This window comes from Chenopodium album, chromosome 8, assembly GCF_948465745.1.
Source record: "Chenopodium album chromosome 8, dcCheAlbu1.1, whole genome shotgun sequence".
Classification (NCBI taxonomy): domain Eukaryota; kingdom Viridiplantae; phylum Streptophyta; class Magnoliopsida; order Caryophyllales; family Amaranthaceae; genus Chenopodium; species Chenopodium album.
The window spans coordinates 70,707,313-70,816,853 of NC_137841.1; the positions used below are offsets into that span (position 1 = coordinate 70,707,313).

General features: G+C 34.6%; 14 protein-coding genes and 2 non-coding genes across 18 annotated transcripts; 7 read left to right on the forward strand and 9 right to left on the reverse strand.

Annotated features, from left to right (window-relative positions):
* Nucleotides 1–467: 467 nt before the first annotated feature.
* On the reverse strand, nucleotides 468–2,253 carry LOC145556482 (uncharacterized). The gene is made up of 3 exons (XM_081618141.1): nucleotides 1,092–2,253; nucleotides 891–1,005; nucleotides 468–565 (listed from the first exon to the last, which is right to left on the reverse strand). Exons 1-2 carry the CDS (start codon nucleotides 2,226–2,228, stop codon nucleotides 907–909), a joined length of 1,236 nt encoding a protein of 411 aa, XP_081474267.1. The 5' UTR covers nucleotides 2,229–2,253; the 3' UTR covers nucleotides 468–565; nucleotides 891–906.
* A 21-nt stretch (nucleotides 2,254–2,274) lies between these two features.
* Nucleotides 2,275–4,431, reverse strand: LOC145555451 (putative disease resistance protein RGA1). The gene is made up of 3 exons (XM_081617191.1): nucleotides 3,197–4,431; nucleotides 2,379–3,144; nucleotides 2,275–2,346 (listed from the first exon to the last, which is right to left on the reverse strand). The coding sequence occupies exons 1-3, from the start codon at nucleotides 4,429–4,431 to the stop codon at nucleotides 2,275–2,277; spliced, it is 2,073 nt and encodes a 690-aa protein (XP_081473317.1).
* Nucleotides 4,432–8,468: 4,037 nt separating this feature from the next.
* LOC145642194 (putative disease resistance protein RGA1) lies at nucleotides 8,469–19,482 on the reverse strand. Its single transcript, XM_081693292.1, has 6 exons — nucleotides 15,941–19,482; nucleotides 14,961–15,038; nucleotides 14,344–14,859; nucleotides 10,482–10,631; nucleotides 9,430–9,863; nucleotides 8,469–9,311 (listed from the first exon to the last, which is right to left on the reverse strand). Exons 1-6 carry the CDS (start codon nucleotides 19,314–19,316, stop codon nucleotides 8,682–8,684), a joined length of 5,184 nt encoding a protein of 1,727 aa, XP_081549418.1. The 5' UTR covers nucleotides 19,317–19,482; the 3' UTR covers nucleotides 8,469–8,681.
* A 3,622-nt stretch (nucleotides 19,483–23,104) lies between these two features.
* LOC145642195 (uncharacterized) lies at nucleotides 23,105–25,659 on the forward strand. The gene is made up of 5 exons (XM_081693293.1): nucleotides 23,105–23,475; nucleotides 23,920–23,997; nucleotides 24,113–24,212; nucleotides 24,371–24,513; nucleotides 25,092–25,659. The coding sequence occupies exons 1-5, from the start codon at nucleotides 23,182–23,184 to the stop codon at nucleotides 25,323–25,325; spliced, it is 849 nt and encodes a 282-aa protein (XP_081549419.1). The 5' UTR covers nucleotides 23,105–23,181; the 3' UTR covers nucleotides 25,326–25,659.
* TRNAG-UCC (transfer RNA glycine (anticodon UCC)) lies at nucleotides 25,396–25,467 on the reverse strand. Its single transcript has one exon. It is a non-coding gene; the product is annotated as a tRNA-Gly (tRNA).
* Nucleotides 25,660–25,909: 250 nt separating the features above from the next.
* On the reverse strand, nucleotides 25,910–25,981 carry TRNAG-UCC (transfer RNA glycine (anticodon UCC)). Its single transcript has one exon. It is a non-coding gene; the product is annotated as a tRNA-Gly (tRNA).
* Nucleotides 25,982–26,654: 673 nt separating this feature from the next.
* LOC145556483 (AAA-ATPase At3g50940-like) lies at nucleotides 26,655–30,166 on the reverse strand. Its single transcript, XM_081618142.1, has 3 exons — nucleotides 29,719–30,166; nucleotides 27,684–28,427; nucleotides 26,655–27,420 (listed from the first exon to the last, which is right to left on the reverse strand). The coding sequence occupies exons 1-3, from the start codon at nucleotides 30,028–30,030 to the stop codon at nucleotides 26,974–26,976; spliced, it is 1,503 nt and encodes a 500-aa protein (XP_081474268.1). The 5' UTR covers nucleotides 30,031–30,166; the 3' UTR covers nucleotides 26,655–26,973.
* Nucleotides 30,167–36,893: 6,727 nt separating this feature from the next.
* LOC145642196 (structural maintenance of chromosomes protein 5-like) lies at nucleotides 36,894–60,388 on the forward strand. Of its 2 annotated transcripts, XM_081693294.1 has the most exons (30): nucleotides 36,894–37,127; nucleotides 37,331–37,508; nucleotides 37,656–37,809; nucleotides 39,325–39,398; nucleotides 40,569–40,718; nucleotides 40,801–40,905; nucleotides 41,000–41,145; nucleotides 44,562–44,673; nucleotides 44,758–44,913; nucleotides 45,210–45,331; nucleotides 45,406–45,550; nucleotides 46,358–46,423; nucleotides 49,809–49,937; nucleotides 50,024–50,122; nucleotides 50,274–50,439; nucleotides 50,517–50,662; nucleotides 50,753–50,816; nucleotides 50,907–51,031; nucleotides 51,131–51,208; nucleotides 52,322–52,394; nucleotides 53,651–53,754; nucleotides 56,670–56,786; nucleotides 56,871–56,948; nucleotides 57,070–57,169; nucleotides 57,268–57,322; nucleotides 58,320–58,368; nucleotides 58,452–58,539; nucleotides 58,698–58,770; nucleotides 59,856–59,959; nucleotides 60,047–60,388. In XM_081693294.1, exons 1-30 carry the CDS (start codon nucleotides 37,090–37,092, stop codon nucleotides 60,106–60,108), a joined length of 3,156 nt encoding a protein of 1,051 aa, XP_081549420.1. In that variant the 5' UTR covers nucleotides 36,894–37,089; the 3' UTR covers nucleotides 60,109–60,388. The 2 variants fall into 2 exon arrangements, with proteins under 2 accessions (XP_081549420.1, XP_081549422.1); XM_081693296.1 differs by lacking the exons at nucleotides 58,320–58,368; nucleotides 58,452–58,539; nucleotides 58,698–58,770; nucleotides 59,856–59,959; nucleotides 60,047–60,388 and adding an exon at nucleotides 57,445–57,587.
* Nucleotides 60,389–60,515: 127 nt separating this feature from the next.
* Nucleotides 60,516–64,122, reverse strand: LOC145642198 (large ribosomal subunit protein uL1c). Its single transcript, XM_081693297.1, has 7 exons — nucleotides 63,583–64,122; nucleotides 62,630–62,809; nucleotides 62,467–62,521; nucleotides 61,699–61,826; nucleotides 61,387–61,470; nucleotides 61,015–61,140; nucleotides 60,516–60,930 (listed from the first exon to the last, which is right to left on the reverse strand). The coding sequence occupies exons 1-7, from the start codon at nucleotides 63,946–63,948 to the stop codon at nucleotides 60,793–60,795; spliced, it is 1,077 nt and encodes a 358-aa protein (XP_081549423.1). The 5' UTR covers nucleotides 63,949–64,122; the 3' UTR covers nucleotides 60,516–60,792.
* Nucleotides 64,123–65,714: 1,592 nt separating this feature from the next.
* Nucleotides 65,715–68,294, forward strand: LOC145556484 (protein RETICULATA-RELATED 4, chloroplastic-like). Its single transcript, XM_081618143.1, has 8 exons — nucleotides 65,715–66,367; nucleotides 66,740–66,808; nucleotides 66,905–67,036; nucleotides 67,131–67,184; nucleotides 67,303–67,347; nucleotides 67,483–67,622; nucleotides 67,715–67,840; nucleotides 67,954–68,294. The coding sequence occupies exons 1-8, from the start codon at nucleotides 65,840–65,842 to the stop codon at nucleotides 68,000–68,002; spliced, it is 1,143 nt and encodes a 380-aa protein (XP_081474269.1). The 5' UTR covers nucleotides 65,715–65,839; the 3' UTR covers nucleotides 68,003–68,294.
* Nucleotides 68,295–69,273: 979 nt separating this feature from the next.
* Nucleotides 69,274–75,112, forward strand: LOC145642199 (F-box/WD-40 repeat-containing protein At3g52030-like). The gene is made up of 9 exons (XM_081693298.1): nucleotides 69,274–69,674; nucleotides 70,616–70,810; nucleotides 71,069–71,123; nucleotides 71,329–71,427; nucleotides 71,676–71,779; nucleotides 73,079–73,168; nucleotides 73,577–73,719; nucleotides 74,365–74,449; nucleotides 74,536–75,112. The coding sequence occupies exons 1-9, from the start codon at nucleotides 69,544–69,546 to the stop codon at nucleotides 74,900–74,902; spliced, it is 1,269 nt and encodes a 422-aa protein (XP_081549424.1). The 5' UTR covers nucleotides 69,274–69,543; the 3' UTR covers nucleotides 74,903–75,112.
* Nucleotides 75,113–75,871: 759 nt separating this feature from the next.
* On the forward strand, nucleotides 75,872–76,759 carry LOC145556485 (N-terminal acetyltransferase A complex catalytic subunit NAA10-like). Its single transcript, XM_081618144.1, has one exon. The coding sequence runs from the start codon at nucleotides 75,975–75,977 to the stop codon at nucleotides 76,572–76,574; it is 600 nt and encodes a 199-aa protein (XP_081474270.1). The 5' UTR covers nucleotides 75,872–75,974; the 3' UTR covers nucleotides 76,575–76,759.
* A 4,354-nt stretch (nucleotides 76,760–81,113) lies between these two features.
* On the reverse strand, nucleotides 81,114–84,708 carry LOC145642200 (protein PNS1-like). Its single transcript, XM_081693299.1, has 5 exons — nucleotides 84,552–84,708; nucleotides 84,060–84,407; nucleotides 82,877–83,785; nucleotides 82,182–82,415; nucleotides 81,114–81,664 (listed from the first exon to the last, which is right to left on the reverse strand). Exons 1-5 carry the CDS (start codon nucleotides 84,564–84,566, stop codon nucleotides 81,479–81,481), a joined length of 1,692 nt encoding a protein of 563 aa, XP_081549425.1. The 5' UTR covers nucleotides 84,567–84,708; the 3' UTR covers nucleotides 81,114–81,478.
* Nucleotides 84,709–86,358: 1,650 nt separating this feature from the next.
* Nucleotides 86,359–88,876, reverse strand: LOC145556486 (uncharacterized). Its single transcript, XM_081618145.1, has 3 exons — nucleotides 88,614–88,876; nucleotides 88,472–88,524; nucleotides 86,359–86,746 (listed from the first exon to the last, which is right to left on the reverse strand). Exons 1-3 carry the CDS (start codon nucleotides 88,702–88,704, stop codon nucleotides 86,624–86,626), a joined length of 267 nt encoding a protein of 88 aa, XP_081474271.1. The 5' UTR covers nucleotides 88,705–88,876; the 3' UTR covers nucleotides 86,359–86,623.
* A 7,990-nt stretch (nucleotides 88,877–96,866) lies between these two features.
* Nucleotides 96,867–103,673, forward strand: LOC145556487 (glutamine--fructose-6-phosphate aminotransferase [isomerizing] 1-like). Of its 2 annotated transcripts, none has more exons than XM_081618146.1 (11): nucleotides 96,867–97,267; nucleotides 98,050–98,222; nucleotides 98,673–98,784; nucleotides 99,247–99,392; nucleotides 100,642–100,803; nucleotides 101,253–101,613; nucleotides 101,703–101,953; nucleotides 102,044–102,158; nucleotides 102,364–102,619; nucleotides 102,751–102,919; nucleotides 103,315–103,673. In XM_081618146.1, the coding sequence occupies exons 1-11, from the start codon at nucleotides 97,039–97,041 to the stop codon at nucleotides 103,396–103,398; spliced, it is 2,058 nt and encodes a 685-aa protein (XP_081474272.1). In that variant the 5' UTR covers nucleotides 96,867–97,038; the 3' UTR covers nucleotides 103,399–103,673. The 2 variants fall into 2 exon arrangements, with proteins under 2 accessions (XP_081474272.1, XP_081474273.1); XM_081618147.1 differs by having other exon boundaries at nucleotides 99,250–99,392.
* A 2,147-nt stretch (nucleotides 103,674–105,820) lies between these two features.
* On the forward strand, nucleotides 105,821–109,035 carry LOC145556489 (pentatricopeptide repeat-containing protein At5g50390, chloroplastic-like). The gene is made up of 2 exons (XM_081618148.1): nucleotides 105,821–106,094; nucleotides 106,644–109,035. Exon 2 carries the CDS (start codon nucleotides 106,686–106,688, stop codon nucleotides 108,786–108,788), a length of 2,103 nt encoding a protein of 700 aa, XP_081474274.1. The 5' UTR covers nucleotides 105,821–106,094; nucleotides 106,644–106,685; the 3' UTR covers nucleotides 108,789–109,035.
* Nucleotides 109,036–109,541: the final 506 nt, after the last annotated feature.

Below are 109,541 nucleotides of genomic sequence, written 5' to 3' on the forward strand. Positions count from 1 at the left end.
TACTTGCTGCCTCTTTGTAGTATGGTATTTTGCTTCTAATTCAAAAATCTGGAATACTTCCTGTCTCTGTGGTGAAAATTAATGTGGCAACTACTGCAAATAATAGCAAAAAAATTACGGATTAACTGCTTACAGAGTTACAGCTTTATTTTCTTATCTGTATCTACTAACATTGTTCTGCAGAATAAGCTTCATTTAAATTACAGTAAAAGAAAAAACAAACCAACAAACTGATACATCAGCTATATATAGTGGCAAATTACTACAAACCGATAATTATTGTATTAAAGTAAGGCCTAAAACCCTGGCCTAAACACATAATATATTAATCTATGATGAGAACTGAGATACTACTGCCAAGACAACTGCTGAAGAAACTACGAATAGATGCAAAATATAGCTGAGAAATCTTTAAAGTGCCCAAGATCAGTGCCAACGTTTTATTATATTCAAGCGATGTTTGTAACTTGGGATTTCCAGCCTTCTTGCTCAGCTTCAAAGCAGCATTTTTCGAGCTATTTCAATATCTGCCTGATACTTGAGATTGACACCTTCACTTTGATATCTGGAAAAATAAAAGGGGAAAAAAAATTTCTTTAGTAGTCCTTTATTTGGGCTGAGCATAATGGTAACCTGACATTAAGATAGGGTCATTTGCATAAAAGTGTTTGAGGCTTTGAGCAATATCATGAGTTTTCACTATGATTACAAGTATGAAATATAATTTAACAAATCAATCACCTAACGAAAATATTAACAAAAATCAATTAATGGCATGTTGTAGAATAAGCAGTAAAATTAGAATGATTTTTTTTCCTTTTTACCAAATATAGTCAGCCATAACACAGACAAAAAATTAAAATGACAGTAATATAATGGTGTTATCATACATTTGAGGCTCACCCATCACATGTTACAGTTTGGTTGCCGTCTGACAGTAACATCTACGTGAATGGTAGGATCTTCTGAATGAACAACAATATTTTCTCCCTGATTTTTGGGTTTCTGAGAAATGCAATGACTAGAGTAAGTTTAGGCAACAAAAAGGTACGAGGGAGGAGGGGGATTTGAGAGGAAAGGCGACAATATACCTGTGGTAATTTTGCTTCTGTCATTAATGCATAGCGCCAGGACTTGTGACATAGAACTCGTGCATGTTTAATCTTGTGCCAGTCTTCACCGCCTTTTCTACACCGTTCCCTTAATTTGGGGCATTCTATGATGTCAACTTTCACTAAAGATCTAATGTCTTTTAGCTTCTCTGGCAGCTCTGACAATGCTAGACAACCCTCAAGTCTAAGGTGTTGAAGTGAAGTGAACTTGTTTACCCACTCAGGCAGAACACTCAAATTATTACATGCTGAAATGCATATAGTTTTCAGTGTCCCAATGAATCCCAGGCCGACAGGGAGAGTCTCTAGCTTTGTTAGCTCCCGTAGAGTTAGACGACGAAGAGTTGAGAGAGATTTCCATGGCATACTACACTCCTCACATTCACCACAGCTACGTTGGCATCCGTCTGAAAGGTCAAGATCCTTGCAGCTAGAAATTTCAAGCTCTTCAAGAGAAGTCAGTTGTTTCAGAACTTGAGTTAAAGAACTCACCATATCTAATCTTTCAACCACCAGCTTTTTGAGTTTACTAGAGTTTTTTTCAAGGGCTAAGGTCTTTAAATTAGGACAACCCTTTACATGCAATGTCTCGAGAAGCGGGAGATTTTGTGGATGCCCTCTTGGCACAAAATTCATAGCCTCTGAACTAGACGATGATGGTAGTGTTGTCACATTGGTAACTTCGAGTAATTTTTTGTTGATATTTTGCAGGTCAAGTACTTTAACATCTGGAAACAGGGGCATGAATTCCAACTTCGGGCAACTCCATAATTTCAGTTTCTTGAGACATTTAAATGATAGTGATGACACAGTTGTTACTTCTTCGCACCATCTCTCCAAGCTATAAAAACTGTGAAGTGTGAGCTCTTCAAGGCCTGGGAATAATGGATCTTCTGATGATGATCGGTTCTCAGAGTTTTCAAAAAATTGCACACTATCCATAAATCGAAGAGTGAGGCGCCTGAGGTGTGGGAGCCTACTGAAAGGAGGGAGCGTTTTGCACTGTCCACCGCCATCAATGCTGACAGTGACGAGTTCAGGAAGTGCTGTGGCCAAAGTGTTGGATTTTGCCCACCTTGGGAAATCAGGGCCTCTATATCCTTCTATATGCAGCATTTTCAGATTAGGAGGGGGCTGGAGACCATCTAACATCGTCTGGTGCTTAAATGAATCTGTTTTGCTGGTACGCCTTGTAGGTCCCCATTTGATTGCCAGCTCTGTAAGCCTGGTTTTGCTGCTCAAGTTTGATTTTGCAGCATCATTTACAGCAGCAGTCCAATCCTTTGAAAGCTCAATCATCAATTTTCCCTGTAAGCTGTTGAGGTTACCAAGTGACTGAAATCCACTAGTAGACTGAAAACGAGGTCTTCTAACCACATACCGAGAGAGAATTCGAAGAGAAGTCAGGTATTTAAAGCCAGGTGGCATAAAACTCAATTTCTCACACCCATCTATCTCAAGGCGCCTGAGGCAGGCCAACTTTCTCATATTAGTGGATAATTCTTTGAGATCATAACAGAAACTGAGTTTCAGTGTTTGTAAGCTGTACAGATTTGCAATTGAATTGGGCAGCTTCACTAAAGAATGATTGTGGGAGAGATCAAGATACCTCAAGTGAATAAGATTGCCAATGGAATCTAGTAGAATCTGAACGCCAAAAGCGTGCAAATCCAACACGCGAAGGCTCTTGAATTTTGGCAATTTCATGACTTCATTTATTCCAATCATTGTATCAGCATCTTGTTGTGCAACCAAGCAAAGAAACGTTCTTAGCTTCTGGCTATCTGTCAATACTGGTTTCAGGTATCTTTCACGAATGAGAGATACATGTATTTCCTTCCATCCTTCAGCTGCCTTCTGTGCTAACTCATACAAAAAGTTATGAATCTTAAAAGTTGCAAGCTTTCCATTCTCATCCCATTCTAGATCCGTGAGAAATGCACGTTGGACCAGAAATAAACAATAGACCTCACCCAAATCCTCCAGCGATTGGTCGTCATCTGGTGCTCCTGTCTTTAAGGAACCCTTGAGCCTGCCAAAGACTAACTACATCAAGTGCGTTGTATTCAAAGTCTTTAGGAAACAGGGACAAGTAAGCAAAGCAAGCCTTCAATGGTGTTGGGAGATTACTGTAGCCTTGCTTTAGGATGTTAGAAGGATAAAAGTTAAATTCCTCATAATTATCTATATTATTGTCAAGTGTTGCAAGGATGTCTTTCCATTCGTCTTGGTTCTTGGATCGAAGAAATCTTGCAGCAACTACAATGAGTTGAGGAGTATATTGGCAATGCTTAAAAAGGATCTTTTCGGCTAGTTGAATAAGATGTTCAGGGGGTTCCTGCTGGCCAAATGCATTTCTGCTGAATAATTGCCAAGATTCTTTCATAGATAGACGACTTAAATGAAAGACGTGGGTACAAAAGTGATATGAAGTTGGTGTGGTGACCAGAGTTCTACTTCCCCTGGCCCCTACGGCCAATGTACTTATTAGAGACAACCATTTTTCACGTTCGTAGCTCGAAACATCATCTAGCACTAGTAAGAATACTTTCTCTGTGATTGCATCATGAAGTAAAGTTATTAATCCATCCAATTCAAGCTTATCAATTGTTGATTTTGTGAATGTGAAGCAACTTGTGACAATATTTCTTATAATAGTCCTGATATCAAAGTCACTACCACCATCACAAACCCACAACCTTATGTCAAAATGATCTGCCACTCTTTTATCATTGTAAACTAACTTAGCTAAGGTAGTTTTTCCCATTCCTCCATGCCCAACAATGGCGACACCAGATAAAAGTTCAGGATTATCCTCTAGATTACTGGTATCGAGTAAATAATTAATTATTTTCTCTTTGTAATCGTCTCTTTCTAGAGTCTCTACAATGATATCATCTTGGGTTTGCATATCATCCACAATCTCTGTCTCAGGGTTCGGAACTGATTGGTTAACCAGACCAGAACCCGACAGCCCAAGCTCAGCTGCAAGCTCAACTAGTACCTCGCAAACTCTCTCGATTTTACGGCCAAAACCAATTCCTTTCCCATATAAAGAACAATAATAGCGTACCTTTGACTTAGCAACATGAGTAGCAGCTTCATCTACCAAGTCGTCTGCTTCATACAACGCATTGCTCACCTTCTTTATCCAATCCCTCCTATTATCGACGCCCTCGGCTTCAAGCATCTGGCAGATCCTGGTTACTGGATCCCTCAACTTCTCAACTTGATGTGATGATGAAGCAACAGCTTCAGAATCCAGTTTTCTCAGGATTGATTTGGCTACATTACTACTAAACAAAGCAATTCCCGCCATCGTTCACAACAAATAAATAATGGATATTTATATAAATAGAGAGATTTTTATAGTTTGTGGAATGTATGTATGTATGTAGAAGAACAAAAATAGAAACAAATTTTATGGAACTTCCAAATATAATGTTGGTTTAGATTTGATCTTTTTTGGTGCCTTCTCGATTTACCAATGACAAAAATTAAAGTAATCTTCTTTTTTTTTTTTAAAAAAAAAAACAAAAATTAAAAGTAACTTGCTTTGTTTATTTGTTTTTTTCATGTGTTACACACTTTTTTTTTTTTTATTTGTTATTCTTTACTCTTTCATGTTGTATTTTTAAAGTAGCACGTTTAGCATCTCATGCTAACGTGATGCATGGTGCATACTTTTGTATTTTTATGTAGACTAGGGTGGCCTATGGGTTGCTTTAGGATATATAGTTATGGTAGTATATATTTTAGAAAAACAACCCGTTTTGTGTGTGGTCAGTCACAACGTGTGACAACTTATAAAAGAACAAAATAATCTATATAAAACTAAGTAACCCATATAACAATAACCGAGTGACCTTATAGCAATGACGAAGTAACTCATATCCAAATAAGGTTATTTTTAAACTAGAGATATTGTTTATTTTTTACCTTATTATTGGGTCAATATGATTATTAATTACGAAGCACGAAGTATTAGTTTTCTCATTTGATCAAGTTATGTGTAATTTTTATCTTTGAGGAAAATTGAGATTGAATAATTATCGATGACTTATCATACCTATATAAGTGAGAAGTGAGACCGAGCTAGTGATATATTGACGAATAATAGTTACATATGGTGATATATACAAAAAAGTATGTCATTTTTTAGGTTATTACAAGTTTACAACTCTTCACCAATTGTACAATCATATGAGGCTATGAGTTCTGTACTATTAGTTTAGTTTATTACTGATTCAATTTTTTAAAGATATTTGTTAGAGTTGTTAGAATTACTTTATTACTAATTCAATTTGTATATTAAAAACTTGACATTATACATATTGATATATAGTTAATTGTTATTATGTAAATGCTTTTTATTTAAGCATAAATTATTGCATATGTATGTAGTGAGTATATAACCGTGTGATGTATAACGCCTATAATTCTACAATAATGCACAATTGTACTCCGCACTTTTAACCAATATAACAGAATGGGAGGAAATTGTACTTCGCACTTTTAACTAATATAAAAGAATTATTAGTTCATAAAATACAACAGAATGGGAGGAAATTCATTAAAAATGACAATAGGCTTTAGGCAGCATTTAACTAGAGCTTTACAAGCAAATCAATTAACTCCCGCTTAATGTTTAGGTTTATTAGATCTTATGGCATTTATTAAAGCTTAGAAAATGAATTAATATAATTGATATGTACATGAAGTAAACTTAAGACTCCGGATTATTTCTTTGTAGTCAAAAAGTTAACTTATTAATAATTAGTAAATATATAGTATAAGAACTTGAATAAAAAAAATAGATAATTAATTATGATCTGGTTAATTCGGATCGGGTAAAAATCAAATCGAGTTAAAATCGGATCGGGTTAATATTAGTTCGGGTCAAAACAGATCGGATTAGATCGGTTATTTTTCGGGTCAATTTAGGATCGGGTTGAGCTCGGGTCGGGTCAATCGGTTCGGTTTGAGTTCAGGTCGGGTCAAATCGGATTCGGGTTGAGTTCAAGTCGGATCAAATCGTTGCCGGGTTAAGTTCAGATCGGGTCAAGTTCGGATCCGGGTTGAGTTTAGTTCAGTTACAGATCGGGTTTGGGTCTTGAATTTCTCGGATCAAATCGGATCGGTTACAGTTCGAAACGGATAATTTTTTTCGGGTCGGTTCGGTTTTGACACCTCTACTCTGGCTACAAGAAGAACCCTATATAAAATCGTGTCCCACGACACAAGAAGAACCAATACATCTTGTCTCACGACCCAAGAGAGCTGATAAAACCACACATGTATGCTTGACCCCCCTTATATCTTCATCTTTGCGGAATAAACACACACTACACCAGAAACAACATATGATTATAATCTCAACCATTAGTGACAAGTCATTAACTCAAACTCTTCACCAACACACAGGGATGAACTTGCATAGCAGAAATAAATCAGGAAAAAAAATTGTAATTTTTGCTAAAGTTTCATCTCACTGGCGAAGTTTATTTCTAACCCATGGGGGGAATATTATGAACAATTTTAAATTTAACCTGCTCTTAATACCATGACAAAATTAATCGCTTTATGTTTCAAAAAAAAAAAAAGGTTAATCGCTTTATAATCGTAGAGGCTATTCCTCCTATTACCATATAATTTGGGGATGAAACCTCATTTGTCTTGTTAAGTGGACTTTCTCTCTTAATTGCGGATACGGCCTACTACAGCAGACTTCAGTTCAGTTCAAAATAATTTCAGTTCAGACAGCAAAAATAATTTCAAATCAGTAAAAATAAGTTCAGTTTAAAAATTAGTAATTTTAAAGAAAAAATATAACTAATTTCAGTTCAGCAAAAATAATTTAAGTTCACTAAAATTAATTTGCAGATCAGTAAAAATAATTTAAGTTCAGCAAAATAATTTCAGTTTAGTAAATTAATTCAGTTCAGCAAAAATAAAGTGAAGTGAACGGGACCTTACGGAGTAGTAATAACTACAATTATAAGTTAGTATCTGATGCTAATGTCATAGTAATAAGTTTAGAATCCGATGCTAATGTCATAGTGTTTTTTTTTTTTTTTTTTTTTGATTAAAGATTTCATTTATAAAATAGCCAAACGACACTTACAATCAATTTTTGAGAAATTTTAAAATTCCAACAAAAAAATATAAAACTTTAAAAATAACAACATCGCATAATCGATTGATACTAGCCTTAACAAAAAACATCATCCGAAGCAATACAATGTGTAAGTTCGCTCTGATTCGGCATAAGATTTGGATGAATGTACTTCTGTGGTCTTCTAAACTCCGGTAGAAATTGCGAAACCTTCGATCTTCATTCTTCAATAAACAAGTAATTAAAATCTCTACCATGAACACCATCTTAAGGATGGTATCTTTTTTTATTGAAAGCAATTAATGAGATTTTAGGGCTTTTCACCAGTAAAACCCAGTGAAAGCCCTACAAAATTCACAAATTAAAATCAAGAATAAAGGAGACGAAGAGAAGTAGGGAAGGATTGAAGAAAAAAACCCTAGCAAAAGAGGTTAGGAAAAACCCTCCCAAGGGAAAACCCTAGAGGGAACTATCTCTCTCTAAAAACTAGAGAGAGAGTTGTAGCTTGTCGGTCAAAGTGCTATAGTGTTTTTAACTTTTTTTTTTTTTTTTTTTTGGTTTCGTCAAAAAAAAAAATGAAATTATTTTTTATAGGTAGGTCCGTAGGTGTTACTACAATACTACTTGCTTAGTTTTTATTTATTTATTTTTTTAATTTTTATTTTTAAAGTTTGTAAGGAGAAGGGCTTGAATCTCTCACGGGTCCTCCATTGTTACTTGCTTAGTTGCCTGTACCCTTATAATTTATAACTAATTTTTGACCCCGGGCAATGTCCCGTATTATTACATAAAAATAAAACTAACTGATCATTAATACACATTGTAATTTATGATTTAATTTTTCTTTGAATGAATGTGTTTTTTTGAAAAATAATTCAACCATGTGTTTTCTTTGAATGAATGAATATATATATATATATATATTTCTTTTTCATATTTATAACATGTTTGATAATTAGCTTAGATGGCTAAATAGTCAATTTTGATGTAAGTGGTTTGAGGTTTGAATCCTCTTATCTTCATATTTAATGATGATGTGATCGACTTTGAGTAGGTGACATGGCGTCATCAAGTGTTTTTGAACTGACGTGGCAACACAATATCTATATTGTTTGCAACAATTGAAGGGACATTATATAGGAAGTTTCGGTTCTCATTATTCACCACTCGTAAAAGATTTTCATTGAATTTTTTTGAAGGGACATTATATAGGAAGTTTCGGTTCTCATTATTCACCACTCGTAAAAGATTTTCATTGAAATTACAACATTCATTCTCCCATTTAACACACAGGAAACGTTTACTTAAGGGAGATAAAAATAAAATAAGGAAGGTGATTAGGTGAATTCGAACACCAAGAGTCCAACTGCTCAATCAGAAACAATGCACGGCTACAATGCACCCCCATATAAGCAAAGGCTGAGACATTTATCATCAATGACCCCGTTTCTTTTTTAATGAAGCATACGATTACTTTTTTTTAGAAATATTCCACGTCCGTAAGTAGCAAGCATTATATCAAGAAGAAGAGGGAATTGTAAGAAGATGAACAATGTCACTGGCAAACTTGCCAGTCCACCAACCAAAAGCAGTCTCCACACCTTGTTTTGACCAAAAACAAGGTAAAACGCAGAACTAAAGGCAACCATCAGCGATGTTATTGAGATAAACAACATACTAAGACCAATGATTAACCTCTTCGGCAAAGGATACAGAAAATCAGCCTCTGCATACCGTGAAGTAAGAATTGACAAAAACATCAAGATTGAAGTCACAGACGAGAATAAAGAGACTGCATCAAAAACAGCAAAAACTGCAAAAGCCTTATGATGGTGATATTCGTGCTTAATATAAATTGGGATCCCGCTGTTTTGATCATTGCCACCCGGTACTGTTATGGCTGCAGCAAATACTACAGTAGCAATAAGGGCTGCTGCAACGGTGCATGAAGTTGCTGTGTCTTTCATCCATTTTTCTCCTTCTTTAACCAAATCTTGATGTGCTTCACTGAATAAAAGTGCTGGGGTTTTCCCTTCTGCATTCTTCCAAGTTTTGTATGCAGGTTGAACAAACTTTTCAACTTGCTGAAGAGACACACATAAACTGATGTTATGAAATCTATAGAATGAACTAACTAAATCATACAACTGTCTAAGAAAATGACATTTAAAAAACAGGTAACTAGGTTAAGCAGCTTAACACCTTAAACCATTGTAGCTCACGTTGCATCTGTAAAGCTGCACCAGATACAAGATTAAGGCGGTCTGAAGGTGGTAATCTTCCAGCCAAATGCAATATGTTGTTTCCATATGGATCTATATACCTAGTTACTAAATGTCTGTACTCGCTCATTTGATATATGAGGTTAAAGACATTTTCTCGACGATATGTAACTGCTAGCTGAAATACATTGTGATTTTCTTCATTGGAAGACCATATTGCAGGAGGAAATGTCACAACAATTTCCTCTATAATCTCATGAATTCCTAACTTAGCTGCTAGATGGAGTGGTTCTTGAAGCATTGAGAATGCTTTAGCATCATCCAACTCCATGATTTCCTCACAAAAGCATTTGACAAGTTTGATTGCTTGATGATGCCTCATTTTTGTATTTATAACATAGTTCCAGTATGAAACTGCAATTAAAATGTCCAATGTGATAAGAAATCACACGAGAAAATCAGAGCCATTATAGATTTTTTAATTTTATTTACTTTCATTAAAAGGTAAGTTTCAACAGAGTCCCAACATCCCCTTAAAACATCACTATATATATGCTGCAAATGTTAGAATAAACTTCTGTAATCAAAAGACATGATTCCCTCTCATAATTTTTATAGGATATTGGGATAACACCTTCACCAAAATTACTCAAAAGTTCTATGTTCTTTTCAGCACTTTAGTAAACTAACTACAATTACAAGAAATGGATCAATAACATGAAGACGTGAGAAAACATCAGAACAAAGAAAGAGATCGTACCCCATCAAAATTGCAGAGTGCAGCAATTCAGCATATACACTATAATACAAAAATGTTACCTATACAATTTGCACATCTGTAATCCATGTAGCAATGTAGCAATTTTACCATAAACACATATCAAGATTATTCAAATTTTTTTTGCCTTGTTTAAAGATCACAAACTTCATGATAACAATTAGTTTCAAAAGCATGCCATCTTGAAGTTGGCTGTTAAGGCTACCTTGTGAGATTTGAGGGGGCAGAGGAGCATGTGGTGGCAGTGAACTTACAAGGATTTAGAGCTTGTGGCCAAAACTTGAAGTCACTTCCACTTGGAAAGGCGTTAGGCTTCTCAGCTAACACACTTAGTGGAGAACCGACCTCATTTAGTTCCATGGTTGCCAAGTTTGGGTTCAATTCAAACAGCTTGAGAGCTAAACCTGTCCAAAGACCAGGATAAAAAGTTATAAACGTGAAGTCAATAATCAAAAGAATCAAACATACGGAGTATATTTTACTATTGTACTTCATCCCTTACCCCACCATTGTAATTTCATTCTTACATAATCCCTATTTATTTATATTTACTCACCTCTTCTAGAAACAAAGTCAATTGTAATTAAATACATCAAAAGGAAACAGAAGGAGTATGCAAATAAACCATTCAATTGTGATAGACTATCAATCAATCAATCAATCAATCAAAGCCTTAATCCCAAAAGTGGGGTCGGCTAACATGAACCAAATTTGATTATTCCGTGTAGTCATCAACATAAATCTTTCTCCTCCATCCCTTACGATCCAAAACTTCATCCTCACGTAAATCCATGCACTTCATATCCTTCCTCACTCCTTCCAACCAAGTCATCTTTGGTCTCCCTCTTCCTCGTTTAATCCCTCCATGGTCCCACTCTTCCACTCTTCGCACCGGTGCACCCTCGGGTCTCCGTCTTACATGTCCAAACCAACGCAGACGATTTTCCCTTAATTTATCTACAATGCCCGCCACACCTACTTTCTTGCGAATAACCTCATTTCTGATTCTATCTCTTAAAGTGTTTCCACACATCCACCTTAACATGCGCATTTCCGTAACCTCCATCTTTTTAATATGCTCTTTCTTAGAAGCCCAACATTCTGTACCATAGAGCAACACTGGTCTTATGGCAGTCCTGTAGAATTTTCCCTTCAACTTTAAGGGAATGCTGCGGTCGCATAGCACTCCCGTGGCCGCTCTCCATTTAAGCCACCCTGACTTAATCCTGTGGGTCACGTCTTGATCAATGTCACCATTCTTCTGGATGATCGACCCTAGGTACTTAAAACATTCACTCATGGTCAAATCCTTTCCATCCAAACTCACCACTTCATTGCTTGTCCCCCTCTGAGTGCCAAAACGACATACCAAATATTCAGTCTTACTCCGACTTAGCTTAAACCCTCTAGATTCCAACCTTTGCCTCCATTGCTCCAACTTGACATTAACCCCATCCTTAGTCTCATCCACCAAAACGATATCATCTGCGAACAGCATACACCATGGAACCTCATCTTGAATTGGTCTAGTTAATTCGTCTAGAACCGTTGCAAAAAGAAAAGGGCTTAATGCAGACCCTTGATGCAATCCGATTGTAATAGGGAAATCTTTTGTCAACCCTCCGCATGTCCTCACATTTGTTGACACATCCCGATACATATCCTTAACTAGGTCTACATACCTTCGTGGGATACCTTTCTTCAACATTGCCCACCAAAGTATCTCTCTTGGCACCTTGTCATATGCCTTCTCTAAATCAATAAAGACCATATGAAGATCTTTCTTCTTTACCCTATAAAACTCCATCATTTGTCTTATCAAATGGATTGCCTCCATAGTAGATCTCCCAGGCATAAAACCAAATTGGTTATCTGAAATGCTTGTGCATGCCCTCAACCTTTGTTCAATCACCCTTTCCCACAACTTCATAGTATGGCTCATAAGCTTAATTCCTCGATAGTTAGAACAATCTTGAGCGTCTCCTTTGTTTTTATAAACCGGGACCAAGGTGCTCTTCCTCCAATCTTGTGGGATCCTTGTAGCCGTCCATATCTTGTTGAAAAGGTTTGTTAACCAATCAATACCAATCTTACCCAAACACCTCCACACCTCTATCGGTACCCCATCAGGGCCAACCGCCTTCTTAGGTTTCATCTTCCTCAGTGCAATCTCCACCTCTACTCTCCTAATCCTTCGCACATACTCCATGTTGATTTCTTCATCACTCATAGAGGTATCTCCTATCACAACTCCATTACTTCCATTAAATAATTCATCGAAGTACCCCTTCCACCTGTCCTTGATGCCCTCCTCTTGCACTAGGACCATTTGGTTCTTATCTTTGACACACTTCACCATGCCAATATCCTTCCTTGCCTCTTGTCTTCTCTTTGCCATCTTATAAATGATCCTTTCTCCCTCCTTGGAATCAAGCTTTTCATAAACCTCCTGATATGCCTTTTCTTTTGCTTGGCGAACAGCTGCCTTTGCCTTACTCTTAGCCTCCTTATACGCTGCAAAGGTTTCATCACTCCTACATTTTCCTAAGGCTTGATAGCATTCCCTTTTTTGCTTAATTACTGCTTTCACCTCTTCATTCCACCACGAAGTATCTCTCTGTACCGAAGTTCTTCCTCTTACTTCCCCTAAGACCTCTTTGGCCACTCTTAGGAAACAGTTCTTCATTCGTAACCAGGTCATGTCCGGATCCACCTCTCCATCCCAATCCGCTTCTTCAATTACCTTTTCTGTAAAAACCTTAGCTTTTGCATCCCTTAGGGTCCACCATCTTATCCTTGGTTCTTCTTGTCTAACTTTTTTCTTCGCCTTCTCTTTCAGACGAATAGTCATTACCAATAGCCGGTGTTGGGTGACCACACTCTCCCCTGGGATAACCTTACAGTTTATGCAACTTTGTCTATCTATGCTCCTTGTGAGCAGGAAGTCTATTTGAGTTGCATTTGCTCCATTCCGAAAAGTTATCAAGTGTGAATCCCTCTTCTTAAACCAAGTATTAGCCAAAATTAAATCATATGATTGGGCAAAATCCATAATAGCTTCACCACCGGCGTCCCTCTGCCCATACCCAAAGCCTCCATGGACACTCTCATAGCCATCTCGGCTCGCCCCAACGTGCCCATTTAGATCCCCTCCAATATATAACTTCTCTGAGTGGTGGACACCCTGCACCACCTCGTCTAGGTCCTCCCAAAATTGTCGTTTCTCTTCTGCATCTAAACCCACTTGGGGAGCATAAGCACTGATAACATTCACAATCTCCTTGCCACATAGCAACTTCAGCCTTATCAACCTATCGTTCTTCCGATAGACCTCGATCACCTCTTTTGCCAACCTCTCATCGAGAACCACACCAACTCCGTTCCTAGCTCCACCATTCCTTGTTCTGTGGCTCGTTTCTTGCCCAACATACCATACCTTATACCCCAAAACCAAGCCTCGAGCTCCTTCTCCTGTCCATCTTGTCTCTTGGAGGCACATGATGTTCACGCGTCGTCTTTTCATTACTTCTACCAATTGTGATAGACTATGTTACAGAAAAAAAACCTTGCTGGTCTAAAATCTGAATTACAGTCCTTATAGTAGATGGGTGAGAACGCTTTTGAGATATTTTTAGGTAGCAAGTCGGTCCCCTAAGGCCTAAGGCCGGGAAAGGTGAAGGACAAGCCGCCCTACCATCTCCTGATTCTCATCTTGTTTAATTATATAATCTAATTGTACTCATCAGCAAAAGTAAAAGTGAAACATGTAAAGGTTAATCCGCTTTTTGATAATTTATAAATAAAAATAAAGTAACAATAGGATTACAATTTCCTTGACTATATATTAGACAATGTTATTGGTGCGAAAGCAATTCTAAATGTAAGCATATACTTCATACTTGTATTATATATTATATGAACCACATGATCTTAAGAGATAAAATATGAGATAAATGAGACCAAAATGAAGAATCATCAAGTTAAACAAATAAGATTTAAAAAAGGCTTTTAACCATGTAAAACCAGCAATATGTTGACCAATTGTGCCAAATAAAGTATCAATTAAGGTAAATTTCACATGAATAAGGTATATCAAAGAAGTATACAACAACTCACCATAAAACTCAGCATGAATAAGGTAAATCAAGAGCTTAGCCCCGTATTCACCAGAAAATGGACTAGGCTCCATATCCTGTTTAGTATAATCCCATAAATATGAGATCATCAACTTATGACCATACTGAGCAGCCCTGTGGAGGGGGAAACCTGATTTGCTCGCAATATTTGGCAAATCGGGGGTTTTACTCACCAATAGCTTGGCAGCCTCAAGGTTGCCCACAATAGCAGCAACAGAAAGAGCAGTCTCACCATTTTGATCAGTAAGTGCCAACTCCTCAGGTGACATATTCTTTACCAATTTTTCGACAAAGGGTATATCAGTTCCAGTACCAACTGCAATGTGAAGTGCAGTTTCTGATGCAATACTGATTTTAGCTGTCAATGCTTCTGGGTCTTCATCTATGAATTTTCTTGCATCTTTCCATCTCCCTCTAAGGACAGCTTTGTACAATGGTAAATACCAGCCTAACTCCTTCAATTTGTTTTCCACTCTCCATCTTGGCCGCCTATACACTGCAAAACTCTATATAATTCAAATTTCTAACACTAAAATTTGTTTTTTTTTTTTCAAAAAAAAAAAGAGAGAGAGAGCAAGAACAGAAATTTGAACGTACCACCATAATGAGGGGCGGGAGTAGTAGAAAATCTACCCCTTGTACTGAATCTTCCGCTAGATCGTGAGGAAAATACTCCTCCCATTGTAAATGTCAGAATAAGTTTTTGGGTTAGCAAATGATTATAAGAAACACATGAGTTAGATCAAAATAATTCTGTCAGGGCAACTGTGTACTTTCGCTCTTCACTTGAAATAAAGTCTTTCACACTCAATTACTTTACTTCAACACCCCGACAAAGTTTTGTTCCATAACAATTTGCAACCCCAAAAAAAGATCTTATTCTTTGGGCATTTGCAAAAAAAAAAAAAAAAAAAAAAGAAAGAAAAAAAAAAAAGGAGAGATAAACTTAAAAGACTTGGGATTTACTCCCTCTGTTGAAAAATTAATTGTGCCACTATATGTCTACGTAACCTTGTTACGTTTGTATGAAACTATGAAGCCTTCGAGCAACTCCACTAATTTTGAGCATTCTCTAATGCATGCTAAGCCATTAAAACAAAGAGAAGCAGCTAATCCATGGCATGTCATTCTCTTTCTGTTCAACATTATCATTCAATAACAAGATTGCAACTTTATCAACATACGTACAAAAGAATAGCTCTGCTCACGTTTTCTTCTACCCGTTACACGATCTTCATCAACTTGCAATCTAAACCCAAAATCCCCCCCTCCCCTCATTTGCAAGATCATCTAATATTTCCCTTACATTATTGATTTTTCTAGCCGTTGTACTACCAACATGAAGCTGATTGATTTTAAAGAATAAAAGGCACGCCTCTGTTTGGGTAGTTAAGCTGGTAATTTCGTTAATACTTAATGCAAACAAAGCAAAGTTAAACTACAAATTGGAACAGTAATTTTTTTGTGAGGAATATTGTAATGTTTGGTGAGTTTTATCCTGCAAAATCAAGCATTGTCCCGATGACTCTCCCTGACTATAATACTGGGAATATGTTGAATCTTAAGCCAATCCTCACCTTGGGGCCTTCGGCATCTTCTGGTCAGTCTTGGACATGCAGTGATCTCAAGCTCCTTTAACTTGCTAAGATGTACGAACCCTTCTGGCAACTCCATTAATTTAGAGCATTCTCTAATGCTGAGCCATTGAAGCAATGAGAGGCAGCTAATCCAATCCGGAAGTGTTGTTAAACCATCACAACCAACAATCTCTAGGAACCGAAGAGATGTCACATGTTGAAGGCCCTGCGGAAGAGCAACCATCTTTGGGATGTATCGAAGTCTCAGACAACGAAGCATCCGGAGAGCTTTCCATGGCATGCCATTCTCTTCCTCTTCATCTAGCATGATAAGCTCCTTGCATTTTCGAATCAGCAACTCCTGAAGAGATGTGAGATGTTGTAAACCTCCACATAGAGATGTCAACTGATCACAGTGGAAGAATGTAAGAGTACTAAGAGAAGGTAGATTTCTTAAGCCTTCTCCAAGTCCTGACAAATCCACGAGCTTAGAACACTGCCACAGACCCAAAGTAGAGAGATTCTTAAGATGCTCCTTTGGTAGAGATATAAAATGATCTATGTTGTCTATCTCCAGAGTTTTCAGTCTTGATGATAACAATGAACGAGGTGCTGCAGTAAAATTCTCAACCGCTTTCCTTAATGACAAGTCCTCATCAACATTCACCAACTTAAGTTCTTCAACATGAGGGAACAGAGGCATCATTCTCAACTTAGCACAGTTACGTAGCTGTAGCTTTGACAGTCGAGGAAAACATGGCAATGCTTCAATATCTTGCTGATAAGATGCTGTTGTAACATCAATAACATCATGGTTTCCATCAGCTTGCCTCCACCATCCCCTTAAATTACCCATTCGATCAAGAATTAGTTCTTCAAGGGATGGGAAAAACACTGAGGGTGATAAATGCAGCCCTGTATTATCCATGTACTCTACACTGTGGGCATAGGTAATATGTAAACGTTTAAGACAAAGGAGTTGACTGAAAGACGGGAGACATTTGCATCTATTACAATTGCTTATATTAATATCTACGAGATTTGGTAGGAAGGTGTTAAGCTTATCCAACCTAGCCCAACTTGGAAAACTCTGACCTGCATAATATGTGATAGCTAGACTCTTGATATTTGAATTTGGTTGGAGGCCTTCAAACAATGGTTCGTGGTACATGCAGTTTGCCTCAAAAAAATCTATTACCAACTCCGAAAGATGCAATTTGTTACACAGATTTGCTTCCTTGGCTTCTGAAAGAGCATATTTCCATTTTCCCTGAAGAAGAATCTGCAAATCTCCTGAGATATTGTTGAGAGAACTCAAATCTCTTAGCTGAGCACATCCTTTAAGATTAAAAGCACCAGAGTTATTGCCTACTACAAACTTATTAAGCTTACGGAGAGCAGTTAATCGTCCCATTCCAGCTGGCATATGAGTCAATGCATCACAATCATCAAGATCAAGGCACCTAAGATTGACTAGCCTTTTGATATCTGTGGGCAACTTCCTCAGCCTATAGCACTTGGAAAGTATCAACACCTGTAAGTTCTGCAAGCGACTAACAGAATTCGGAAGTGCTTTGATGTGCGAATTGAAGGATATATCCAAGTACCTTAAATGAATTAGATCCCCTATAGAGTTTGACAGATTTTCAATCCCTAGCCCATGTAGATCCAACACTCGCAAGCGTCTAAAGTTTGAAGTTAATTGCTCAGAAACTGACTTCTTAATCCTTGTCCCGAGTGTTGCTTGTTCTGGTAATAGAAAGGTGCGTAGGCGATTCAATTCTAGGAAACAACTTGGAATTTCCCATGACGATGTCAAATTAAACCCAACAGAGAGATGATGAGTATTTTCACTTACATTCCTCACATCAGAGGTAAAGATAACACTCTCTCCTCCTGCCTCTTTTAGGGCTAAATCATGCATCAGGTCATGAATTTTGCAACTCTTGATACCTCCTACTGCATCTTTTGTTAAATCTTGAAAGAAGCATTTTTGCACCAAATCCATGAAACACTCCTCTCCAGCATCTTCCAAACTCTGTCTTTCACACGAAGGTACAACAAATCCTTCGGCAATCCAGAGACTAATCAGTCTATCCTTCTCTAATACATAGTCTTTGGGGAACAAAGCACAATACGCAAAGCAATGCTTAAGTGATGATTGAAGATGATTATAACTAAGCTTCAAAATAGGCATGATGCTATTTTCAGTTTCTCTTATCTTAGCTAACTCATTATCCTTAAAAGCTAACCACCTTCTCTCATCCCTGGCATATAAAAGCCCCCCAACAGTTCTTATAGCAAGTGGAACGTTGGCACACTTCTTTACAATTTGCTTCCCTAATTCAACCAGCTTTAGATCTTTATCCTCTTGACCAGATTCAAATGCCATCTTACAAAACAGGAACCAAGATTCAGCTTCTGATAGATGTCTTAAGTCATAACACGAGCCGGTTGCCATGATCCCGGCCACCTGCCTAGATCGCGTAGTCACCAAAACCTTACTTCCAGGTCCTCCACAAAACAACAATGCTCTCAACTTAAGCCATTCTTCTCGATCCTCATTCCACACATCATCCAGAACAAGCAAATATCTCTTCCCACCAATGACATTCCTAAGTTGTCGTTGCAGTTGCTCCATGTCTAAATCACAAGGCTTCACACAAGTAGCAGAAGTTATAATCTTCTCCACAATAACTCTTATATCAAAGACATCAGACACACAAACCCACAATCGAAGCTCGAAATGACTTTCGACTTTCTCATCATTATACACCAATTGAACCAAAGTAGTCTTCCCAAGTCCTCCAATCCCAACAACAGGAATAACATAAACACTCTCTTCAACGTCATCATTCAACAACATTTCCAAGATTGCAACTTTATCACTATCCCTTCCTACAATATCCTCCTCGCATACAAAAGAATAACTCTGCTCACGTTTTCTCCTACCCATCACTCGCTCCTCATCAACTAGCAATCTAAACCCAAAATTCCCACCATCATTTGCAATACCATCTAACATTTGCCTCATATTATTAATTTTTCTACCCATTATACTACCAACATGAAGTTGATTAATTTTAGAGAAGAATAAACATGCCTCTTTTTGGGTAGTTAAGCTGGTAATTTCGTCGAACAGGTCATCTGCATCATACACCGCTACACGAAGCCGTTGAAGCCAACCTTGAATAGCATGGCTGTTGGGTTGTCTTTGTTCTGCATCTAAGAGCACATCTTTGATGGTGTTGATTGTGTTGTTGAGTTTGGCAAGCTGGGTTTTGTACCCCCAAGCTGTTGCAGCTTCTTCAATGGCTGCTGAACTCATGTTGTTCAGTAGTTGCTGGGCAATGTTGAATAATACAGCTTCTGCCATTTTTATTTTTTGGTAGCACAGAATTTCTCAGGGAAGAAGAAAGGAAGCAATTATGCAAAGATAAAATGGCAAATTTGCAGTGTGAAATTACCAGTTGATTTTCATGACTAATATATGTGATCTCTATTCAATTGAAGTGGGGATTGGGGAATTTTTGGAGCCGATTTCGGCGACAAGTGGTGTTAATTGGAAAAGAAAAAAATATATACAAGTATATATTAATGCTCTTCCTATTATTTTTATTCTTCATATTTTGATTATTTTTTCAAAAAAATTGAAGGGAATAAGAAATACTTGGAATGATTTGTACTGTACTTCGTATGAAATTAGAAGTATGACACTATGACTAGGGATGGCAATCCATGATCCGACCCGATAACCCGACCCGAAGTTACTGAGAGAAATCCGATCCGAACCCGAACAACCCGAATTCGACCCGATTTGACCAAAATGTCATATATATCATTATAATATTAAGTTTTAAACTATTTTTGATAGTTTTTAAGCACAACCCGAAATTGACCCAAAATCTGACCCGAACCGGACCCGCTGACCCGAATTGCCACCCCTAACTATGACTATGTAAATGCCAACTTGCTTAGCAGTTCTATAGGAAAGTCATATGTACTCCGAAGTCCATACCCATAAATCACAAGTCAAACCTAAGATATTTATCGCAAAAGTAATCGAGCAACAATTTATGTTACATTCCTAAATAATTTCATGTAAACTCAACAAGATAGTGTTTTTTTTTTTTAAGTGAAAGCGTCGAGCTAAATATATTAATCAAGAGACAAAGTGTCCAAAAATAAATATGAAGAAATCTCGCAAGGACAATGATTGACCCAAACTTGTTCAACATCGAACGACACTAATTGAGCAAGATGGTGATTGATGAGCAACAATATTGCCACCTCTTTTGACATGCGACCACTCAACATAACCAAAGCCACTACCTAAGTACAGAATATCATCTAGAAAAATAGCAAGCTCAGAAAAATAGATAGCGTTCCATTTGGAAAAAAAATAAATAAAAAAAAAATCGGATGGTGACTTTCTTTTTTTTTTTTTTTTTCTTCCAAAAGAGGCATAGCCAAGCAAACAGGAAACAAAAACAAGCGAAAATTACAAAAACAAACACCCCTACGGAGGAATAAAACGTGGAAAAGCCACGCCTCTAATGTCCTCCTCTAAAATACTACTAAGACCAGCCGGAATACAATTAAGGATTTCTAAATCAGTGTCACAAAGGACTCCGCGGTTGGCCAACCAATCCGCCGCGCGATTGCCTTCTCTATAAATATGAGCAATCTTGATTTCCCAATTGCCATCGTTGAGTATATTTAAACATCTGGTGATTTCATGAAAACACTCGCCTCTAGGGACTTGGCCCTGCTTCAAAATTTGTACACAAGACAGATTATCAAGTTGTACCTCTAATTTCTCAATTTGCAAGTTTTTTGCCAACTCAAGCCCTCGAGTTAGAGCTAGCATTTCAGCTCTGAACGAATTGCATCTCCCAAAATTAGCAGCTAGGCCAGAGATAAAATTACCTTCATGGTCTCTAATCAAAGCACCCCCTCCTGCAGGCCCTGGAGAACCTTTAGCTGCCCCATCACAATTGATCACATACCACCCATAATTCGGGGCTTGCCACCCTATGTGTTGTTGTTGTTTAATAGGTCTTGCAAGCTTGTGTTCATCTTATTTTGATAAACTTCGAAAAGCTTCATCCACCCTGATACGAATGAATGCTCCCAAGTCGATCGGAATCTCATTTCCCTTGTAAAAAACGTAACAATTCCTCCATCGCCAGATCCACCAAACAACAATGCCAAACAAAGTTGGCCATCCCTGATCATCTGTGTTCCCAGTGTCTTTGAGATTATGAGTGAGCCATTCTTTCAAAGGAGTTGTGAAAAAATTCTGGAATAGCGAGGGAGTCAAGACAATTCGCCAAACTTGTCTAGCAGCAGGACAGTCCCGTAAGATATGAAGAGTACTTTCCTCATTATGGCCACATAAGTAGCACTTAGCATCTTCAGCAAGTTGTCTTTTGTACCTATTAAGGTTCCCAAGCAAACGATCGTGACAAGCGAGCCAGAGAAATGCACGAATACTATACGCTGTTGTATGGGGGCTCTCCAGATCAAATTCCAGCATTCTTCGTCTAATACGTCAGTTTCGTGCCTCATAATACTCAGAGCTGATTTTATTGAAAATTTGCCTCGTGAGTTTCCTTGCCAATAAATCAGATCTCCCACTGTGGGGTCTTCATGCACCACATGATTCTGAATGCATTTTAGAGTATCCTCCTGAAGATAAGGGCTGAACACATCCCAACGCAACCATGGTTAAATTCCCACATTTCTGCAACTGTTGCTCCAGCAATATCCATGGGGATATCTTGCGTGGCTACATCACTTAACGGCTTGTCTATGGCCCATACATGGTCCCAAAAGAGCGTTGTTTGACCATTCCCTACTGCCACCTTAATACCCTTATTCAATGTTGATGCATTCTCTGTAATTCCTGCCCAAACGTTTGACATCCCAGTTTTAGGCACAAACATATCAACATCACACCGGCCTTTGCAATATTTCGATGTAAATATTTATTTTTGTACAAGTAATAATTTTGATTATTTATATTTGAATTTTGAGATAACTTCATTTTAAAATTAAGTCATTAATTAACACGGGACTTCATATAGTGTATGTACTCCTTCCGTTTTTAAATATTTGCTCCATTTCTCTTGGACACGCATGTCGATGCTAATATTTGATCACTAATATCTTTAATAATCAATAAGTATAAATTCTAACAATTGAAAATTAATAATCTACTCATTGAGATGATTCCAACAAGTACCCACAAGATTATATATTTTCTTATGTATAAATCACAAACGTTAGTCAAAATAGGATAAATGAATAGTGCAAAAAATAGAAATGGAGCAATTATTAAAAAACGGAGGGAGTATAATCCAACAAAAACATCGTTTAGTTTTCTATGGAGCTTTACATATACCCTTTCGTTTAAGAGAAATATACACTCTTTGCATTTGCACGGTTTCCAATGAACATCTTTGACCATTAATAACTTCGGTTGTGTATAAGTAAAATATTTAAAAAGTTAATATTTGAAAATTTTATTATAAGGGAAATCCAATAAGATCAAACTTGTTTATTTTGATTATATGTGGTCAAAGTTATTATATTTTAACCAGATGAACAATAAGTGAGTCGAACTTTTGGGGAACGGAGGTAGTATATAACTCTTAGAAAAAATTTATATAAAGTTCTAGATTTAGTAATAAAACAATTAAAATACATTTTATTTAAGATAATATTTCAAGTAACGAATGAAAAACCAACCCGTTAATCCATCAATTATTTCATATCACTACAATACAAGTCCCTCAAAAAAGCCAAATTTCGCCAACTTACATTGAGTTGTGAATAATACAACATTTTCTTGTACTCAAAGAGCAGCCAAAACTTTGTCCAAAAAAAAAAATCAAAATCTGGTATAATGTTATGTAAAATATGTAAATCATGCATAATAATTGGTTGGTTACAATTTTCCTTTTATAAAATAAGATCGTCAATATAAATAATTGGCTACAATTAATTCACCCCGCCATTATTGAGATTGCACACTTATCTTCTCCAACGGTACGTCTTAACACTTCCCGCCAACACTAACTTCCAGATTCGGTAGACCCCACAACATCTTCCATTTTTAGCAATTTATAAATATTTTTTCTTCTTCAATTATTCATGTATTTATTTATTTTGATATTTCTTCATTTTTCTGTCTTCTTCAAATTCATCCCCAAATCCAAAAACAAAATTAAATTGAAATGGGTTTTGCAGTAATCACTTCATCAACTTCTTTACATCCGAAATTCTCAACACCCATAATTAAAAAAACTCAATACCCAATTAAAACTACGAAACGTTTCGGTAATTTCTCTCATTCTCGAATCGTTTCGTTGAGCTCAACTTCTCCGGCTTCGCCTCCATCTCCTAGTGAATCGACTGTCGGAAATTCCCCCAATTTACAAAACCCTAAACTTAGTAACTCTGCTATTGTTAACCCTAATGGAAACCCTTTTGTTAAATTTGTTCAATCCGCTGAGTCTACAGTCGAAAGGGTAAATCTTTTGATCATATTAGGCTTTCTTAAGTATTGGGTTGATTTTAATTTCTATGTTTATATTGTTTAATTATCTGGGGATTCTGAAAATAGTGTTATTTTGGTGAATCTGATAGTGGAAGTGAGACTTGATTTGGATTATAAGGGAAGTTTATGATTAAGCTAATAATTGGACTAATCTTATTATTCTTAATTAAGGAGCTTTAAACTCGAGTTTTCGAGCTCGTATCGGCTGATATTTTCTTGTTCAATCACTATACAAATTACAAATCATGTTTATGGGGTTTAGGTCTTTTGTCTACACTAGCAACATAATTTGACAACTTTGGTAATGTAACAGTGAAAATTGTTTATGCCCTGATAATGCTATATTACCATTTTTTGGGTTCATTATTTGATCTATATGTTGTATGAGTTATACCCTTGGTTTTTTTTTGTGCAGGTTATATTCGATTTCCGATTCTTGGCACTTCTTGCTATTGCAGGATCACTAGCTGGTTCAGTCCTATGTTTCATGAATGTAATTTTCTTTCTCCCTTTCTTATACACTAGTAGGATCATGTAAAATCTTTATTGTGGATGAACTCATTCGACGAAATAATGAATGAAACATAGAGTACATTTGATGTCTGCAGGGTTGTGTGTATGTTTGGGAAGCATATAAAGTGTATTGGTCATCCTGTCTTAAAGGAGTTCACACTGGAAATATGGTTCTTCGATTGGTTGAAGCTATTGGTGAGAGATTTTTTTCCCCTGTATACTACTGCTCTTCTTAATAAGAACTTATTTCTTATTTCTTCTTTCCTGTTTATTGTCCTGCAGGCTATTTTCGGCCTTAAGATCATATATTAAGATTCTATTATTCTTAATTTCTTGACGTTCTTGGTATGCAGATGTCTATCTAGCTGGAACTGTTATGTTGGTGTTTGCTATGGGTTTATATGGATTATTCATCAGTAATTCCTCTTCCGATCTGCCTCCTGATGCTGATCGGGCTTTGAATGGCTCATCTTTGTTTGGAATGTTCGCTCTGAAGGTGATTGCAAATTGAAAACTCCTATTCCTTTTGTTTTCTTTTCAAATAACTTAAAATGTAACTAGGGTGGACTAATGCAAGGAAACATATATATACTACTTTGTTCCAGAGCTAAGCTAAGCTTATATAGAAGGAAGATCATGGAGGGAGCTAAATAAGTAAGGGGGGATCGGAGGGGGGATATATAGATGAGTATGTGTGGCTCTCGAGTCTAAGATATGTGAACTGTAGGACAAGGGGAGTACAGCTTAATACATCTAAAGCATTTATGTATGCCTCAAATTGAATAGATGAGTACATCTAAAGCATATATGTATGCCTCAAAATGAATAGATGAGTAGGTTTGGCTCAAAATGGTGACAATATGTGAACTCTGGAACAAGGGGAGTACAGCTTAATACATCTAGAGCATGTATATATGCCTCGAAATGAATTGATCATCTCTCAAATTCCTTTATCATGTACTCATGTGATTGATTAGATGGAGCTGCTTCTTACAAAAACATTTTTGCATCTTTCTTCATTGCTGTTCATAAGCATGGCTGAACTTACAATGCTTTCTACAATTTAAATTTCAGGAGAGACCTCAGTGGATGAAAATTAGCTCCCTTGATGAGCTGAAAACAAAAGTTGGACACGTTATTGTGATGATTCTCATTGTAAAGATGTTTGAAAGGAGCAAAATGGTGACAATAGCCACCGGCTTGGATCTGCTGAGTTATGCTTTCTGTATTTTCCTGTCGTCTGCTTCGTTGTACATCCTTCACAATCTGCACAGGCCTGATGAACATGGCCATGACATCCCTGCTTAACAGATGGAATTGGTCATGGATTATTTTCAACTTCTGAGATAAAAAAGAAAAGGCAGAGAAAAAGGGAAGATGCGTTTGCCGGGAGTCGAACCCGGGTCTATTGCTTGGAAGGCAATTATCCTAACCGTTGGACTACAAACGCTTGTTGTATACCCATGCTTGTATAATGCTATGTTTCATAACACATTAAATTTCTGTATCTTATGATTCTTATCTACCTTGATGTGGAGTAATAAAGATTAGAGATGACACACGTATTGTTCGGAAAAAAGGTTCGAGCCATATTTATGTAGATTTGACATACGAAGTATATAGTTTTGAATTTTTTGATTTAGGCATATCTTATTGTTACGGGGTCAATTTCCTCATTAATGCAAGTAACGATAGATGTTTGATCTCTGTATTGATCATTATTTTGTGTTTTAAAGGTAAGAATAAAATATTAAGAAGCCCATTTCTTCAAAAAAAGAAAAAAAAGAAGCCCAAAGTTAGATGTTTGATTATTCAGTGTGTTCCACTATAAAAAAAAAAAATAATAATAAATAAATAAAATTTGAAGAGCAAAAAGAAAAATGCCAAAAAAATGCGTTTGCCGGGAGTCAAACCCGGGTCTATTGCTTGGAAGGCAATTATCCTAACCGTTGGACTACAAACGCTTGATGTTTATTTCTAGAAAATATATTTTAAAATGAATTTATTTATTGACATTTTTTGTCGATCTCCCTCAAACACTAAAGAATCACCAATACATGATGATAACAAGTGCTAATGCAGAAATAATTATATAATGTTAGAAAATAATTTATAATATTTCAATAAAATTAGAGATTCATACATTTAGATTAAGTACTACGTACTTTGTATCATACTTTAGGATATTATGCTAGTCAAATAATTACTAGTCTAACATTATTTTATCATAAGAGATATTTGATTTCTTAAACAAACATAGAAGAGTTTTAATGGTGTGATGCTTTTGACAGTAGAGAGAATGTGGTTTGGAGAGTTCGAGAAAGGTTGGGATCATGGATTAGATGAGCAAGGGGAGAAGGTCTTATATAATTACACAAGGCCTTGAGCCTAAAACCAAACTCGTCTAATTAATGTGCCAACGTTTTCTATACTTTAGCTCAACCATACGTAGTTTTAGGATTTGCTGCATACGAGTATCATTTAAAAGTAGAAATAATTAATAGTTTGTTTGAAATTTTTGAGTTGATTGTTGTCAAAGACATAGACAATAGATGCACAAAATATGCTTCTAACACGATTATCAAATTTTGAGAACTTGGTCCCCAAGAGAGCAAGAAAGCTCACTAGAGAATTTTGCATAAGTTGGTAAGGAAAACTACTAAAATAAGTAGAATTAATAAGAGAGGATGCCCCAGTTTATCATGGTGAGAAACAAATTTTGTTTCTCACATGGCATTTTCATAAATAAACCAACAACTTTATTCAATTGTGGAGCCCACAATAATGAAAAAGTTGTTGATTTATTCACGAAAATGCCATTATACAATGACTCACCATGAGAAACAGGGAATTTCCCTTAATAAGAAGTCCACATTTTAACAAGTCCAGGCCACATTTTACAATGATTAATTTGTCATAAGTTAATAAGAAGTCCACATTCTACGATAATTTCACTTTAGCATTTTGAAGGCAAGACATTCCCACTGTACTTGTTCTCTGTGATTTCCTCTGTTTCAGCCTGAGGTCTCAAACTTGCAGCATCCTCTGCTTCGATTTTCTTCCTCTTTAGCAACTCGACAACCCCTTGAAGAGAGGCATCAACATCCTCACTTCTCATAAGTTCCTCGGCAACTTCAGCAGGAGTTGCATTTACAGCTTCTAATAGTCCTTTGATCTCTCCAAACAGCGGATGGTTGCCAGAAACTAGGAGATAATTGTAGGCTAAGACTTTGAAGCCCTCCATAGTAAGATAGGACATGTGAATGTGCATATCCATACGACCAGGCCGTAATAAAGCTGGTTCAAGCCTTTCCTTGTGATTTGTGGTGAATATGATCAACCTCTCATCTCCGCAACAAGACCACAATCCATCAGCAAAGTTCAGCAATGCAGCCAGCGACATCTGCAGTAACAAACAGCAGTTAGTAAAAAAAAAATTCATACAAGGATACTGTCAAGTATGCTAAAAACATTAATTTTTTTGTCATATACATGAAATTATCCTAACAAATCGATTATGATTTATATTTCACAGGGGTTATGAATAGATTAAGTCCAAGTTGAACATGCAAAAACCATGTAATAAGATGTATGAAATATATCATACATCAGGAACTACTAAAAGATATCAAAAAAACCAGAGAGGACAAACTGAAAACCACAAACCTCAGGCTTCTTTATGGCCTTCTTCAGAGAGTCATCATATCCTTGATAAATAGTGTGGTATAATTCTCGTCTTGGAAGCTCTCCAGTGCAATCGATATCCTCAACAACGATAATAGTTTTACTTGGTATAACACGCAACAACTGTCTCAAGCTAGAGTCCTGCATCCATCTCAGTTGCAAATCATAGATGTCAAATTTGAGATAGTTAGCCATAGCAGCTATCAGACTCGACTTGCCAGTACCAGGAGGACCATACAGTAAGTAGCCTCGTTTCCAGGGCTTCCCTACCCTCCTATAAAACTCCTTTCTCCCCACAAATCTGTCTAAATCATCCATTATCGCCTTCTTCAATTCAAGATCCATAGCCAAATTCTCAAACTTAAAGGGATGAACCATATTGACTGATTGCTTGCTACTTGAACCACCATCAAATAGTTTCAAGTGTTTCTCCTCGCGAACAACTTCTTTTGATGCCTCCACAATATATGGCAAGTAATCAGTACAAACCTTTTTTTTATGTTCTCTGTCAAATATCAATGAGAAGCAGGATTTTTCTTGATGATGACTACGTGATCGACCTAATCGTTTATCGTGTACAAGAACAGGATCACCTTGATCATCAGCCGAGGAATTAGCCTTGCAACTAAAAATCCATTTCAGATGTATTCCTTCAAAAGTCTCAGAGAATGTGACTCCTTCAGCAAGCTTGAAGTTCATAGTCTCTTCAGTGTGCCCTTTGCTCACCTAAAAGGACCAAAATTAATTTCATTTCAAGATTGTTTAAAACCATATTGACTGAAATTGTTTAAAATTAATTTCAGTTTAGTAAAACTCATTTTTTCATAATAGAAAATCAGTAAAAATAATTTCAATTCAGTAAAATTAATTTAAGTTCACAAAAAAATAAATTAAGTTCAGCAAATATAACTTTGTTTCAGTAAAAATAATTTCAGTTCAACAAAAATAAGGTTAAGTGAACGGGACCTAAGATTGGATTAAGGCGTTCAACCAAGCTAGCTACTAAGATTGAATTACTTCACTTGTTTAAAAGTTAAACTAACCATATATATATATATGCATGAACATTATTTATTAGCAATTGGCTAATTACAAAATAACCCTCACTATTTCACCAACTATACTTTATACTGCAATAGTTTAGGCCTACAAATAAAGCCGCATCCATACCCACAAAATAGTGTCGGACTTTAGTAAAAGCAGGTATTTGGGCGTTTTTTCTTAGTCAAGCTCTGGTTTTGTTCTAAAATTACTCCATCTTTTTTTTTTGTAATTATATTGGTTAGGAATAGATGACAGGAGTGAAATTATTAAAGGGTAAATATAAGTTAATAAGATTCACAAAATTTGTTTATCACATGGCAATTTTGTAAATAAATCAACAACTTTTTCCATAAAAGTGGGTCCAACAGTGATGATGATTGGATAAAGTTGTTGATTTATTTACGAAAATGTCATATGATAAACAAATTTTGTTTATCCCAGAGATTAAGTGGGGCTTCCTCTTTATTAAATACTCCATGTGTTTCATAAGAATCACAATCACGACACTTTTTTTTTTTACTGTATATCTATTTCATAATAAATCCAACATTTTCTTATTTGGTAATAACTCACTACTACTTTATAAGTTTTTTTTTTTTTTTACCCCTACCAACCCCATGTACAGTAACACAGACTTTTTTTATTCATTATTTCTCTCTCTTAATCACAATTAAGTAAATCACCATTAAGGGCGTGTTCTCATTAACTGAACTGAGCTGAAGTGAAATGAATATTTTATAAGAGAAGGAATTTCAACGTATGAGAACAGGCCCTAAGTAACTATACTTAATATTACGATTTTACGAGTATAAAATTCACTTTTTAGTACCTTACTTATAATTCTCCTAAAACTTCTTATGAAACAAAGGGAGTACATTTTAATATGGATTTACAGATCTATATTACTACTTATTTTGGATGTGACTTATTATTAAGGAAACTATTTTTTCCATTAAAAAAAAAAAAAAAATACCTTAAGCACATTGGCAGAGTCACTAAGCTTGTTGCAAAGGTAGATCTGACAAGCTTGAAAAATTTGGTTATTAGTGAAATCATTAGCAACTTCTTCAATGATGAGCTTAAAAACATCTGGAGGAGGAGGAGGTTTTCGTGAGAACCATTGTTTGAAAATGTCAGAAATGTATTGTTGTACAAGTGGTGGAACAAACTGATAAAATGCTTGTTGAACCAAAGTGAAGGTTGCACTCAGTGAAGCATATGTTGAAAACAGTGATGCTCCGCTTGGTAACCCCATTCTTCTTCTCTCTCCTCCTACAAACTCCATTCTTTTTCTTCTAAACAAACCAGTGTTTTTTTTTTTTTAAGAAAAGTAAAGGTATAATTGTGGTGTAGTACGAGTAGCAGACTAGCAGTTCATTGGTTTAAGACATTTATAAAAAGTAGATAGGGACGAGAAAGGAAATTCCAAGGATATTTACATCCGGTCTTTATTTATCTATGTTTTTAAGTGTAAGACTTAAGAGGTAAGTCATAGGGGGGTAGTAGTAGTAAGTATAGGCCCACACCTAATATATTCCATTTCGTAATAATCGTAAGACCATCATTACTCACGATATAAAAATTTATATCATCCTTTACTTTATACCACTTTCTCACTACTCCACGTCATCTTTACCACAATATAATATAATTTCTTCAAAATTCATCTCACTCGTGATACAAAAAAAGTTTACCACCACACTTTCTCTCTCTTATTTATATACTACCTCCGTTTCTTATTATGTGCAACAAATGGGTATTATTTGTGAGACATAAAATATTTCTTTGTTGCACATAATAAGAAACGGAGTTAGTATAATAATACACTTAATTTAATTATAATAATATTTCATTTTATTTTTGGAAATAACTAATCAATGTTTGTAAAGTTAATTAAATAAAATAAGCAATTTAGGTAGTAAAAGGCGAATTCAAAAAAAATATATAGAATTATATCAATATGGGTGTCTATGTGTAGTCTTGAAAAATTATGAACAATGTAATTTTTTTCATAATTTTTTACTTTATAATTTTTTCTTAAAATGCAATTGAAAAAAAAAAAAACATGATAATCAGGCCACATGGCGTGACCTGGTTGGTTCATGTTTCACGGGGACCAAAACAAATGTTTACCATGGAATGGTATATACCATCGAGAAAATTCAAGTTTATACCCACGATAAACAAAGTTGTTTATCAAGGCCTATATTCGTCATTTCCCAATTAAAAAGTGTGGGTACAGTTGTCATTTGCCGATAAACATTTGACTGACGTTAAAATTTGCAATTGACCATAGTTAACCATGGTAACCGACCCGCACTACTCCGTACATCATCTTCCTCATCCTTCAATCCATAATAATTAAAAAAAACCAAAAATGTTTTTATCTTCTTTCTGCAAACCTACTATGAGGTTCAATGATGGGAAATATAAATCTCATAGGTTCAATGGTAGAGGGTAATCAAAGCTTAATCTCAAGCTTTCAATTGAGTAAACTATTGAGAAGGGGAGCTCACTTACCCTTTGGGGTTCACCGTGCCCTAAATTACTCCATTTTTCTTAGGGTTTTCGTTTTAATTTGGCGGCAAAGCCGCCATCAACGTCGGTGTCGGTACGGTGGTCGATTTGTAAGAAGAAGATGAAGATGGTGGTTGATTTTCGATTGTGGATTGAAGGAGTCAAGGAGGAAGGAGATGAAAGAGGAAGATGGTGATGGTTGTGGTGGTTTTTGGTTCAAACTTGAAGGAGAATCGCCATTGTTGAATGCTCTAATGAGTATGTCAATGGAACACGGTAGCAAAATTAAGAAAAAAGGGTAAAAATGTTAACCTGGGTCAGTTCGTCAAACGTCGTCAACGACCTCCGTTACTGATGGATAGGACCCACATTTATTACTTTTTGGAAGTTTATTATATTTTATTTTTCTTCTCTTGGGATAAACTTGTTTTGTTTATCTATGAGATTAATGGGAGTTTGCTCATATACCATCAAATGGTATAGTTTTATACCACCAATGTAGTAAATATATTTATTACAGGTCTTTGATGAGTTTTTACACCGTGATATAAAATTGTACCACGAGTGTTGATGCTCTAATAGTAGGAATATCACATAGTTTTAGGAGATTTGTATAGAGTGGGGACCAAAGAGGAGATTTTATATTCTCACTTCGGTTTTTATTAGGTGCCCCATAGTGACATGACACGCATGCTGGTGCAAAATTTAATCAATAATATATTTAATTATCAATAATTATAAACGATAACAATTGATGAGTTGAATACTAATGATCTAATCATTGAGACAATTCTAACAAGTACTTATAAGACTATAATTTTTCTTATATATAAATCACAAACATTAATCAAATGCGCTCAAATAAATAGTGCCAGAATTTGCTAATGTGGCACATAAAAAAAAATGGAGGGAGTAAAGTGTAGTTACATGGAAATACTAAAAAAAAAAAAAGTACAGTGTAAGTGAGTCCTTACCAAATAAGGAAATGTAGCATTTATTATGATGAAATGGATGAAAAAAAAGTGTTGCGACTATTACTAAGCGGATGGAGTATTTTATATTGTGATTATTCCAGCGAGATTTCTTATCAAGAAACAAGGAAAGAGGAAAAGAGTATTTTTTTTATTACACCGTCATTGTTGATTTTATATTGTTTTCGCCATTTGATATGATGCATACCTAATAGCGGTCCATCACGTCTCGATTAGTAGTCTTAGATTACACGACGAGGGAAAAAAATGGATTCCTTATTGCTCTATAATAGAGGTGATCATTGGACGGGCCGACCAGGACCCAAAAAATTAGACCACTTCTCGGGATAGGCCTGATCGGGCCAAGCTTCGGGTCGAATTTTATGTGCTCAAACCCGCCCAAAAAGGTCGGGTTGTGTGGGCTTTTCAGGCCATTTTTCAGGCCAAGAAAAAAAACAACAAAATTTGTATAAAAACGCATTCCCAAACGGCAAAACCTATTCGAAAATAAAAGGAAAAATCTGCCCAAAATCCGCCTAAAATTGGGTCGGTCCGAGCTTACTTTGATCCGCTTTACTTTATTCTTACTTTTCTCTCTCCCTCTGTTCATTAGCATTTTGATGATCATTTTAATCCCATCAATGATAATTTTTTCTCACTATTCTCTACTTACCACACCATCATCTCTTACATTAACTAATACCCACCTATATTTCTCTATAGTTCATCGAATTTTTATTTCCTTACTTGCCTTATGGGACCCACATAGTTACTAACTTAGTACTCTGTAATAATCCTTATAATGGTCATCTTATGAGAAAATTTTGTTTTTTGCTCATTGAGTAAGTCATTTTTTTTAAAAAAAATTCACCTATATTTTTGTTCATAAGTTTTTTTTTTTTTTTTTTTTTTTTTTTTTTTTTTTTTTTTTTTAAATAAAAAAATTGTTGAATGTGCTCTTAGAAACCGTTTGGTTGGTAGAGGCGCAATTTCTATCTTACTTCTGGAATACATGGTACACCAGGTTTGTAAAATTCATGTTATTTTGATGTTAATTATCTTCTTATTATTTCAATTTATATATAATGTTATTTTTAAATAAATGTATGTTATTTCGCCTTTTTTCTCATACATCTTCCTCCCACTCACTCTCTCTTAATCTTAGCTACTCTAACTCGAAATCACACACCTTTTCTCTCCTCTCTTCTTTCAATTTTATGGGTTTATGTAATACCCCGTATTTTATACATATTTTATTTAAAGTATGTATTTTATAAAGTATTTAAATAGTTGTAATTATTTTAATTAAAGTATTTTAATTAATATTATTATAAAAGGAAAGTTTATTTAATTTTTTTATTTAAAAGTTGGGGATTTTATTTTAAAGAAAGTTTAATTTTAACAAGTTTTTTTTAGGAAAGGGATTAAGAAAAACTAAAAGAGGAAAGTTTAGGGTAAAGGGTTGGTAGAGAAGGGGTATAAATATCCCACTTATGAGGCAAATCAAACTTTGCCCAGAGTGGAGAAAACCCAAGGTAAGCTTCTCCCCTTTTCTCCTTACTTTTCTTTCTTTTTTTTCTTCCTCTTTCCCTTCCCCTTTGTCACGGCCGACCACCACCACCACCACACACGTGGTCGGACCACCACCGCGCGCCACCAGCACACGGCCAGCAGCCGCGGCGGCACAGGCGGCAGCAGCCCAGCCGTGTCGTGGTGGCTGCTGCTCGGTGTTCCTCGAAAAAAAAAAAAAGATTTAATCTTTCTTATTCTAATTTAATCTATGCTTAGATCTAATTATAAATTATGAGTTTTGGGATTAAATTTTGATGTTTGAATGTTGTAATTATGTTAATTAATTTTCAGCTTTGGTTTTAATTTAAAAAGCCCCAATTTTTGAAACCCTAGGTTCTTGATTTATGAAATTATGAAAGTATATGATGTATGAATGTTTAGATCTTCAATTTAAGTGCTTTGAGACCAAATTACATCAAGTTTTAATTAGAAATAAAGTGCTGAAATTTTATGTAGAACCCTAAATATTATGTTTTGAAGGAAATTTAATTTACCCATTAAGTGGGACTTAATTAGAGTATTTTAAATATAATTTTAGCTTATTCTAATTATTTTAAGAGGGATTTTAGGATAGTATATATTGCTGGAAATTTGTTTAGAGTGGGTTTTAATGCTCTATTATAATTTTAATGCGTAGGAGACTTCGAAGTGAGCAATTTTTACTAGTCACGACGATTTTAAGATCGTATTCAAGGTACGTTCGCGTACTTAGCATATTTTGATGATGTAGAATCATGCTAGGTTTAATTTCAATCAGTTACAAGTGGTATCATGCTAAGGTTTATGTATTGAATCGTGAATTATTGGTGTTGGTGATTGAATTGTGAAGCATGAATTATTTGTTATGGTTTATGGATTGGAAAATTATATTTTGGCATGATTATATGGACTACATATTTATTTATGGCATAATAGAGAGCATGTTTAATTAAACTAATTGTTTAATTATGTCTGGAATATTGAAAAGAAATTTTATTATGGTTCATATAATTTTTATTGATGCTTTAAGCACGAGGAAGGAGCTATATAAGTGTCTATGTACACAAGGAATAAATTGTATGTCGGTGCCTTTGTGCACTTAAGGTGTGTTTAACACCGAGAGATATGATTTGTTGTGCATTATGCGTTTAAGGTGTCTTTGACACTGAGGTAGAATTAAAAAGGGTTCAACATTAAATGATATGTGGTCACTAATTATTCAAGAATTAAATTGGTATGTTTGCTTGATTGAATAATTATTGTTGATTGATTTATTTCGCTTTGAGAGTCATCACCAAGTCTGATAATATGTAAGTAACGTAAAGTGAAAGAGATTACACACCAAAACTCTTGGAACGTATATACCTTGAGTATGAACAATGGGGGGGGTTATGGGGTTTTATATTTAACCATAACTTCCAATGGAGTACAGGACGCTGTATATTCCTTTTTATTATTTATTATGCACAGGAATTCCGCCACCTTTGTGTGGTTTGTCGCTGGCACGGTTAGCTCCCGTGCCAGTTAACCTCAAATTTTATTCGGGGGAGGTTAATAGGTGGAAACCCGTTCGATGCGTAATCAATGCAAAAATGAATTAATTATTGTCTAGTCATTGTGTCTTGTTGATTGTTGGGTGTGCTTGTAAACAGGTACAGTGAGGTAAGTATGTGTGATGATAGGAGAATGCATGTTAGTGTGTTTAGTTACGCTTATGTACTCAGCTTTGCTGATTGTGTGTGTTGTTTGTGTCTGACCATGTCTTTATCTTGGCCCTACGATGATCCATTTTAATGGAGAGTAGTGGGGGCAAGTAGAGATACACTTTCAGGTATTGAAGCATATTCATGACGGGGCATGAGTGAAGAGGGAATCATGCTAGCTTCCATTAGGATATGATTTGTTTTATGCATTGAATATTTTATTATATTACTTTGTGGACTATCAAAAAAAGTTTGGTTGTTTCGGTTTTGAATAAGGGCCTTAAATGGTTCCAAGTTGTGGTGGGTTTTATTTGACTTTGGTTTCGTTGATGTTCAACTTTATTTTTGTTGGTTTGTTTTTTTAAATTGTGTTATTTAAATAGTTTTGGTTTTTAAGTCTTCCGCTGTGTATCTTTGATATTTGCCTTAACCGTTTTCACGGTGGCGGTAATGTCTTAGATATTCCTATTTAAAGTTTTATACAGGGCAAAACAGGTATTTTAAAATAAAGGAATTTCTAGGGTGTTACAGTTTACCAGAAATCAACCTTCCACATGCACTCTCCTTCTTAGCTACTCCAACTCAAAATCAATCACATTTTTCTCTTTCCTCTTTTCTTCTTCCAATTTTTTGGGTTTCTTTGAAATCAATGGATTTGAAGCCATTATAGGGTTCAAATGTCTTCATGTCTAGAAATTTAGTACCACTTGATGTGTTCGATTCTCTTCATGATGCCATAAAACCCAACGCTGCTAATGTTATTTTGATGTGAAATTATTATTTCAATTTATACATATGTTATTTTTTCATAAATACCTGTTATTATTTTAGGTAAATTATAATAGCATGAGCTGAGGTTTAACTAAATAAAAAAATAACATATCGTTGTAACAAAATAACATAAATATTTAAGCAAAATAACATAAAGTGTAGGCAAAATAACTCAGATGTATAGTGTATGGAGTACCATGATCCATAGTATTCCAGGAGTATATAATACTAACTGGATAGAGGGGAAAGGAAAAGACATAAATAAAGGGAATGAGAGAAAAAGGAAAATATCTTACGTTGTTATTAATATTTTTTTTTTTAAAAAGAATGAGAATCAAGTTTTTAATACCACCATATATACAACAATCATTATTCTTCTCCACCATCACGATTCCATGTTTAGTGGAGTTGGTGGGGAACTCATCTTGTGACATTGAGGTCAGAAGTTCGAGCCCACCAACTACAAAATGCTTGAAAATAGGGGGTTTCCCTACTTCTTAAGTATCGACCTACAGACTGGGCTGTCTTAGCCTGTGAGAGGTGACTAAGGTCTCTCATCTTACCTTTTAAAAAAAATCACAATGAGTAATTTGTAGGAGACTAGTAGTACAAGCATACCGAGGTGTAGTGGATACACAAGTTAGACTTAGACCTATGATTTTGGCGCCATTTCTACAGTTTCCCTTCAAAGTAGGCCCACTCTCTCTCTCTCCTCTCTCACACTTCCCCATTTTATTTAACCAAGCCCCTAATTATATCTCCAAACTTTCCATGAATTCCACCAATTAGGGTTTTCAATCGGAGTTCACATTCTTCAATTGACAATCCTCAATGTCTGAACGACGTGCTAAACGCCCAAAAATCGTTAGGTTTGTTCTTTCATTCTTCTCAATTTTGCCTTTTTTTGTTCAGTAATTTGTTCATTTAGCATAATTCTAGGGTTTTTAAGTTTCTAATTCCAGCATTTTGTTTTTTCAAGCGTATGTACTGTCATAGTTCACATCATTGAGTCATAATTTTGAAGGATTATTATTTGATTTCAATTTTTCAAATTTTTTTTTTAAATTTTCAGAGGGGAAGATGATTATTTGCCTGGAAATATTACTAAGATTGAGCTTCATAATTTCATGACCTTTGAGGATGTGACTTGTACGCCTTATTCGCGTTTAAACCTAGTAATCGGTCCGAACGGGTCCGGTAAAAGCTCAATTGTGTGTGCTATTGCACTTGGTCTTGGTGGTGATCCTCAGGTCTGTTCATTCTAACCAATAGTACAAGATTGTTGCTCTTTTCTGCTGTAATGTTAATAAATACTCGTATTTGTAATTTGTCCGTGTACTATACTCAACCCCGTCTCTAAATATTAGACCACATTTTAAGGGAAGTATGTTTTGTAGTTACTTGGGAGAGCGGGAAGTGTTGGAGCATATGTAAAGCGGGGAGAGGAATCTGGATACATCAAGATCACTTTGAGAGGCGAGTCTAGGGATGAGCGGATTGTCATCACTCGTAAAATTGACACAAGCAACAAGTCCGAGTGGTTGTTGGATGGTAAGGCGATGCTTTAAATGCTTGAGTTGATTGTGGATACTTGGAAAATTAGTTGTTTATGTTAGTTTAAAGTACGTTTCATGGGCATCCTTTGCATATAATACGAGTATTATTTTGGCTTGCTTATCACCCCCCAAATCCGCTGTGACTGCTTTGTATATGTTTTCTCTCGTAGCTCTTGGCAATAAGGCTGTGTTATATTTACTATCTAGACTTTAAAGCCCTACTTTTCATGAGATTCTTGTTATCCTGTTGCTGTAGATGAAAAGGCATTGTCTTTTCTTCCATTTATGGAAATAATACTATTTCATTTTCCAGCTTCCCTTATCATGCATTCATGCTGTAAAGGAAGTTTATTCCTTGGGGTTGTTGCAAAACAAAACTGGTATGATGCATGTTTGTCACAAGAGAACATAAAATAATTTTAACAGCAAACAAAGAGTACATATTTGTCAGGGTCTTTTTTCTTTTAAATTTCTCCAAACTGTTTATTTTGACTCTTTGAGTTCCCTACCCTGTTCTTGTTGCAAACTCCATTTGGAAGGCAAGGGTTTATCTTAAAGTGATGACATTTAGGGAAGAATAATAATAATTACATGCTCCAAAACTAAAGGCCAGGTTTGGCTATTTTTCTAGGTAATTGCTTGCTTTCCCTGTTTGAATTTAGTTACATAACCTATGAAGAATTTTCGCCATAATTCCCTATGCCCAACAAAGTAGTGACTTGAGACATAAGGATCTCATCCATGCAAGTGTCTGCTTCTACTTGTTGCAAGCTTGCAACTTCTCATCCATGCAAGTGTCTGCTTCTACTTGTTGCAAGCTTGCAACTTGTTAGATCTGTATAGTACAAGGCAAAGTAGTTCCTTTTAAAGTTTAATTTTGGCAAGCGATGCTTTTCTGATTACTTGCTGGCATCAGATTTCTTTCTCTTATCTGAGTGTTGTCCTGATTTTAAAGTAGGGGCTTCTCGGCTTCTGGCCTTTTGACATATAAGGTCCTTCATGGGCAACAGAAAAGATTCCTCCTTAATATTTTTCCCGGTCTTTTCTTAGTATTCATGTGTCATCCTACAATCATTATTTTATTTAATTTATACATGCTTTTAGCCTTTGTGAACGTGCTTGGATGATATTTAGCAAGATAAACTTGATAAGTATTAGTTTTGTGCATTTATTTTATTGCTTGATATTTTTGACTTGAGCTTACAGTGCCTCATGTAAGCTGTGCTTCTTATTAAGTAAGAGATTCAATCAAAGAAGCTGTACGCAAATAGAATTTGCTTTTTTTTGTTCAATTCTACGGCAACAAAAACAACATTAAGAGCTTTAGTCCTAAAGAATAGGCTACACGTACCCTAGAAATGCAGAAAGTGATTTTTATTTATTTTTTCCCCAAAACATGTTTTTATCATTTTATACGCAGAGAGCAACTGAGAAAATGAAATTTCTGTTTTGTGTCTGTGAACCGATGGGAATTAACTGTGAATGCTGATGCAATATGTTTTGGTTGTAGGCAACATGGCAGCAAAGAAAGATGTTATTGAAGTTGTTCAAAAATTCAATATCCAAGTTAATAATTTGACTCAGGTGTGTCTTCATTTTAGAGTAATCTACATGCTTATATTTGATGCTTGGAGATTTATAAAATCTAGTTCTGTTGAAATTTTCTTTATTGTCAAAAAATCCTAGCAGACAAGTTCATCTAGTTATTTCCTTTCCACTTCTACCAGCATTTCCCTAGTGCTTGTACATGTCCTCATTTCTGCTGATGACTTCATTGGTCAGTCCTTGTTTCACACTGTCATGGCTTAGGGTTTACCAAATGAGTAGACTCAAGTTCAGATTTGTTGATGTACTTGTAGGGAGAGGTTTCAGCAATCTTTAAGGGGAAAGCCTTGTCCGTGCAGGAGTATATGATCATGCATAGGTCCATGTGTTTTGGGCTTTGACTTTGTTTTGTCCATATGTTAACTGGCCTTCCTTTAGTAAAGTGTAGAAACCCCCTTGGTGGCTTGGTGTCCTGATATAATTGTCAATACCTATCAAAATATTAAGTTAGGATTCCTGGAATCTAGCTCCTGTTTTCATTGTGCACAATATTGCTAAGTGCTGATGAAGAAAATGACACACATTTCTGATTCATCCTCAGAAACAACTTATATTCAATGATTTTGAAAGACATCCTTTTACCTTGCTCTCACTTCATGGCTCACATTCTAGTGGTAGCAGATATATGGCCTTTGCTTTTGAACTACAATGAGTTTAATTTTAAATTTTTCTTTAGTGACAATCAACTAGAAATTGGGCCCTATACTAGGCCTGATTGGTTGGTGATAGGGTCACATGCATCTTGACTCCTCAGGAGTCGGAGTGTTGGACCTCCCCAACAATGGGCATCACGCTGGTTTGTTGTTGTATTTTGTATTATAAATGGCTATGTGAGGTGCGAAGCGAGCTAAGAGGCCACCTTTGATGTGAAGCATATAATGGAAACATTGAGTCAGAAATTGTTAATAATAAATATCAAGAAGCATGTGATTATTGGTTTTTTGGCTGTCTCTTTAACTTGAAGTCAATACAAGACTAATCTATCCTACTCACCTTTTCATCATCTGTTCCTGTTATGCATATTCTTTTACTTTTTTCACTCTTCTGCTTGTCTGTTTTTAACTGTTGTTGCATCTAACCCCCCCGTTTTTTTTTTTTTTTTTTTTTTTTTTTTTTTTTTTGGTGGTGTCATGTTGGTGGGCTTCACAGTTTCTACCACAAGACAAAGTGTGTGAGTTTGCCAAGTTAAGTCCTGTTGACCTGTTACGTGCAACAGAAAATGCTATTGGTGATCCTCAACTAGCAATACAACATGATGCTCTTATAGAGAAAAGTAGTCAGCTGGGAAGACTCCAAAGAGTAAGGTTTTGGTCTAATTTACTGGAGATGATAATCTCTTATAGTGTTGTCATTTAATCAACAACTACCTATTCTGTTATAGGCTGTTGATGGGAATAAAGTGACATTAAACCAACTTAAGGCTCAACATGCTGAACAAGAAAGAGATGTTGAACGTGTTCGTCAGAGACAAGACCTTTTAGCTCAGGTTCACATTTTCTGATTGGTATTTAGGGCCAGGAAGACATTGTTTACCTTTTTGTATCCTTTCTATAATGGCTTTTTTCTTAAATTACTTGTAGGTTGATTTGTTGAAGAAAAAATTACCTTGGTTGAAGTATGATCAGAACAAGGCTGAATATCTTGAAGCTAAAAAGCAGGTTGATGATGCTAATAAGAAATATGATGGAGCTGCAAAGATCTTGAATGATCTCCAACAACCTATTAAGTAATTTTCTAGTCTTAATATTTTTTATTTGATTGTCACTTAAGTTTTTACACTAATATACCCATTGACTTCTTACTATGCCAACATCTTGGTCAATACTTGACCAGACACCAACCTAGCTCATGTACCTTGTGGGTGGGCTCATGTTGAGTTGTTGCCCATGTTATTCGTGCCATTGAGTATTATTATTATTATTATTATTATTATTATTATTATTATTATTATTATTATTATTATTATTTTGTTATTGTTGTTGTTGTTGTTGTTGTTGTTGTTGTTGTTGTTGTTGTTGTTGGTTTGATCTTATTAATTTTGAGTCTTATAACTACTGCTTTTGAATGTTTTCTTGTGTTGTAGTCTAAAAATTACTAGAACAAAGTCTTGTATTGGTTTTAAGATTCTTTTGCAATTTTTAAACAATGACTAAGTAATAAAATCACTACTTTATTGAATAAACTAGTTTTTAGCCCATGCATAATAATCTTTTTGTCTATATATATGTATTAAGATTTGTTATTTAAATAAAAAGCTTTTGTAAATATAAATTGTATTTTTTTTAGTAAATTAAAATGTAATACTACAAACATAACTGTAATGCAATATATTCTTAATGGGAAAAAATGCATTATATTATATATAAACTTAAGTAATACAAGTTGTATCAGGTGGAAAGATACAAATGAAAATTGGTCATTTTTTTGGAGATTGAAAACGTTTGGGAGGGTATTTTTTTTTCCCCCTAAAATTAGCTTGCTTAATGTAAAATTATGATTAGAAAATGAAATTTGAAACATAGAATTAAAATCCAATAGTTCGCAAATTTGCACTCTAAAAAAAAAAAACAAAATCCAACAACCAATAAAATAATAGTATCAAAAACTTGAAAATCCACAAATTTTATTTTCCAAATTGTTAAAGTTGGATAAATAGATTCAACCAACTGCTATATACAAAGTAGTACTACGTATTTAAGAATTTTGGCTCTATGAAATGTTGGAATTTTTTAAAAAAATTACACATGATTGATTTTGCAAAAGTAGTATTCACCAATTTTAAAGACCTAACCAATATTCAATATTTATAGAATAATAACATTTTGTCATAAATTTTGTGTACTCCATATAAATTATTCAATTTATCACAATATTTATAATTGAGATAAAAATTGTAAAATTGCAAATTGGAAAAAAAAAAAAAGAAAACGAGGGAGTTAAACTTGGAGAAAACAAACCTTTTGTGACAAATTTGATGAAAGTATGAAACCTGAGACATAATTTGGCCAAATAGTCTTACAAAACTATGAAATCGACTTATATGTGTAAGGTTTTTTTAAAATCAAATTAGAGAAGTAAGAAGGAAGGAAATCAACACAATTGCGGTGTAAGGTTATATAATTCGTATTAGAGAAATTGGAAGGAAAATAGATTTTAGACATGAAATTAAAATGGGGAAAGGAAGAGAATTTATCATTTTGGACGAGAATTAGAATTTGGTAACTATCATAGGAGTAAGCATTGAAAGAGTACGATTTTTCAAGAAAATAGGAAACTATATGATGAAATGACATGAATGAAAAGGTTTCTTGTAAAGTAATAAAAAATTATAAAAATATTTAACTACAAATGGATGTTATGGAAATGCCACGCGGCACTTTGTATGACCTGCAAAAGTTCTTGTTTTAAAATATTAGTATAGATTTGGAAGTATATGTGCTAGTGTAATGCATTATTATTATGTTGAAAATATTTTTAACTCATCCATCCAAAATTTCAAATCATCTTAATGCCCAAATATGATATTGTAATGGTCTATATGAAAGATTGCACGCCAAGGTTTCTATGTAATATAGAAGGCAGTATGGCTTACGATATGCTCAATTGTTTTTCCCACTGCTTGCATTCTTTAGCATTGTGTGTATGGTTTAAGTTTGTGAATCTAGAAACTTTTACTACCTCTATTTGTTTATGCTCTACTTAGTTATTGGCCTTATTGCAGATATGCAAATTAAGAGTTTTTTTGAAAAAGGTGAGTGGGCATATTACATAGTAGGATAAAGTAAGAGGTTGGAAAAATACCGGTGGGGGCAAGCATAAGGTGAGTAAAGTAAGAGAGTGTGTATGGAAAAGCATAATTATTGTGGGGAAAAAGGGGTAATATGGTAATACATCAAAGAAGAACGAAACAATCTAAAATGGAAAGTGAAATAAACAAAAAGTAATGTAGGGAGTAGTTTATTAGAAATATTTAGCACATACCAATACCATATCTAGGGAGAATTGTCCGAGACCTACTATTCTTGTTCATTTGGCTTTTGCAAAGATCTTTATTACATGAAAATAGCTGTCATTAGTTGTTGTATCGGCTTATTATTGTCAATTGTTAGAGCTGTAAGATTAGCAGTCAAAATACATGTAAAATTTAACTACTTTTTGGTAAAATCTGGTATTTGATGAGGCAAAAGAGCAAAAACTTGAATCGTTTCACATTTAAAACCTACCTTTTATCAATTAATGCTACCCTGAAACAATTCTTTACTAAAATCTTCTCTTAATCTTTAGGCAGTCAAGTTTTGAAGGCATTTAAAGATTTGTTTTCAGAATATAGCCTAGGCCTATTCCTTATGTTCTTTCTTTTATTTCTCTCTGGGATTTACTGATCATTCTACTTTTTGAGAATTTCTAATTTCTTTGACCTTCAGATATAATAAATGCTGGAAAATTATTCAATATGCAGGAGTATTTTGATAGACTTTTACCATTTTACCGTCAGAATTATGTTGACTGGTTTGCGAAAATCTGGGAAAATTTACCATATTAGCCAAAGCATGTAACCCTCCCTAGTTTGCCTTGTTATGCAGAAGCATGTTAAACAGTTCATAAAGGTCATCAACTTTGCAATTATGAAAAGTGTTGTAATGTGAGCTGTAAAATATGAAATTTAATGTGACTGTTAATTTTCTAGGCCTATGTGTGGCATAAATTACTCTTTACGTCAAGGGTTTATCCCTGTCTATGATTGTATGTTATTATCAGGTTATGATTAGGTGTTATATGACTTATATCTACTATCATCTTGCTGTTCATATATAAAATTTTTCTTCATTAAGAAAGATATGTTTCCACTAGTGTATTTGGGGAGTTGTGGTTAGTACAAAATATGAAAATTGAAATTTGCAAAACATGTAAAGCTACATGGCTTATGCATTGAAGGTCATATGGTTTTCATATCTCTTGATTTGTCTATGTGAGGTATTTGGAGACATCATACAGTCTTATATATTTGATATTAATGAGCACTGATTGTATCGTAGTGCTTTGACATTGATACTTGACAGTATCCAACATAATTGAAAATTTTAGCTTCTTTCCCACTTATTAAACAGTTCACCTCTTAATTGGCAATTATAATAATTTCAGAAAGCAGAAGGAGGAAAAAGCACTGCAAGACTCAAAGTGGAAAAAATTGGAGGATATTTTGAGTAAGAAGTCCGAAAAGTGCAAGAAACTTCAGGAGAATGAAACTCATTGGGTTGTGTTTCTTTCCTATCTTTCTTGCCATTTGGTACTTCATTAATGTCCTATCTTTCTCAATATCCATTTTGGACAATTCTAGGGAGTCAAAGTATCTGGAATGTACAAGGACATGGAAAAACTGAAGAGGGATGAAGAATCACGTCAACAAAGAATGTTGGAAGCTAAAGAGCAGCTTGCAGCTGCTGAACTGGAACTGGCAAACTTGCCACCTTATAAACTTCCAAAGGATGAGTTTGTATGTTATGCAGTTTTTTTAGCTGCTTTTTTATATGCAATATGCTATATAAGTCTCAATTATATTGCATGCAAGCCTTCCCAAACCTTTTATATGGTAGTATGAATTTAAATTTGACCTTTTTGCTATCATTCATTTTCTTTCAGTAATCTGTTTCTCTTTTTGCGTAGCTCTTATTGTGGGGATGAGTGTATATTTGTATGTTTTCATTCATTCTTTATTCTTCTTTCTCTTCCTTTCTTAGCAAACTTTTTTATTAGGATATTTGTAATATATTAGTTCTTGCTATAATTCAGGAAAGGTTGGAGGCCAAAATTGTAGAACTTGACGACAGTGCAAGGGAGGTTATGCAGCAAAAGACTGATATTGGTAAAATTTTATCTGAACACAAAAAAAAACGGATACAGTTGGTTGACAGGTATATATTTCTGTACATGCCTTATTTGGATTTGATTATGTAGCATTTCATTCTCAAATACAGAATGGTTGCAGGTTAAAAGATATGGAAAATAGAAATTACAAGCTCCTGAATGAGCTGAAAAATAGTGGAGCAGACAGGATTTACGAAGCTCATCGTTGGTTGCAAGAACATCGTGATCAACTGAAGAGAGAGGTTTATGGACCTGTTCTGCTTGAGGTATGTATGCTTTGCTGGGCCTCATTGCAAGATTATGAATTATCCCTGTTAGCAAGCTTGCATCTTCAAAATTTCTGTAAATGAGTGCTAATTTTGCTCAACATGTTGAACTTAGGGGCTTTATTATTTGGACTAACACTATCGAATAACCAAAGCTTTGACTTATTGGAAATTGCTAAAGATCACTTTAAAGAAATAGGCCCTTCATTGGGGGCTTTACAGCCTCATTTATTATGGCATGCCTCTATCTGTAAAACAATGCAGTTCAGAACTTGTAGGCATGGACATAGATACTTTTTCTTAGATCGACTGTCTGACCTGCCTCTTATATATTAAGTTGATCACGTGACATATAACTACTCCAAAAGAAATGATTGAACTTTAAACATCATTTGAGGATAAGTTAGTTGTGAATTTGTCCATTTTGCTCTGTCTTCAACTTTGTACCCTGATTTTAATATTATTCATTTGGACGGAGTATAAAGCCTGGTGATGAAGCATTTTGTGCATACGTTCAAACTTCTAATAAGGAATTATGCATTTTAGAGACTTGACATTGCCACATGTGTGTTTTTTTCCTTTCTCCTTCAGGTCTGGTTAAGATTTTCCAGATGATGTGATTTTCTTTGTTGTGGAGACCATGGCTCTCAAATCTCACTAGTTATACCTTTGTTACTGTTATTTGAATGCAACTAGCAGCAAGTTACAGATATAATGCAATGAAATGATGCTTGAGTTATACATGGATTATACATTTTAGATGATGACATTTTGAAAGTAATTATCGTCTATGCTGTGTGATTGTAGGTTACTGTCAAGGATCAATCTCATGCTGATTACTTGGGAGGCCAAGTTCCATATTACATATGGAAGGTATGTTTAGTCTCATTGCCCTCAACATAAGAAAATGTAGAAATGAGTTTGGGGAAAATGTTGATAATTTTTTGTTAGGTGCAATAATTTTTTTTTTCTATTGCCTCGTTTGCACGATTGCACGTGCATAAGATGAATGTGGCAGTGATGTGTATGTCGTGATGGATGTGTGGCCATACAAGAAAGGAGGTTGACTGGTTGAGGAATGAGATAATTAGGAAGAAAGTACGGGTTACATGCATTGAATACACTATAAGGGAGAATTGCTTAAGGTGGTTTGTTCATGTAAAAAGGAGACCAAGTGAGGGCCTGCAAAGTGGCAATGCATTGGGATCGCGTGAGGTAGAGGCACATCTAAGAACATTTGGAAGAGGGTAATTGAAAGTGATAGTACGTTGGGGATTGAGGAAAATATGGTATTAGATAGATCGGAGTGGAGGGAGAAATTTCACGTTTATTTATATATACGTGGGCTACATGAACCAAAAGTGATTATTTCGTGTAGTCATCGACAAAAATCTTCCTCCTCCATCTCTTACGATCAAATGCCTCTTCCTCGTGCAAATCCATATACTTTATATCCTTCCAACTAAGCCATTTTCGGTCTCCCTCTCCTTCGTTTAACCCCTCCATGGTCCCACATCAAACAAACGCACATGATTTTACCTTAGTTGTATGCAATGCCTATTACACCCACTTTCTTATGAATAACCTCATTTTTTTATTCTATGTCTTAAGAGTGTTCCCGCACATCCACCTTAACATGCGCATTTCTGTAACCTCCATCTTTTTAATGTGCTCCTTTTTATAAGCTCAGCATTCTGTACCATAGAGCAACATTGCTCTTATGGCACTCTTGTAGTATTTTCCCTTCAACTCTAAGAAAATGCTTTGGTCACATAACACTCCCGTGGCCGCTCTCCATTTACAACACCCGACTTAATCGTATAGGCTACGTCTTGATCAATGTCACCCCGACTTAAAACATTCACTCATGATCAAGTCTTTCCATCCAAACTCACCACGTCATCACTATCCCCCTCTGAGTTCTAAAGCGGCATATCAAATATTGAGTCTTACTCCGACTTAGCTTGAACCCTCCAGATTCCAACCTTTGCCTCCATTGCTCCAATTTGGCATTAACCTCATCTTTAGTTTCAACCACCAAAACGATATCATCCACAAACAACATACACCATGGAACCTCATTTTAAATTGGTCTAGTTACTTCATCTAGAACCGTTGCAAAAAGAAAAGGGCTTAATGCACACCGTCGATGCAATCCAATTGTAATAGGAAAATCTTTTGTCAACCCTCCACGGGTCCTCACATTTGTTGACACATTCCGTTACATATCCTTAACCAGGTCCACGTACCTTTGTGGGATACCTTTCTTCAACATTGCCCACCAAAGCACCTCTCTTGGCACCTTGACATATGCTTTATCTAAATCAATAAAGACCATATCTTTATCAGTATTTACTTTTATTATTTGTTCAACTCGTGTTTTCAAACTCTACTTATTTAATTTTCTAAGATAATCTCAAAGCTTTATGTATTGTATTCACATAAATTTCTTTTTTTTTTGTACCCTTTACAATTCTTTTAACACCTTTTTGTTTCACTCTTGTCTCATTTTCAATTAATTATCTTGCAATGCTCTATTTTCTCTACGAACATCTTATGACGATTCATGTTAGCCGACCCCAATAATATTGGGAGTAAGGCTTTGTTGTTGTTATTGCCTCTTTATATTGGACGTCATGGCTTTGGGTTCGATGGTAACAAAGGAACCCACAAAAAAAGTTCAGATCTAACACCTTGATAAAATTTAATGTTTATAATGAGAACTTGAGAAGTGAAGGGGAGCAGGGGAAGAAGGCAAAGTTTCTTGAAGTAATTTTAGAATGTTTTAGTATTGGTTTAGACACAGTTTAGTATGTTGGAAAATTGCTCTTGTGGAATGCTTTCTCTGCATGTATTCAGTGCTTTAGGGTAGAATAGAACTCAAAAGTTTGTTTCAACAGATATATCTTTGTCCGTTTTCCTTTGAGCATTGCATAAAACTAGCTAGCTGGTGTTCATTAATATCTTGATCGGGATTAGTGAAACTTTTTCCTTCCTCTTCTGTTAGAAGATATGCTGCCTTCTAATCATTTTTTTTTGTGTTATTTTTACTACATGATTAATTGATCTTAATGTTTTCTGGTAATAAATAATGTTTTTGATATGTACTGTCCTCGTATTTATGAGTGGTTTCTTATAAATGTTCTTCATCTCTAAGCTCAATTTTCTTATGCTTAAACACATGGAGGCTGTGTTACTCCAGCACCTGCCTTGGCCATGGGTGTCGCGTGTCGACACGGCCCGACCCTTGACATGGTTCCGGGAAAGTGTTGACTCAGGAATCGGAAAAGTGTCTGAAACAAGTGTTGCCGATTTCAGATATTTAAGATTTGTAATTTAAAATTTTAGGGTTTAGTTCAAAAATCTACCAAAATTTCGTGAATTGCTGAATTGCAGGACACATACAGACAATAAAAGTATAGGGCTTTTGGTCACCTGAAAATTTCGATTTCACCGATGTTTTTTCCAGCACATTTAACAGATTGCCGGCGAGTTGTGGTTGCCATTCGTGGTGGCTGGTTGTTGAATGAAAGAACAAAGAAGTGTTTGCAAAAATAAGTGTCATGCCGCCTTTGAAATTTGAAAGAGAAGAGAAAGAGGGGTTTGAAGCATGCATCTGATTTAGTGGAGGAGAGAGAAGATAGAAAGATAAGACTATAGTTTGAAACAGTGTATTGGAATTTGTAACAGAAGAATGCGTAGAAAGAGAAGAAAGGAAACAAAAGAAGACTAAAAAAAGTGTATTGGAATATGTTTAGACTTTAGATGTTCCCCATGTATTACTCCGTATTATTTTTTTATTTAATTTTTATTTTTTGACTTTTATCTATTTTTTATTTTTAAGTGTCGGATTAAATTTTTTTGGACAGTTTATACAGTAGCCGTATCCTAAATATTAGCCAAGACACTCCCTTTACCATGTCGAAGTGTCGACACTTATAGACGAGTCCAAGTAACATTGCATGGAGGTATATATGCTTGTATGTGGCAATAAAGCTTGTTGTTCAAGTTTTAAATTTGAATATCTTGCACATTCTACAGTGTGATCCATACTTTGATTTGCTGTAGAGTCCATCCTTGTATTTTCCTATATAGAACTAGACAGTGCAAAATTATCACAGTTTAGCTAATTTGTTAAGTTATCTTTGCATTTGTCTGCTTCAGCTGTAGTTTACTTCAGTATTCTTGCTTTCCAACCTCCTGTCTTTCAGAAAGTGTAAACACCTAATCTCTTTTGCCTTTTGCTTTGACATTGTAGTCTTTCATCACTCAAGATCCTAATGATCGGGACTTTTTGGTGAAACACATGAAATCATTTGATGTCCCAATTCTAAATTATGTTCAAACTGAAGGACAAAGTAGAGATCCCCCTCGAATATCTGAAGAGGTATGTGCTTTGAAGGCTGTAGTTTTTTTCTACACTGAGATGCTAGAGTTTCTACCTCTTTTTATTGTTTTCTTATGATTTGGCAGATGCGTAAGCTTGGGATACATGCTAGGCTTGACCAGATTTTTGATGCTCCAGCTGCTGTCAAGGAGGTTTTGATTAGTCAGTTTAACCTTGATAACTCAGTATGCTTGCTGCCCCTTATGTTTGACCTTTTTTTTTTCGCGATCTAAGCATAGGATGTTATTTTTTTTTTATAATTTTGATTTTAGCATCATTTTTATGTGTTATTGGTACTTCCAATTCAATTCCTTAACATCATTCACAATTTTCCAGTACATTGGTACTGTGGAAACTGATCGAAGGGCAGATGAGGTTGAAAAGCTGAATATAATGGATTTTTGGACCCCACTTAACCACTATATCTGGTCCAGATCTAGATATAGTGATTATGTGTCTGCTAGTGTGATGCCAGTTTCAAGATCTAAACTTCTTTCATGCAGTAAGTTTATGCTTTTGAATGCTTATCATGCGTTTGATGGTTCAGATCACTTAGACTACATTGAATCATGCTTGCAGGTTCAGATAATTCAGAAATTGAGAGTCTTAGGTCCAAGATAATTGAGCTTGAACAGACAATCAATGAATACGACAGCCAATCTAAATCTCTGCAGTCTGAGCTAAGCCAGATCGAAAATGAAGCTTCTAAATATCACAAACAGCGGGTATAGCTGTTATGCTTGAACAAAGTGGAAATTATCTAGTGTTTTCTCTTTTTCTGAGGAGTATTAAGTCTTACCTAGGATCCTTTGCAGGAGGAAGTAACAGAGAGGGTAAATATTGAGAAGAGAAGGAGGAAGGTTCTGGAAAACATCATTAGTAAGCATTCCTTAATTATATTTGCTTACAAGACCTTGTCTGGCAGTCAACATGTATAATATAGCTTTTCTATGATAAATTGTGGTCTAGATCAGAAGAAGTGTCGTGTGAACAACATTGAGAAGGAGGGGGATGTTGATAGTCAGATTGCCAGCCTTTCTGATCAAGCTGTAAATTTGAATATCCAGCGGTTTCATAACGCGATGGAGATTAAGGTGAAGCTCTCTTTTGTTGATTTAGACATTTAGTATCATGGACCCCAACCTTTTTTTTTTCTTTATAATTAATCTCTGTTTTCTCTTACCGCTTTTCAGAATTCACTTATGGAGGCTCTTTTAAACAAATGGAGTCTTGCTGAAAAACGCCTCTCTGCATTTGAAATTGATGTAAAGGTAGTTATTCCTTTAATTATTTTCAATCAAGTTTAATAATGTACTTATAATGTCTGATTAGGTAGACTCATGCCCTTCTTGTGCTTTGATTTGAATATTTAAGTAGACATGTATTTGCCTGATGGTTTTGGCAAAAGGGGCCTGCAGTCCAGGAAAGAAAATTTGAGAGCCTAGTATCCTGCTTCAGTGTTCTGGGGGAACCATAATTAATTATAATAGTCCCTGTTGATTACCGATAGAAATTTAGAGAACAATAAATATTATAATTGGTGATTTCTATATTGTGAGTGTTCTTTAAAATATAAATACCTGAGTAGCCGATCTCTGTTTTTCTTTCTTGTGATTCTCATATCTATGTTTTGATAACATTACTCACAATGCAGTTCTATAGCATCTCAGTTAATTTTTACTATTTGTGCATCTTGGGTGTTTTCTTGCTGACCTTTTATTTTCAATCCTTTACTTTTCATATGTAGTAATTCCTTGCTCCCATCCTGTCGGTGTTTTTTTTTTTTTAAAAAAAAATTTAAATTTTATTTTTTTTATTTTAATATTTCTTAGTTACCTGGATGTTGAATCTACTAAGGTACCTATATGGACATCTCTGTTACATATATACCCATGCACATGAAGTTTATGATTTGGGAATGAGCTCCTTAATTTATATTAGTAATTTGAAAGCTAAAATTAGTAAAGCTAAAATTAGTAAGCTAAAGCGTGATTGCTGTGATGAGTTGAACTTTTCCTGAGTGCTGGCTTCTCTGTCTTGCTTAAGAAGTTTCTGTGCAAATTTAGTTCTTTCGGATGACATCCCTAATTTTTGTTTCTAATAAAGTGTTCAGTTCTAAATCTCTAATTCTACCATGACCGTCTTTCTTTCTGATCTATTCTATTTGATGAAGAATGATCTATGAGATTATGTGATCATGGAACAATATTTTAAAATTAGTATACTTGAACTTGCTGCGCATGCTTGTTTTTCCAGACCTGGCTGTGTCATGCTTTTTTTTTTTCCCAGCGATATATTTATACATACTATGCTAGGCAGTTTGGTTTTATTGTATTTTATGTTATCAACTCTTGTAAAATCTTAACTGTGCTATTCTTCCTTAGATACAAGAATCTGAAATGGAAATTAAGCATCAAGAGAGATCTGCTGTGGAAGCAAGCATGCATGTGCAGCAATGTATGTGTAATTAGCCCTATAACTTGTTTGTTCTTTTATTGCCAAATCCTGGATGTGTATGTTTCCTATATTTTCTGATAGTAATGGAAATGATGTTTTCATTTCTGACTTTCTGTTAAAGTTTTAATTTGTTTACCATACCTGTTTTCATGCATTATGATAAAGAGTTGTAAGGTAACCTATTTATGTCCTTTCTAAAGTGTATGTATTTTGGTTGTAGAAAGCTGAAACTGTTTGTTGCTCATTTTATTGGATTTTTTTACTCAAGAAAAAGTACTAAGTTTTAATTTATTTGCTGTGAACCTGAAGATTACTTATCAGTTGGCTTTGGGTGATGATGGACCAGAGCAATGTAGCATTTAAAATCTAGGTCTTATAATAGGTTGTCTGCCTAGTACAGGTTGTCTCAACCTAAATCCCAAATTTGATGACCTGAATCAGTCTGTGAATGAATGAAGCTATCATTGATCTGTTTACAATAATAATTTAATTAGCATCAGAGACTCATCCCCTATACAATAGACGTCTTATCTGAAAATGATTTGACCCAAATGGACTTGACCCATACCAAATCAAATAGCCTGCTTGCCACCTTTATAAACATCTAACCTCTTCGTAAACTATCGTGCTGGGATCTTCTATATAGGGGGCTCTTATTGATGTTGTTGATATAGAAAAATACAATGTGGCTTTTTCCTGTTGATTGCCTCACTAGATTTATAGTAAAAGGCCAACCTCAAATGTGATATCAAAGATCAAACAAATCTAAGATGTGTCACTGCTTAAATTAAGTCAAGGTCCTTTATTGTGAAATTGAGAGCCATACCCTGACATGAGAAGAACTGTATGATTTGGTAAAAGTGTTCCAACTTGGTGGTAGAGGTCTGAAGGATGTGTTGAAGGTATTAGTTCAAATTCCTCACATATAAAGGCTGGGCCAATTCTTCTCTTTCTTTCAGTAGTTGATCTCCCAAATTTTGTTCCAGGGGTTTTATACCGTTCAGATGTTATCCCTTCAAGTGTGTTATTTCTGTTTCTGTTTGTCCTTATTTTGGTCTTCTAGTCATATTTCATTTTCTTAACCTTTTGTTTTAGGCCAACTTGTATTTTCAGACTTTAATACGTTAAATCTAGGGTTATCTATAGGTGTTTGTGATTTTCTTTAATCTCTGCTACTGTTTGTGAGTGATTGAGATTATAGACTTTGTAGTTTTGTAAAAGTGTGTTAATTTCCTTTTCCTCTCTTCACTAATCAGGTAAAAAAGAAGTGGAACGGCACAAGGAGCGACTTACAGATGCCAAGAAATATGCTGAATCTATTGCAAAGATCACTCCTGAAATTAAAGAGGCCTTTGTTAAGGTTGGTTTTTTTTTATACATTTATTTTTGTTTCAACTCTAACAGTGTGCCTTCCCTTAGTTAACTAGAATACATTTTCGTCTGAGGTAGAGGTGATCATGAGCAAAATTGGGCTTTTCAGGATAGAATTTTGAGTGGTGCCAGATTTTGTGTCATTACCATAATGGTACAAATTGGCTGGTTGGGGCAGACCTAGAACTGAGTGTAGGATAAATTTTCCTGGCAATTAATTTCAGCAGTGCATGTAGATTTCTGAATCTTGAGTTGTTGGACACCTGCATATCCCTGAGGATGGGTTTGCTTTTAAGTCTGGGGTATCAGATTTCTTTATGCCATTAGGCTGCATGTAAGCTCTCTTGAATGCACATGTCCCAGTGTATTAGATTTATGCCTTTTTTGTGCTGCTAGTGATGTTGGCTTTCTTTTATCCACCGGACTAACTAACTGTACAAAATTAATGTGGAAACCAAATATATTTCTTCAAAGATTAATGAAACATTTTACTATGCATTGGTTGGGTTGTTTACCTTTACTGACTCCATTCCTTTTTGCAATTTTTAGTGTATTTTCCACATTTTCTATCATGTCAGCATAACGTTATTTACCCTGATTTAAACAGCTTTTTTTAGCAGAAGGGAGCTTTGCTAATGTTGTTTCAAGAAAAAAGTGGTATTTCATAAATAAAATTTGTAATGGCCTCGGAGATTTAGGGTTAAGGTCTTAAGGCTGTCCACATTTAGATTCCTAGGCTCTTTTGCTTGAGGGCTAATTAATTGTCTTACGTTTTCCTTCTGTTGCATCAGTTTTAGAGGAGCTGTTGATTGACGCCTTGGATTAATCTCCAGGTCACCCTTTTTAAATAGTTGATTAGCAGTGGCGGATCCAGGAATCCTAACCAGGGGTGCACTGGACAATTAAAAAAACAATTTAACATTGTTGTAAAGTTATATAATATAATCAGCAAAACAAACTATGTTAAATTTTGGATATAATGCGTTGTGTAGTCGTATAATAATTAACAATCAAATTCAAAGATTTATATTCTAGATATCGATTATGATTATACTATGATAAACTTTCCACAATTCAATCTATTTTTTTATAATTTTGTACGTCAAATTAAAGTTATACATGAATTTATATGGAAAACTTTGGTATAAATTTTTCTTGTGCACGTATGCTAATGTAAAACTTTGACTCAAAATATCTTTAATAATAAAAATTATAACAATTGGATGTAAATAAATTTTTCATTGAGACGATTCCAACAAGTACCTACATGGCTATATATTATGTATAAATCACAAACATTAGTCAAACTGAATTAGATGAATTTTGCAAAAAGTCAAAACGTTTCGTTTACTTAAGCACATATGCCGCACGATATTTTTATATTCATTTTAGTGTAAATTTTCATACTAATATAAACAAGATATAATAATGGCCAAATAAATGCAATAAATATTATGCAATGAAAATTAGAAGAATGTCATCGAATATAATGGAGAGAGTATTTCATATTAATAAGGAGTGTTTATAAAAGCTGTGAAAATTGAAAAAAGAAATTTATCATGAAAAGATAGTAGAGTAATAACTTATCCTTTTGTTGATGAAAGTGGAAATTCATTTGGGTTAAAAGCAAAAAAAAAAAGGGAGCTATGGGGTCTTGAACCACTGACTTCTTGTACAACACAATTCACCATATTGCTCCCTTACCTGAAGCAATGCTGAAGGTACTAAATATAAGTATGGATTATAATCTTTATATAAATATAATTGACGCTTTTTTCAGAATTTTTTTTTTTTTTTATACCGTGGGGGTAGCACGTGCCCCCCAGGCATCAACGTGGATCAGCCACTGTTGATTAGCCTTTCATATCTCGATATGTTTTACATGATATTTATATCTGTTAGGGATGGGATAACATATGTATTGCTACTTTCTATTAGAAATAATTCAGTAGTATAATTATGGTTCATTCTTTTGATAAGGTTGCAATTATTGAATAAGCTTGTAATTGAGAAGCTAAAGAGAGTAAAATGAGAGGGCTGGTGTTCAATTGAAAGAGGGGAAGAGGATTCTGACTGAGGAAGCCCTATTTTTGCCCTTGATTATTGCAAGATAAATTGACTCATTCTCTTATGTTCTTTAATTATCCTGTTGGATCAAGCAGCTAGCTTTAGCTCCATTGCATCCAAGAGCTTTCCTAGTTTTCATTTTAGTCCTTACATCTGAATAGAGAACACTACTTGACTGCTACCAAGTGCAAATTTAGGTAGCTAAATCCTTTCTTTACTTCTGTTTTGAAGAGTCAAATAATATAACCTGAATACACAAGTAGTTTTGGTTACAGCTTCAATTCTCGAAGAACCTAAATTTCCTGGCAGAGTTTAAGGCTGGCAGTCTTCAGGTCTGTTGATAGTCATTTGGTTATGCCTATTTCATAATCACTCAGCTTCTTGAAGAAAGAGCTCATCCCTAATCTTATGATTCGCGATCCTCATTCCCAGAATTTGATCCTATTATGTGGATTCCCTGGAGTCGTGATGTTTAGATTCTCCATCACCCAGAGCTGTTAAACAACATTATGCCGAGAGAGTGAATCTTAAATTTGCCCCAGCTCTGATTCAATATTGATAGTTTTACATGCTTTAGCAAATTAGCACATGCGTCCACTAGCTTTTGCTTTCATTGCTTTTTCCTGGGGTATATTTGTCCTCTGTAAATGTTTTTTTTTTTGCTTGATTTAAGAAGTAGCTATATAACTTTACGTAATATTGATGATATTTCGATATAAGCTTATAAAGTTTCTGCCAAACTCTCAACATGCTTAATCTATAAGAACTCTATATAGATTTCATTGATTTGAAGCATATCCTCATATGTTGCATACATGCATTTTTCCCTGCCTTCAGATGCCTAGTACTATTGAGGAACTTGAGGCTGCTATTCAAGATAATTTGGATCAAGCTAGTTCCATTCTCTTGCTCAATCAAAATGTTTTGGCAGAGTATGAAATGCGGCAAAGAAAGGTAATGCCTTTCATAGATTACATCGAACATTCATCTGGTTGCACTTATATTAAATTATTAATTGTGTGCTTTTATTCATGGCAGATTGAAGCTTTGGAAAGAACACTTGAAGAGGAAGAATATGGACTCAGGACCCTCTTGGCTGAAATAGATGCCTTGAAGGTAGTTCTCTTTTACTGAAATTTCAGCCATAAGCTGGCCTACTTGCTCACTAATCATTCTTTTATCTCTAGTTCTCTCTAGCATGAACTTGTAGCTGACAACCATAATCTTTTGGCTTCAGGCTAGTTGGCTTCCAACATTGCAGAATCTTGTTTCTCAGATCAATGGAACATTTGGTCATAATTTCCAGGAGATGGCTGTTGCTGGAGAAGTATCATTAGGTATCAACTGAGATGTCTGTCTTGAATTGAAGATATTTAGTGGTAGAGAGAATGGTTGTCTATTTTGATAGTCTGATAAATCTTTTATGCATTATTAGATGAGCGTGACATGGACTTTGGAGCATACGGTATAGTTATAAAAGTAAAGTTCAGGTAACTACTTTCAAACTTGTCTTGCCTTAATGCTATCTGTTGGACATGCTTTCAGTATAACCTTTAAAGTGTGTTTCTCTGCACTTCTTTCCTCTGGGTATTTCTTGTTCACTGGGCACCAGGGTCCAGGGAAGATACTAGAGAGCAAGAGGATGACACTTGGACAGTGTGACAAGTCTCTAAACAAACTCTTGAGTTCAGCTCGAGTTATTTGCTGTGGACCCAAACAACTACAATTTCCACTATGTACTTGAAGAGCCTCGCAGTTGCTGAGAAATTAGTCGTTAAAGAAATACTTATGAAGTTGTATTACTGTAAAGATATGCATGGGTTAGTGTGAGCTTAAATTTTATGGCTTGTGTTGCTTATATTTGAAATCCTTACATGGTAAAGACTACAAATAATACTGGGGACCTCCAATAATTCGCAAATTTTTGTCACATATAAAGTCAATAAGACCACTGCCGACAAATAACAAGCATAAGTGGAGAGTAGTCATTGGGAATGATGCACATGGTCATTATTAAAGTTGCCACACGTCCATACTCACTACTTTATTGTTTGTGACACCATATTTTTTAAGTTTATTGTGTGTGTGCAGAGATGATATTTACGAATAAAATTAAGGGTCAGAGCTCTATCTCAAAACACATCTGTAGTACGAAGTAGTTTTTATGATGTTTTCAGTTTCCACTAATCTCAGTGGAAGAGCATAATGCTTGTGCTTGTATGACTTTCCTTCTAATAGTGTTCTATCTGATAAAATTGCTGTTTCGGGAATGCTTTTGAAATGGTGTGGGGGAAGCAGGGATGGTTTTGTAAAGCCTAAGAATCTAAATAAAGGATAACTTTTTTTTTTTTTTTGACAGGAAAAGGATGTCTTTTTCTACTATTCTATTTATATATCTCCTTTCTGACCATTAATCCGTATTGAAAGTTTTGAAACCGCATTTATTTTGATATTATGCCAATTTAATTAATTCCTTGTGTTTGTTAGGCAAACTGGACAACTTCAAGTCCTTAGTGCTCATCATCAATCTGGAGGGGTACTTCATCTATCCAAGTTATTTCCATGAGTACCACATTTAAACACTGTATACCTTATGGCACCTTGTATTTGTACATGCAGGAGCGTTCAGTTTCAACCATATTGTACCTTGTTTCTCTACAAGATCTTACTATATGCCCCTTTAGAGTAGTAGATGAAATTAATCAAGGTAATTTCTGCTATCGAACTTCAAGAATTTATTGGTCTAACAAATATTTTCCCTTTAGAGTAGTTGATGAAATTAATCAAGGTGATTTCTGCTATCTAATTTAAAGAATTCACTGATCTAATTAATAATTTCTTAACTTTGTTCCTGTTCTACTCCAGGAATGGACCCCATCAATGAAAGAAAGATGTTTCAGCAGTTGGTGAGAGCTGCTAGTCAACCTAATACACCACAGTAAGTTTATTTGTTTTTACCAAGTTTCTTCTCTGACATATCTATATGGCTTTGGTTAATTATTTTGTTGCTGAATAATATGGAAAAGTTGCATCTGTTTGCTTGCTAGACTTCTTGTAATGGAGTTTGTGCCTTCTGAGTTTAGAGTTTTAGTGGGAAGTTACGTCTCTGTTATGATAGTAGTTCTATCTAGTTTAGTGTAATCTGTACTATGGCATGTGGTTATTTTAGGCTGCACTAATGGCTTTTACTAGCTGCACGTCTGCACGACATATCAGCAGACTGGTTTCACATGCCTTTTCCCTGTCTTAGTTGGTTGGTTGGCAGTACTAGAAGGGGTATTTCATGTGGACATGGGAGGTTAAACCATCTAAGCAGAGGATATAATGCTTTCTTTTGTAGAAATGCAACATTTTATTAGGCTCCTTCCCATGAAACTTTTCGATCATCACTGGAAAGTACGGTTTCCTGTCTCTACTTCTGATATCCACCGTATAGTCAACTTAGCTAGTGACTCCATTTTGAGATTATTTTGATATGGAATTGCTTTGAGGCTAAGTGGCAAACCAAAATAGGTGTTGTGACTTTAGGCAATTTATCAAGAAGCATGTCTTGATCAAACTATTAAAACAACCCTCCTCCTTAGTTCCTTGTGAAATCTGTCAGACACAGTTCAAGGTGAGCTTCAATGGAATTCCTGTAGCACTCTCATACAACTATGGCCAATTTTCACTATTCATGAGTTATGATAATAAGTGAGGTATATACGAGGTAGGTAGACAGATTTATTATTGAATTTAAGAGGGTCCAGTATTAGCACTATCTGAGATGAAGATATGCAGTAACTTCTGCAAAGTCCTTGGAGATATGCTGCAAAATATGATACCAAAGGAAAATCAAGTTCATCTGATGATTTTCTAGCCTTCTCAATTTACCATCTATGAACCTACTGTACTGTATTTTGTAATTCAGTAGTATATTGCATAACTTGCTGCTGGCACACTTCGATGCTTATCTGCCTCTTATGGACTTTCTATTTTTGTTTTTGCGTGACAATTCTAGATAACTGCGGCTTTCCTTCACAGGTGTTTTTTGCTTACACCCAAATTGCTGCCTGACCTAGAGTATAGTGATGCATGTAGCGTCCTGAATATCATGAATGGACCATATATCGAGGGGCCTGCTAAAGGTTAGTATCCATCAGATAGAGCAATGTAGAATCATTTCATTTACTGACTGTTCAAGCTGAAGATTTTTTTTTTCCCTCTGCTTTTAGTGTGGAGCAAGGGAGAAAGCTGGCGTACAATCATATCTCAACTTGGCCAAGCTCAATGCTGAAAAGATCTATGTTCACTGTACTTGTGGCTAACGATGCAGATCAACTCCTATGAAGGTTTTGGTTTTCCTTTTGGGACATAGATCAATAATTGCTTCAGGCAAAATGTTTCATTAAGTTCTCAATGCAAACATATTTATGTAATTTGAAGAACTATGATCACACATTTAAGCTGTAAACAGACCCTAAAAGCACATCTTTATGCTTGATTTGAAGTTCAATGATGATGAGTAGCCTCTAAAATTTACTCATTAAAATCCTTGCTTTACAGTTGCTAAGGGAGTTTTATCTCAAAGTAGAAGTTTATTCTTGTGTAGTTTCTAATTACAACCCCTCCTTTTGAAGATATGATGAGTACTTCTATATCTTTTAACTTATTGGCAAAGATCTTGCACTTCGAAGCTATACATGAGCCACAATCAAACTATTTTCATTTAAGAGTCCAAAACTACAAAGCGTTTTCAGTTTTTCACTAGTTAAGTACCAACCGTGAATACAAAATTACAATAATAATTCGTCAGCCTGCTAGTGAACATCCATGTCACTGAAGAATTCTGATTCATACGAAGTCTTTTCAGTCCCGAATTCCTCATCCTTGAAGTGCTGCTTCTAAATTTATTGAAGAGCTCCAAAAATTCACGTAGCAAATGTAGAAAGTAGTAAAACAAAATTTACACTAGGCTGTCTTAAGCATTTGAAGGAAGCTTATAATCAAGCATCTCCCTAATGTTTAACCGAACAGATGGTCCCATAGATGAGCTGATATGGGCACTTTTCCAGTATACCCCCTTAGCCCCGGATGGCTTATTGGTCTCCACTGATTTCTGGAACATAATAACAAAAGGTTAAATTTTTTTGACATAAGGTACATGTTTAACAGTGATGGATTGAAAGATCAAAGTACATACAATAGTGGCAAGCAAGTTTATGAGAAGATCCTCCTCCTCGAAGTCTAACTTTCCAAAGGGAATGTGAACGATTCCTGTTTTATCAACTCTAAACTCCACCTTCCCTTTCTTGAATTCCTCCACTGCCTGGAAGATCATAGAGCACAACAATTTAGTTTTCAGTCTCACTATTTCCACAGCGTCATGTCCAGCTCAAAAACCCCTCCCTCAAAGTATCCTCCCCGCTTTCTATGTTAGCAATGAGTTTTTTTCTTTTTCTATATTAAGGTGCAGGGAGCGGGCAGATGCCACTGGCCAACAATGCAAAGGAGTCCAGGATGAAACATCTATTTATTTCCTTGAATATAAGTTAATAGGGCACAATTGTTTTACCTGAGCTACGTTTGGTGTGACCGTACCAGCTTTTGGAGTTGGCATGAGCCCTCGTGGCCCCAGAATCCTTCCTAGACTGGCAACCTACGGCAAATACCAAAGCAGATAAGTTTAGGAGCTCTGAATTAGAGTGGGGAAGAGGGAGGCAAAAAGACAATCTTTCGAATAGCTCTGAAGTCTATCTTGACCAATCAATTTGATCAAAACATCATACTCAGAAGCCATCAAGCATGAAGCACAAAAGAGATTCAGTAGCAGAGTTCTGGCATATTTCACACATAATGACAGAAATCAACAGAAAAAGTGCATCACCTTAGCCATCATGTCAGATGTTGCAATCAATTTATCGAAGTCCATGAAACCCCCCTTTATCTGTTCTATTAGTTCTTCTCCACCAACTATATCTGCTCCTGCAGCTTTGGCTTCATCAATTTTGTCACCTGCCATTACACACATTTGGGATGAGATGAAAATCTTTGAGAAACTCTAAGTGGAAGCACAAGGAAAGAAATTAATAAAAGCTCTGTCCAACTCAAAACTATCCTCTTACTTCCCAGATGAAAATGCCCCAATCTAGGGAAGGTCTGACATTCTATCACTCTTTAACTTCTTTCTCATTTAGTGAATAGAATTTTCCAAATGTTTCTACAAGCAGATGTTGACATTAACTAGCATCATACTCTGTAACTCATATAATTGATGTCTACAGCCTATATAAATTCTCTTTTTCCATAAGTACAATCCTCTTATTTTTGAGTTATCTTGATTATTTGGGTACAGCAATAACAATAGTCCACAACATAACTGCAAGAAGGCCTAAAGTCGAACATAACTCCTAAAATCCAACTCTTCAATCTACCACACAACTGTTTGGGCAACTTTACGGGGGATAATAATTGTTCTGCATATATTTACTCTTCCAGCTCCCCTTATATGTTGATAATAGCATTTTACAAAGTCTTTGTAGCCCATGCTACTACACAGGTACCATCCACACCAAGTAAAATCAGCATAAAATGCACTCTACCTTTCATAAGCAACTAAAACAGATGAATCCCAACAAATCATTATAATTAATACCTTGGGCAAGCACAGCTATTTTAACAGTTTTTCCAGTTCCCTTGGGCAAACTCACCTGTGTAAAACTACCTTTTAGAATACAAACTTACATGATAAGTATAAAAAAATCCAAAACTTAAAAGGAGAAAATCAAGGGACGACAGTGGTTATCTTGGAGACATACAGTTGCTCTCAGCTGTTGATCATTGTATTTAGGATCAAGATTCAAGCGAAAGTGGGCCTCAGCAGTCTCTACAAACTTTGTAGATGACATTTGCTTCATCAATGATATCGCCGTCTTCAAGTCATATTCTTGCTTGATTTCTCTGAGCTTTTGAGTCTCTAAGAACCTCTTTGACCTCGTCTGATAATTAATCAAATAAAAATCAGTACATAATTGATAGAAGTCCAATCCTAAATGATCCAATGAACTAACATATTAAACATCCATCTGAAATACAGGGCATACGATCCCTATGAAGGAAAACTCATTCATATAGACTGATACTAGGCATCTTATCCAGAAGGAAACAACCACATAATACTCAATCCTATTAGACAGGCATTGAGAATTGAATCCCCACCCTCATGATTGAAAGGTCAGAGGTTCGGACCGCCACCATGACTAAGGTTTTATACTCCATTGTGCTTATATAACACTCAACTTCTTTTCAGCCAAAAAGTACTAATCACAATCCACTTCATTCAAAAAGTAGCCTCATATACTCATACAGATGCAACTAAAAAGGGATTTGGAGGGAAAATCACCCAATTATAAATATATATAACAGCAAATGAAGATATTTAGAGACATAAAATTATCAATGAATGCACTTAAATTCTAAGAAATTTCAGAAAATCTAAGCTACCCAGAAAGCAGAGTTAATCATTAAGCACATAATTCACCAATTTCAAACTTAAAACAAAGGGAAGAAAACAGATAAATGATACCCGTACTCGATTAAGAAAAAACAACCAAACTCAATTATAAATTATACAATGATAAATGAAGCACAAATAGAGACATAATGAATCACATTAATTTTCTAAGAATTTCCAGAAAACAGAATTAATCACTAAGCATATAATTCACCAATTTCGAAAATAAAAAGAAAGCAGAAAAGAGAAAATTGATACTCTGTCTCTCTTCAAGGGCAAAGCAGCCTTTCCCTTCTTAGGCTTTGAAGGCAGAGGCTGAGGCAAAGTCGCAACACCGCCACCCTCTCCGTCCTCTTCCGACGAGTCAGCAACAACAGCTTCCGCCGCAACAGCCGCAACAACATGAAAATTACCAAATTTGGGTGAATTTTTCTGGGAATTGAAATCAACCCACTTGAGACATCTTCTTTCCCTTTGATTGAGAGATAAAGGGGAAAGAGAGAAATTGAGGAAAAGGGGTTTAGAGTGGGTTTGAAAAGAGGGGTAAAAGGCGAGGTCTTGCTGGTAATGGCAGGAGGAAGAGGCGTAACAGAGGGTTAGAGATGGTGGTGCAACAGAAGCCATTGTTGCTCGCAGAAAAGAGAGTGATGGAAGTGCAAAGAAAGGAGAGTGAATTGGCTATCCAAATAATAATCAGATAAGAAGAAAGGAAGAGATACTAGAGAGAGAAAATGACAAAGGGTGAGGATGAGAGGAACACACTTGGATTGTAGAGAGAGATTGAGGTGATTATAGCTTTTGGAATGAAAACCTCTTTTTTTTTGGGTATGAGGATTTGAGGATACATAAACCCATAAACTAAATATGGGCCAAATGTGCAAAGAGTAGTCACACATTAGGTCGTCTCATTAGTCAAAACCAACTAGCTTTTTGGCCCGTTCAATGCACGGGTGGTTATTTGAGTTAATTACTTTCATATGCAGGTTTGCTTTTATATGAAATAATTGTCTTATTTTTAAAACTTAAAAGAAAAAAAGACTCAGGGTAAAAATGTGAAAGAAGATGAAGAAATTTATTTAGATATATATACTTGAAGATTGTAAGATATGAAAAGATATATTAGTTTAAATTATATTTAAATTAGGGGATGAAAAGACAACTTTTATTATAAATTATATCTTTATGTAATGTGTACTAATTAATTGAATTTTATTTTATTATGGTGGAAATAACACACTTCATTTTCTTACTTGAATTTGCAAGTTGTAGAATGCATAAAGACTTAAACATAAATATTAAGAGAGGTGACATGTGTCATATGGGGTATTGAGTGACTTGTGATGCCATGTGTCATATGAAAAATTTGTGGTTTGTGTTTTTAAATACTAACTAAGTATAGAGTATAGATATAGATTAATCATCTGTTGTGACTCTTGAATGCAATTTGATAAAACTTTTAAACGGTCATTGAAATGAACCGAACTTATACTCAGAGCTCTCTCAATTTAAGGTTGAAAGCGTGGATTATAGCATGTAACTCATTCTCTAGTTGACTTTGTAGACTTACTATTGTTCAAAATTAAATTTATAAGTCTTTGGTGACACCTCATACATTCACTTCGAATTTGGAAAACTTTTCAGTAATTGCTCCGAAAGGTGGGTCATAAGCCTTTGATTTTGCACGATTTTTTTTTACTTTTCGAGCCCATAAATTGATGAGGCTAGGATGTTTCCTAAAGACCTCACAAGACCATAGTAGTTCGTTGAAGAGAACTCATTCGTGGGTCTCTATAGCATTTCGGTCTATTGTTAATTCTATTATGGTTCCAAACCAACTTTATGACCAAGGGAAAAGAGAAAAACCCAAGTGTTTAATTCAAGTACAATAAAAGAATTCTGAAATTGGTGTGAAAGCATGGATTATAGCCTTTGATTTAAGATGATTTTTGACATTTTCTAAACGTGGAAAGGATAGAGGTCGGGGCGTATCCATGGTTTCTATGAGACCCCAGCATACCATTTTGGGTGGCTCGAATCTTATGTTGCAACTTTGGACTATAATTGCAACAGACTTCCAAATAAAATAGCTACAAAAATGAATCGAATCCATTCTCAAAACTCAGTAGACCTACTGATAAGCCTGTTATGGTTAGATTTACTGAAAATAAATGAGTTGACTCCTCAAAATGACCATATTCGGCTTGAACCGGCAGTTCACGGTCGTGTTTAGATCGGAAAACCCGAAAGAGGCGTGTGGGAATGTGGGATGGCCTTTACTAAACAACGGCTTGCTTTGTTTGGGTGTGGCAATTAGTTGTTATTATGTGCCCCACTTTATAGCTAACATAATGCATAATGGTTGGCCTTTTCACTCTTTTATTTTTTCTGTTACTTCTTCTAAACCACACCTTTCTTTCTTGCTCCAAATCCCCTGTCTTCTCACTCACTCAAACAGTCAAACACTCTAAAAACATACCATCACTTTGAAGCTCACCCAAATATCTTCAAGAGAGAGATGGCAACCATGGTTGTTCTCTCTCTCCTCCCTTCTCACTCCTCTCAATTCTCCTCACCTCATAAATTTCAAACTCACCATAATTTTCCATCCATTAAACACCTCTCTATCACCTACACCCCACCAAAATTCTCACTCACCCGCCTCGAAAGACACCGCCTTTCATCAAACCAAATATTTTCTAGTGGTGGTGGTGATGGAGGAAATCACGGAGGAGGTGGTGGTGGAAGTGGTGGTGGTGGTGGTGGAGATGGTGGTGATGGAGATGCAGGGGAGAGAAACAGAGCAGAAGCAATTCTTGCTCTTGCAGAGGTAGGGAGGTCATTGGAAAGCTTGCCTAAAGACTTATCAATGGCGGTTGAAGCCGGTCGGATACCGGGTTCGATTCTTCGTCGTTACTTTGAGCTTGAGAAGTCTCCAATTTTCCGGTGGTTGCTTCAGTTTGGTGGGTTTAAAGAAAGGTTGCTTGCTGATGATCTTTTCTTGACTAAAGTTGGCATTGAATGTGGTATTGGAATGTTTACTAAGGTTGGCATTCTAAATTACATTATTTTCATGTGGATTTATTTCATGTAAATGGGATTTTTTGAAAATTAGGAAGTACATAATATATTTATTTGCATCCATAAATCTTCGTACAAAGTACTAAATGAAGCTAAACATGTTCCTATTTTTGGAGTTTTAAAGTAGTCATGTCATCGTGTGGATATATTTTTTTGGTCATGGGCACATATATTAACTCGTTAGTTACACTTACACATTAGTATTTTAAAATGACTAGGCTTTAAGTGACACATAACATGAAATAACTTATAAGTATTGTTAATTAGTATAATTTCGATATAATGACTGTTATGACTTCAAGTCACTGAAATTATATTGATTTTTTCTGATCTATAGACAGCTGCAGAATTGGAGAAACGTAAGGAAAATTTTAAAAAGGAATTGGACTTTGTTACAGCTGATGTGGTATGGATGCTAAAACTTTCAATTCTGTTTACATTTTTGGGAAACAACTTAATTGCGTAGTAGATAACACATGAATCAAATTGTGTTTGCTGTTAGATAATGGCTCTGGTTGCAGATTTCCTGCTTGTATGGCTTCCTGCACCCACAGTCTCTTTACGACCTGCACTTGCACGCAGTGTAGGACCTGTGGCGAAGTTTTTCTATGGGTGCCCTGACAACGCATTTCAGGTTAATTTAACATAAGCTATAAAATATATATCCAGGCTAGTAACAATATTTTTGTATCAGTATAAATTGACATTCTGAGTCCTACTGCACACAGGTTGCTGTTGCAGGAACTACATACTCAATTCTACAGAGAATTGGTGCTCTCGCGGTATGTTGGCAGCTCATCATAATCAGTATACTTTGTACATACATGGCCTGATCCGCCTTCTAACTAGCAGATCGAACACATTATCATCTTGTAATCAATGATTTTGTTTGTTTTGCAGCGAAATGGAGCAAAACTTTTTGCTGTTGGAGCCACATCGTCTGTGGTTAGTTCAATTCATTAGTTACCAATTATACACCTTCTAGAGTTCTAGACTTCTAGTAACATCATTTTGAAACAAGATCAATAAGATTTCACATAGTTTTCAAGTAAATTTAACCAATTGTATATACTTTTTCAGATTGGTACAGGAGTTACAAATCTGCTGTTAAATGCAAGGAAGACTATTGATAAAACCTTTACAGCTGATGGAGAAGACATTCCAATGCTGGCAACCAGCATAGCCTACGGTGTATATTTATCAGTATCTGCCAACCTTAGGTAACACAGACAATATCCCGAAATTCATATTGGATCAACACATAGTTGTGTCATACAATATAGTCAATAATTTTGTCTCCTTATCTTTATAGGTACCAAATCATAGCAGGAGTAATCGAACAAAGAATTCTGGAGCCATTCCTACATGATCAAAAGCTTATATTAAGCGCGGTCTGCTTTGCAGTACGGACAGGAAACACATTTTTAGGCTCATTGATGTAAGATCATTAGTACTTAAAACATTTTTTCATAGTATATAGAGTTGATTATATATTCTTTCCTAACTCGATCTCTTTCTCTAATGTATTACTTGTTATGTCATTGGTGATAGGTGGGTGGATTTTGCTCGATTCATTGGAGTTCAAAGGACACGCGAATAGTTAACATTTGAGCCATGGATCATTTTTTGATCTTGATCCTAGGCTAATTTTTGCTTATTGTTTCGATGGCCTTGATCATTTTTCATTAGCAAATAGTTATTATTTCTTCCTATTTCTCTTGAATTGTAGGATGCAATAGTTCATTCTAGCATTGTAGATTTGCCCTATTCGATCTTGAAATGGAGATCAGTCAAGCTTTTGATTGTATAGTATTAGTGTATTCAGACTTGTTATACAATCCCCGAGTTCTTTTTATATTCGGGTAGTAATAAGCTTTGTAATGTTTCTTGAATTTATGTATTGAATTACATGCGAAGTTTTTGGCCCTTCACAATATGATCAACAGGAATTAAGAAGTAACCATACATCTATGATTTAACTCTCAAATATATTTGATCATGAAATTTGTAATATTATCATATTTATTACGAGACTTAGCTTGGATGTTGTACTAATACGACAATTACAACAAAAGGCTAAGGCTTGAATATTCAATTCGTGTTAAAAATAGTTTAAGGAGGTTCAAAAAAAACACGAACTTTTAAAAAAAATCGGGTGTACAATAATTATTGTACATCCATTATAAAGATAACCTAAAGTGATTAAAAGTTACCTTTGAAATGAATAAAAGTTACCCCAATATGAGTTAAAGTAACCCAATTCAAATAAAAATTATCTACGCTTTATTAGTAAAGAATCAAATTTTAAATGACTAAAAATCAATTATTAGTGATTGAATGTAATTAAATTACCTTTATAAAACTTTTCTTGTTGTTGATTTATATAAAAATTGTATTATGTTAAAGTTACTCAAAAAAAGACAAAAAGTTACCCTAAAATTAACTAAAAGTTACCCTTATACTGCTCGATGTACACTAATATTAGTGTAAACTGGATGCATACAAAAGTTTTTGCAAAAAAAATATATATTAGCTAAGGTTTCGATGTTTTTATACATAGCTCCATCAATCATTAATGTGCATAAGACAAGTACTAATTTTTGCTTTAATTCTTCAAGTTAGCATGATCCTAATACCTTAAAGTCTTAAATAAACATTAGGTCACTTATACCTTAAAATGATTTCACATTCTTGTGAATCCGTAGAGTTCTTATAGGTCACTTATCTCGTGATAGGGAAATGAAGATGATATATGTGGTTCGCACGTTTTTGTTTATATCATTTTAGAAAGTATAAAATTTGTCATTGTATTATAGGTTGTGATTGTGAACAATAATCAAATAAGTTTTTTTTTTTAAAGCAAAGAACTGAAAGATAATTTAATAAAATAAAATAAAATAAAATATACGAGTAGTTTACATGTAAACCCTAATTTAGGAATTGATTTTGGTATATATATTGTGAGAGCACAATTCTCTATACGCTCCCAACATAAATGTGTGCTAAAATCAATTCCTTCGCCTATGTAAATCTGTAATCTAGAATAAATTAAAAGTTAGGTTAAGAAATAAAAAAAGTGAAGAAAAATTGGGAAGAAAAAAACTTGGTAGGAGAGAGAGTGTCGTAGTAATTGTTGCAGAAATGAAAACAAAGGGAAGTTCAAAGCAGAGGATCAACAACTTTGAATTACTCGACCAAGATATTCTCTGTGTTGTCTTCGCTTTCCTCGACCTCTTCGATATCGTTCGCTGCTCTGTCGTCTGCAAATCATGGTTCTTTTTCTTTTTTTTTTTTTTTTTTAATTTCACTTTCATTCTTTTTATACCCAATTTCATCTCTTTTCTGGGGTCTAATTCATTTATATGTTGGTGTTTTTACCTAATTATGTGGGAATTCTTCAGTTTCTGTTGATTTTTATATGAATTTTCGATGAAAGTTTAATTCTTTTGTTTTTATTTTTTTTGTTTTGTTATTTATGATTGAATTTGATTAATTGAAATGAATGAATGGGTATGTTGTTTTGAATCTTGGAGTTGCCTTAATTATTGGTAGTTTGATTGTTCTTACAAGTATTAATTTTAGCCCAATTTCATCGAAAAATTGATTACTGTGTAATTTTTATGTAATTAAGTAAAATAAATGATGAAACAAATGGTTGTTTCTCTTGAGTTTTTTCTTGAACTTTCCTTAGCTGTGAATATGATAGGATAACATATTTTGCAGTACTTTATTTTTTATTGTTAAATGTCGAGGATCATCAATTCATGTATACTGGATATCACAATCCACGTTTAAATAACCCGAATTTCCATCATCTGACTTGTACTGCTCAAGTTAGTATTCAAAGCATCAAGTTTGTCTAGGTTCACCGTCTTACGGGTACTGGTTGGAGTGTTGAATTTTTATGTTGTATTTGAGTGTCCCAAGGGTCAGACATGGTTATAATGTTGTGGAATGTAGTTTTCAAATAATCGAGGTCAATAAGTCGTATGTGCCCAATGTGGCTCGTTGCTCTTGCTGTCACACTGTTCTTAATGTTGTGGAATAAAAATAGATACTTAGTTTCTTATTGGGTTATGATCACTGAATACATTTCACCACAAGCATGCTTCGCGTAGTAACTTTTGGAATTGTGTGTGTATGTGTGGGTGGGTTTGTATTAGTATATCTTTAACTGATTGATACTGAACTAGCTTTTACTCATTTGCTGAAGGCATCTTATCATAAGCAAATCAAGATTAATGCATTCATTGTACCTTAAGCAATGGAGTAATGAGGCCTCCAGCTCGTCAATTGATGTGGGGAAATCATTGAACATGGTACTTGAGGATCTGGCAACACGGCGTCATAGGTCTGCTCTTGTTGATGGTTCTTTTATTGTTGATCAATGGAAAGGTCATACATCCGGGTAAAGTCATGCATCTCTCCTTATAATTCATTCCTTGTTACTGAATATATATTTCCTGTAAGACCCATTACCATCATGAAAATTTGTTGATGATTGAGTTAAAATGCTTCCTTATCCGAAAGGGAATAATAAACTGTCTTGCATCTTCATTGGGTGGTAGATGCTCTATTCATTAATATGATTAGATGCAATGTCTTTGTCTCACACTTTTGGATTTTCTCTACAAAGGACACTAATTTTTATCATTTACGCATTTAGGATTGACAAATGCCGTATGAAGATGGGTTTGATCCTGACTGGTGGAGGTGACAAGGTATTGTTCCCTTAGTCATATTGCACTTTGCTCACATTCTATTATGGTCACAGATGTAATTATGGTGACTACCATCACAATCTAACGATTTTGACTGGAGTGATTAATTCCTTTGCGTAGCTTTTCGCTTAGTATCTTCTTTCCTTGGATGCTTCCTTACTTTTACAGCTTACAGACTACTTATTTTCTTTTCTTTTAACGCCAGTTTATGCGTCTATGGTCATCAGCAAATTACAAATGCTTGGAAGAGTACTCTCTCTCTGATCTGGGTCCGCTAGTTGACTTTGATTTTGATGAAAGCAAGGTAAAGTAGAAGACTAGATGTGCAGTTATGCTTTAACCAGTGGCCAAAGTCAATATTGTCAAGTAATTCATTAAGACGCCACTGAACTTAAGTAGTGCTATAATCACGCAGTAGGTTCTCACCTTCTGTTGTTTTCTTTTCCCCTGTTGTAGAATCTAGTTTCTGTCGGTTATACATATATTTGTTGACATATATATCTTTAATTTACAAGTTTGTGACCTCTTCAAATCGTCACCATATTTTTATAGGTTGTTGGTTTGGCTGGGACCCGTATATGTATATGGAGGCGCCATGGAAACCGTAGTATATTTCCTTCTCGTGAAGGCACATTCACAAAGGGCTTATGTATGAGGTAGGCTGTGCCCTCTGATTGATAATTTATATTTTTGTTTTTAGTTGGCTAAGGCATGCCCTTTTTAATTTCTATCTGATGACGAAAGAAATCTAAGGTCTTATCATGTATAATTGGAATTGTGTTATTTCATAATGACCACTGACCAGTTTCTATAATCCAGGTGCATTTTAAATCTATAATCGTTTGCTTAACATCTAGTTTTAGGCGATCTCTTGGACTAATTGCTAAATTCTACATTACTACTATTGCACTATTTGGATGACTTTCATGCTGAGAAAACTTGATAATATATATATATATATATATATATATATATATATATATATATATATAGGTCAAATGAGAAGTTCCTTAAAATGAAAAGGATGAGAAGGATTTTATGTGCATAAAATTTTCACTGAATGTGCATATTTTTTGAATAAAATGTGCAAAAAAAATCTGACCGAAATTGAATGTACATATTTTTTGCGCATAATGTGCATAAGTTCTCGTTTTTCCAGAAATTGCAAAAAAAGTATCAGGTCAAAGATCAAATATGCACATTTTGTAGAAAATATATGCACATTTAGTTCAAAATAAATGCATATTTCATCCTTCTCATTCTTCTCATTATAAGATCCTTCTCAATGGATCCCAACCCTATATATATATATATATATTCCTATTACTATAGCTCTAGTGTTTGAACTCTTTGAAGCATGTTTTGACCATTGCCTCTAGAATTTAGCTTAAATGTCATATACTTGTACTTATCAGTGACTGCTAGGAATTTTTCTGTAATCTACTTATGGCTTGAGCCCTGAAAATTGCTTTAATAACTAGGCAACAAGAGATAGGAAATAACTTGTTGCTCATATATGACTAATATGAGTTTGTTTCATTTCTAACTGATGAGTCTATGTTTATTGTCAGTAATGTTAAGAAATCCCATTATTTCATGATTAGTTGTGCATTTCATGCTTGCTGTTAGTTGTAATTGTGTGATGAATCAACGAAGCTGAAATTCTCAAAATAGTTTCAGCTATATTATATATGCAGCTTTGTTGTGCTGTGCAAGCAACTCAGTGCTTGACTGCAAGTGAGGTCCTTTTTTCAAAGGTGTCAATTGTCGCAAATAATGGTGATACAAACTTATGTTGAGTATTCTTAAAATTCTTGTAAATGAAAGGGAATTTTTTTATATTTTTTTTCTTGTAATGTATATTCTTTTTCCGAAATGTATCCAATACTATTCTTCACACTTTTATAGCTTTTCTTTGTGGTCCTTACGTGTGTTATTATATTGTGTTCATGAAGGTACATGGATCCAGAGGCTATGGTTGGATGCGCGGATGGCACAGTTAGGGTATTTGACATGTATAGTAAAAGTTGTTCTCGAATAATCCGGTAATTTGACCCATGCTCCCTCCAGTATTTTTTAAATTTTCTCATAAGAAGTATACAGTTAGTCTAAGTGATCTACATCAATTTTGCCTCCATTCAGTTCTGACCTAAAGTCCTCAACATAGCAAAAGTTTGAACCTTGATGCAGCGTCCTTTTTCAGGAAATCAACCGGACATTTCCAACCAAAATTATAATTTACAGCTGTCATTTTTACTTTTGCAATGTTTTTTATGTCAGATTGTTCTTCTACAGTGTCACTGGCTGTTACTTTGAGATCTTTGGTGTTGTCTTCTATACCCTCCAGGGGGTAGAGAATGTTATATACAATAAACTTCTCATCATTGTTCTTTTGGCTATCACCTTTTCTTGAAATTGAAATTTCTGCAACTAACTTTGTTCTTGATCTGCAGAATGCATGCTTCTCAAGTAAATTGTTTGGCTGTGGGAGAGGACCAGTTGGTTCTGAGCGGCTCATCTAATGGAAACATAACTGCATATGGTCTATTGTCTGATCAGCGAGTTGCTAGTTTACAGCCACCCAATCTTAGAGGAGGTTTGATTTTGTCTTCCTTCTATACTGTGATTAGTGTGATTAATCACGAAATTTGGAAGATAATTAGCATGAAGGAAAGCTTGTTGTTAAAATATTGGTCTTGATGGGAAAAAGATCCTTTAGTGTTGTCATTTTCCTCTACCTTTTTTACAGTAATCGTAAATTTTTGAGTTGGTATACTTTCGTCCCTAAATAACAGACCACATCTGCTTTGGAGTCCTGTATTACGGAAAATAGCTGAGGGCGGTTCAAATAAGGCAATGTAAGCTTAATTAATTTAAGTTTAGGGCTACTAAGGGCTACCCAATTGTGAATTCACAACTACTATAAGTTCTTAAGTTAGTGAATTCACAACTACTATAAGTTTTTAAGTTAGATAGTTAATACAGGAAAACTCAGGTGTCTAAAATACCATAACTATCTGTCACAATTTAATTATTTATTTTTCCACCTTACCTATGTAATCTTTCTCTGGAATTGTTATGAGGTGCCTAAGGGTAATGAGGGATTGTTGATCTTCCGAACTTTATAATGGCCTATCATTTTGGGATGAAAATAGATGAGAAATGTTGTTTTTTTTATGGGACAAAGGAGTTTAATATAGCCTCAAAGTACGATTAATTAATGTTATATATTGCTCACCAGGTATACATACCTTGTGCTACAATCCCTCTTCTCATTTGGTTTTTGCTGGATCATCGAATGGTTATGCAGCTTGTTGGGACCTTAGGTATTGCTTTCCTAGCTCTGTCAATTCTCCTAGATTAGCAACTTATTTCAGTTTGATGTAATTATCACCTGCTCACTAAATTGTAGGAAAATGCAATCACTGTGGAATTTACGGGTGAGCCCTAACGCAATCTATTCAATGCAACATCTCCGACATGACAAATTGACACTGGTTGTTGGTGGCGTTGATGGTGTTCTGAGAATTCTGGATCAGAATACCGGTGAGATCCTCACAAAGTGTGTAATGGACCAAAGCAACCCCAAACTGACTTCAACAAGAAGCTTGTACGGTTCAGTTGAAAGAAGGAAGGTGAAGAGATTAACTGAAAATGCTATCATTGGTCTTATTCCTGTCACTGCTCGGCCACCCGTAAAATGCTTAGCCGTGGGAATGGGAAAAGTTGTCACCGTTCATAGTACAGAGTACATCAGAATGTGGAAGTTCAACGTGTAAAGTGGAAATTTATGGTACATATGATTTTTGTTCCCTTTCTTCCTCTTGTGCAGCAGTAGTCTCGGCCTAGGAGATCATGTAATCTTGAATCTTATTCACAATTTTTTGCAAGGATTCGCCTTGAATGGCTGAATCATTAGAAAACAAATTCAGAATGTAGCTGAAAGGCAGAAATGATATAAGATGTTGCCTCTTCATTTTCAGTGCTCATTGCTCAGGTCTAATAATGTTTCCTCTATAACAAATGACACCTACCTTGTGTATTTGGGTGTATATATATGTATGATCATCATTTACCAATGTGTAAAACGCCAAGGTTGTGCACAAGACGTACATTACACATTATTGTGCATGGCTTACACGCGCTGGCTGTATTGACGAGATCCAATGGTAAATGCACGCGCATGGCTTGTACGTGCTGGCTGTATTGAGTACCCTATGTTCACCGAGGACATAGGGTACTCAAATTATTCTAGAATCACCTCGAAATCACAAGGTGGAGATCAAATAGAACTCGTTGCATTAATCATCGAACTTTCCATTAAATTTTTTAATTCATTTTCTTGTAAATTCTAAACTATACTCGCCGAGGTTGTTGGTAACTTTTTTGTTTTATAAAATATATTTTCAAACAAAAAAAATGTTTTCCAAATCCGTAAATATTGCAAATTGAAAATTCTAACCAATCTGGTTCATGTATCGATTTGATTGCAAAACATGTTACTCCTATTAAATCTGGTTCCTATTCCGATATTGATTTGATCGCATAACACATTTTGTATGTCAATTACTTTGGTTAGAATTTTTTACAATATCTAAGATATAAGATCAATTAGACAATTATTCAATTTTGTAATACTTTGTAGAAAATAAAAAATAGAAAATTAAAAATAAAATGGGTAAGAATATATTCTTCAGCCCAAACAAAAAAGCCCAATCTAATCAATATAACGCTCCTACGACACTCTCACTATCTTTAGTTCAAGCTTCTTCCCCAAATTCTTCCCAATTTCACAAACCCTAACCCTAGAACTCCAATTCTCGCCCAAATCTCCCAATCAAGAATCCAAAAATGGTGTGCATTAGGAAAGCAACAGTCGACGATCTTCTCCAGATGCAAGCTTGCAATCTCCTCTGTTTACCAGAAAACTACCAGATGAAATACTACCTCTACCACATCCTTTCATGGCCGCAACTTCTGTATGTTGCTGAAGATTACAACGGCAAAATCGTTGGTTATGTGTTAGCGAAAATGGAGGAAGAAAGCTCGGAATGCCATGGACATATCACTTCACTTGCTGTTCTTCGAACTCATCGCAAATTAGGGTTAGCGACGAAGTTAATGTCGGCTGCTCAAGCTGCAATGGAACATGTTTATGGTTCTGAGTATGTTTCTCTTCATGTTAGGAAGAGTAATCGTGCTGCTTTTAGGTTGTATACTGAAACTTTGGGTTACAAGATTCATGATATTGAGGCTAAGTATTATGCTGATGGGGAGGATGCTTATGATATGAGGAAGCAATTGAAGGCGAAATCGGGACACGGTCATGGTCATGGGCATGGGCATGGGCATGGGCATCATCATCATGGTGGAGAATGCTGCTCTGGTGGTGGTGGTGGACGTAGTATCGAGGCGGGGAAGGCGACCGGTAGCCTCCAGACGGCGGAGTGAGCTTACGAGGTAATAATGGTATTGTTTTTGTTGGTGATCATGTTGAAAAGAGTATTGGTGAATGCCAGCATATTTTGGTTGTAATAATACTGTTGAAGGTTTCTTGTGATCATGTGATTAATGTTACAATTATTGTGTTATTGTACTTCAAATTGTGGTTTATGAAAGGTTATTGATTGATTTTATATCTATTATGTTGATGATGCTTGTAGAATTATGAAATTTTGGTTGTTGGTTCAATTGGCTATTGATTTGAGTAATTGGTTTTCATATGTGATCTTTAGTAAGGTTCTATCTGGGGGTGTTTGGTACAAATATTGGAAATGGAACGGAAAGAAAACAAGGGTGTTAATGAATCATTAAACTCTTACCTTTCCAATTGTTTGGTTTAATCGTGGAAATGAATCACTTAAACTTGTGTGTTTGAGGCGGATAGTGGTAATTGATACTATAGGTTGTAGAGTGGTAACAATTAGGTGGAAACTATTGCCCCTAAGTAAGGTACCTCCTAACCAAACACTCAATAACGGTTATAGTTATTGAATCCGTTTCTTGACAAAACAATGCTTTCATTAAACATGCTCTTTGAGTGATTAGCTTCCAAATTTAGGAGGTGTAGAAGCCAAATGCTTATTTAAATTGTGATTAGGAATATGTGATGCAAGTTCTTGTACATTGTGTGGCCATGTAGTAGCTTTTTTTATTTGGTGTAGTAATTGGTATCAAGAATTATTTCTGTTTGAACTTTGTGTTTATACGAGTGTTCAGGGTTTCTTGATTTGGCCAATCGTACAAGGTAAACACATACACTGGGTGTACACTATCACCAGGTTTCAGTAAGGATGATGTTCCCTTTCTAAACACATTTTGTTTTATTATCATGGTAGTGGATCGCTTCTGCTAATTTTTCGGCACTACATGATCTCAAAAAACACTCTCTCCGGTTCTCTGTTGGGGAGAACATTTTCATTCACCTGATTCACGCCATTTTGCTTTTATCTCTCTCTCAATTTCAGCACTTTGGACAATTTGGGTATCATCATTTTCTCGTTTCACCCTTAATTTCATAACCCCTTTCCCCCAACATCATTTTTTCTTTATGTGTACATTAATATCGAGAAATCAAAGTCAAAATTCTAACTGAGTGTTTGTAGTTTTGGGATTTTCTTGTTGTTAGTTGTGGGATTAGGGTTGATTGAAAAATTTAAAGAGCATTTGATGAAGGTGGCAGTAATGGCTGCGTCATGCAGCCGTTGGTGTTGGGTGAAAGTGTGGTGGTTGAAATGCCAAAGTGGTTGGCGTGATAAGCATTAGTGATTACTGATTAGTGTGACTATATGCATCAAAATGTGATTATATTAGCCTATCAAAGATACTATTATATTAATGAGGAGGTTGTGAGTTTGCATTAAAGAGTTAAACTGTGAATTTATGTGTACCTGAGTTTTATTAGACTAAAGAGTGACTACATGATTATAGTAATGAGAGTATATGTATTAAAGAGTGACTATATTTTTTTTATTATGTGTCTAGGCTAAGTCATTATAATACGGAATAGTGACTATACGTATTACATCGTAAACATGATAATAAAATGCTGACTATATTACAGTGTGATGGCCACATGGATCAACGATTGATTATATTTGTATTAGAGTGACAATATCATTATAATTGTGATTATCTAAATAATTGAAGTCTTTTGCAATAACATTCATGATAGACTTCGGTTTCAATTGGATTTATCCTCTTTGCCTTAATTTCCCTTATTATATGTCAAAATTAGTCATCGTTTGAATTATACCTAAACTTGCATTTGAAAGGAACATGCCCTTATTTACTTATTTGAGCACCTATTGTGGATGATGAAAAGAGTTGGTTCTACATTTCTACTCTCTGAATAGTCTCTTTTGAACCCTTGATAATTTTACAAGTGGTGTTCTGAAATTTCAAAGTACTTTTGGCTTCATTTTTGGACGATTTTGTACATTCTACTTGGCTTTATTTACATTAAGTTGCCATTGGTACCAGCATGAAGTAGCTGCATGCTTCACGTTTCAAAATTCCTCAAAGATCCAGGCGTCTAGATTTCTCTCATGAAGTATGTAATCTTGTCAACTCCATTATCTTATTTTCCCATCCCATTTGACTGTTGCAACTACTTTCATTATTCTTGAATTATGCATTTTCCTAAGCCTTTAGCTAATTAGAATTGGTTTGGGTTAGGAAAATTAAAACTTGAATTAGTTAAGGTAATCCGTATATTATTTGACTTGATGAGTCAAAATAAGTTGAACAAAACACCACTTTCTACAGTTACTTTAATACATGTGAGAGATCTTATTAACAATCTCGAGTTTCATCCCTCAAGATTCAAGAATTTTACAAATAAGGTAGTAACTTTTATTATTATTATTATTATTATTATTATTTATTATTATTATTATTATTATTATTATTATTATTATTATTTACATACGGAGCTATTTTTTGTGGACAAACGTTAATTCAAAAATCTGAAATACTTAATGTAACATGATTAATAGTTAATTAAACTAACTCTTTGTATGGAGGACCATAAACTAGTCTTAGGGCTTGTTCACATTTACTGAGTTGAACTGAATTGATTGGAGCGGAACTGATGAGCTAAAATGAATATTTTATGAGAGAGGGAAATTAAAAGTTGAACTGAACTGAAATTAAATAAATGTGAACATGCCCTTAGTTCTACAAAGTATATCTTTAAAAACTAATCATAATTACATACGCGATGATCTTTGAAACTTCGCATGCCATCCAACGCCATGTACCATATAATAAGAATCCAAAAATTAGTATAATCCACCAAGTACATTATGGATGTTAATTTAATTTAAGCAAGACAAAGTTACATTTGTTTTTTAATACGAAATTAGTGAGACAAACTTGACCTAACTAGTTAATCAAATTATAAATAGTTAGCTTTATTTTTCAAAAATAAACATTTTTTTAAACATAACATTTGATATTTTGCACTATTTGCACACCCCTTATACTGTCTTTTGTGATTTATATATACGTTAGGTAAAAATATAGTTATGTGATGGAGTCTTATTAGATTCGTCTCAATTAAAACTTTTTTTTTGTGAAAGATCGTCTCGATTTAAACTTTTAAAGTATTAACTTTTTATAAATTTTACTTATAAAACATAATATAATAAATTAATGATATAAATTTTTGTTAACAAGCATCAAAACTCCAACATTGCAATTATAAAAAACAGTAGAAGTATTATATCAATGGTCAAGATTGATGGAATATCTTTATAATTATACCGATATTAATGGAATGCATTTCATTAAATATGCCAATAATATTAATGGAGTATCTCTTGGTAAAAGGAAAAGAAAAATAAATTATTCACTACAAAAGGTACTTTTTTTTTTAGCTCTGTAGCATTGTTAAATGGAATCAAAGTGGGGGACTTTTCTTTGATACATTTGGCATATTTGCCCCAAATTTTCAAAAGAAAAAGAAGTCACTAAATTAAATAAATAAATACTTTGTTCATAAGTCACAATCATCCTACTCAGCCATTTCCCCACCACATTCACTATGATTTGTATGTATGGTAGTTGCTGCACTAGAATTAGCTCAGATTCAATCTATAATCCTTTTGTGATCATTTATGACAAAATATATAGTACTATCCCACCAATTGAATCCACATATTTTACTATGTTTCAAATCTTAGAACTATTATCATCTTGTTACCAAATTTATAGAATCATTATTATCTATTTCGGCTCAATCATGTATATGTCAACTAGCTCAAATGATAATTATCAAGAGTTATGGTCTGTTCTAATAGACTGGAATCAGCTGAACTGAGCTGAGTTGAGGTGAACTGAACTGAATATTTTATAAGAGAAGGAAATTAGGAGCTGAACTGAGCTGAACTGAACTGAATTGAAAATAAACGTATGAGAACATAGCATCTACTCCATAATAAGAGAAGGAAATTAGGAGCTGAATTGAGCTGAACTGAGCCTTAATTTTTAATTTTTCGTACTTGGAATTAAGATCAAAGCATCTACTCCATATTATGTGTGTCTTCTCCTATGAAGGAATGTATTGTGCGTTTATTATGTTTTAATAACATTAGAATTGGCTAATAAAGAATTGGTCAACATATTACATAAACAAGAAAGAAAAATGAGTTTTTTTCTTTGGAGTTGGAATTGGAATTCTAAAATAATTAATGTCATCAAAATTCAAAGAAGTACAAAGTAAAAAACATTGTTCTACATTAACTCTTAGCAACTATATGATGAAATTTCTTGTCCTTTGTTTATAGGTTATTGATAACATATGACGTACGGAATATAATAAATAACAAAATCAAAATCAATAAATAGTATTTCTCAAAAAAAAAAAAAAAATGGTAAGAGCAATTAATTGTGGACAACCATTCTATTCAGAACAAGGTTTGAATGTTCAAATACATGTAACCTTATTTAATTAACTTAAAATACTTGTGATTAATACTACAATAATGGTTGTTCCACATGTAACTTTCGCATTAACATTATTGATTAAGACCAAAAAATTCTTATATGTACAAATAAAAGAATTCCTAAAAAAAAATACAAGGGGAAGAAATAATTAAAATTAGTCAAACTACCTAACTATATTAAATTATCAAGTAAACAACCCATTTGCAACAAGTTCCCTTGTTTAATGTCTACTCACATGCTTGATGTTTCACCATCAAATATGAATCTCAAAGATTGACAAAAATATTTAGTGGGAAAAGCTTCCAATAATAAACTTACTTCGTCTTAGAATTGAATATTGCATCATTTGGACTTGTACACTATTCACACGTTAAAAATATGTTCATATCCACCTGTTACGCTGTCTATCATCGTGTTGATCTATTGAAACGATGAGGAACCCTTGGTGTTGGAGCAGCTACATCTCGACCAGATTTGATTAATTCTAATCTTTCAGATATTGTCTTATCAAACAGCCTGTTCTCTGGATTCTCAGCATAGCATACGAAGTAACAGCTCACACAAGCATGAGGCAATGCCATTGCTATCCTTGTCTGAATTAATTAAACAAAAAGGGTTTAATTATTAATTTGGTTCATTTTATTTGATCTTTAAAGCAAATAATATAAGTGTCTGTTAGTTGAATTTATTTATTCAACTACAACAAGCATGAATTAAAAAAATTAGGTGAATCGGAGTATAGTTGTTTTTTAATAATGAAGTTTGTTGTTTTCGATTAACTTTTTAATGAACTGAATAGAACTAGACTTAACTGTTTGTCGCGGATTGATAATGATCTTCACTCGATACTTACGATTTAAAACTGAATTATACTTCATTTTAAATGTTGTATAAAATCTTATGGTAGGGCCTAACGATGATATAAAGAAGACTCTTAAAAGTTTATATATTTAATTGGTTAGTTGGCTACCCTAAAAGGTGGCATGAACTTGCAGCATGATTAAAGAATGTAGTACTAGTGAACTTTTGATAGTAAAAGACAATGGTATGCATAAAAAGATTAAAAACATAATACTAAGGTAGGTAAAAGGTATAAAGACTAGTACTAACCATGAGGTAACCAACATAGAAGGCCAAGAGGGAGAGGGTGGCTGTGTAGCCTTGGTGCACTTGATGAGTCCACGCCGCCACCATTATCACGCAGACTGAGCCACTGCATACACCGGAGAGGAAGCAAACCGCGCTTATGATATCCGAATCAACTATTTCTTCCATCCCTTGCCTCTCAAAGGCTGCCCAAGTATCTATTGATGACTTGGTAAAGTTTTTACCATAAGCAGCAATCTACAAGGAAGTTGATAATGCAAGTGTTAGTTAAGTGGTTAGATATAATAACATGTAATTGGGGGATTTTCTTTTTTATATAATTGAGTCATTATCAATCCAATAATGACTAATGTATGTATCATTGAATAAATAAAAAACATATAATGAATAAGTCCAAGTGCCAAATTAGCTTAAGAAAATTTATCATTTTGAGCAACAAACAAGTAGTTGTGTAAGCATAAGATTATGCCATTTACAAGGATAACATAATTATGAGGCGTTACGCTTGTTCTATAGTCACAAGTTAGAAAAGAGGCTTAATCTCATAAATGCATAGAAAATGGCATTGAACAAATGTCCAATATAAGCAAATTGGTGTGATTGTCTTACCAATAAGTTTCAAATTGAACAAGCAAATGCCTAATTAAGTCTCATGAAGTAACAATTAGGTGAGAACTATTTAAGAATAAGGAAATTACCTGAACATAGGCCCAACCATTGCCATATCTAAAGATAGAGTTCATGATGTTCAAGCAACAATGAGCACAAGAGAACATGAATTCATCCTCCCCCTCGACAAGATTCAACCCTCGCGATATGATCCTCAAGGCTTCGATTGTAGGAACGAAGAGTGAACCGAGACAAGCACTCCCAAGGTTCCTAGTGAGTGCTCTATGAAAGCAAAAATGAGTGCTAGACTGCATTCCTCTAAGGTAATACAGAGCAATTACTCTGCTTACTGTCAAATTAGCCACATTTCTCATGACCTCAGTAGTCCAAGCTAAGCTCAAAACTAGCCCTATTATAACCAATGGGGTCAAATAAAAATTCAGTGATCCAATCACAGCCAATATCCAAAGAGACATCCACAAGAACCCGGCGACAAGCATATAGTATGTAGGATGATTCAAGTCATGAAATTTCGATACTGGTTCGAGGGATTTTATCAAGACTTTGGTAGCAAAACCTGTTCTTTGTGTTACCCAACAAGAATATAAACCATTACCAATAGCAAATGCAATAAGGGCAGCTCCACAAGCATCAGTAGTAGGCTTTTGGAAACAAATAAGGAGAATTCCAGCTGAAAATGACATAGCAAAACTACTCCATAATATGAAATGGATCATAAATTGAGGCCAAACCCTAACAGCTTTTTGCCATAAAAATGCCAAAACAATGCTCAAAAATGATGCAGCTTCAACTTGAGGCAAATAATGCTTCAATATATCTTGCTCTTTTCTTCTAAATGATCCACCTCTAAGAAACCCTTCAATTGCTTTGTATATTAGAAATCCAACCAACCCAATTGCTGCTATCTTGTGAACCACAAATAGAAATAGAGATATTTTGTTGGTGTACCCTCTTGAGTTCAATGAAACTACTGATTGCTGAAATTAATCCCAAAACAAAAACCCATTAAAAAAAAACAATAACAAGACGTATATCCATCTAATAATAAAAATTCTTAGTTGTTCTCGTGTACACGTCCCCTTAAGTGTACCTTAGGGGAAACTAGCCCCAAATGACTAAATAACGATACCCTTTGGTACACCTAACTCTAGTATGCTCGGAAACATACCAATTTAATTAATCAATATAAAATAAACAAAATGGAAGTTACTACTAGACATTTAAGAAAAGAGAGGAAGATAAGTTAATTACTTGAGGAGTTGGGGTGGTGGTAGGAATATATCGAGGTTGCGACGAAGGAGGAGGAGGAGGAGGATGAACACTAGGAGGAATATGAACATTCGGAGGAGGAGGATGAGGATGATGAAGAGAACGAGGAATTGGTGGTTGTGGTGTTGTTGTTAATGGAGTTCTTAAATTTCCATTAATAACAACTCTTAAAGGATTAGTAGGATTTAATGTTCTTAACATTGAAGCATTAAAATTTGTATTATGTGGGTTATTTGATTCAAACATTTTTTCTTCATTACCACCTTTCTCAATATCTTTTCCTCCCATTTCCCCTGTTTCCTCCTCTGTTTCTCTCTCCTCCTTTGTTTCCTGCCACCAAAACAAACAAACAAAAAAAAAAATGAAGTCAGTCTAGTTTAATACTGTAACAATATGATAGGGTCGGCTACATGAACCAACATTTTATCTCGACTAGTCGTCGAGAATAATAAAAAGGAAAGAAATGGTGATTACATGAAAAGCTCCCATGGATGGATGCTTGAATTTTGGAGAGAGAAAGAAGGATGGGATAGAGAGAAGGAAGTCGTTATTAGAAACGTTTTTTTTTTTTAATTTGTTGTAAGAATATTTGGGTGTTAAATTTTGAAGAGGATAGTATTTTAATTTAATTTGTTGTTAAAGTTTTTTATTTTTATTTTTATTTTTATTTTGTGTAACATCATGTAGAAGTGGACAAAACGTAGGACACCACGTGGTGTTAAGGTGAGTTTTTGCTTTTATTTACCACGCTCTTAGGTGGCGCGTTTAGTCAATTTTTGTGTACGGTCAATTTTTTGTAATCAACGCTGTCAATTTTGTTGTGCTGCTATATCTAAGATTCTAGGCTGCTTCTGTTAGAGTGTTAGATGTTGTGGACTTGGGTTGCTCTAGAAACATATGGGAGGAGCTCATGAGCATATTTCGAAAGGGTGAAATTTTCACTAAGGGCGTGTTCTAATGGACTGAAATCAACTGAACTGAATTGAACTAAACTACTGAGCTAAATTAAACTGAATATTTTATAGAAGAAGCACATTAGGAGCTGAACTGAACTTAATTGAACTGAACTAAACTGAAAATAAACGCATGAGAACAGGCCCTAAAACGTTTGGTTAGACCGTTGAAGAATAGGATTTAAATATCGATTTCATTAATTGTATACTTTTTACATAATTATGGTTCTAAGGTCGTAATTAATATTTTTTTTTTTTTTGAAAGAAAGAAGGTCGTAATTAATATTGAGAGACCTATATAAATTGAAAAAAATGAAGAAATTCTAAATTATTAAGCATAAGATTGGATTGAACTATCGAAGGTGACCTCTTAAGAAATACAGAGTACTTCAAATGATTAACAACATTTTTAACCGTATGAAATTCAACACATGGAATAAATATATGTAAAGGTTATTATATTATGCTCAAATTTTTTAATTTTTTTGTTATGCTTCAACTTAAGGTTATTACTTATTCCTTATCACTTTACCCATTATAGGTTATAAGTCCACATAAGCAAAATTCAACTTTACCTTGAAAAAAGAGTAGAAACAAAAATTTAAAAAGGGAAAGGTTTAAAAAAAAAAAAAAAAAACACAAAACAAAAAGAGGTGGGATTATGGGAAGAAAGAGAGAGAAAGTGGAAAGAAGTTGGAAACGTAATATGCTTGTAGTGCGCGTGGCATCATGCGAATACCCTCACTTAGAGAGTTAGAGAAGATACGGTACAGGCGCGTGCAGCATTTATATGGTGCACTCCATATGATTGATGATTAATCAGATGGCTGAGATTCAGTCATGAGCTAAACAAAGCCACGCATACAATTATTACGTAAAGCACAAAAGGTCAAAAGTTGGCAGTGGACCCCACATCAGCAAAAAGTCTAAATCAATTAACAATTTGGATATGCTCTTACATAAGCTCAAATTTAGATAAAATAAAAATGATGAGCTTTATTTATTTATTTAAACCATGTGATTTTGCTATTAACTTTATTATTTAGATTTCTTTTTAAAACAGTCTGGCCCATTGGGCCCAAACTGTCTAACTGACATAGGCCCACAGCCCAAAAACTGATGACTGAACAGAGTAGAGGGAATAAAACATTGTTAAATGTTAATGGGATGTACAGGTGTTGGAAAACGTACTGATGCTACAACGGTCACCTGCATAATGTAGGATAATCAAAGTAATCTGCCATATTGAGTGCTTAAATAGGTTAATTATGCTAAAATTTGAAGGAATTGTATAAATTATGATTAGAAAATAAAGGTACATTACAACAAAAACAAACGACAAAATTTGGACTCAATCAAAAAAAAAAAGGCAAAAATCACTTCTTTTAACCACCAGATTAAACTCTGAAGGCAGTGAGAATTGGAGAAAGTAGCAGGCCAGTTGAATCGAGAAGGAAATGATAACACACGCTATTTTTCCGAGTTGTATGATGATATGATCTAGCTCCAAAACTTCATTTACATATTATATGATGACTATGATCTTCAATCCTTGAGAAGTTGTTTCATAAATCATCGCCAAAGCTAGCTCGCCTATTCCTTCTTACTGCCTGATTGTTCTAGTGATGTTTTAACAATGCTAAGGTGTCCACCATCCTTGCAAGCCACTGTGGCTGCTTTTACTTCGTTGCAGTAATTAATGAATTTGCTTACATCCTGGTTGAGCACAAGAGACAAGGTATGTGAGTTGAGTGACAGTAATTAGAAAATGCAATTTTAAAAGATTTTGAGGGCCATTTCATTGAGCACGGCCACATAGGATATATTTCACATGAAAGCATTATTCCCTTGTAGTTACAATCCTACAACCTACAAGTACAACAAATATTGTTTAATAGGTAATGGGAAATATATCTTTCACTATATTGTGGGAAGTAATACTTCCTAGAAAGTACAAATCTCTATGTTCTAGCCAGCAATAACTCCGCATTCATCCATTTTCTAGAAATTTAACTTTCCATTTTTTTGTCAACCAAACACACACTTGAACAAACATCTAAAGCATTATCTAAATGTTTCAATGGTGTTTCAAAAACAACTTTTTTTTTTTTTAAATGAAAAGGGAAAATGGAAGACAATCCAAATATGAAAGTGATAAGACTTGCCTATAAATGATTCTGCAATATACAAATGCAAGAAAGTAAATTCTTAACAGTAAAGCTCTGAAAGCTGTATAGGATAATTGGCTTACAACTCTTTACTTGAACACTGATTATGCAGCAAAAGTGTTGTACTAAAGAAAAACAGAGAATCGACTCAACATATTAATCAAAATTATCCATGATGCTTGCCTCTTTCCCATCAACATATCAGATAAAGTTATGGTACCAATTAATCAATAACCAAGCAAAAGCATGATTAGCTTCATAGTGAAGATAGAAAGGCAATACAATCTAACAGGAGGAAGCAATACTTCCAAGGAATCCCTATTTTGTCAAGCAGTTCTTCCTAGGAGCCTGGCATCTAAAAGGAAGAGCCGAAAGTAGTGTAAATCCCTATAGATACCCTCAAAACTGATTGTCACGATCTACTGGAAGTGAGAAACATTTCAGTGCTAATAGCCTAATAGAGTAAAATAAATTAGCACGCCACTATACAGATTCAATAAAACCCTTTGTTGTAACATTTACCAATCAGCACAAGCAAAATTCAGCTTCCTAAATAAGTATCATCAATCTTAAGGCCTTGCGAAATATTAATGGCTTTATAAAAAACATCTACTACTTTAATGTCAACCGGAGGTGAACACTGTGGTTGGTTTCTCCAACGATTTTAAATACAGGACAAATAAGTTACAACCTTGAAAGACAATGGCAGATGTAGCGAAATTATATGACCTAGTTGGTGCACGTGCAGTTGTACCCAACACTAAAAGATGAGCCCTCCGCCATAAAACAAAATAGGTGAGCAAACTTGATTACACCATTGAACACCCCATGTGATTATCTTTATCATCAATAACTACTAACAATGTCGATTTATAGCTAATAGCGTAACTACTACACTACAGCTCAAGCAAGCACCTTTCCCTGAGCTCAATTTCATCACAAATTTCACAAAATTTATGAGAAAGGTACACCCTTTGTCCCACAATGTTCACCGAACCACGCAAGATTACGAATGGAGCAAACATTGTGCAAGTTTTGGAAATCTTATCAAATCACACCAAGTCAGCAATTGCTGAACATATAAATTGAATATGATATGTTATTATAGAATAAGAATCTAATAACAATGAGATTCAATCAATCAAACAAACAACCCAGCAACTCAACCCCACAAGAAAATTTTGCACAATCAATCATAAACCCTAAAAAAATTGCCCATTCAAAACAAAATTAAGTAATCAATTAAACAATAGCAAGGGTAAAATTACAATACCCGACTATCATCCATTTCCTTGGTGAGCTTCGACGGCTTAATTGCTCTCTTCCCTGAAATTCAACCACGGAAATTAGGGTTTAAGAAAGCAGGTTTAATGGCTTTTGAAGAGGGAGAAAATGATGGGGCTTAATTGAATTACCTTTGCGAATATGAGAAGCTTTGCCATGTCGACTAGGAGGAGCAGCCTTCTTCTTCGATTGACCTTTGAACATGTTCGCCTTTTGCGTCATCTTCGACTGCTTGATTTCTGCAACTCTAGCCCTAATTTCACAATCTCAAGAGTCAAGATTCTTAATTAGGGTTTTTCTGCAAAATCGTTGTTTTGGTTTGTGAGTCTACAATCTCGAGTTTTGTTTGATTGGGTTTGGAAAGGTTGGGTTAGCCCTGAACCCTGGCTGGGACACAAACCCACAATCCACCAAAATAGAGTTTTCAACTACCGTTGTTAACCCATTACTGTTACTAGTTTTGGTCCTATGCAATACACGAATTTATATGTCTATTATTTAATTTTTTTAATAGAATTTTAAAAAAAATAATTAGAGCATTTTGGAAAGAAATATATATATTATTATTATTTTATTTTATATATATAAAGCTAAACTTTTAGCCATGCGATGAGATAGTGACACTTGGCGTTCCAACTTTTCGCCAAGTGTCGCACCACATAGGATAGAGTTATATAGAATTCAATTTGTATGATAAAAAAGTTAATTTAGAATTATATTTTCAATCAAATTTGGATAGAATTTTAGGATAAAATTGTTAATTTAGAGTTTTATTTTCGATAAAGTACCAATATTTCATATGTACAAATTAAATTATAATTTTATTTAAAAAAAAATTATAACTCTCATAAATTATCATATAAATTTATTTTTTGTATCAGAGTATTTTTTTGGAGCGAAGGAATTAGCTCAAAATGCACCACATCCATTATTTATAATATATTCTAATCAATTAAAACAATATACTTTACAATCTAATATAATTTTATTACTGTGTATAGACCTGTCAATCGGGTCGGGTCACGAGTCATTTCGGACAGGGTCATTATTTCAGGTTACGAGTCAAGAAATGTTTTTCACCAATGTTATTATTATTAGTCATTACATGCCTACTATATACTTTAAATCATCACAAAAACACATCAATTCCTAACTAATTTTGTATCAATGATATGTTTTAAAATTTGACATATAGATTAAAATTTTATCTTAAAATTCAATAAACAATACGGACATCGCACGGGCACAAAACTAGTATATATATATTATACTACCTCCGTTAATTGTTTTGTGCAACTTTTGCTATTTCGGGATGATCAGGGTTATCTGCAACTTTCCATTTTCTTACTATTTTTAGTAAAAAAAAAAGGTGGAAATTACTTATTTACCCTTACTTAGTCCCTTTTTATTTTATAATTGTTACCCTTAGTCTAACTTAATTACACTAACCTTACATCTACTCTAATCTAATCAGATCCCCTAAACTAATGACTCCCTCCATTTATTACCCCAATTCCCACCAACCTCTTCATTCACTCACATCCCCAACCACCTAAAATTAATTACGATGATTTGCCTCCTCTATTTCTTCTGGATATTTCTACTGATGAACCCTAGTTCATCATTTGGGGTTTTCTCTCTCCTCTTCTTCTTCGATTTCCCACTTCCTCTCTCCAGATCTAAACCTCTCTCCTTCTCTCTTTTTCAACCTCACGTCCCCTGTCAACCATGATTAACCTTGATCCGTTGAAAGATGCTTACATGGCCACCGACGACAAGGGTGAAGAGAACTTGATCCAGCATCTCATACACTGCTTTGAGACTGGTTCACCCTTCCCTCGTGCTTTCTACAAGTCCAGCGAAACGGGTCCCTATTGTACGTTATACACGTATCGGGCTCTGGGTCAAATGCTGAAAAGTGTTGATGAGGATGAAAAAAAAAAGAGGGGGGAGGGAGAGGGTGAGTCCCGTAGGAAGTCCCTTGATTTTTATGAGATTTCGGTGGAAATGGTGGCGGAAACTGGAGAGGGGAGTGCGGCTCCTCCAAAAAAACCTAGATCTAAGAGGGAAAGGCCTCCCTTTAAGGTGCGTGCTACTCGGAAGGCGGCGTGTGTAGCGTTGAGAAGGATGCGTGGGCTTCCTGATGAGGAACTCATCGTCCTTTCATCTGATGAGGAGGCTGATGAGGCACCTCTGTCCCTTGAACCGGAATTTGACTCTAGCTCTGTCCCTGTTGTGCACTGCTCTGTGAGGCGGCTGAACCCTAGGGTTCAACCCTCCGATTAACTGCTCTAGTAACGATTCCTAACCCTAATTTCTTTATTTTAAATTTATGAGTCCCTCTTACTTGATTCTATGCTATATTGGTTATTTACTTGTGATTATGTGCTGGGTAATTGGTTTGAACATGATTAATTGTTGTTGTTGGTTAATTGAACCTGATGATGTTGGCGGATTTTTTGAGTTATTGGTGATGTTGGTGGATTGTTTGGGCTGGTTATTTATGTTGTTGGTGGATTGTTTGGAGTGGTTAATTGTTGTTGGTGGATTGTTTGGACTGGTTAATTGTTGTTGTTGGTTAATTGAATATGGTTAATTGTTGTTGTTGTTGTTGGTTAATTGTATATGGATAATTGTTGTTGGTTAATTGGTTGCTCTTCTCTACTCTGAAAAGTATTGGAAATTTGTTGACCCTAGTTATATTCTTGGACTGTCCTGTGTTGATGGTTAGTTGATTACCTTGCTGTTGATGGTGGTCTGCTGATGATGCTGGTCTCTACTGTTGTGTTGGCTATATGGATTTTTTTCGCTTGAAATAATGTGTTTGGATTTTTTTTCGCTTGAAATAATGTGTTTGGTCGATTGAGATTTGATTAATACTCCCTCCAATTCATAATGTTATTCCTATATATAATCAATCACATTAAATAAGAAAATAACAATATTTGAAATCTAATAAAGTACAAAATAATTCATAATTAGTTTACCTTTTTATTTTTACTACCTCCGGAACGTATTATATGCAACTTTGGGGTATTATTTGTGAGATATAAAAAAATCCAAAGTTGCATATAATATGATCCGGAGGTAGTATTTTTTTTAGAAGGCATAAGTCATAAACTCATAATTCAAGATAGAGATTTTCTTACTTAGAGTCATGTCATCAATTCACAACTGATTAATTCCAAAACACCTAAGCTAAAAAAATAGAACATATTCAATATGGGTAGATCTTCTTGAAGTACCTAAAATAGTTTTTTTTTTTTTTTTTAAAAAAAAATAAATTTATGAGGGATACCTAAAATAGTAATGGGTACTAATATGAACTCATCCTCCAAATTTGAGTGAACTTTGTTCATAATTGGTCTCTCTCGAATAAGGGGGTGTTTGATTTATGAGTTGGTACGAGTTTGGATTTAAGAATGAGTTTATGTTGAAATTGGTTTGGAACTGAATAGTTACCACGTATTGCGTACTTAACAAATATTTTTATATCCCATAATTAGAGATTTGAGGTATGAGTTTTACATTTAAAAGTCTTATAATTTGTTATATATATACACCGGGGTGTGTCGTATACCCAGGGTCATTTGCTCATTAAATCAGCAAATGAGCTAATACTATTTCTACTCATTTGTTGGTTGAATGAGCCAATGACCCGGGTGTATGGTACACCTGGTTGTACATAATAGGCTCTTTCAAACAAACACGAGATATGAAATTAAGTTTCTATAAACTTATATCTAAACCAAAATTTCATTAACCAAACACAACCCCCCCCCCCCCTAGAATACATATGTTTTATTAATGTTGAATGTTTTTGGCAATTCTAAATTGACTAGGGTTTCTTAAGCGCATGATGTATGCGCGCAAATAGCTAGTCCTTTAAAGAGATTATTATCGGTAGTCTTTATGCCTTATGCATATTTGCATGGTAATTTATTATATCTATTTGCATAGTAATCTTTAAGTACTTATTGATGAGACGAATTGAATAAATTAAACAAGTCATCATATAATTAAATACTTTATAGAAAATGGTGAGTCTTAAAAATGGTTTAGATATTTAAATAAACACAGCTAATTAATCAATTTTGATGATTCAAAAGACAATTTTAAGTTTTTTGAATTCAAAGGGGTAAATATGTAAAAGAACAATTTTAAGGTATAAATGTTCACGCATGCACTATTCATAAGAGTTTTTTTAAAAATTTTTTATGAAGTGAGATAAATATCCATGCGAGTTTTTTTAAAAACTTTTTATAAGGTAGGGATAAGGATATTAATATTGACAATAAACTCTTTTTTTCTTTTTTTTTTCACAAGGTCAAATAAACTAATTGTTTGATTTGTTTCAATTGAAAATCATATTATTGATACTTCAATATGACAACGTTTCTTTTAATAATGTGTGTAGGATAAATTTGAGTGGGAAAGCTTGATTTAGTGGACCACACTATAGTGTAGTTTATTTACACCTTATAGATATAATATGACAACTAATGAGCTTAAGTTTTCAGCAAAATTAAAGTAATAATAATTTTGTTACTTTTTCATCAATAATGCAAATTTCCATCAAACAATGTGAACACTTTTTTTTGGTGAGACAATATATGAACATGTGTTTACTCATATGAACATATTTAAGACATTATATAAAACTTTTTTTTTTCTTTTGTATGCACATCAGCACATGTGTTTACAAACAATTTAAAATAAATTAAAACTCCCTAACAAACGGTTTCTTTATACAGAGTAATAGCATTCATAATTTTTTTTTTTTTTTTTTTTTTTTTTGACATATTCATAATTGCATACAAGTACTTAATGCTACCATTATATGAAATACTTCGTATTAACACCAACACCATAATGTCAATTCACAAGTCATATAGATAATACGGGAGTAAACAATGGAGTATGAGTAGTAGATTTGTATTCAGTATGTATTTAATTATTTTTAAACATGTTACTATGTACAACTTCTTCTTATTATATATTTTATATGCAAATGTATTGACTTGTTATACATAAAAGTCAATGATTTTCATAGAAAACTACTTGTATAATATATTACCGAGTATAAAATAATAATAAAATAAAATTCATTATTTAATCAATTCCTCTCTATATAAGTAGCCAAATCCGACTTAACCCCAAAACCCAAATCCCAAAACAAAGTTGATACAAAACTAAAGAGAGAAATAAAAAAATAAAAAAATAAAAATGTGTGGGATATTTGGGTACATAAACTACAATGTTAGTAGGAAGAGCTCTTACATTCTTCAACTTCTTTTCAATGCTTTGCGTCGTTTGGAATATCGTGGTTATGATTCAGCTGGCATTTCCTTTGATTCTTCTTCATCTCTTCAACATTATAATTCTAATAAAAATGGAGGCATATTAATAAGTTCTTGTCTTAATAATCCTTTCCCATTAGTTTTTCGCAATCAAGGCAATGTTGATGCACTCGTTAAATCCGTTTATGAAGGTATTATCATTTTTCCTACCCATTTCGTTTTAATATATAATATATAATCGAAATTTGGATAAGTTATACGATAAATGATGATGACTTAATCTCGAGTTATTGTATTGTTTATGATGCATCTTTGACTGTTTAAACTATATGTTTAAACTTTAAATCACAATAGCTTATACTTCATATTTAATTAAGCTAGTTAAGTTTTAAGATTTTAGGCTTAACTTGGCTAACAAGTTATAAAAATAATACTCGGTTGAATAGGTCAACTCCCTCGGTTTATGACTCTTTTTAGTCTTTTAGCTACAAAAATTCAAGTTCCAAGCTTCAAAAATTCAAGTTCATGTTATACCATTTACATTATATGGATCAATGATATTATTTTATTATTTAGATAAGTAATGTTTTTGTGCCATATAAGATATAATTGTACTTGCTAGTTGCTACGGGAACATATTACTAGTATATGTAGTACTTCGATCCATCCATCCTACTAAGATTATCTCATATTTTATAGCTTTTATGGTATATTCTCTTCAGCTTATTTTCAATTCACTTCAGTCTTCAGGCCTTATACTTCGTAGTTTTATGAGCTAAGTTAAAAAGTGGCCAGTTATCCGGCCGGTATGGTCAATAATCCTAAGTTTTGGATTAAATTAGTTTAATTGAGCATATGAATCAGAGTGGTTTAATTTAATGATGATATATTAAGTACTTGATTTAGGGCAGAGATCACATGGAATGGCGAAACTTAACCAACCAAAAGCTAAATAAACAATTCAAGTTCACATGATGCATGATTTCATGCACTAGCATTATTTATCTTAATTGTTAAGTACCACAGAATAATAAAGTATTATACTCGTGTATTGCTCCACTAATACTATAACAGTATATGGTCATCAATTATTTCCTGACTCTTATCTTGAAAAACAAACAAGATCATCAAATTCATCATCCACCCACCACCTTGATCGTGTTGTTTCTGTTTCTATCACTTTACTACAATATCTCGGTTTAGATTTTTTATAAACCATATCTCGGTTTATATTTAGTTGTTGCAATACTAGTTTTTTAGTTTAATAGTTTGAATCATTCAAATTTACAATCAATGTGATAATTTTTTGAGAATGGGAAATTAAGTATGAGTATATATCAAAATAAAAATTCAAAGTTAATAATGAAGATGGTGAAATTTTTTGAGTAATAAGTCAAAATGAGCAATTTCATGATTATTTACTCTTGTTCAAAGTCTTGCCCATAATTCCATTAAGCTAAGAACAGCTAAAACTTATTTATGACCGGCCATATTAATTGTTCAATGTACACTAATTACACTACTGGATAAGACTTGAATTTGAAACTTTTGCAATTTGATTATGGGGTGCTTTTCATACGTCCACTCAATTTCAGATATTTGGCCATTTCAGAATAATTGACATATTACCATAAATTTAAAAGAATACCACTATCATTAAATGTATTTACCTTGCTTACCATGATCTTTTAGCCTTCTAGGCCTCTCAAACTCTTACGTGTCTCATTTTAATCAGAAACGATTCCCCTTTATGATTTAACAATGTACTTCATAATAAAAGTACCCAAAATCGGATTAGATTTGATTAGTCGGAAACTCATGACTTATTAAATGATGTGGATCAAAGCACGGAAAGGGATATTAGCAATTAGGGTAAACCTAATCCAATAAAGATGTGATCTTTTCGACTAAAACAAGAAGAAAAGCAACGTAAATTTTAGCAACGTTGACTCGAACTAACTCACATTTTTCATATTTTCTTAAACTCAATCAATCTCTCTATTCTCATTAATAAAACAAATATTTATAGGCATAAAATCCCATGCCTTATAGGATAAACAAATCTAAAAAATAAAATTAAATCCGAACACTCTAACAATATCTTCTAACAAGATAAATCTAATCTATCTAATATATATATATATATAAAGGGGAGTTTTTTCCCGAGTTTTTAGAGAGCCAGGTAGGATTTAATTTTCTTAGCGCACCACGTAAGACTAAGAAAAATTGGCGAATGTGATTTTTTAATTTAAACTAATTAAATATAAAATATTATATTTTGATATTAGGAATTTTACTTAAATATGTAACAAATTTTAGCACATAAATAAAAGAAAAAATGTTTTAAAAAATTCAAACAAACCGTGTATCACACGGGCTTCATCACCTATATTTAATTTTAATTTCTTTTAGAATTAAATAATTCAAATGCCACATAAGCAAAATTGGCCAATGAGATTTTTAAGTTTAAATTAATTAAATATTATCTTTTAATTTTAGGAATTTTATCTAAATATATAACAGAATTTAGCTCATAAATACAACAACAAAAAAAAAAATCAAACAAATCGTGCATGGCATGAGTTTCATCTAGTATTATCCTAAGTAAATCATATGAATACGATAAAATAAATCCTAAAGAAAATAAATCAAGAATCTTAGGGCTTGTTTGGGATCATTTTTGGTTTTCAGTTTTCTGTTTTTTTAAAAACTAAAAACCAAAAACAGGAAACAAGAAAAAGGTGTTTCCACTTTTCTGTTGTCAGTTTTCAAAATTATCATGATTTTAATATGTCTAAATATTTTTTGATTCATTATGTGACATATATAATATACTTTTAAAAAACAAAAAACCAAAAAACAGAAAACCACAGTGATGCCAAACGAACCCTTAAATTATTAATACTTGGTTCGCATCATTAAATCACTATATATCTATAATTCTATAAAGAGTATGAAATCTAAACCGTCTAATTCATGGGTCCATGTCAATTACATTTCCATGCTACATACCAAGTTTGAACATATTTAGTAAGCCAAATTCATATTCCATTCCCTTAGAATTTTCCCAATCTATAAACCTCAAAAATCAGTTAAAATTCCCAGGAAATTACTGTTCATATTATAGTCAAAAAGTCAAAATTGACATCCCTTCTTCTTCTTCATTCCTTTCTCTCTCCTCTGTATACAAATATCCTTCGATCTCCGACCAATTCCTTGGTAAGAGAACCAGAATTCACGAACAAATCGAAGAATAATGTGTGGGATCTTTGCATATTTGAACTTCAATGTTAACAGAGAAAGACGTTACATTGTTGAAGTTCTCTTCAATGGATTACGGCGTTTGGAGTATCGAGGTTATGATTCCGCCGGAATTTCAATTGATTCTTCTCTTTCTTCTGACATTTCATCAACTCTCTCTCCTTCTCCCCTTGTTTTTCGTCAAGAGGGCAACATTGAATCCCTCGTTAAATCCGTCTATCAAGGTTAAATTTTTCACATTTTTCTATTGTTCTGAATTCTGGGTTTTTCTGGGTTTGAGAATTTTTTTCTGGGAATTTCATTTGTTTTGGGTGTTTTGAATTGTGGGAATTTCTGGGTTTGATTGAATTTCATCAGTTTCTACTCTTGAGTATTAGTGTAACGTATTTTTTTTTATGGGCATTTTTTAAAAAATATTCTATAGATCATGATCAGGAATTTAGATCACAAAATTATGAATTCAATTGGGTTGTTTGGGGTTTTAGTGGTTTATGACCTTTTAGAATGTTTAAGTTTATTGTATGACAATTATGATGGTTGTTTTAGCAATTGAATCTTGTTATGATCATATGCTGCTGTTCTGTGCAGTGTGCTTTATTATATGGTGCTGAAAATGCAAGTATTAGGGTATATTGAAATTGTTGCTTTAATCATGTGATTCTACACAATGCAATAGTACACAATAGATGCTACAAGCTTATTAATTAAGTCCATTGCGTTTCTTTTGGTGCTTCCGGTTTCGGTTTGCAACATCTTTACTGGGGTGTTAATAACTAATGAACATGCACGTCTTACTCCGGTCAGGATGTGAACTTTTAACGTAGCGGGGCTACTGATGCCGTTGTTTATTGTTTGTGGGAAAGAACCTCATGACTAAAGAGCCTCATGGGGTTTGGGGATGAGGGTGTGGGGCATTAAGAATTATGAGCTGAGCGGGATCATGTAATAATTCGATGAAGTGTGCATATTGTAGATTTGTAACTGATAGTAAATTTGCTTTTTACAGAGGTTGCAGCCACAGAGTTGAACCTAGAGGAGTCATTTTCTGTTCATGCTGGAATTGCCCACACTCGATGGGCAACTCATGGCGAGCCTGCACCAAGAAATAGTCATCCACAGACCTCTGGTCCTGAAAATGAGTTTGTGGTTGTTCATAATGGGGTTATTACTAATTATGAGGTTTGTTTGATTTTTTTTTTTCAAGGGTCCTCTTTGTACTTTACCATTGATTTTAAAACTACAATTCTTGTATGCTTCGTTTTACTGTATGCTTCGTTTTACATATGCTTCATGCTTTATATAAGCTGTCGCGGGGTCGCCTCATGTTCATAAAGTTTTGCCAATCTCAACTTTTAGCTTATTAAAGTTTCTTTACCACCTTTAAATTTCTGAAAATGGATCAACAATGCCAATAGCTTAATCTTTTTTGCGGGGAAATTCCATACAGTCGACAATAATTACTACAGAGGCTTTTTTTTTTTTTTTTTTTTTTTTTTGTGAAATTGTTAGGGATTGATATAAGCTAATTTTATTTTATAAGAAACGTGTAAAAGTAACTATCTGTTTGGTAGGTTTAGTTGTTTCTTCTTGTTACCAATGCTTACTGACTGCTTTCCTTTGCATGTTTAGGTATTGAAAGAAACTCTAGTTCGACATGGTTTTACATTCGAATCTGATACTGATACTGAAGTAATACCGAAGCTTGCGAAGTATGTTTATGACAAAGCAAATGAAGGAGAAGGTATTTATTTCTTTTGAGGTTGATGATGATATGGTGATGCTATACTCGCCACTGTTTTAATTTCATTTCAATATGATAGAGTTATTCCCAGCCTTATAATTTGAGACTCTTGATAATGAATTGTATTTGAATGTTCTTACTTCATAGGATTGATTTATTATAACTTTTTTCTTTTCCATTATTTTGGGCATGGAGATGTTGCTAACAGAATGGGGTGAAATCAGGGAGGCCATGCATAAAATATCAATATCTTTTAGAAACTATGCATCTCTTAATTGTGTGATTTTTAATCATCCTTCCTTTTCACTTCTTCTCCATTTCTGGTAAATATATGATTTAAATCTTAGACTATGATCCCCTTCAATTTTTTTTTAAAAAAGTTATGTACTTAAATTTGAGGCATTATGTTTTTCTAATAAATTAATGACTTGAAGTTATCATATTCCATTTTTCGTTTCGCAGCAGAGAACAAAATCTCATTCAGTGATGTTGTCCTTGAGGTTATGCGGCATCTTGATGGTGCTTATGCACTAATATTTAAAAGCAGACATTATCCAAATGAGTTGATTGCTTGCAAACGTGGTGGCCCATTGCTTATTGGTGTTAAAGTAAGTTAAAAATGCAATTTATTTGTGTTTAACGGTTTGACTTTACCAAGTTCTACACATGTCTCTGTGTGGTTAATGTCATGGAGCAATTGACCATATAGATTTCCAATATTGTGCGTTATGGTAAGTATAAGAGGCAAGTGTGTCTGCAATATTTTGCAGATTTTTGTCGACGTTGATACTAAGAAAATCATGAGAATGCCATGGGGAATTAATTGAGCGCAGAGATCATATAAGGCTATAACTCATACACTTAAGTATCTTGTGAAGTAATAAATACTACTACCAAGATTTTTTATTACGAATTATAGGCTTGGTAAAACTTACCTAAAAAGGGTATGATTTATCAAGGATTTAGACCAGTTAGAAGATTGGAAATCTAAGGGAGTCAAGGATACCATTCCCCTTGATTTATTAATCAATAAAAAACTGGCATTTTCATCCCCAGCTCCCCACTTTTAAGTTTTAAATAGATGATGATCTTGTTTGATGTTTGCTGAGCTTCATGTTTTATATTTTGAATTGCTTATAATGTCCTGTCATTTGTTGTCTTGACATCGGAGTCCACCATGCTCTATAATCATATCTTCTACCTTATATTTTGAAGTTTGAATTCAGTAAGAAGTCTTATTATTAAAATTAATAAAATTATAAAAACAAGGTAGTAGGCTTTGCTTCTCTATTATGGAGGTTGTGCTGGAAGTTTTACCGTTTCAAACAGATACTAGGCATTGTGAACGAATTTCATGGTTTCCATTTGCCAACTTGCGATATTATTTACTGTCTGGCAGATAGACGTTTTGGCTTCACTTGAAAATTTTGTCTTCCATGTCTACGTGTCCTAGGAAATTAGTTTGACATGAGTGACGATTAGTGCCAGGCTTCTTCTGGTGTATGGAAATTGCTCCATCAGTATTTTAAATAACCCCTCTTGCTGCTTTGTGAAGGTTTCCAATTGCAAGTTTGTATGCATACTTGCTTCAGCTTCATTTTTTTCGATGTTGCTGGCTATTTGTTTGGGTTTTATTGTTACTCTCACAACAATATCTGTATGTAACCATTGTTGGCGGAGTGTCACATTTGAACCCATAAATTATTAAATTTTATTTTATTTGATAAGGACTTTTAATCATGTTGGAGTTATTCAGCCTATCTTTTGGTAGGTAGAATCAGTGATTGCGTAGATTTGTGGATTTTCTTTGATAATTTCTCCTGATGCTACAATTTTCTGCGATTTACACTTATTCAGGAATTAACAGAAGATGTGAGTGCTGGAGCATCATTTCCTGACTTCAAAATTTTGAGGAATGGGCAGCCAAAAGAACTTTTTATCTCAAGTGATCCTAATGCTCTTGTTGAGCACACAAAGAAGGTTTTGGTTATTGAGGATGGTGAAGTAGTTCATATAAAGGTAATTCTGTGGTTATTTTATATGATGTTCAAGTGCTATATAGTTACTAGGGAAAGCATGCGTTTTCACCACTTTAAGTGTCTAGTGCTAGAGCTTTCTCGAATTCTCGGTCATTTTGAAATTTTGAACTTGATTATCCGTTTGAAATGCCCTAATGAACATCTCAAGGAAAGAGGACTTTGAAGGGTCTAGATAATGTGCATGTTGTAGGAGGACATCTCTGGTAATGAAGAAATACTTTCAAGAGGTCCAAGATAATGTCTTTTTCTGTCTTTCAGCTTCATGAACAAAGTTTGGACCTCTATAATGTATGTCTAGGCAGGGGATGTAGACAAAGAAGTCATTAACATTTCTTAATCTTGCTTGAACATTGATTCTTTTATTTGGCAATGGTTAATTTTTGGCTTAGTGAATTGGTTCAAGATAAAGTTAAATATGTATTGTTTCAGGATGGAGGGGTGACAATTCTCAAATTTGAAAATGAGAAAGGGAAGAGTAGTGGCACTCTCTGTCGACCTTCTTCTGTGCAACGGGCGCTTTCCATTCTTGAGATGGAAGTTGAACAAATAAACAAAGGAAAATATGAACATTATATGCAAAAAGAGATTCATGAACAACCAGAGTCCTTGAGAACGACAATGAGGGGAAGACTTATTCGTGGAGGTTCTTGCAAAGCAAAGTCTGTACTGTTGGGTGGAATCAAAGATCATTTAAAAACTATCAGGAGAAGTAGGCGTATCCTTTTTATTGGATGTGGTACAAGTTACAATGCCGCTCTAGCCGCAAGGCCCATTTTAGAAGAACTTTCTGGTTTGTGTATATGGTGCTTTGTGCATTTAGTTACTCCTCTGAACTGTTTTATCAATCTGTATGTTTGACCATACCTCTTTGTTTCTCAGGGATTCCTGTTACAATGGAAATTGCTAGTGATCTGGTTGATAGGCAGGGGCCAATATATAGGGAAGATACAGCTGTCTTTGTCAGCCAGTCTGGTGAAACTGCTGATACCTTGCAAGCCCTGGAATACGCGTTAGAAAATGGGGCACTATGTGTTGGTATAACAAATACAGTTGGCAGTGCAATTGCGAGAAACACACACTGTGGTGTGCATATAAATGCTGGTGCTGAAATTGGTGTGGCAAGTACTAAGGTATTTTCATGTATCTACTATCTGATTTCAATAAGTAGTTGCTTTGTTTTCTTCTTTGCATCTGATTGCCAAAGTTATCATGATGAGCAGGCGTATACAAGTCAAATTGCTGTGATGGCTATGTTAGCTCTAGCTATTGCTGATGACACAATCTCTAATCAAGGCAGAAGAGAAGCTATTATTGAAGGTTTATATGAATTGCCAAGTACGTTATAATTCCTCTCTCTATTTACATTATTTTTATTTTAGTTTTCGTTCCTAAAATGATTCTTTTGTGAGTCTTTTGGGAAGTTTCCCTATCACTTGTCAGTGCTGTCATCAGCAGAATCCATCCTGATTTGTTTCTTTTCCCACAGTTACTACCTGTTCACCATGTATTATTGTGTAAAATCTTTTTTTGTGTATTGCAGGTCGGGTAAAAGAGGTGCTTCAACTTGACCAAGAAATGGAGGAGCTTGCTCAACTACTTATTCATGAGCAGTCTCTCCTTGTTTTTGGAAGAGGTTACAACTATGCAACAGCTTTAGAAGGTGCTTTGAAAGTAAAGGAGGTCTCTCTGATGCACAGTGAAGGAATGCTTGCTGGTGAAATGAAGCATGGTCCTTTGGCTCTTGTTGACGAAAACCTTCCTATTGTTGTGATTGCTACTCGTGATGCTTGCTTCAGGTTAGTCTTCAAGCTTTTCATAAGATAGATTACCAACTGAATTCCTCCCCCCCCCCCCCCCCCCCCTCTCTTTTTGTGCTACAGTGCTGAAGTTCTGTAATATATTCTGTTGGTCGAATATCTTCCTACAGCAAGCAACAGTCAGTAATCCAGCAACTTCATGCTCGCAAAGGTCGTCTGATCGTGTTGTGTTCCAAAGGTGATGCAGCAGCTGTCTCCCTAGGTGGCTCATGTCGTGTAATTGAAGTTCCTCAGGTTTCAGATTGCCTTCAGCCTGTGATCAACATCATTCCATTACAGGTATGTAAATGGATCATTTGACTTTGAGTGAATAGTTGTGAAATTTGAGTATAATTTAATAAGGATTGCCTAGCCTGAAAGTCATTACTGTCTTGAATTAATACCGCTCTATACAACAACTCCTCTCCGCCCATCCCTTCTCCCAGGGTGTGGTTTTATCATCTTTGTATCCCACGTGTATATACCATTCTTATTAATATATGTAGTGTATTTGACATCGAATGCTTTCTTTGGAAATTGTTGTTCTACAGTATTTGAAATGTATAGCTAGTTCAAACATACTAGCCAGGATCATGATAAAATGTTTTCTGAAATTGTTTTTTTTTTGTTACAATCTTATTGAACTTGAGAATGTTTAATCATTTTGTTGACACTATATTGTATCTTCCTTGCAGCTGTTAGCTTATCACCTGACAGTGTTACGAGGCTTTAATGTCGATCAACCTCGAAATTTGGCAAAAAGTGTGACAACGCAGTAGTTAGAATTTGTATAGAAAGTGGCTCCGATATGTTCCTTGTTTAGTGAATGCGTAGAGTCTTTCCTGACAGTGACCATGTAAGTTCTGTTCTGATGCACTATAATCTGTTAGCTTGAATGTAAAATCTGAGAATATGTTTTTCCCAATGTTGTCTGTATTCTTTCCAACTCTCATCTCTAAGGTTAAGTAGCTTAAGTTGGTTCTCAGCAATGTACATGTGTGACTTTTCCTGTGCGAGAACTGGATAACATAGTTTCATTAGTTTGTTCTTGTCATCTGATATCTTTTGGGCATTTTCTTATTTTATGAAATTCTTCTACATTTTTCATTCCAGCTTAGTGTAAGATGTTTCCTCGTCCACATCTTTGAGGCTTTTTTTTAACAAACTAATCATGTTCTTCACAGCATCAAATGTAATGAATGATTGTTCTCCTTTATAATACTTGTATAATGATTGAATCTTACATATGTCCCATACCCGTACAACCATCCCCTACAACCATCAAGCAATCTTTCCTGATCACTTTCAAACTGAATCCATAGTGAAATGGAAATTGAAAGGTATTTACTATTTTCGGTGGTGGGTTATTGAACAATTAACTTCATTCCTTTGAGATAAAACACTGAATTTGTTTCAATAATTTTTTTCGATAAAACACTAAATTAGTCTCAAATTGATAGTCTCATTTGCTTTTATTACTTTCTCTCTCTATTTTTTCGCACACCCAATGTAAATTTACCTTTTCAATGTACTTTTACTATTATATATTTTTTTAAATGGTGTTTTGGCAAATGCAACATACTCTTGCAGTCTAACTAGCTGTGCGCGGACCAAAATCAAGAGCATCTACATTACCTTAATGACACGAAACTCGATTCTTATCGATCATACCTTATAACAAAATCTGGTCTGACAAATTCTCAAAACAGAATGAAGTTGTAATGACAATAGCTTTACAAAGCTCCGGTAAGCTAGAACGATGGATTGATATGTCTTATGAGTTAAAATTACTTTATGAATAGCCGTGATTAGGGATTGGGATGAAAAAAAAAAAAAAAAAAAATTCTCGAATAGGCATGATTAGAGGATTGGGATGGAAGAGATGTATGATTTTTCTATTTAAAAATTATTTTCTTGAATAGACATGATTTCGGGATTGGGATGGAAAAAATGAAGGATTGGGATGGAAGAGATGTATGATTTTTCTATTTAAAAATTATTTTCTTGAATAGACATGATTTCGGGATTGGGATGGAAAAAATGTATGATTTTTATTTTATTTATTTTTATAATTAAGCAAGATTGACTACACAAAAGAGAAAATACCATTGAAGAGCTGTATGATAAATTACTGTTAAATATGGTGTTCTGGCAAATGCAACATACTCCTGCAGTCTTATTAGATGTGCACGAACCGAAATCAAGAGCATCTACATTACCTTAATAACATGAAACTCGTTTCTTCTCGATCATACCTTCTAACAGAATCTGGTCTGACAAATTCTTAAAACAGAATGAAGTGGTAATGACAGTAGCTTTACGAGTTCTGGTAAGCTGTATGTGACAGAACGATGGATTGATATGTCTTATGAGTTAACATGGTTTTTGCAACGATTTCGTGTATATGCACAAGATCTAGCATTTTTATAGCTTGAGTGTATTTGATTCGTTACATCAGTAAGTAACTAGCAAGACTTCATACAATAAAGAGAAAATGTCAAAAGATTGATGATTCTTACCAAAAACTTCTTATCATAACAATTTGTTGCAAGTATTTGTTTATGTAAGGATTAAATATCTAAGGTAAGCCAACTTCTAACCTCTAAGCAACAAACTTGCCATGCATCTATACTACCACACCAAGAACTTATGCTTCTTAGTTGTTCCATGCTCCCATCCAGGGCCTAGGGGTGACGCCATTCGCGGGGCTGGCGGAGACCTTCCCCCCACCCCAAACACACACACTTAACTCCAAAGCCACAACTATTATCATAATTGGCTGCTAGGGTTGTTCATATTGCACTTTGATAAATTCGGTTCAAGAATTGAAAATTGTGATATGCTTATGATCATGTTAGGAATGAATTCTAATCGATGATATCTTTTGAAATTTAAGGGTTTATAATTTATATTATACGCCTGTCATTAATCATTCACCTATATGGAGTATGGGCTATGTTTTGTTACATTAACTAGTGCTTGTAGAGTTGTAGTCTTGTAGACTCTCATACATTGTACTCATACTTCCTCTTTCTTTTAAGTTTAGCTGCATCACCTTTTTAAACATAAAGTTTTAAATTTGTTGCATTATTTTCCTTATTAGTTAAATAAATTCACAATCTATCTTCTATCCCACGAGTCCATTCTTTTATTCTCTCTATAACAGTCATCTCTAAAAAATTCTTTAAGAGTCTGCAATTTGCAAAGTGATGCAACTTAAAACACGAAAAAAATACGGAATACAATTTTTTTTTTTTTGGGTATACGAAAGACAAAACGGTTGCTCAACTAATTTCCTCCAAAGTACTAGTAGAGAATAAATTAAAGTTAGCATAGGAATCACCGAAGATTTGGGATGCTGCTGACTAGACAATTTATTTCTCTTTTTCTCTCTCTCCTCCATTGAAGCGCAACTCTGAATTCTCCATTGAAGCAGTTTCTAAGCTTTCTCACCTCCATTGAACCAGCTTTTGTGGTAAGATTTTATGAATTATCGAATATTAATTTCACAATCTAGGGTTTTGTTTCACTCTGTCGTTAATTTTGATTTTCAGTATAATCAATTTAGGGCTCTTCTAAGCTGGATTATTGAATCATTGTTATACTCTGTAGTAATTTATCAAGTTATGAAAGATTATAACAAGATAAGAGCTTAATTAGTAAAATGTTGATTTTGATTTTTAGTTAATCAAAGAAATTTATGCTCAATTTTATTTTATTTTCTCTTTATTATCACTGCTTTTATTGAATGTAACTTATTGTGCAATTGAATTTAGATTTTTTAGGTTTGGCATTGTGTTCTTCTAATTTGATTGAGAATTCGTGGTACAAATCGAATAAATCAGCAAATTTCTACGAATTTTGAATCTGAGAAATGATGATTTTGTTCTGTAGAATGCGAATTAGATAGTAGCTTGAGTAATGTGGTGTGTTGTGAACTTGTGATAGTCATTTTTTGAGTTGTATTTGGTAAATCTTAAGTTATGATATTGTGCTAGTTTTTGACAAAAGTATATTTCTCCAGAAATTTTTGCTTGCTCATTGAATTGGTTGTGAAGAGAATGCAATGGAGCTTCCATTGTCGCGATATCAGAATATATCCTTAGGACAGATCCTAGATAGTTCTTCTTCATCAGCTTTTGATTCCAAAGCCTTTTTCTTTTCCGGTTCTCAATTATATTGGACTAACGGTAGAAAACGAAGCACATCCTTTTCTCCATTACGGTGCTCTTTGGTGAAGCAGACTTTACGCCCCAAACCCAATTATAAACCTTCAAAACCCCATGAAGATACTGAAGAAAAGACCAACATTAAGCATACAAAGGAAAATAAATTTTCTTTTGGTCTATGTGATCAAATAGAGAAATTAGTTTTTAAACGACGGTATCAAGAAGCTCTTGAGCTGTTTGATTTTTTGGAGATTGAGGATGGTCATGGAGTCACTAGTAGCACTTATGATAGCTTGGTGAATGCATGCATTGGAGCAAAATCAATTAAAGGGGTAAAAAGGGTAACTAATCACATGTTTAATAATGGGTTTGTCCCAGATCAATATATGAGCAATAGGGTGTTGTTGATGCATGTGAGATGTAATATGTTAATGGACGCACGTATACTTTTTGACGAAATGCCTCAGAGAAACTTGGTTTCGTGGAATATAATGATTGCCGGGTTAGTGGATGTAGGAGATTATGTTGAGGCTTATCGATTGTTTCTTACGATGTGGTCAGAATATTCTGAGGCTGACTCACGAACTTTTGCTACTATGATTCGGGCAACTGCAGGTTTGGGGTTGTTATATCCGGGAAGACAACTGCATTCATGTGTATTGAAAATGGGTGTTAGTGATGATATTTTTGTAGCTTGTGCATTGATTGATATGTATAGTAAGTGTGGGAGCATTGAGGATGCTCAATTTGTCTTTGATGCAATGCCACAAAAGACTACTGTTGGGTGGAACACAATTATTGCAGGCTATGCACTTCATGGTTATAGTGAGGAAGCTTTAAGTTTGTATTATGAAATGCAAGATGCTAATGTTCCTATGGACCATTTTACATTTTCGATTGTTGTAAGGATATGCGCTAGGCTGGGGTCACTTGAACATGCAAAACAAGCTCATGCAAGTTTAGTTCGTCATGGATTTAGCTTAGATACAGTAGCTAATACAACCCTTATAGACTTGTATAGCAAATGGGGGAGGATAGAAGATGCTCGAAATGTTTTTGATAGAATGCCCTGCAAAAACCTCATATCATGGAATGCTCTAATTGCTGGATATGCCAATCATGGTAGAGGAGAAGATGCAGTTGAGTTGTTTGACAAAATGCTTTGTGAAGGAATGAGACCTAACCATGTTACATTTCTTGCTGTTTTATCTGCATGCAGTAATTTAGGCTTGTCAGATCGTGGGTGGGATATTTTTTACTCAATGGACAGCATACATAACATCAATCCAAGGGCAATGCATTATGCATGTATGATAGAGCTATTAGGCCGGGAGGGGCTCTTGGATGAAGCTTTGGCTTTGATAAGAAATGCACCCTTTGAGCCCACAATGAATATGTGGGCGGCGTTGCTAACTGCTTGCAGGATCCACAAGAACTTAGAGCTTGGGGTTTTTGCTGCGGAGAAACTTTATGGAATGGGACCAGAAAAGCTTAGCAACTATATTGTTCTTTTGAATATATACAACAACATGGGGAAGATGGAGGAAGCTGCTTCTGTCATTCATAACTTAAAGCAAAAAGGTTTAAGATTACTACCGTCGTGTACTTGGATTGAAATAAAGAAACAGTCACATGCGTTTTGTTCTGGTGATAAGTCACATGCTCAGACAAAGAAGATATACCAGTATTTGGATGGTTTGCTTGTGGAGATCTCGAAACATGGGTATGTTCCTGAAAATAGATATTTGCTTCCAGACGTAGATGAGAAAGAAGAGCATATGCTTTTGTACCATAGTGAAAAGTTGGCTGTGACTTTTGGGCTTATGAATACTCCTGATTATGTCCCACTTCAACTTGTTCAGAGCCATCGGATATGCCACGATTGTCATAATGCACTTAAGCTGATATCAAAAGTCAAAGATCGTGAGATTGTTGTGAGAGACGCTAGCAAATTTCACCATTTTAAGAATGGTAGTTGCTCGTGTGGGGATTATTGGTAAATACGTTATACGTATACTTCCTCTTTTGGAGGACTGTAATTTGTATCACTTCATTTTTTATATTGTTTCACATCATAATATTATTATGAATCAATAATCATAATTTTAGGCATTTAGAGAAAATTAGCACTATAGTTTTGGTAGCTATACTTTTAGCTTATATTTCCTGATGTCAACAATAATGTAGCACTACAGAGTATGATTTTTTATTTATATAATGGAGTTCTTGATCTTAGTTCTTTCTGAAGCTCTGTTTCAAATTTGATTCTTTTTTATAGGATATAGGTTTAGGTGAATGGCCGTTTGGTTACTATTGGATTCATATGCAGTTTCTTCAAGATTCTAGACGCAACTAGATTACTTTCTTTATTTAATTTAGCACATATGCTTTACTTATAATTTTGAGTGATAATATAACTTGGAAGTGTACTGAAAATCTCCAACTGAGAAGAGGAGATTGATGATTTTCAGGAACTTCCTGTTGTACAATGTACTTAATTGCATTTATATGCTCCTTAACACTGTAGACATAATCTTACCGTGTATCATTTGTTATAAATTTTCCTGTTGATTTTATTGATACTTAGTTGCAATTTTGTATATTGAAAAGTGAATTTGATCTTTGTTGGATTGGTTAATGATAACATAGTTATTATTTTTAATGTATATTTTGAAGTCATTATGAATTTCAGATGATTGTGCAACATTCACATTGGAGGGCTTACAAAAAAGATGACCAGATACTGTTATTGC

Excerpts from the sequence above, each read along its gene's own strand:
- LOC145642199 (XM_081693298.1), top strand. The coding sequence starts at position 69,544 with ATGAAAACAAAGGGAAGTTCAAAGCAGAGGATCAACAACTTTGAATTA. Across the intron at positions 71,780-73,078 it reads ACAAAGGGCTTATGTATGAG|GTACATGGATCCAGAGGCTA; the intron begins GTAGGCTGTGCC and ends GTGTTCATGAAG. Across the intron at positions 73,720-74,364 it reads GCCACCCAATCTTAGAGGAG|GTATACATACCTTGTGCTAC; the intron begins GTTTGATTTTGT and ends ATTGCTCACCAG.
- LOC145556489 (XM_081618148.1), top strand. The coding sequence starts at position 106,686 with ATGGAGCTTCCATTGTCGCGATATCAGAATATATCCTTAGGACAGATC.
- LOC145556486 (XM_081618145.1), bottom strand. The coding sequence starts at position 88,704 with ATGACGCAAAAGGCGAACATGTTCAAAGGTCAATCGAAGAAGAAGGCT. Across the intron at positions 88,525-88,613 it reads AGCTTCTCATATTCGCAAAG|GGAAGAGAGCAATTAAGCCG; the intron begins GTAATTCAATTA and ends GTTGAATTTCAG. Across the intron at positions 86,747-88,471 it reads AGGAAATGGATGATAGTCGG|GATGTAAGCAAATTCATTAA; the intron begins GTATTGTAATTT and ends GTGCTCAACCAG.
- LOC145556484 (XM_081618143.1), top strand. The coding sequence starts at position 65,840 with ATGGCAACCATGGTTGTTCTCTCTCTCCTCCCTTCTCACTCCTCTCAA. Across the intron at positions 67,185-67,302 it reads AGAGAATTGGTGCTCTCGCG|CGAAATGGAGCAAAACTTTT; the intron begins GTATGTTGGCAG and ends TTTGTTTTGCAG. Across the intron at positions 67,841-67,953 it reads ACATTTTTAGGCTCATTGAT|GTGGGTGGATTTTGCTCGAT; the intron begins GTAAGATCATTA and ends CATTGGTGATAG.
- LOC145556482 (XM_081618141.1), bottom strand. The coding sequence starts at position 2,228 with ATGCTGCATATAGAAGGATATAGAGGCCCTGATTTCCCAAGGTGGGCA. Across the intron at positions 1,006-1,091 it reads CAGAAGCAAAATTACCACAG|AAACCCAAAAATCAGGGAGA; the intron begins GTATATTGTCGC and ends TGCATTTCTCAG.
- LOC145556485 (XM_081618144.1), top strand. The coding sequence starts at position 75,975 with ATGGTGTGCATTAGGAAAGCAACAGTCGACGATCTTCTCCAGATGCAA.
- LOC145556487 (XM_081618146.1), top strand. The coding sequence starts at position 97,039 with ATGTGTGGGATCTTTGCATATTTGAACTTCAATGTTAACAGAGAAAGA. Across the intron at positions 101,954-102,043 it reads TTGGTGTGGCAAGTACTAAG|GCGTATACAAGTCAAATTGC; the intron begins GTATTTTCATGT and ends CATGATGAGCAG. Across the intron at positions 102,920-103,314 it reads TCAACATCATTCCATTACAG|CTGTTAGCTTATCACCTGAC; the intron begins GTATGTAAATGG and ends TCTTCCTTGCAG.
- LOC145642200 (XM_081693299.1), bottom strand. Across the intron at positions 83,786-84,059 it reads CCACCACCCCAACTCCTCAA|CAATCAGTAGTTTCATTGAA; the intron begins GTAATTAACTTA and ends GATTAATTTCAG. Across the intron at positions 82,416-82,876 it reads ATGGTTGGGCCTATGTTCAG|ATTGCTGCTTATGGTAAAAA; the intron begins GTAATTTCCTTA and ends ACTTCCTTGTAG.
- LOC145642194 (XM_081693292.1), bottom strand. The coding sequence starts at position 19,316 with ATGGCAGAAGCTGTATTATTCAACATTGCCCAGCAACTACTGAACAAC. Across the intron at positions 15,039-15,940 it reads AAGATGCCGAAGGCCCCAAG|GAGTATTTTCCTCACGATCT; the intron begins GTGAGGATTGGC and ends TTACAATGGGAG. Across the intron at positions 9,864-10,481 it reads GCCACAAGCTCTAAATCCTT|TTTCATACTGGAACTATGTT; the intron begins GTAAGTTCACTG and ends TTTTAATTGCAG.
- LOC145642198 (XM_081693297.1), bottom strand. The coding sequence starts at position 63,948 with ATGGCTTCTGTTGCACCACCATCTCTAACCCTCTGTTACGCCTCTTCC. Across the intron at positions 62,810-63,582 it reads TGCCCTTGAAGAGAGACAGA|ACGAGGTCAAAGAGGTTCTT; the intron begins GTATCAATTTTC and ends ATTAATTATCAG. Across the intron at positions 61,471-61,698 it reads CATCTGACATGATGGCTAAG|GTTGCCAGTCTAGGAAGGAT; the intron begins GTGATGCACTTT and ends TATTTGCCGTAG.
- LOC145555451 (XM_081617191.1), bottom strand. The coding sequence starts at position 4,431 with ATGGCGGGAATTGCTTTGTTTAGTAGTAATGTAGCCAAATCAATCCTG. Across the intron at positions 3,145-3,196 it reads TGCTTTGCTTACTTGTCCCT|GCTCAAGGGTTCCTTAAAGA; the intron begins GTTTCCTAAAGA and ends AGTCTTTGGCAG. Across the intron at positions 2,347-2,378 it reads CAAAGGATTGGACTGCTGCT|CAAAACCAGGCTTACAGAGC; the intron begins GTAAATGATGCT and ends AAACTTGAGCAG.
- LOC145642195 (XM_081693293.1), top strand. The coding sequence starts at position 23,182 with ATGGGTTTTGCAGTAATCACTTCATCAACTTCTTTACATCCGAAATTC. Across the intron at positions 23,476-23,919 it reads CTGAGTCTACAGTCGAAAGG|GTTATATTCGATTTCCGATT; the intron begins GTAAATCTTTTG and ends TTTTTTGTGCAG. Across the intron at positions 23,998-24,112 it reads CAGTCCTATGTTTCATGAAT|GGTTGTGTGTATGTTTGGGA; the intron begins GTAATTTTCTTT and ends TGATGTCTGCAG.
- LOC145556483 (XM_081618142.1), bottom strand. The coding sequence starts at position 30,030 with ATGGAGTTTGTAGGAGGAGAGAGAAGAAGAATGGGGTTACCAAGCGGA. Across the intron at positions 28,428-29,718 it reads ACTCTGCCAATGTGCTTAAG|GTGAGCAAAGGGCACACTGA; the intron begins GTATTTTTTTTT and ends TGGTCCTTTTAG. Across the intron at positions 27,421-27,683 it reads AGGCCATAAAGAAGCCTGAG|ATGTCGCTGGCTGCATTGCT; the intron begins GTTTGTGGTTTT and ends TTGTTACTGCAG.
- LOC145642196 (XM_081693294.1), top strand. The coding sequence starts at position 37,090 with ATGTCTGAACGACGTGCTAAACGCCCAAAAATCGTTAG. Across the intron at positions 56,949-57,069 it reads CTGAAATAGATGCCTTGAAG|GCTAGTTGGCTTCCAACATT; the intron begins GTAGTTCTCTTT and ends TTTTGGCTTCAG. Across the intron at positions 58,771-59,855 it reads AGTCAACCTAATACACCACA|GTGTTTTTTGCTTACACCCA; the intron begins GTAAGTTTATTT and ends TTTCCTTCACAG.